The sequence below is a fragment of the Hyperolius riggenbachi genome, chromosome 7 (genome assembly GCF_040937935.1).
Source record: "Hyperolius riggenbachi isolate aHypRig1 chromosome 7, aHypRig1.pri, whole genome shotgun sequence".
Lineage (NCBI taxonomy): Eukaryota > Metazoa > Chordata > Amphibia > Anura > Hyperoliidae > Hyperolius > Hyperolius riggenbachi.
In genome coordinates this window covers 34,209,017-34,353,195 of record NC_090652.1, presented here as the reverse complement: position 1 = coordinate 34,353,195, position 144,179 = coordinate 34,209,017, and the positions used below count along the sequence as shown (strand labels likewise).

Here is a 144,179-nt window from a genome sequence, read left to right as displayed (position 1 = left end):
ATATAAGAATTTGGAGTTTATCAATTAACATTATTGGTCCATCTATTCCAATTTTTTTGAATTTAGAGGGGCACCTTCTATAATGGTACCCCAGTTTCTTTAATGGTAGTGAATTTTTAACTTTAAGTTTCCAATCTAGTAAGGTAGGGGAGGTGGGGGGGTAGCCATCTGAAAGCTATACATAATTTAAGCATAAATAAAGTTTCTAATAGAAAAAACTTGTCAAATGTATTAATGTCCTCATCATAGAATTTAAGGATACAGCTTTGGATATCCAGAGAGGCGGGGGAGCCCATTGTATCATAAAGAAAGGTAACCACTTGTTTCCAAAGTTCAGCAATCGGGGAACAGAGCCACAGTAAGTGAAGGAAGGATGGGTTGGGGGCCAGGCATTTGGGGGAACATGTTGGGAGCATTTGGGGAGTATTTAGAAATTCGACTAGGGATGAGATAGCTTTGGTGAATTATATATAGTTGGGTGGGGCGATCCTTAATGCAAGGGGATACATGGCGAGTGGCGAGCAGACAGTCCTCCCACTCCTCCTCATCTAGTTGAATGTCTAATTGTGTCCATTTACCCATAGATTGTTCAACTACCGGACTGGCAACTTGTTCATTTAATGCATTGTATAGGGTGCCAATGTGATGGGGAAGGGGCCATGTTTAATAGATTCCATTAGTGGCAAGTTTCCAGTTGCAGGAAGGCCAGTAGGGAACTGAGCTTGTAAAGCATGTTGCAATTGTAGGTACATAAATTGAAATTGAGAGGATAATGAGTAAAGAGCATGGAGTTCATCATAAGGAAGAAGATTAGAGTGCTTTACTATTTGACCTAGATATTGAATTCCTTTGTTTGCCCAACAAGTAATATTAGTTACTATAGATAGTTCAGAAAGTTTAGGGCTTTGCCAAAAAGGAGTATAATATTCCCACATAGGTGAGGGCATAAGTCTGCTCGCCGCCCGCCATATCTTAGTAGTTTGTAACAAAATGGTGTTTTGAGGATCCTGATTTGTAAGAGTACCTGTAACGATTGTGGAACTTTCTCCGTGATCAGCGCACAACGCGTGCGCTGACACGGCGGAAATCCTCCACAAGCGTGTAATTGCAGGCACCCAGCAAAAGGTGCTATGCACCTGTAGAGGGAAATTCCTGTCGGCAGATGGCGCTGGGGAGTGCAGAGGAACCAATCCTCTGTACCTCCACAAATGCCAGACAGGAATTTTTACGAAGCGCAGAACGCAATCGCAAGAGAGGCGATTGCGAATGAGAACGAGCAAAGGGACAGGTTGTATGTGTGTGCGCCAATCCAGTCGCCACCCCGCGACCGCGCACACACAACAGCAGATATGAAATAGGAACGCGATCGCGAGAGGTGCGATCGCCAGACGTGACCCAAGGCAGATCACAACAGAATACGAGGGTAGCAAAGGCACAGCAAATAACACAATGAGAAGATGCGGAAAACAACAAACGCTAGCTAACCGCGAACACCGCACTCATTCGCAACAGTGCACGCGGTTATGCGCGGTCTCCACGTGATAAGCACAATAGAGACAAGCACGCCTAACTAACCATCGACAGACAAACATGAAACAGAGGACGCGAACGCTTGCTTAACGGTTACCTCACCGAGCCTCCAGCAAGCGGTCGTAGCAGACAAGACAGACACACGAAAACAGGGACAAGCGAGAGATAGGATCCACAGCACTAGCGAAAAGTGGCTAGCGCGATCCAGGTACAGAGTAGCAGAACAGAAGGATCCACAGCGCTAGCGAAAAGTGGCTAGCGCGATCCCAGGAGACAGAACAGAAGAGATAGCTGGTAGCAACCGCTGCACCAGCTATACTCCAAGAACAGAGATCAGAACCATTTCCTGTCGACTGCCGCTGGGACAGGACAACAGCAACAGAACAAACAAACAGATATACAATCCTAACTGCACTATGGAATCTGCCTAGCACAGTTTCCAGGAATTACTCTAAGCTGATCTTCAAACCAAGAGCATGGCTGACACTCTCCAGAGTGTTTCACAGGAAGACTCCTTATGAACAGCAAAGCATTGTGGGACACACATAGTACTTATAGTACACGCCTCCAATGAATGTGGCCAGGCAATTTGCATGACAACGTATGCAAATTCCTCAGCAAGCACAAGCTGCAAAACTGACAGAAGCTCTTCTTTCCAGAGTCCTGCAGCATGCAAACCTACACAATGGTCAAAAAGCTGCCTGCCTGCACAGGCAGCTGAGCAAATCATCACAGTACCCTTCAATAGTGCAAAAGGGGGATTATTTGTGCGGTCAGAAGAGGAGAAGCCCAACAATTCAGGGGATTGTAAGGAGTTTGATACAAACCAGTGAGCCACCTGTTCCAGCTGGGAAGCAATGTAGTACAGGAAGGGAGATGGTAAGGACCCCCCACCAAGGGAGGTAGGACATTGTAATATGGCATGTCTTAGTTTAGCTCGGGATTTGTTCCATACTATCTATAGTATCAAGGACCTTAGTTTATGGAAGAAAGTTGTAGGAAGGTATGTTGGTAAGTTATGTAGTATGTAAAGAATTTTTGGCATTAATACCATTTTGAGCAAATTAACTCGACCCATAACTGATAATCGTAATATGCCTTACCACCCTTTACCACCTCCTGGCTCCTGCTCACTACTAAGCCAGCCTGGTTCAGTTTGACTATTACGTCGCCTGTAGCCACACATTTTACACCTACAGTGGGCTGCTGTGTATTGCCCTTCTGCTGTCTGTCTGTGTTTCCCACTGCCAGGGTACACAGATTTTACCTTCTGCTGCCACTCTGCCACCAGCTATTACGTCCAATAATAGCTATATGTTAAATTTGCTGTAAAGAAAAAAAAAAAGTAAACCATTAAAAAAAAAAGTTTTAATTTTTCTGAGGTGCCCGGGTTGAAAACTGTGTTGTCCCAGTTGTGTATTGGACACAATGTGGGCTGCACGACCGCTGTCTGGGACCTCCTGTTTATTTACAGCCCTGGTATCACCGCTAGGTACCAGGGCTATTATGTCACGCTGCCTACCTACCTGCTGCCACACTCACACTACTCCTCCATTCCTCCTGCTGCTGCTGCTGTCTGTCTGCTGTGTTTCCCACTGCCAGGGTACACAGATTTTACCTTCTGCTGCCACTCTGCCACCAGCTATTATGTCCAACAATAGCTATATGTGTAATTTGCTGTAAAAAAATAAATAAATAAACCATTAAAAAATAAAAAAGGTTTAATTTTTCTGAGGTGTCCAGGTTGAAAACTGTGTTGTCCCAGTTGTGTATTGGACACGATGTGGGCTTCACGACCGCTGTCTGGAACCTCATGCTGTGTATTTACAGCCTGGTACCACCGCTGGGTACCACAGCCTATTATGTCTCGCTGCCTGCCTCATTGACTGCCTGCTGCCACACAATCATCCTCCTCCTGCTGCTGCTGCTGAATTTACCTCCTGCTGTCTGTGTGTTTCCACTGCCAGGGAGCACATACAATGGCGCTTCCACCATGCGCCACCAGCTATTTATTACGCTCAAAAATAGCTGCATTTCTTTAACCTCCTTGCCGGTTTTCCCGACCTGAGCTCGGGGTAGAAAAAATAAGCTGTTAGCGGTGATCCCGAGCTCAGGTCGGGGTAGGCATTGCAGAGCTTTACCTGTAGTTTTGGAGTCCCGTGCGCGATCTCGCTGCGCAGCGGGACTCCAGCCTCTCTCCCCGGCAGTGTGGGGTCTTTCCCTGGCCGCCGGGATCCCCCATGTCCCCGCTATTCTTCTGGGGACCCGGCAGCCAGTTGGAGCAGCGCAGCCGTGGTGGCAGCAGCAGAGCGGTGGTGGCAGCGTGACGTCATCGGGGGCGGGGCTAATATTGAAAACGAACTTCTCTATATTAGAGAAATATAGAGAAGTTTGTTTATATGTATATTAGCGCCATATTGTGGGCAAAGAGAAAACTGCAGCACAGGAGCCCAGGAAGGTACTTTTTTTTTTTTTTTTTTGCTGCAGATCTCCCTGCCAGAATGATTTTTTTCAGGTTTTAGGCTCTGAAAGAGTGGAAAAAAATTGCACCGCTTTTAGACCCTAAAATCTGGAAAGAATCAGACCGCCAAGGAGGTTAAAAAAACGAAACAAATATATATACTTTTTAATACTTTGTGATATTATTTTTAGAGGTGTCCGGGTTGAAAACTGTGTTGTCCCAGTTGTGTATTGGACATGATGTGGGCTTCACGACCGCTGTCTGGAACATCATGCTGTGTATTTACGGCCTGGTACCACCGCTAGGTACCACGGCCTATTATGTCTCGCTGCCTGCCTCATTGACTGCCTGCTGCCACACAATCATCCTCCTCCTGCTGCTGCTGCTGAATCTACCTCCTGCTGTCTGTGTGTTTCCACTGCCAGGGAGCACATACAATGGCGCTTCCACCATGCACCACCAGCTATTTATTACGCTCAAAAATAGCTGCATTTCTTTAAAAAAAAAATAGAAGAGAAATAAGTGAAGAAGAAGAAGACAATATAGAAGAAGAAGAGGATATAGAAAAAGAAGAAGAAGAAGGAGGAGAAGAAGAAGAAGATATAGAAAAAGAAGAAGAAGAAGAAGGATAAGAAGAAGAAGATATAGAAACAGAAGAAGAAGAAATAGAAAAATAATAAGAAGAAGAAGATATAGAAAAAGAAGATATAGAAAAAGAAGATGAAGAAGATGAAGAAGAAGATGAAGAAGAAGATGATGAAGATGAAGAAGAAGAAGATGAAGAAGATGAAGAAGAAGATGATGAAGAAGATGATGAAGAAGAAGAAGAAGAAGAAGAAGAAGAAGAAGAAGAAGAAGAAGAAGAAGATATAGAAGAAGAAGAAGAAGAAGAAGAAGAAGAATATATAGAAGAAGAAGAAGAAGAAGAAGATATAGAAGAAGAAGAAGAAGAAGATATAGAAGAAGAAGAAGATATGGAAGAAGAAGAAGAAGATATAGAAGAAGAAGATATAGAAGAAGAAGAAGAAGAAGAAGTATACAGTACTGAACAGAATTTTGGACACAACTTCTCTTTCCACCTTTTTTTTTTTTAAAGGAACATCCCCACATAATCACTTGCTGTTGTTACTTAGAAAAAAAGATGTTTCTTGCATCATTCACGCCCAAAACAAGTGTTAAAAGCTATTTAAGGCCAATTCGAATAGTCAGCTCGAATAATGAGCTCGAATACCGACTCGAATAGTGAGCTCGAATTTCGAGGTCGAATCGAATAGTAAAAAATATTCGACTCGAATATTCGACCGACCTCGAATAATTTACTATTCGAATTCGACCTAACTCGAATAATAAAAAGGGGTATCCGAGCATCCCTAGCACTGAGGGTCTGCTAAATATAAATATATACAGTGGTGTGAAAAACTGTTTGCCCCCTTCCTAATTTCTTATTCTTTTGCATGTTTGTCACACTTAAATGTTTCTGCTCATCAAAAACCATTAACTATTAGTCAAAGATAACATAATTGAACACAAAATGCAGTTTTAAATGATGGTTTTTATTATTTAGTGAGAAAAAAAACTCCAAATCTACATGGCCCTGTGTGAAAAAGTGATTGCCCCCCTTGTTAAAAAATAACTTAACTGTGGTTTATCACACCTGAGTTCAATTTCTGTAGTCACCCCCAGGCCTGATTACTGCCACACCTGTTTCAATCAAGAAATCCCTTAAATGAGAGCTATCTGACACAGAGAAGTAGACCAAAAGCACCTCAAAAGCTAGACATCATGCCAAGATCCAAAGAAATTCAGGAACAAATGAGAACAAAAGTACCGTAATTGAGATCTATCAGTCTGATAAAGGTTATAAAGCCATTTCTAAAGCTTTGGGACTCCAGCAAACCACAGTGAGCATTATCCACAAATGGCAAAAACATGGAACAGTGATGAACCTTCCCAGGAGTGGCCAGCCGACCAAAATTACCCCAAGAGCGCAGAGAAAACTCATCCGAGAGGCCACAAAAGACCCAAGGACAACATCTAAAGAACTGCAGGCCTCACTTGCCTCAATTAAGGTCAGTGTTCACGACTCCACCATAAGAAAGAGACTGGGCAAAAACAGCCTGCATGGCAGATATCCAAGGCGCAAACCACTTTTAAGCAAAAAGAACATTAACTACCCTGGCGTTCTATTGAGATCGCCAGGGCGGCTGCGGGAGGTTTTTTTTTAAATAAAAATAAAACTATTTCATGCAGCCAACTGAAAGTTGGCTGCATGAAAGCCCACTAGAGGGCGCTCCGGAGGCGTTCTTCTGATCGCCTCCGGCAAGCATAAGTAACAAGGAAGGCTGCAATGAGCAGCCTTCCTTGTTTGGCTTTCCTCGTCGCCATGGCGACGAGTGGAGTGACGTCGTGGACGTCAGCCGCCTCCGATCCAGCCCTTAGCGCTGGCCGGAACTATTTGTTCCGGCTGCGCAGGGCTCGGGCGGCTGGGGGGACCCTCTTTCACCGCTGCTCGCGGCGGATCGCCGCAGAGCGGCAGCGATCAGGCAGCACACGCGGCTGGCAAAGTGCCGGCTCCGTGTACTGAATTTTATTTGATGAAAATCGGCCCAGCAGGGCCTGAGCGGCACCCTCTGGCGGTAATGGACGAGCTGAGCTCGTCCATACCGCTAAGGTGGTTAAGACTCATCTCAATTTTGCTAAAAGACATCTCAATGATTGCCAAGACTTTTGGGAAAATACATTGTGGACCGACGAGACAAAAGTTGAACTTTTTGGAAGGTGCGTTACAGGTTACATCTGACGTAGAAGTAACACAGCATTTCAGCAAAAGAACATCATACCAACAGTAAAATATGGTGGTGGTAGTGTGATGGTCTGGGGTTGTTTTGCTGCTTCAGGACCTGGAAGGCTTGCTGTGATAGATGGAACCATGAATTCTACTGTCTACCAAAAAATCCTGAAGGAGAATGTCCGGCCGGTTCATCAACTCAAGCTGAAGTGATCTTGGGTGCTGCAGCAGGACAATTACCCAAAACACACCAGCAAATCCACCTCTGAATGGCTGAAGAAAAACAAAATGAAGACTTTGGAGTGGCCTAGTCAAAGTCCTGACCTGAATCCTATTGAGATGTTGTGGCATGACCTAAAAAGGCGGTTCATGCTAGAAAACCCTCAAATAAAGCTGAGTTACAACAATTCTGCAAAGATGAGTGGGCCAAAATTCCTCCAGAGCGCTGTAAAAGACTTGTTGCAAGTTATCGCAAATGCTTGATTGCAGTTATTGCTGCTAGGGGTGGCCCAACCATTTATTAGGTTCAGGGGGCAATTTCTTTTTCACACAGGGCCATGTAGGTTTTGAGTTTTTTTTTCTCACTAAATAATAAAAACCATCATTTAAAACTGCATTTTGTGTTCAATTACGTTATCTTTGACTAATAGTTAACAGTTTTTGATTAGCAGAAACATTTAAGTGTGACAAACATGCAAAAGAATAAGAAATCAGGAAGGGGGCAAATAGTTTTTCACACCACTGTAGTATCGTCAGGGTATTGACTTATTTTCTCTTCAATTCCACCTATTTTGAGGCCTTCAACTCTGGATGAATTCTACAGGCTAGTGGTTCTGCAGAAAGGGCATACAATAGGGGGGGGGGGGGGGCAGCACTGCCTGTTACCTCTACTTATCAGGAATGGGTCTGAGATATTAGAGTTGGTGCAAATTTGTGCCATGGGATCTTTATATAGGATTTGTACCCACCAAATAAAATTATCACCAAACCCAAACCTGGAAAGTGTTGTGAATAGGAAAGGCCACTCTACCGCATTGAATGCCTTGGCGGCATCCAATTAAACTATAACTTGTTTGCCACTGTTTTCATGATTAGCTTGGAGGTTGGCATATAATCTTCTAATATTAATCAAGTTTTTTTTTCCTAGGCATAAAGTCTGTTTGGTCGTTATGAATAAGGGACAGAATAACGTTCTTGTGGCTAGTATTTTAGCTAGGATTTTAACATCAGTTGGAAGTAGTGAAATAGGACAATAGGAGTCGCACAGTGACAAGTCGTTTCCAGGTTTGGGAATCAGGACAATCAGGGCAGTACGCATAGATGAGGGAAGAATACTCTGTTCAAATGCGACTTGGAAGGTTTGAAGAAGGGGAGTTGAAATAATTTCTGAAAACCTCTTAAGGACTTCACCAGGGATACCGTCAAGGCCGGGAGCTTTTTTATTGGGTAATGAATGAAGTGCTAGTTCTATCTCATCCAGAGAGATGGGGGCTTCGAGCAATTCAACTTGCTCTGGAGTAAGTCGTGAAGGGAAATTTCGGCTAAAAAGATCTCAGCTTCCTCACGTGAGAAAATGGATCTGGTAGTATATAAATCCTTAAAATAGGTGGCAAAACAATTATTAATGAGCTTCGGGCATGAAATTAATGTAGAGGTAGCATCGTTAATGCTGCAGATAGATCCTAGTGTAGTTCTGTCTTTGGACATTCTAGCAAGCATTGTACCTTTTTTCTCGCCTTGTTCATAGAACACTTGCTTGTAAAAGAAGGCTTTGGCCTGTGCTTTTTCTCTTAGTGTAAGAGTAAGCGGAGTTTGTGCTTTCTTCCAGGCCCCCTCATTCACCTCAGATGGATCAGAGACATAGGATTGTTCTAGAATAGGGATTTTGATCTGCAAATCTGAAATAGTTTTATTAGTTTCTCTTTTATAGTGTGAGACAGCACTAATCAGGAGACCATGTAAATCCAGTTTAAAAGCATTCCAGACCAGTGCTCTATTAAATTCATCCCTATGTGCGTGGAAAAAGGCAGATAATTTATCTATTAGCCAGTCATCTGAGGTGAATAAGGAGAGCCAGAAAGGATTGAATTTCCATACTAATTGAGCGGGCGTGTCGTCCCATAGCATTGTCATGCAGATCGGGGAGTGATCAGAGACGATACAGGGGAGAAAATTGATTGACAATATCAAGGGCAGTAAATTATTAGTGGCAAAAATGTGATCCAATCTAGATAAAGTATTGTGAGTGGCAGAGAAGCATGAGTACTGCCTGGTTGATGGGTAAAAATGACGCCATACATCAAAAAGGGACATCTCGGTCATTAACCTTCCTGGCGGTAACCCCGAACGTAGTTCGGGGTAAGCCGCGCAGGAGGTTTTCTCAGGCCCTGCTGGTAGTGTTGGGCGAACATCTAGATGTTCGGGTTCGGGCCGAACAGGCCGAACATGGCCGCGATGTTCGGGTGTTCGACCCGAACTCCGAACATAATGGAAGTCAATGGGGACCCGAACTTTTGTGCTTTGTAAAGCCTCCTTATATGCTACATACCCCAAATGTACAGGGTATGTGCACCTTGGGAGTGGGTACAAGAGGAAAAAAAAATTTAGCAAAAAGAGCTTATAGTTTTTGAGAAAATCGATTTTAAAGTTTCAAAGGGAAAACTGTCTTTTAAATGCGGGAAATGTCTGTTTTCTTTGCACAGGTAACATGCTTTTTGTCGGCATGCAGTCATAAATGTAATACATATAAGAGGTTCCAGGAAAAGGGACCGGTAATGCTAACCCAGCAGCAGCACACGTGATGGAACAGGAGGAGGGTGGCGCAGGAGGAGAAGGCCACGCTTTGAGACACAACAACCCAGGCCTTGCATGAGGACAAGAAGCGTGCGGATAGCATGCTTTGTACCACCATGCAGTCATAAATGTAATAAAGATAAGTGGTTCAATAAACAGGGACCACGCGGCAACGCTAACCCAGCAGCAGCACACGTGATGGAACAGGAGGAGGCGCAGGAGGAGAAGGCCACGCTTTGTGAGACACAACAACCCAGGCCTTGCATGAGGACAAAAAGCGTGCGGATAGCATGCTTTGTACCGCCATGTAGTCATAAATGTAATAAAGATAAGAGGTTCAATAAACAGGGACCACGCGGCAACGCTAACCCAGCAGCAGCAGCAGCAGCAGCACACGTGATGGAACAGGAGGAGGCGCAGGAGGAGAAGGCCACGCTTTGTGAGACACAACAACCCAGGCCTTGCATGAGGACAAAAAGCGTGCGGATAGCATGCTTTGTACCGCCATGTAGTCATAAATGTAATAAAGATAAGAGGTTCAATAAACAGGGACCACGCGGCAACGGTAACCCAGCAGCAGCAGCAGCACACGTGATGGAACAGGAGGAGGCGCAGGAGGAGAAGGCCACGCTTTGTGAGACACAACAACCCAGGCCTTGCATGAGGACAAAAAGCGTGCGGATATAGCAGCAATGCTTTTTGCCGCCATGCAGTCATAAATGTAATACAGATGAGAGGTTCAATAAACAGGGACCGGAAACGCTAAACCATCCCAGATGTTCATCGGTCATGTTACTTGGTTGGGGTCCAGGAGTGTTGCGTAGTCGTTTCCAATCCAGGATTGATTCATTTTAATTTGAGTCAGACGGTCTGCATTTTCTGTGGAGAGGCGGATACGCCGATCTGTGATGATGCCTCCGGCAGCACTGAAACAGCGTTCCGACATAACGCTGGCTGCCGGGCAAGCCAGCACCTCTATTGCGTACATTGCCAGTTCGTGCCAGGTGTCTAGCTTCATGCCCGGTTTCAGGTCCAGCGGTGCCAGCCACAAATCCGTCTGTTCCTTTATTCCCCTCCAAATTTCCTCCCCTGTGTGCTGCTTATCCCCAAGGCAGATCAGCTTCAGCAACGCTTGCTGACGCATGCCAACAGCTGTGCTGCACTGCTTCCACGATCCTACTGCTGCTGGTGCTGGGTTAGCATTTCCGGATGAGGTACAGCTTTGAGATGCGTTGGAGGAGAAGGAGTCAGAGAGGTAGGTGCTGCTGTTGTTATCCAGCTGTTTGCGGCGTGGGCAACACCCGCGCCGTAGCAGGTGAGGAATCGCTGCCAGGCTCCACAAGGTTCACCCAGTGCGCGGTAAGGGAGATGTATCGACCCTGGCCGAACGCACTCGTCCAGGTGTCAGTGGTGAGGTGAACCTTGCAGGCAACGGCATTCTTCAAGCTTCGGGTTATTTAGCTGACCACGTGCTCATGCAACTCAGGCACTGCAGAGCGCGCAAAGTGGTAGCGGCTGGGAACCACGTAACGTGGGATGGCCACTGACATCATGGCCTTGAAGCTGTTTGTCTCCACCACTCGATATGGCAGCATTTCGCAGGCCAGAAGCTTGGCTATGCTGGCTGGCTGTTACTGCCACGGCCCGGGGGTCATTTGCTGGCAATTTCCTCTTGTGCTCAAACATCTCAGAGACAGACAACTCAACCGTAGCGCTGCACACCGAAGGGCTGTTGGTTGTTGTGTTTGATGAACACTGGGAGACCTCAAGAGCACTAGTCCGGAAAGTGACAGTGTCAGCATCGTCTGATGTTTGTGAATGTTGTGAACCACGCAATGGCTGGGCTACTGCTGCTGCTGAGGCGGGTCTGGTGGTGAGTCTGGTGAACCCAAGGGAGGCAGTGTTGCTGGTGGTACCCTGTCCTGCCGCGTTTGCCCACAGAGTGGGATGTTTGGATAGAATGTGGCGGCTCATGCTGGTGGTGGAGAGGTTGTTAATACTTTTCCCCCTGCTCAGGCGGGTCTTGCACACCTTGCAAATCGCCATGGTAACATCCTCAGTGCAGTCTTCAAAGAAAGCCCAGACTTTAACTGGCTGAGGACTCGGACCTCGTGCGTGATGTGCTGGTGCTGCTTAACCCACTGCTGGACGCTTGAGAGGTCATCCAAGTAATTATCTGGTCCTGTTCTTTTGGATCTGTGAGGGTTGTTGTCCTGGACAACATGGGCAGTATTGAGTGGGTTTTCTTGGGTGCTCCCCTGTGGCCTGTACGTGAACCGTCAGGGGAAACACCTCTTCCCTTGCCCCTCCCTCTTTCACCGGATTTCTTCCTCATTTCACTTATCCTTAAAGTACACGCTGACTGGCAGCAGTACAGTGGCAGTACAGAAATGCTATACAGTGGTGGGTGAGCGGTGTACCACTATTGTCAGCAGTGACACAGAGCACAATGCTATACAGTGGCGGGTGAGCGGTGTACTACTGTTCCCAGCAGACACAGAGTGGAAGTAAACACAATGCTATATAGTGTGGCTGAGCCGTGTACACAGAGTGGCATTAAACACAATGCTATATAGTCTGCTATATAGTCACCCCGAACAGGGTGATGTTCTGCAGAACCCGAACAGTGGCAAACACTGTTCGCCCAACACTACTGGGAGGGAACGCAGATTTTAGTACCTAAACACACGATACAACATGTTTTCCGGGGTCGGACTCTGAGGCACATACAGATGGTCCCGATCATCATCCTCATCATACAACTCTTCTCCTGAGTCTGACCCACCCACCACCTCTGCCACCCCAACATCCCCAGACACAGACCCCTCATCGTCCTCAACATTAACTTGGGATGCTGGCCTGAGCCAGACCTCCTCCTCCACATCAGGCCCCATCATCTCCTCAATGGCAGCCCTCATTAATCGCTCTGGCGACGGACTGATGGACACAACGTTCTCCTCCGGGGAGGGCTGCTGCTGACCACTGGCTGCTGGGGTGGATGTTATAGCTTGCGTGGGGCGTTGGCTGTTGCTGTTGTTGGGAGTGCTGCTCACAGCGGAGGTCTCTGGGGAACTCATGTTGAGCTCATATAGTGGTTGACGGTGAGTGGAGTATTACTGATCCCAGCAATATACACACTGACTGGCAGAGTACGCAATGCTATATAGTGTGGCTGAGCGGTGTACACAGAGTGGCAGTAAACACAATGCTATATAGTCTGGCTGAGCGAGCGGTGTACTACTGTTCCCAGCAGAATCAGAGTGGCAGTAAACAATGGTATATAGTCTGGCTGAGCGGTGTACACAGAGTGTCAGTAAACAATGGTATATAGTCTGGCTGAGCGGTGTACACACAATGCTATATAGTCTGCTATATAGTGTCAGTAAACAATGGTATATAGTCTGGCTGAGCGAGCGGTGTACTACTGTTCCCAGCAGAATCAGAGTGGCAGTAAACAATGGTATATAGTCTGGCTGAGCGGTGTACACAGAGTGTCAGTAAACAATGGTATATAGTCTGGCTGAGCGAGCGGTGTACTACTGTTCCCAGCAGAATCAGAGTGGCAGTAAACAATGGTATATAGTCTGGCTGAGCGGTGTACACAGAGTGTCAGTAAACAATGGTATATAGTCTGGCTGAGCGGTGTACACAGAGTGTCAGTAAACAATGGCATATAGTCTGGCTGAGCGGTGTACACACAATGCTATATAGTCTGCTATATAGTGTCAGTAAACAATGGTATATAGTCTGGCTGAGCGAGCGGTGTACTACTGTTCCCAGCAGAATCAGAGTGGCAGTAAACAATGGTATATAGTCTGGCTGAGCGGTGTACACAGAGTGTCAGTAAACAATGGTATATAGTGTGGCTGAGTGGTGTACACAGAGTGTCAGTAAACAATGGTATATAGTCTGGCTGAGCGGTGTACACAGAGTGTCAGTAAACAATGGTATATAGTCTGGCTGAGCGAGCGGTGTACTACTGTTCCCAGCAGAATCAGAGTGGCAGTAAACAATGGTATATAGTCTGGCTGAGCGGTGTACACAGAGTGTCAGTAAACAATGGTATATAGTGTGGCTGAGTGGTGTACACAGAGTGTCAGTAAACAATGGTATATAGTCTGGCTGAGCGGTGTACACAGAGTGGCAGTAAACACAATGCTATATACTCTGGCTGAGCGAGTGGTGTACTACTGTTCCCAGCAGACACAGAACAGTAAACAGAATGCTATATAGTGTGGCTGAGCGAGCGGTGTACCACTATTCCCAGCAGACACAGAACAGTGAACAGAATGCTATATAGTGTGGCTGAGCGAGCGGTGTACCACTATTCCCAGCAGACACAGAACAGTGAACAGAATGCTATATAGTGTGGCTGAGCGAGCGGTGTACTACTGTTCCCAGCAGACACAGAACAGTACACAGAATGCTATATAGTGTGGCTGAACGAGCGGTGTACTACTGTTCCCAGCAGACACAGAACAGTACACAGAATGCTATATAGTGTGGCTGAACGAGCGGTGTACCACTATTCCAAGCAGACACAGAACAGTGAACAGAATGCTATATAGTGTGGCTGAGCGAGCGGTGTACCACTATTCCCAGCAGACACAGAGTGGCAGTAAACAGAATGCTATATAGTGTGGCTGAGCGAGGTACACAGAGTGGCAGTAAACAGAATGCTATATAGTGTGGCTGAGCAAGCGGTGTACTACTATTCCCAGCAGACACAGAGTGGCAGTAAACAGAATGCTATATAGTGTGGCTGAGCGAGGTACACAGAGTGGCAGTAAACAGAATGCTGAGCGAGCGGTGTACTACTATTCCCAGCAGCGACACACAATGACTGGGGGGGACCCTGGCTAGCGTGGCTGGAGCGCGAACTACCCTGCCTGCCTACCCAAAGCTAAACCCACAGACAAATGGCGGAGATATGACGTGGTTCGGGTATTTATTTACCCGAACCACGTGACAGTTCGGCCAATCAGAGCGCGTTCGGGTCCGAACCACGTGACCCGTTCGGCCAATCACAGCGCTAGCCGAACGTTCGGGGAACGTTCGGCCATGCGCTCTTAGTTCGGCCATATGGCCGAACGGTTTGGCCGAGCACCGTCAGGTGTTCGGCCGAACTCGAACATCACCCGAACAGGGTGATGTTCTGCAGAACCCGAACAGTGGCGAACACTGTTCGCCCAACACTACCTGCTGGGCCGATTTGAATAATTTTTTTTTTGCTGAACACAGCTAGCACTTTGCTAGCTGCGTCAGCACTTCGATCGCCGCCGCCCCATGCTCGATTGCCGCTATCCGCGTCGCAACACAGCCCCCCCCCTAGACCCCTGCGCTGCCTGGCCCATCAGCGCCAGGCAGCGGCAAAGGGTGGATCGGGACTCCCTTAGACGTCACGACATCCATGACGTCGGTGACGTCATCCCGCCCCGTCGCCATGGCGACGGGGAAAGCCCTCCAGGAAATCCCGTTCTTTGAACGGGATATCCTGATCGCCTATCGCCGGAGGCGATCGGCGGGGCTGGGGGGATGCCGCTGAGCAGCGGCTATCATGTAGCGAGCCCTCAGCTCGCTACATGATTTAAAAATAAATAAATAAAAAAAACCGGCTGCGCTGCCCCCTGGCGGTTTTTAATATACCGCCAGGAGGGTTAAGTGAGTAAAGGCAGTAGGTGTATTTGTAGCAGCAGGAAATCTGTCCATAGCAGGGTTACAGACCATATTAAAGTCTCCCATCCAAATGCTAGGGCTTAGTGGTATCGTAGAAATGAAACTTAGACCTTCCTTTAGAAGTGTTGAGGAGTAAGGGGACAGGATATAGAAGGCCAATAATGATATAAGTTTACCACATAGCAAGCCATGTAAGAAAACAAATCTACCAAACTGGTCAATTTTAACGGAGTTGGGTTGAAAAGAGACATATTTCCTAATAAGAATATAGATTCCTCTAGAGTGTTGAGAAAAATCAGAGTGGAATGCCTTGCCCACCCAATGCTTTTCCATGAATTTGTATTTACTGCCAGTGATATGAGTCTCAATTAGAACCAGAATATCTTGTTCTGTTTGTTCATGTAGTTTAAAATAGTAGAGCACTTAATGGAGTCATTCAATCCTCTCACATTCCAGCATATTATGTTCAATGTCTTAGTGTTAGAAGCCATCTAGTGTTACATAGGGGTATGCAACGTATAAGTAGGAAGGGGAAGGGGGATATGGGTATAAACCTTCATAGTGTAAATGGCAGAGCAGTTCTATACATCGTGAAAACAGCCATATATGGTCAATGAATAAACATATTAGCAATCTAAACAAAACAAACTCAAAAGAACACCCTGCTTCATTGTAACAGATAAGTTAAGCTTAGACCCAAACATAGTGTTTTTGCAAGATCAAGTAAGCAGATTGGGGCCAACAGTTCTTCCAAACTGCTCACGTGTATATGATCCAGCACGTAAAGTAATTACAGCACAAAAGTAGCAGATCGAGTGGGGTGGTGGTAACAATGGTTAATATGCATATATTCAGCAGTGATGCACTGGGAGACATCTCAAGCTCACTCCAACCTGAATTATCGCAAATTCTTTCTGTTTTAAGAAAGCAGACTTTTGTTTTTCTTAGTATTTTAGTAAGGGGGCTTTTAGGACCACTGTAACCCCTCACACACTCCAATGAGTTCTGGTTCACCATGAGCTTGCTGGGTAGTCTGTACCTCTCGGTGTTACAAGCCCTACTCCGTAGAGCCAAATTAATCCATGCCATGCACTGATGAGGATCAAACAATCTGAAACTGTATGCATGTTGGATTATTATGGCTCTGTACAAATTAACGAGCTGACACATCATTGCATGCCAGCGGTTCTGGAGGTGTGTTTAGCTTCTAAGGGTAACAATGGTTAATTTGCATATATTCAGCAGTGATGCACTGGGAGACATCTCAAGCTCATTCCAACCTGAATTATCGCAAATTCTTTCTGTTTTAAGAAAGCACACTTTTGTTTTTCTTAGTATTTTAGTAAGAGGGCTTTTAGGACCATTGTAGCCCCTCATACACTCCAATGAGTTCTGGTTCACCATGAGCTTGCTGGTTAGTCTGTACCTCTGGATATGGTAAGAAAAGGCGGGATCAAGTTGCGTCCATTTGTTGAGGTGGGAAACACAGGACATGTCCTAGTCCCAGTGAATTATGAAACTACAGCATGGGAAGGAGTGGGAAGAAGTAGTTCCAGGTGCAGAGGCGAGCTGTTTAGCCCACCCAGTGGTTCAAATTGAAATGCGGGAAAACATGGAGGGGGAATAAAAGATGCTGGGGACATCAAAAGTGATAAAGTAAAGTACCTCAACGTTGCGGCGAAGAACGCTGGGAGCTTTTAGCTTGCATGTCAATCCAGGTAGAGGCTAGTGATGTCGCGAACCTCCGCAGAAAGTTCAGTTCGCGAACCGCAATAGACTTCAATGGGGAGGCGAACTTCAAAATGTAGAAAAATTTCTACTGGCTGGAAAAATGATAGAAAACATGCTTCAAGGGTTCTAATACCTGGAGGACCTCCCTCTTCTACTTATTGCTTCCTACCGGAGGGAGGAAGGTCTCATCTGCCAGGTAATTATAGTATTTCAAAAGCCAGCTTACATACCGTGGCTGGGAATTGAACCCAGGTCTCAGTGTATGGTAGATAACTAACATATCAATTATACCACCAACACTACTAGCTGAAACTAGCTGAAACTAGCTGAAACTAGCTGAAACTAGCTGAAACTAGCTGAAACTAGCTGAAACTAGCTGCAACTAGCTGAAACTAGCCTAGCATATACCATTTATGCTCAATCCAAGAGAAAAATTAGACAAGACAAATAACATTTAAATCACACTTTTCTCCGGGCGGACTCAAAGCACCAGAGCTGCAGCCACTAGGGCACACTCTATAGGCAGTAGCAGTGTTAGGAAGACTTGCCTAAGGCCTTCTACTGAATAGGTGCTGGCTTACTGAACAGACAGAGCCAAGATTTGAACCCTGGTCTCCTGTGTCAGAGGCAGAGCTCTTAACCATTACACCATCCAGCCACTGCTTAGGATGTGTAGCCAGGCATGGCCTTGCCTTTTGTGTTCTCAGTTGTCAAGAGAAAAATTAGACAAGACAAATAACATTTATATCGTGTAATGGTTAAGGGCTCTGCCTCTGACACAGGAGACCAGAGTTCAAATCTCGGCTCTGTCTGTTCAATAAGCCAGCACCTATTCAGTAGGAGACCTTAGGCAAGTCTTCCTAACACTGCTACTGCCTATAGAGTGTGCCCTAGTGGCTGCAGCTCTGGCGCTTTGAGTCTGCCAGGAGAAAAGCGCGTTATAAATGTTATTTGTCTTGTCTAATTTTTCTCTTGAAAATTTTTTTTTTGGGAGGGGGTCAGTGGATTGAGAAATGTAAACAAAGTTAAAATGTTTATTTACAGCTGTGGTAGAAAATTTGAATGGCGTAGGATAGATTGTAAATATCTGGATTTACTGTATTACACAAATGTGGCATTTACAGTATTTCATAAGACAAATTTGGTTGTCTTCTTAGTGTATGTTCCACCCCTCCTACAGGTCCTCCACCTTTGTGTGTGCAGACCTGGTGACTGTGTTTAACCAATCGGTTCGTGTGAGTGTTCATTTGAGAGTCTTTGCTTTGATATTGCAAGGAATAATCAATATGATGAGGATTTCTGAGTCCAATGTATACAAATTGTGTGTAGAATTTTGAAAAAAGTGTGAAGTTGACAATGTGCTTATAGTTGTGCCTGTCTGGAAAGGAATTTTGCTCCTTGAGTGGTTTTGCACTTGTGAGAAACTTTTAAGTTTAGCATGTAATCGATCAAAAAAAAACTGTAACTCATCTCCCAGGTCAGCTCCAGCTGGATTAATTAACCACCCTGGCGTTCTGATTAAATCGCCAGGGTGGCTGCGGGAGGGTTTTTTTTAAATAAAAAAAAAACTATTTCATGCAGCCAACTGAAAGTTGGCTGCATGAAAGCCCACTAGAGGGCGCTCCGGAGGCGATCTTCCAATCGCCTCCGGCGCCCATAATAAACAAGGAAGGCCGCAATGAGCGGCCTTCCTTGTTTTGCTTATATCGTCGCCATAGCGACGAGCGGAGTGACGTCATCGACGTCAGCCGACGTCCTGACGTCAGCCGCCTCCGATCCAGCCCTTAGCGCTGGCCGGAACTTTTTGTTCCGGCTGCGCAGGGCTCAGGCGGCTAGGGGGGCCCTCTTTCGCCGCTGCTCGCGGCGAATCGCCGCAGAGCGGCGGCGATCAGGCAGCACACGCGGCTGGCAAAGTGCCGGCTGCGTGTGCTGCTTTTTATTTGATAAAAATCGGCCCAGCAGGGCCTGAGCGGCGACCTCCGGCGGTGTTGGACGAGCTGAGCTCGTCCAGACCGCTCAGGTGGTTAAGCAAATAGGCCTGCGTAATATAGAAACCTGGGAGAAAAGTGCCTCCCCTCTAGTGGTGCTCGGATAGCCGTGATTTATGAGCATTTTTCCACTATTTGGATTTGAAATTAGATTCCGAATATTAAAATAGAATCACGGAAATCCGGTTCGGCAGGCCATAATCTCTGAAATCTGGACGCATTCACGATCGTGACCATGGCGTGGAAAGCCGTGGTTAGGTCGTGATTAGCGGAAATGGGTGGAAATGACTTCCCAATCCCTGGGCCAATCAGAGGCCCCAAGCCAGGCCCTAGCAACCAATCATAGGAGGGGAGGCCATGCCCTATCCTCCTGTATACAAAGCGGCGGCCATACTGAAAAGCTCCGTCCTTCCTAGACTGTGGCACTGAGAGGATCATCTCCAGGCCATTTGTTGCTAAAACAAGTGCGTTGTAGTGTGGAAACCTAGCCTTTTCACTAACAGTGCTCTTATACTGTAGTCTAAGTCTATACTTGAATTCAGCTAGCTAGCCAGTGTTTGATACTTAAGTTATTCAGTGACAGTGTAGTCATAGTATTGAGAGAAGGGATGGTGGGAAATGCCAATTTCCGATTCTGCGGTAAATCCGCATTCCGCCATTGCCAATTACCGATTCCACTTTCCGCTACGAATTTCCGCATTCCAATGCGGAATTTCCGCCGGAAATCGCGGAAATTCCACCCGACTTTAACATTGATTTTCTCGTCGGCCATGTTCTCACTCTGTGTGCTGCAGAATTAGTGAGAGAAGGGAGAGAGGTTGCTGCAGAGATTAGGGAAAGCTTAGTTAGGCTCTTGTTAGGCTTGTTAGCTTGCTCTTTGCTCTTTTTTCGTCATGTGCCTTCGTAAGGCAGTTGTCCCTATGCGGGTCTTGGTCTTTCCATGGCTTAATTTTTCGTGGCAGAGTGTACAGATGACATTGCTCTCATCTGAGGCAGACACACAAAAAAATGTCCACACCGCTGAGCCCTGGAATGATGGCACTGTGGTGGTAGCATCAGCAGCTGACGGTGAAGGGCATGTTGGCTGACTGTCCATAGGTGGTGATACATGCCGCCCGGACACTGCCACTTATTGCTAAAAAGCACCCCAAAACAGCTCTTTTGAGAGCTAATGTTCTTGTGATCTGTTTTTTTTTTCTTTTGTGTGGCCCACTGACAATTGCATATACAGCCCTGTCTGTCGCAGCTGGCCCTTGCTAATTGCTATACTGTGCCAGGCCCAGCACATTCAGTGCCTTCCTGTTCACTGCACCTGACTGACTGCACATTGTATTAGTCAAGTCAGTGCATACCTTTCACTTCTTTCCCCCCCAATATGGACAAAACAGGCAGAGGCACGCCTCCCGGCAGGAATGTTCGGGGTAGTACTGATGTGATTTTGTGCGACCCTGGACCAAAGTACAGTGCTCAGAAGAAGGCACGTGCCATCAACTTCCAAGATTGTCAGGACCTAGTTGACTAATTAACACAAAACACCTCATCTTCCGTAGCCACCAGCGCTACTACAAGCACCACATGCGCCCCATTTGACACTTCGCAGGAGTTATTTGGTGGGGAATTAACTGATTCACAGCCATTATTGTTACAACAAGATGAAGACACTAAGCAAGTTACACTACCTCATTTTTCTGAGTTAGGCATCACTATGGGCGCAAGGTGTGAGGAGGAGGATAAAGTACCTGCTGTTGGTGCAGTTTATGAGGTGTCTGATACAAGCGAAACTGTGGAGGATGATTATGATGATGACAATGATGATGATACTGGCATGGATGTCACGTGGGATCCTAATAGACATGAGGACCAGGGGGACAGTTGAGAGAGGGAGTCGGAGAGGAGTAGGAGGAGACGAGTTGCTGAAAGAAGCAGGGGAGCTCGTCATCAGAAACAGCTTGTGACAGTGTCCGGCGGCATGTATCGCCACCTATGGACAGCCAGCCAACATGCCCTTCAACGTCAGCTGCTGATGCTACCACCACAGTGCCATCATTCCAGGGCTCAGCGGTGTGGACATTTTTTGTGTGTCGGCCTCAGATGAGAGCAATGTCATCTGTACTCTCTGCCACCAAAAATTAAGCCATGGAAAGACCAAGACCCGCATAGGGGCAACTGCCTTACGAAGGCACATGATGAAAAAGCACAAACTGCAATAGGAAGACCACCAGAGCGAAAAGCAGCACTCAAAAGCAAAGCCACCCTCCTTCTCCTCTTCCTCCTTCAGGTGCAATATCTTCAGCCGCTTTCTCCCTTGCACCTCCACAGCCACCCTCCTCCACTCCGCCTCTCACCTTGAGCGATTCCTGCTCCTCTGCCCACAGCAGCAGCCAGGTGTCCATAAAGGAAATCTTTGAGCGGAAGAAGCCAATCTCTGCCATATTACAATAGTCAGTACACTAAAATCATAGTACATATATGCTTTCTCATATCCTTACAGGGATATGGGAATTACATATCCAAGCCTAGTAGGCCCAAAATAAAATCATGGGCATACTAAAAATATTTAATTTTAAATGGGAAAGCAGATATGATACCCAATACCAATATAAAGGTTGACATTATGTGTAATTAACAAATTTAATGAAATAAAACATTTACCTTTACTTCCTTCTATACATACAGAACAATCTCTGTAAAATGGTTAACAATAAAACATATACTTACAAATATACTAACTTATCCTGTAAAAGAAAAGGATTCTCAGGAAACAAAACTTACTTAACAGTGCTTCTCATCAGGATTCCGGATATCTAGGTAACCTAGATATCTGAACTTTTTTACGCTTTCCGATTCGGATTCAGATTCCGGATTTTTTCAAAAATCCGGCTAGCTATCTACGGATATTTGGCCGCATAACCCGGATATCCGCGGATATTGCGGATATCCGGATCCGAAATACTGTAATTAAGGAGATGACATCCTGGAGCCAATCAGAGGGCTCCCAGCAGAAGCCCTAGCAACCAATCACAGAGGGTAACCCTGGCTAGCCCCACCTGACCTCATTGAGCCAATCAGAGGGCTCCCAGCCTAAACCCTGGCACCCTATCACAGAAAGGAACACTGGCCACCCCCCCTGTATATAAGGGCTGAATGCTCACTGAGGGACATGCTCCAGTGCTGGTGGCCTACCAAGGGCTGTACACAGTTATAAACCTAAAGCTGTTCAGTGATTAGCCCCTTAACTACTATCACTACACTATTGTTAAATCGTTAATTAGCTTGATTGAAGCCATAGTGTGACAGTCAAAGTGTGTGCTGCTGGGCCTAGTAGCAAGGGCTGTACACAGTGATAAGCTGTTCAGTGATTAAACCCTTCACTACTATCACTACACTATTGTTAAATCATTAATTAGCTTGATTGATGTCATTGTATGACAGTCAGAGTGTGTGCCCCAGTGCGGCTGGCCTAACAGTGATAAACCGAAAGCTGTTCAGTGATTAACCCCTTCACTATCACTTCACTATTATTAAATCATTAATTAGCTTGATGTCATTTGTGTGACAGTCAGAGTGTGTGCTGCAGGCAGCTGCTATGTGTCTGTGTGTGTGCTGTGCACAGACCAGGCCAGCTGCTGCCTGCTGGCCAGCTATTAGCGTTAGGTATAGGTTAGGGATTAGGGGATAGGAGGATTACTGTGTTATTGTGTAGTTAGTACTGTAGTACTGCAGTCAGTGTTCTAGCAGTTGTTAGAGTAGTAGTACTATTGTATTAGCTTTCTACAGAACTGCTGTGCTGTGAGCAGTTGCTGTGTGACAGTTAGTGTGCACTAGTGTCTTCTCCTCTGCCTCCTGACTGTCACTCGGCACTTGGCACGTGTCACTTGGCATGTGTCACTTGCCACGTGTCATATGTCACGTGGCATTGGCCAAGTGTCATGTGGCACTTGCCACCACGTGGCTCTTGCCACTTGTCACTTGCCACGTAGCACTTGCCACGTGGCACGTGGAACTTGCCAAGTGCAACATGACACGTGCCATGTGACACGTGCTAAGTGCCAATTGCAACGTGCCACGTTCGGCATGATCCTGGCACACATTACACCTGGTGCTGCTGCATTGCCCTGCTCCTGCTGCCTTTGCAGCTCCCACCGCCAGGCCAGGGTGCCACAGGCCACTGATACCACCTATATTTAACCCAAAACACAATTTTAGCGAAATTTTTTGGAGGTATCTTGGCTGAAAACTGTCATGTCATGTCCCAGTTGTGCGGTAGGACTTTGGACACAATGTGGGCTGCACGACCTCTGTCTGGAACCTAGTCCTAATGTTAATTGACAGCCATTTTTTTTTTGGGGGGGGGGGGCGGGGGGGGGGGGGATTTTAAGTCCCCACATCATCAATTAATTTAAAGGCCACTTCTGTTTTTTCTATCCGGGTATCCGAATTTGCCCGGATATCCCAGATACTAGGGTTAGATATCCGATTCTGATTAAGATCAGAAAATTTTGAACTCGGATATCCGACTCGGATTAGATATCTGGGTATCCGGATCTGAATCGGATCCGGATTTTGAAAAGGGGTATCCGAGCAGCACTATATAATGCTATGTGCATACAAAATATATATACACTAAGGCCCATATGCAATTCACGTTTTCTCCTGAGTTTGCTCCTAGGTGATATTTTCACAACTTGTCATAAAATGTCTTTTAAGCCACCAGCCAGCAAGGAAATACGCAAGATAAAATTGATAGTACCTTTTCACCAACATTTGGGTCCTTTTTTAACTGTAAAATGCTGAAAATTTAGTTTAGAGAGAAAATGAAATTTATCTCCTAGGAGATAACTCAGGTGAAAAAATGTATTGCATATGGGCCTAAGAGTGGAATTCTACTCAAAATCTCAGTCCTTATTGAAAGCATTTACACCAAAGAAACAAAAAATACCGTAAAACACAGTCACATGAATGGTCAAATGACATTGTACGCAGCTGGTGAACAGTTTGTCTAAAAATAGACACAAGCAGAGAGAAAGCCTGTTCTAAGCTATTAACTAACAAAAGAAGTGACAACTGATCCAACAGCCATATGAAGTGAAAAAAAAACTTTAAGTGTTAACCTCTAGAGAACAATAAAACATACCAGTTGGTCAAGTATATACATTGTTCAATGCTTTCCAACATAGGTGAAATCTGAGTAGAATCTCAGTTCAAACAAAGAGAAAAAACGTTGCTTACAGACATCAACCTCTATTGCAGATTTTCAATACCCAACATAACAGGCAGGTGAGAGCACACATACAAACAATGCAATAGTAAAAGAAAACACATATATTCACAGTCACATATTACAAATTGTTAATAGTGGAAAGAAAAAGCATTAGTAATTAAAAAGCAAGAAAAAGATTTAGCAAAATATCATATACTGTATGTACTTTTTTTTTTTTTTTTAAAGAGAATTTTTATTGAGTTTTCAACAATTAACAGAAAATTATAATCAACATAAACGTCAATTCAGCTTAATCATAAATTACATGTTGTTACAGTGACGCAGATCAGGACAGCAACAGATCAGTGTGGATACATCAGTTAAGTAAAGAGATACATTCCATGAGTTATACACAAGTCGAGGGTATATTTTCCTCATATATTGGCATTTGATATGCTTTAATACATGCATTAGCGTGGTCATGCCTGTAGGAGATCTTGTATTGAAGCATTGATGTCAAGATTAGGTATAGTAGTGTTTATCGTCTTTACCCATCTCCCCCATATTTTATAACATTTTTGAAATTGGTTACGCGATTGGTAGGTCAGTTTATATAGAGGTAGGGCATCATTGATAAGCTTTTTCCAGTTAGATAGGGAGGGTGTCGAGGTAAGTTTCCAGTTAAGAATTATTAGTTTTCTGGCGTAGTATAATAGGATACGTATTAGGGACAGTTGGTATTTATTGCAGGTAATATCTCCTGTTATACCCAGTAGACATAGTTTTAAATCAAGGGTAACTGATAAATTTAAGGAGTCTCTCATAAAGTGCATTACTGATTTCCAATATTGATTAACCATTGGGCATGACCACGTGCAGTGTATAAAGTCAGCATTGACAAATTTACACTTAAAACATCTATTATCTGCCATGGGGTTTATTTTTGATTTTATTTATTTTTGACATTCTTAGTGGGGATAGATATGCCTGGTGAAACCATTTGGTATTTATGATTTTGTCTTGTGAGGCAATAACTGTTTTAGAGTAGGATTCCATATGCTCCTCCCTATGGTCTTGGGTTATAGTGGGGTCGATTGTTTGCCATTTCTCTCTGGTAGCGTATGGTTTGTATGTAGCGTTGTGCGTCATTATAAAATTATAGAAAGTAGAAATCCGCTTGGATCTGTCCCTGTTTAAAAGTAGTTTCTCCAATTCTGAAGGGGATAGTATTACATTAATAAGCCCCAGTTGGATTTTTAAAGCGTGTCTTAGCTGGAAGTATCGAAATAATGCGTGTTTAGGAAGACCAAATTCAGATCTGAGTGTCAAGAAGTCTTTAAAAACTCCTTCTGAGTACAATTGTGAGAGATATTTGATATCATATTTATACCAAAAGGCTATATCTGGGATGGTGGATAATTCCAGCAGATTGTTGTTACCCCAGAGAGGAGAGCTAAGGGACACATATTGAGTTGATTCACCGAGCAGCTTTCTAGTTCTCTTGTAAATTCTGATGGTGTTAAATATCAGGCTCGTACCCACATCTTTATTAGGTACTGTATATCTATATATTGCGGCAAACAACGCTTCATACGATCCCGCTATATCTGCTTCTGTTGTCATACTAGAATCCGATCTGTCTTTGCCTAACCAACCCTGGATAGGGAGTAGCTGTGAGGTCAGGAAATATATGAAGAAGTTTGGCACTGCTAGGCCCCCCAAATGTACAGGAAGTTGTAATTTGGATAGGGAAATTCGAGGTGAGGAGCCTGTCCATATAAAAGTTGTTATAATAGAGTCTATGCGCTTGAATATAGATTGTGGGATCCAGATTGGGGACATTTGCAAAACGTAGAGGATTTTGGGCGTCATGACTGCTTTGATCACACAGATTCTTCCATAAACATTTAAAGGGAGTGAAGACCAATTTTTAAGTTTTGCCTCGATCGTAGTTAGTAGTGGTAAAATATTGGATTCAATAAAGGACACTGCAGGGGGGTGTATCCATATGCCTAGATATTTGAACTTTGTCACTATCTGGAGTTGTGATGTGTTGGTGATAAGTTGCGGATCAAAGTTATCTATGGGGAACAGGTAGGATTTGGTCCAGTTTATAGATAGTCCTGATATGTGGTGAAATTTGTCAAATATTTCGAGAGTAGTCTCCAGAGATGGGCCCGGATCAGCGAGATAGATTAGCATATAATCCGCATAGAGGGATATGCGTTCTTCAATCTGGTTGATTTTTAGTCCCTGTATCTTCGGGGAGCTACGAATGGCTTGAGCAAGGGGTTCTATTGCTAACGCAAAGAGAAGTGGAGAGAGGGGGCATCCCTGCCTCGTTCCTCTGGTAATATTGAAAGAATTGGATAGATTCGTATTAATTCTTATTTTAGTTGTAGGTTTATAATATAGGATCCGGAACCATCTCTGAAAGACCTCGCCAAACCCAAATTGTTTCAAAACTGCACCTACATATGGCCATTCTATCGAATCGAACGCCTTATTGGCATCCAATGATAGAATAACTCTCGAATTGGCATTTTTATGGGGATAATAAAGATTTGAGAAAAGGCGTTTGATATTAAGTCTGGTCGAGCGACCTGGTATAAAACCTGTTTGATCTGGATGGATTATAGAGGTTATACATTTATTAAGCCTATTGGCCAGGATTTTCGTAAGAATTTTGATATCAGTGTTGATCAAAGAAATTGGGCGATATGAGTCGCATTTGGAGGGGTCTTTACTGGGTTTGAGGATAACTGTGATTAATGCTTCATACATGGATTCAGGTAGAGTTCCTGTATCATATATATGTTTAAATAAGGATGTTAAGTGGGGAACCATGAGGGATTTATTCTTATCATACCATTCTATTGGGATCCCATCCGGACCTGGGGCTTTATTGTGTTTAAAGGACGCTATTGCCGTGGAAATTTCTTGGGCAGTTATAGGTGTATCTAATTCTTCAAGCATTTCGGGAGTTAAGTTTGGTAAATCGAGTTCTTTTAAAAATTCTTCAATTTCTACTTCAACTGGGCCCAATTTTGCAGAGTATAATTCTGTATAAAAGTCAGAAAATGCATGTAGTATTTCCTGAGATGTATGATATTCCAGGCCAGATGCTGTAATTATTTTAGGTATAGCTTTGGATTCTGTTGTAGAGGTGAGAAGATATGTCAACAATTTACTGCATTTGTTGCCGAATTCAAATATAAAAAGACAAACCGAGAGCCCAATATAGTGTAGTAGGTATTAGCCCAAATGAATGGAGATGAAAGGTAAGTATTATACTTACAAACACGGGTTACCGCTAAGGCAACCCCTGTATAGGCAGGTGGGGAGTAAAAACCTGTCCCCACTCAGGAATAAAATGTCGCTCTCCGTGATAGAGGAAAAGAGGGTATATCACCCATCCACCAAGGGTGGTTCACTGGATCAATCGATGTACAGAGGCGCCAGTAGGATAAAAGATACTAAAAAGTTTAAAATAACTAGGTGGTGGCGGTGGACCGACCAACCCAATATAGACACGATGCTGTCAATTAAAGTCAACGAAAATTTATTCACATACTCCAAAACATACACTGCGACGCGTTTCACGGGCATACAAAACCCGCTTCTTCAGGCATTAAACGATAGGAGTATCACACTAAAAATGACAGAGACATAAACCGTATCAGGAAACTGTGAACGTGCATGTTATACATTAACCTACGCAAATATAAATATGTATATTTGAGGGGAGGGGGGGGGTTTGCATGGGGGAGGGGTTATGTGAGGGGGGGGGGAAGACGAAATGGTGCTGATGGGGGGGGGGGGGAAAGAGTACCCCAATGCATAATGAGTTGTGCTATATATGGGAAGTGGAAGTCCTGGGAATTACTTGGATGTGGTGGGGGGCTGTAGGCTAGAACCAGGATGGGAGGGGTTAAACAAGAGGAGATGATGAAACTTATGTCAGTATTTTTTAGAAAAGTGGCTGTGATCAAAAGAATCCATTACTAGGGTATAACAAAAAAAGTATCAGTTCAGAGTGATAAGGACAACAAGACTTACCAGCTATAGGTCCTGAGCAGGCTTGGCACCTCTGTGCTCGTAAGCCCGCTCAAGACTATTAAATAGAGAAATGCTTGGAAGGGAGAGCGTGGCGGGGGGGCGTGGACCTGGGCTGGGGCCAAGATGGGGGCCAATGGGGTGAGCGAGGGGGCGTGAGTGTGGGGCACACGTGGTGAGTGTAATGGGGAAGGGGGGGCGTGCCCGTGTGTAGGACGAGCGGTGTGACGACTGCGTCACGCCGCCCGCCTCAAGTGCGCCTGCGTGAGTGGCTTGTAGTGCCACGTATACAGCAGGGCTATGGAGGCTGTTGTATCAAAAGTGCGCCTGCGCAGGAGGCAGGGAGCGCCATGTTTGTTGGGGGAAAGAAGGGCAGGGACACAGGGCAGGTACACGAGTGGAACAGACCGTAAGTACCCCAAAAAACTCCTACAAGATGCACACTACAAAGCTAAAAACCCGAAACCACCCACACTACCCCCCGAGACTATAACCAACAACGCACCCCGATTCATTACCAAATATAGTCATCAACATCAGTCCATCCGCAACATCCTCAACAATAGATGGGAGATCCTCCTTCAGGACCCGCATCTACGAACCACCTTACCTACAAAACCGGCCATAACATACAGACGTGCCCCGAACCTTCGCAGCCTCTTGGCCCCCAGTGGGCTACGACAGCCACCTATTGACAACATTAGCCCCCAAGTAATCGCAGGAAGTGCCCCATGCCACCAGCAGAGGTGTTTAGCATGTCAATTTGTCCTCGACACATCCACTGTGTCCTCCTTGGTCACCAATACAACATTTAACATCAGAAGTGCAATTAACTGTGGATCCAGATACGTCATTTATGTCATTTCATGTCCATGTCAACTACAGTATGTGGGCAGAACCACCCAATTGGCCAGAAGCAGAATAGGACAACATAAAAGAAACGTAATAAACAAATACCCCCTACACAGTGTTTCACGTCACTTCGCCACACACCACAACAGCGACCCTGCACTTTTCCGTATCACCTTCATCGAATCCATTCCATATCACCACTCCGATTCTTTTGACTCCCTAAAAAAGCGAGAAATGTACTGGATACAAATCCTAAAAACGCTCACTCCAGATGGCCTCAATGAGGTACTGGAGAAAATCTACTAAACACGCCTTCCCAATATTACTGATACCTCTTTTTAATCTTGTGCTCTCCCTTTTATCCTTTCATTACTTTTTATGCGGTCTTTGGTGTTTATATGTATATGTATATGTTTTATGCTCTTTACACCCTTGTCAATTTGTATTTGATTGTATCTGTTTTCACCGGGTTAAGGTGAAAAGCGCTGTCCCTCCAAAAGACGATTCGTGTGTACCAACTTTACGTAACAATTATGGTACACATGGGCCCGGATGTACGTTGTTTCCCCCCCCACCCCCCCCCCCCCCCTACGATACGTATATGATCACACTGACTCTAGAAGACCAGAGGACTTATTTTTATCATGTTTTTATCATGTTTTTATAATTATTTCTATTTTTACATATATTTATTGATTTATTTATACAAATTTATGAAAAAGTGATATACAGAAACATTATTTGTATAATGGATACACGAAGAATCATTTGTAGAATGTTCAAACCTGAAAATGTATTTTCAATACCAAAAATACCTTTTTTTCAATACCAAAAATACTGGAAATAGCCACTAGATGGCAGCATCTCCTCATTATGAATGTAACTCTACGCTGAATGAAAAATGTATCCCATACTGTCTAATTCCACACTCCACCATTGAATTGTAGCTCTGACTGTTGTCTAATTGCTGTTGATATGTGGTTTTGTATACCCTCTGTTCCACTCGTGTACCTGCCCTGTGTCCCTGCCCTTCTTTCCCCCAACAAACATGGCGCTCCCTGCCTCCTGCGCAGGCGCACTTTTGATACAACAGCCTCCATAGCCCTGCTGTATACGTGGCACTACAAGCCACTCACGCAGGCGCACTTGAGGCGGGCGGCGTGACGCAGTCGTCACACCGCTCGTCCTACACGCGGGCACGCCCCCCCTTCCCCATTACACTCACCACGTGTGCCCCACACTCACGCCCCCTCGCTCACCCCATTGGCCCCCATCTTGGCCCCAGCCCAGGTCCACGCCCCCCCGCCACGCTCTCCCTTCCAAGCATTTCTCTATTTAATAGTCTTGAGCGGGCTTACGAGCACAGAGGTGCCAAGCCTGCTCAGGACCTATAGCTGGTAAGTCTTGTTGTCCTTATCACTCTGAACTGATACTTTTTTTGTTATACCCTAGTAATGGATTCTTTTGATCACAGCCACTTTTCTAAAAAATACTGACATAAGTTTCATCATCTCCTCTTGTTTAACCCCTCCCATCCTGGTTCTAGCCTACAGCCCCCCACCACATCCAAGTAATTCCCAGGACTTCCACTTCCCATATATAGCACAACTCATTATGCATTGGGGTACTCTTTCCCCCCCCCCCATCAGCACCATTTCGTCTCCCCCCCCCCCTCACATAACCCCTCCCCCATGCAAACCCCCCCCCCTCCCCTCAAATATACATATTTATATTTGCGTAGGTTAATGTATAACATGCACGTTCACAGTTTCCTGATACGGTTTATGTCTCTGTCATTTTTAGTGTGATACTCCTATCGTTTAATGCCTGAAGAAGCGGGTTTTGTATGCTCGTGAAACGCGTCGCAGTGTATGTTTTGGAGTATGTGAATAAATTTTCGTTGACTTTAAATGACAGCACCGAATTCAAATGTTTTTTGTAGGTGGATGAGATTTTTACGTTTGGTGGAGTTTAATAATGTTAGTTCTAACTCTCGTCTAGCTATTTGCCAATTGGCGTAATGTGTAGATGTGGGGTCTGATATGAGAATCAGTTGAGCTGCCTGGATCTTTTTTTCATGATATTCTTGCGAGGCCTTTTAATTTTGTCTAATGTTGGAAAGGGATGCTCGAAAAGAGCCCCTCAGCACGGCCTTCCCCGCATCCCAGCATATCTTGGCCCCTGCAGTGCCCTTATTAATCCTCCAATACTCATGTATGCTGTCTCTACATTCATTCAGTACATTCTCATCTTCCAGCCATGTTGGATTCATACGCCAGATAGTTGGCGTGGTACAACCCGGGAGATGTAGTTTGCAGAGTATTGGACAATTATCGGATATACCGTGAGAAAGGTAGCTTATGGTCTCAATCGATTTGAGTATGTCAGGTGATCCTAAGCATAAATCAATTCTCGACATTGTCTTATATGAGTCAGAAAAGCAGGAAAATACTCTTTCTCCCGGGTTTTTCCATCTCCAAATATCCTGCAGGCTATACGTATCTAACCAATTTAAGAAAGAGGGATATGTTCTGCCACTCTTACTGAGTCTATCCATTTCCGGGTTTATTACTGCATTAAAATCTCCTAATATGAGTAGAGGTCCGTCTAATATGGGGTGTATTTTACCCATAAGTTCTTTCAGAGGAGTTGGGTTAAAGGGGGGCGGGACGTATATTGATGCTATTAGTAGTGATGTCCCGTCAATCTTGCAGTTTATGACTACAAAATTCCCTTTGGGGTCGACTCTGACTTCTGTAATGTTCCCTTGAAAGGACTTAGCTACTAGAATGGCCGTGCCTCTGGAAAAGGAAGAGTAGTGAGATAGATAATATGAAGCAATCCAGGGCCTTTTCAGTAGAAAGGCTTTGGCCCCAACTAAGTGCATCTCTTGCAGGCAAATGACCTGTGGAGATTGTTTACGGATATAGTCAAATACCAATCTCTTTTTGATGGAATTATTCATTCCTTGCACGTTCCATGATATTACTGAGATTTGGGGCATGGAATTATAAATATGTAGTTTTTATTCAGAAAGGTTCTCATTATTATCCTGTTCTGCGTCACGTCCTGTAGAAAAATTGTCATATAAAAGTTGCTGAATTGAAATAGATAAACCTTATAAACCTTATACCCAACCTTCTAAACCCACCCCTATTCCCTTGCCAACCCCTATTCCCTTGCCCACCCTACCCCCTGTTTACAACTACAGAGAGTGTAGTGCCCTAAACGTTAAAGATAAAGGAAGGGGTATACAAGTGGTTGCTATGTCCATCCCCAATGGTGAGGATAAGATAACAAGAGAAATTGTTTCCGCTACTGTAGCGTCAGCCTATGTTAGTCTTATAATAGGTTTGTCAATGTAAACAGACATTGTTAATTTTACTTATTAAACGGTAGAGTTGGGCCGAACGGTTCGCCTGCGAACGGTTCCATGCGAACTTCAATGGTTCGCGTTCGCGTCCCGCAGGCGAACCTTTGCGGAAGTTCGGTTCGCCCCATAATGCACATGGAGGGTCAACTTTGACCCTCTACATCACAGTCAGCAGGCCCAGTGTAGCCAATTAAGCTACACTAGCCCCTGGAGCCCCACCCCCCCTTATATAAGGCAGGCAGCGGCGGCCATTACGGTCACTCGTGTGCTGCCTGCGTTAGTGAGAGTAGGGCGAGCTGCTGCAGACTGTCTCTCAGGGAAAGATTAGTTAGGCTTAACTTGTTCCTGTCTGGCTGCATACCTGTTCTGTGAACCCACCAGTGCATACCTGTGCTGTGAACCCACCACTGCATACCTGTGCTGTGAACCCACCACTGCATACCTGTTCAGTGAACCTGCCACTGCATACCTGTTCTGTTCAGTGGACCCGCCACTGTATACCTGTTCATTGAACCCACCACTGCATACCTGTGCTGTGAACCCACCACTGCATACCTGTTCAGTGAACCCACCACTGCATACCTGTGCTGTGAACCCACCACTGCATACCTGTTCAGTGAACCTGCCACTGCATACCTGTTCTGTTCAGTGGACCCGCCACTGTATACCTGTTCATTAAACCCACCACTGCATACCTGTGCTGTGAACCCACCACTGCATACCTGTTCTGTGAACCCACCACTGCATACCTGTGCTGTGAACCCACCACTGCATACCTGTTCAGTGAACCCACCACTGCATACCTGTGCTGTGAACCCACCACTGCATACCTGTTCAGTGAACCTGCCACTGCATACCTGTTCTGTTCAGTGGACCCGCCACTGTATACCTGTTCATTGAACCCACCACTGCATACCTGTGCTGTGAACCCACCACTGCATACCTGTGCTGTGAACCCACCACTGCATACCTGTGCTGTGACCCCACCACTGCATACCTGTTCAGTGAACCTGCCACTGCATACCTGTTCTGTTCAGTGGACCCGCCACTGTATACCTGTTCATTGAACCCACCACTGCATACCTGTGCTGTGAACCCACCACTGCATACCTGTGCTGTGAACCCACCACTGCATACCTGTGCTGTGAACCCACCACTGCATACCTGTTCAGTGAACCTGCCACTGCATACCTGTTCTGTTCAGTGGACCCGCCACTGTATACCTGTTCATTGAACCCACCACTGCATACCTGTGCTGTGAACCCACCACTGCATACCTGTTCTGTGAACCCACCACTGCATACCTGTGCTGTGAACCCACCACTGCATACCTGTTCAGTGAACCTGCCACTGCATACCTGTTCAGTTCAGTGGACCCGCCACTGTATACCTGTTCATTGAACCCACCACTGCATACCTGTGCTGTGAACCCACCACTGCATACCTGTTCTGTGAACCCACCACTGCATACCTGTTCAGTGAACCTGCCACTGCATACCTGTTCTGTTCAGTGGACCCGCCACTGTATACCTGTTCATTGAACCCACCACTGCATACCTGTGCTGTGAACCCACCACTGCATACCTGTTCTGTGAACCCACCACTGCATACCTGTGCTGTGAACCCACCACTGCATACCTGTTCAGTGAACCTGCCACTGCATACCTGTTCTGTTCAGTGGACCCGCCACTGTATACCTGTTCATTGAACCCACCACTGCATACCTGTGCTGTGAACCCACCACTGCATACCTGTTCTGTGAACCCACCACTGCATACCTGTGCTGTGAACCCACCACTGCATACCTGTGCTGTGAACCTGCCACTGCATACCTGTTCTGTTCAGTGGACCCGCCACTGTATACCTGTTCATTGAACCCACCACTGCATACCTGTGCTGTGAACCCACCACTGCATACCAGTTCTGTGAACCCACCACTGCATACCTGTTCAGTGAACCCGCCACTGCATACCTGTTCTGTTCAGTGGACCCGCCACTATATACCTGTTCATTGAACCCACCACTGCATACCTGTGCTGTGAACCCACCACTGCATACCTGTTCTGTGAACCCACCACTGCATACCTGTTCAGTGAACCCGCCACTGCATACCTGTTCAGTGAACCTGCCACTGCATACCTGTTCTGTTCAGTGGACCCGCCACTGTATACCTGTTCAGTGAACCTGCCACTGCATACCTGTTGTGTTCAGTGAACCTGCCACTGCATACCTGTTCTGTGAACCCGCCACTGTATACCTGTTCTGTTTAGTGAACCCGCCACTGCATACCTGTTCTGTTCAGTGGACCCGCCACTGTATACCTGTTCAGTGAACCCGCCACTGCATACCTGTTGTGTTCAGTGAACCTGCCACTGCATACCTGTTGTGTTCAGTGAACCTGCCACTGCATACCTGTTCTGTGAACCCACCACTGTATACCTGTTCTGTTCAGTGAACCCACCGCATCAGTGCGCATACCTGTGCAGTTAAGTGAACCCACCTACCTACGTGAGTGCATGCAGTGTGATATACCACTCCGTGCATACCCGATATGGACAAAACAGGTAGAGGAAGAGGTAGTGCCAGAGCCAGAGGAAGGCCACCCGGCAGGTCTGCGGCGAGGTCGTGTAAATGTAATTTCGTGTGGACCTGGCCCACAGTACAGTGCTCGGAAGAAGGCACGTCCCATGTTGTCAGGACGTGGTTGAGTATTTAGCAACACAGAACACCTCATCTTGCTCAGCCACCAGCGCTACTACTAGCACCGCTGCATTTGACACTTCGCAAGAATTATTTAGTGGTGAAATCACTGATGCACAGCCATTGTTGTTACAGCCAGATGAATTTTCACCAGCTCATATGTCTGAGTTACGCGGCAACACTATGGATGTAACGTGTCAGGAGGATGAAGGACCTACTGATGGTGCAAGTTTGGATTTGGCTGAGGCAAGCGAAGCTGGGCAGGATGACTACGATGATGACGGTAATAGGGATCCTCTGTATGTTCCCAATAGAGGAGATGAAGAGGGGGACAGTTCAGAGGGGGAGTCAGAGAGTAGGAGGAGGAGAGAAGTTGCTGAAAGAAGCTGGGGCAGCTCTTCGTCAGAAACAGCTGGTGGCAGAGTCCGGCACCATGTATCGCCACCTATGTACAGCCAGCCAACTTGCCCTTCAGCATCAGCTGCTGAGGTCCCCATAGTGCCCACATCCCAGGTAGTGTTGGGCGAACAGTGTTCGCCACTGTTCGGGTTCTGCAGAACATCACCCTGTTCGGGTGATGTTCGAGTTCGGCCGAACACCTGGTGGTGTTCGGCCAAACTGTTCGGGGTTCGCCCGAACTGCAGAATGCATGGCCGAACATGGCCGAACAGGGCCCCTGTTCGGCCGAACAGGGCCCTGTTCGGCCGAATACTGCCCCCCTATGCCCCCTATGGGGTCGCAGGCATAAGGGGGGAGCATTCCCCTGATCGCGGGGGGGGTCGTAAATTCCCCCCACCCCCTCCGCTAGCGCTCCCCCCTCTGCCCGCTTCCCCATACAAAAAGTTTGAAACAAGTTCAATAGTACCTGGCTGGTGGCACTGGCTGGCAGTGGAGTGAGGAGGAGTCCGAGTAGCAGAGTGACGTTGAGGCCGGGCAGCGGGCGGTTCAGCGCTAGTACCCTTGTGGTACTTCCGCCCTTTCTCTGACCTCACGTCCTCTGCATACGAGGGTACGCATCACGCGTACCCTCGTATGCGTCATCACGCAGAGGACGTGAGGTCAGAGAAAGGGCGGAAGTACCACAAGGGTACTAGCGCTGAACCGCCCGCTGCCCGGCCTCAACGTCACTCTGCTACTCGGACTCCTCCTCCTCCTCACTCCACTGCCAGCCAGTGCCACCAGCCAGGTACTATTGAACTTGTTTCAAACTTTTTGTATGGAGAAGCGGGCAGAGGGGGGAGCGCTAGCGGAGGGGGTGGGGGGAATTTCCGACCCCCCCCGCAACCGGGGCATGCTCCCCCCTTATGCCTGCGACCCCATAGGGCCCCCAAAATGGGCATGTTCGGGGGTCCCATTGACTCCCATTGAGTTCGGCGTTCGGGCCGAACATGCCGAACATCTGGCCCATGTTCGGCCTGTTCGGCCCGAACCCGAACATCCAGGTGTTCGCCCAACACTAATCCCAGGGAGGCTCAGCGGTGTGGAAATTTTTTAATGTGTGTGCCTCAGATCGGACCAAAGCCATCTGTTCACTCTGCCAACAAAAATTGAGCCGTGGAAAGGCCAACACTCACGTAGGGACAAGTGCCTTACGAAGGCACCTGGAGAAAAGGCACAAACAGCAATGAGATGGCCATCTGAGCAAAAGCAGCAGCAGCACACAAAAGCAAAGCCACCCTCCTTCTCCTCTTCCTCCTCCATCAGGTGCATTATCTGCTTTCTGCCGCTTTCTCCCTTCCACCTTCACAGGCACCCTCCTCCACTCCGCCTCTGCCCTTGAGCGGTTCCTGCTCCTCTGCCCACAGCAGCAGTCAGGTGTCCGTGAAGGAAATGTTTGAGCGTAAGAAGCCAGTTTCGGCCAGTCACCCCCTTGCCCGGCGTCTGACAGCTGGCGTGGCGGAACTGTTAGCTCGGCAGCTGTTACCATACCGGCTGGTGCTCTGAGGCCTTCCGTAAATTTGTGGCCATCGGAACACCGCAGTGGAAGATGCCAGGCCGCACTTATTTTTCGAGAAAGGCCATACCCCAACTGCACCGTGAAGTTGAGAGGCAAGTGGTGTCATCTCTTGCGAAGAGCGTTGGGTCAAGGGTACACCTGACCACGGATGCCTGGTCTGCCAAGCACGGGCAGGGCCGCTACATTACCTACACAGCCCATTGGGTGAACCTGGTGGTGAACGATGGCAAGCAGGGCGCAGCGGACCAAATTGTGACACCTCCACGGCTTGCAGGCAGGCCTCCTGCCACCTCCTCTCTTCTTGCTACATGCTCTTCGCTGTCCTCCTCCTCCTTGGCTGAGTGGCAGTTCTCCTCTCCAGCTACACAGCTCCAGCTCCGCAGGGCCTATGCTGCATGCCAGGTAAGACGGTGTCACGCCATCTTAGACATGTCTTGTCTCAAAGCGGAGAGTCACACTGGAGCAGCTCTCCTGGCTGCTCTTAAGAAACAGGTGGATGAGTGGCTGACCCCGCACCACCTGGAGATAGGCAACGTGGTGTGCGACAACGGCAGCAATCTGCTTGCCGCTTTGCATATGGGGAAGCTGACACACATACCCTGCATGGCACATGTCATGAATCTAGTGGTTCAAAGATTTGTGGCAAAGTACCCTGGCTTAGCGAATGTCCTGAAGCAGGCCAGGAAGTTCTGTGGGCATTTGAGGCGGCCTTACACAGCCATGGCACGCTTTGCGGAAATTCAGCTCAAAAACAACATGCCGGTGAGACGCCTCATTTGCGATAGCCCGACTCGCTGGAATTCGACCCTGCTCATGTTCTCCCGCCTGCTAGAACAGAAGAAAGCCGTGACCCACTACCTCTACAACTACAGTAGAATGAAACAGTCTGGGAAGATGGGGATGTTCTGGCCCGACAACTGGACACTGATGAAAAATGCATGCAGGCTCATGCGGCCGTTTGAGGAGGTGACCAACCTGGTGAGCCGCAGTGAGGGCACCATCAGCGACTTAATTCCCTACGCTTACTTCTTGGAGTGTGCTGTGCGTAGAGTGGCGGATGAAGCTGTGAATGAGCGTGACCAGGAACCGTTACGGCAGGAACAGGCATGGGACCAATTTTCATCAGACCCAGCTGTTTCCTCAACACCTGCGGCAGCACAGAGGGGGGAGGAGGAGGAAGAAGAGAAGTCGTGTGCAGAAGACGAGTCAGACTCAGAGGATGATGAGCAAGGTGTTTCTTTGGGGGAGGAGGAGGAGGAGGAGGAGGGGACAGCGGCAGGAGAACAACCGCAGCAGGCGTCGCAGGGGGCTTGTGCTGCTCAACCTTCCCGTGGTATTGTTCGCGGCTGGGGGGAGGAGGTTGACTTACCTGACGTCACTGAGGAAGAGCAAGAGGAGATGGAGGGTACTGGATCCGACTTTGTGCAGATGTCGTCTTTTATGCTGTCCTGCCTGTTGAGGGACCCCCGTATAAAAAACCTCAAGGGGAATGAGCTGTACTGGGTGGCCACACTACTAGACCCTCGGTACAGGCACAAAGTGGCGGACCTGTTACCAACTCACCGGAAGGTGGAAAGGATGCAGCACATGCAGAACCAGTTGTCAACTATGCTTTACAATGCCTTTAAGGGTGATGTGACAGCACAACGCCAGCAAGGTACCACTGCCACTAATCCTACTCCCGTGTCCACGCAGTCAAAGACAGGACGCTCCAGCGATCTCATGGTGATGTCGGACATGCGGACGTTCTTTAGTCCAACGCCTCGCCGTAGCCCTTCCGGATCCACCCTCCACCAACGCCTGGAACGGCAGGTAGCCGACTACCTGGCCTTAAGTGTGGATGTAGACACTGCTGTGAACAGCGATGAGGAACCCTTGAACTACTGGGTGCGCAGGCTTGACCTGTGGCCAGAGCTGTCCCAATTTGCCATCCAACTTCTCTCCTGCCCTGCCGCAAGCGTCCTGTCAGAAAGGACCTTCAGCGCAGCTGGAGGCATTGTCACAGAGAAGAGAAGTCGCCTAAGTCACAAAAGTGTTAAGTACCTCACCTTTATCAAAATGAATGAGGCATGGATCCCGGAGGGCTGCTGCCCGCCCCAAGACTAAGTCAGTCCCCGCACACACAGCATCTCTGCCTGCACGCCGTGTGACTGGCTGCCTGGGCTGCCCCAAGAAGACTAAGTCGCTCCCAGTCCCTCCACACAGCATGTCTGCCTGCAGGCCGCTTGACTGCCTTCTCCACCACCACCAACAGGGTCCGGGACTCCAGGCGGATTGCTGAATTTTTTAGGGCCACTGTAATAATTTTTCTGGTGCGTGTACATGACTGCCTAATTTTTCTGGCTGCACTGCGGGCAGCTGCAACAACAAAAGAAAAGGCATGTACATGCGCCCATTCCCCTTCGTGATCATTACCTTGCCGTGGTGAAGGGGCTTGCGTATCACAATGAAGCAATGACCGGCGCCTAGATGAGTGTCTCGGGGGGCACACCCACGATAATAAGGTCGTTGCCTCATTGTGGTCAGACCAAATTTGATCAGCTGGACAGTCACTGTTCTGTCATTCAGCTACATCAGCCAGGCGACCATATGGGCTGTAAAGCCACCAAAACCTGCACTCTCGCCATGGTGCGCACCAGTCCAGCACGGCCGTCACTACACAAACAGCTGTTTGCGGTGCGTTACACGGTGAGTTTGGTGTGTCAGTGTGAAGCAGTACCTTAATTACACTACCTGATTGATGTATACACATGCAAGATGTTTGAAAGCACTTTAGGCCTGTCATTTAGCATTCAATGTGATTTCTGCCCTTAAAACGCTGCTTTGCGTCAAATCCAGATTTTTCCCCGGGACTTTTGGCATGTATCCCACTCCGCCATGCCCCCCTCCAGGTGTTAGACCCTTTGAAACATCTTTTCCATCACTTTTGTGGCCAGCATAATTATTTTTTTTTTCAAAGTTCGCATCCCCATTGAAGTCTATTGCGGTTCGCGAACTTTAACACGAACCGAACCTTCCGCGGAAGTTCGCGAACCAGGTTCGCGAACCTAAAATCGGAGGTTCGGCCCAACTCTATTAAACGGAAGGCCTTACCGAGTATAAACATAGATGTGTAGCTAAGGTTCATTTTTTGTAATTTGCATCATCACACAATTTACTTTGAATAGGGGTTATAAGCATAAGTTTAGTTCAGTTAAGTCTAAAATCTGTGCTGCATACCTCTCCTATTTATTAAGTTATGGAAGTAAGTGTGGTCTGAGGAGGAATGCAGAAAAGATTTTTCATTATATCAGATTGTCTCAATATTGGTATATTTACACCTCATTCAGCCTGGAACATAACAAACCAGCTTGATGTCAAGGTAGTTCACTGCTGCTGATGAAGGTATATCTAGCCGAGTAGATTTTACCCTTAACCTGCTGGGCGGTCTGGACGAGCTCAGCTCGTCCAGTACCGCCGGAGCCTGCCGCTCAGGCACTGCTGGGCCGATTTGGCTCAAATAAAAAGCAGCACACGCAGCCGGCACTTTGCCAGCCGCGTGTGCTGCCTGATCGCCGCCGCTCTGCGGCGATCCGCCGCGAGCAGCGGCGAAAAAGGGTCCCCCCAGCCGCCTGAGCCCAGCGTAGCCGGAACAAAAAGTTCCGGCCAGCGCTAAGGGCTGGATCGGAGGCGGCTGACGTCAGGACGTCGGCTGACGTCGATGACGTCACTCCGCTCGTCGCTATGGCGACGATGTAAGCAAAACAAGGAAGGCTGCTCATTGCGGCCTTCCTTGTTTATTCTGGGCTTTCATGCAGCCAACTTTCAGTTGGCTGCATGAAATAGTTTTTTTTTTATTAAAAAAAAACCCTCCCGCAGCCTGCCTGGCGATCTTAATAGAACGCCAGGCAGGTAAAGGTATTAATACAGTGTGGATAGCATTTTCATTTGGACAGAGTTTGAACAAATTGCCACTAGATGTCAGCAGAGTATCATATATAAATTGTTCCTCTGATAATAAGAGTTTTGGAGTCCCAATCTTGTATATTCCAGGGAGATATATGTGTAGATTAAACTGTTCATCTTTGCTCTGTATATATACTCCATGGGTATTGATAAAAGGGGAAGAGAGGAAGATGTAGATAACATTCTGGAGGAAAGATAGATTAAAAAAAAAAAAAAAACATCGTGGTATAGAGCTGGTGAGATAGAAATCAGTTCAGTTCACGTGAAAGAAAAACAACGCATAGTATATAGGTATAAACTGTTGTAGGAGAAAAGGCATCGAGGGTCTTCCTAGCAGCAGGGAGCTTTTGATTTTGTAGTGTCATAATGGAGGGATCCCAGGGTCTAGGATCATGAAGGCAAAGGTGATCCACTACTTAATACATCCAGCTGTATTTTTTATAAGTTTCCTTGAGAGTTGGGATAGGTATATCGTGTGTTTCCATCCATGATACTGCTTCCGAGGGGTTCATAAAGAAGTGAGTATTACCCTTGAACTGTATGCGCAGCTTTGCAGGGAATAACATGCTGTAGGGCACAGGTGTCAAACACAAGGCCCGTGGGCCAAATCCGGCCCGCGAGGCCTTGCAATGTGGCCCGCACCACGCTGCCCCACGCTGTCATCAGTACACAGCGCCGCCGTGCAATTTGGCCTGCACCGCGCTGTCATCACTGCACGCCGATGCGTTCCAGGATGACGCGCAGTGGCTTGTGATCTCACGCATGCGCAGATAACCTCGCATAACCAGGTCACGCCTCCTGAATCTCGCGTGACCTGGTTACGCGAGGTTATCTGCGCATGTGTGAGATCACAAGCCACCGTGCGTCATCCTGGAACGCAGCGGCGTGCAGTGATGACAGCGCGGTGCAGGCCAAATTGCGCGGCGGCGCTGTGTACTGATGACAGCGTGGGGCAGGCCAAATTGCGCGGCGGCGCTGTGTACTGATGACAGCGTGGGGCAGGCAAAATTGCGTGGCATCCGAGGTTGCTGTGGTTGTGGCTGTGGTGGCAGAGCAGAGGGCCTACAGTTGGTTGGGGCATACAAATAAACAGCAGAAGCTGTCAGTTACTGGCCTACAGTTGGGGCATACAAATAAACAGCAGAAGCTGTCAGTTCCTGGCCTACAGTTGGTTGGGGCATACAAATACACAGCAGAAGCTGTCAGTTCCTGGCCTACAGTTGGGGCATAAAAAATACACAGCAGAAACTGCCAGTTCCTGGCCTACAGTGCGGGCATAACAAATACACAGCAGAAACTGCCAGTTCCTGGCATACAGTGCAGGCATAAAAATCGCAGCAGAATCTGCCATCTGTACCCAGCCAGGCAGATTTCCAATAAACTACATCTTTTACTGCCAATCAGGGCCGGCCCGCTCATGAGGCGGGGTGAAACTTTTGCCTCAGGCGGGGGTGCCGGCCGCCGAGCTGGAGGGGTAGCTGCCAGGACGGGGGTATTGGGCCTAGCGGTGGGGAGGGGGGTCGGACCCCCCCCTCCCTCGCCTGGGTCCCCCGATCTGCGCTCCCCTCCAGCTTTAAATGTAGCATAAGCAGCCGACACAGACAGTAAGAGGCACGGGCGGGGGATCACTCACCTCTTCCTCGTTCCAGCGTGCGCTCCACTGACGTCACTTCCTGCAACGCCGCCCACTGTATTGTACGTGGCCGGTGTTGCAGGAAGTGACTTCAGTGGAGCGCACGTTGGAACGAGGAAGGTGAGTGATCCCCCGCCCGTGCCTCTTACTGTCTGTCGGCTGCTTACGCGCTACATTTAAAGCTGGAGGGGAGCGCAGATCGGGGGACCCAGGCGAGGGAGGGGGGGGTCAAACCCCCCTCCCCACCGCTAGGACCAATACCCCCGTCCTGGCAGTTACCCCTCCAGCTCAGCGGCCCCCCAAAGGGGGGGGTGGGGGGCGGCTTCGGCTGCAATTTTTTCAAAACTTGCCTCAGGCGGCAAAAAGTCTAGGGCCGGCCCTGCTGCCAATATTGATCCCAAAATGTCCAGGAAAAGAAAAGTTGACGGTGAAGGCACACAATTTAATGACAAATGGGAAAATGAATACATGTTTGTGCTTAGAGAGGGCAAACCAGTGTGTATATTGTGTTATGAGTCAGTGACGGTCATGAAAGAGTACAATATACGTCGTCATTTTGACACCAAACATGGTGTTAAGTATGGCAAATATACCTTGGAAGAAAAGCATAACATTGTTAACCACTTGAGGACCCACCCTTTACCCCCCCTTAAGGACCAGCGCTGGTTTGATTGATCTGTGCTGGGTGGGCTCTGCAGCCCCCAGCACAGATCAGGGTGCAGGCAGGGAGATCAGATTGCCCCCCTTTTTTCCCCCCTATGGGGATGATGTGCTGGGGGGGTCTGATCTCTGCTGCCTGCGAGTGGCTGGCGGGGGGGGGGGGCACCTCAAAGCCCCCCTCCGCGGCGAAATGCTCCCCCTCCCTCTCCTACCTGGCCCCCTTTGGTAAGCCGGGCTGCACAGGACGCTATCCGTCCTGTGCAGCCAGTGACAGGCTGTCTCCTGTCACATGGCGGCGATCCCCGGCCGCTGATTGGCCGGGGATCGCCGATCTGCCTTACGGCGCTGCTGCGCAGCAGCGCCGTACAAATGTAAACAAAGCGGATTATTTCCGCTTGTGTTTACATCTAGCCTGCGAGCCGCCATCGGCGGCCCGCAGGCTATTCACGGAGCCCCCCGCCGTGATTTGACAGGAAGCAGCCGCTCGTACGAGCGGCTGCTTCCTGATTAATTAGGCTGCAGCTGGCGACGCAGTACTGCGTCGCTGGTCCTGCAGCTGCCACTTTGCCGACGCACGTTATGAGTGTGCGGTCGGCAAGTGGTTAAAGAACTAAAAGGCAAACTACAATCACAGCAGCAAATGTTTACAAAGGCTGCAGCGAAAAAGGATGCTGCAGTGAAAGCAAGCTTTATAGTGGCTGAAGAAATTGCCCGTACTTCAAGGTGTTTTTCAGAGGGGTCCTTTTTGAAGCAATGCATGCTAAAAGTGTGTGAGCAAGTATGCCCAGACCAGATACAGAGTTTTCAAAATGTCAGTTTGTCAAGAAACACCATTGCAGACAGAGTTCAGGAACTCTCAGGAAATCTATCATCACAGCTGGCCAAACAGGCATGCAGTTATCTCGCTTTTTCACTTGCTATCGATGAAAGCACAGACAACACTGATACAGCGCAGCTGTCCATCTTTATACGTGCCACGAAGACCGACCTCTCTGTCACTGAGGAACTTTTGGATGTAGTTTCCATGCATGGGACAACAACTGGTAGAGATATATTTGAGGCTGTGGAGAAATCCATAAATAATTTTAAATTACCCTGAGAAAAGTTGGTGGGGCTAACTACTGATGGCGCACCTGCAATGTGTGGAGAAAAGAAAGGCTTGGTTGGACTAATGAAGGAAAGAATGCAAAAAAGTCACTGCCACACACCCTTGATTACTTATCATTGCATTATCCACCAAGAGGCTATGTGTGGAAAAGTTCTGGAAATGAATGACATAATGACCACAGTCATTAAAACTGTTAACTTTATACGAGCACGTGGCCTGAATCATCGCCAGTTCCAGCAGTTTTTACAGGAGGTGGGTGCAGAGCATGGAGACGTGCCATACCACACAGAAGTAAGATGGCTGAGCAAGAGCGCAGTCCTCAAAAGATTTTTTGAGCACAGAGAACAAATTGCTCTTTTCATGATGGAAAGTAAAGGAAAGCCCTTGCCTGAACTGTCGTATCCCGCCTGGCTATGTGATTTTGCTATGATGTGTGACATATGCGAGCATCTCGCCCAACTGAATCTGAAGCTGCAGGGACGCAAACAAGTCATCACGAAGATGTCTGACATGATCACAGCATTCCAGCGTAAACTTCAACTATGGAAGTCCCAACTGGAACAGGACAATCTTGCCCACTTTCCCGTTTGTTTGAGTATCTCAACCACTGTTTCTGGTGCTTTTCCTTGCAGTCGGCTGGCTACCAAAGTTAGCCGTTTACTAAGTGAATTTGAGCGGCGCTTCTCTGACTTTAGAACACAGCACTCAGGCTTTGACATCTTTGCCAATCCTTTTACAGTTGATGTCAACAACGTGCCCCATCACCTTCAGATGGAGATAATCGAGCTTCAGTCTGACAGTGGTCTGAAATCAAGGTTTCAGGATGTTGAAATTGAGGACTTCTATCCTCTACTGCCCCCTGACTCAATGCCAGAGCTCCGACTTCATGCTGCCCATGTTCTATCCATGTTCGGGAGCACCTATCTTTGTGAACAGATGTTTTCAATAATGAATCTGAACAAAAACAAGTACAGATCACGCATCACCGATGACAACCTCCATGCTGTTTTGCGGGTTGCTACAGCCCAAGAAATAAAACCGAACATTGACTCATTGGTCCGGGGAAAACGGTGTCAGACGTCTAGCCAGAAAACAAAACAATGAGCACTTCAGGTACATTCCAATATTACTGTTTTGCTTGATAGCATGTGAGTTGGTTTGACAGCCCTGTTAAGGAAAAAGATTGTTCCACTCATTTTAAATTCACATTTCTGGTTAACATTGTCAGTTTATGACTGTTTAGTAAACCATTCGGCCCGCGATTTAGGCTGGTTTTTAGATTTCAGCCCCTTCTCTGATTGAGTTCGACACCCCTGTATTAGTAGGATACTTTTCTCTATTTATAATATTAATGTATACGTGATTTTAAGGCTATTTTTAAAGCTATTTATTCTATTACAAATATATAAATTATTTTATTCATGTTATTTGTAGAGAAGTATTTTAAGGATTAAATATATTATTGTTTATATGTGTTTAGGGTGTTTGTGCGGTGGGGATGGTTAGGCTTAGGCATTAGGCTTAGGCATTACCAGGGGGGTCTAGGGGTTAGGGATAGGTACAGGGAGGGTAAGGTATAGTTACAGTATAATATACGCAATCAGGGGGTGGTTAGGGTTAGGCACCACCAGGGGAGTCTTAGGGTTAGGCACCACCAGGGGGGTCTTAGGGTTAGGCACCACCAGGGGGGTCTTAGCGTTAGGCACCACCAGGGGGGTCTTAGGGTTAGGCACCAACCGGGGGGGGGGGGGGGGTCTTAGGGTTAGGCACCACCAGGGGGGTCTTAGCGTTAGGCACCACCAGGGGGGGTCTTATGGTTAGGTACCACCAGGGGGGTCTAGGTGTCAGGGATAGGTACAGGGAGGGCTCTGTGTGAGAGTAAGGTTAGGTATAGTTACAGAACAATATATGTAATATATACAATTTATTAAATTATATATATTTAAACAAAGAGGGGTATAGGGGTTAGGGATAGGGATAGGGAGAGATCTGTGTGAGCCTACAGTTTGGTATAATTACAGTAAAATATCTGTAAAACCTACAATTGCATTGCTATGCTTAATACAAGTGTAAATATCGTTTTTGTTATAGACGATATTTGACGTTTCTTTTCAAAATTTGTTTGTTGTTATAGACGGTATTTTGCCATTTCATTTCCGTTTATTTAACCTATTTAGCACTAAATTTTCGTTTACAACCCCTTAAAAGAAAAATATGGTTTTGCTTTAAAATTTAAAATTTCGGCTATACCCCGCGCCCTTTTTTCCAGGCGCCCTTTTTTGATACACGCGTCTGATGGTGCATAGGTCCCTGCATGTGCTGTTTTAAATGTATCAGGAGGCCCTACCTGCAGCCACTTCAAGGACAGGTGCTCTTTGCTGGGATGCACTTGGCGGTCATGCATGCTGGGACACTTGGTTTTGGGCCTTGCGGTGTCTGATGGTGCAAGGGCCCCTACACATGCTGTTGCTTTAAATGTATCAAGAGCCTCTACCTACAGCCATTTCTATGACAGGTACTCTTTGCCAGGGTGCACTTTGCAGTCATGCATGCTGAGACACTTACGTTTGGGCTTTGCAGTATCTGATGATGTAAAGGTTCTGTAGTCATTCATTTCACAACCATTGTTTCTTATGTTATGTTATGTTATGTTATGTGTGTGTGTGTGTGTGTGTGTGTGTGTGTGTGTGTGTGTGTGTGTGTGTGTGTGTGTGTGTGTGTGTAGCAGTGGTGTGTGTGTGTGTGTGTGTGTGTGTGTGTGGTGTTGTGTGTGTGTGTAGCAGTGGTGTGTGTGTGTGTGTGTGTGTTTGTCTGTTTGTATGTATGTGTGTGTATATGTGGTGTGTGTGTGTGTGTGTGTGTGTGTGTGTGTGTGTGTGTGTGTGTGTGTCTGTGTGTGTGGTGTGTGTGTGTGTGTGTGTGTGTGTGTTTGTGTGTGTGTGTGTTTGTGTGTGTGTGTGTGTGTGTCTGTGTGTGTGTGGTGTGTGTGTGTGTGTGTGTGTGTTTGTGTGTGTGTGTGTGTGTGTGTGTGTGTGTAGCAGTGGTGTGTGTGTGTGTGTGTGTGTGTGTGGTGTGTGTGTGTGTGTGTGTGTGTGTGTGTGTGTGTGTGTGTAGCAGTGGTGTGTGTTTGTGTGTGTGTGTGTGTGTGTGTGTGTGTGTGTGTGTGTGTGTGTAAGACGCTCCTGACCATAAGACACACCTAGGTTTAGAGGACAAAGCTAGGGGAAAACACAAATACTAAACCTGGTGCATCCATGGTGAAGCAGCATCTTGTGGATTATACCCCCTTGTACCCCTTGTTTACCGTGTCCTCCTCTGTCCCCATCCTCCTCTTTGCCCCTTTGTGTCCTCCTCTGTCCTCTGTTTGCCCCCCTGTGTCCTCCACTGCATGGGCACAGGACAGGGAGTCCCCAACATATAGACATATAGACACAATAGCGGTCATGCATGCTGAGACACTTAATTTTGGGCTTTGCAGTATCTAATGATGTAAAGGTTCTGTAGTTATTCTATCCATTTCAAAACCATTGTTTTTTTTGTTTTGTGTGTATATATATATGTGTGTGTGTGTGTGTGTGTGTGTGTGTGTGTGTGTGTGTGTGTGTGTGTAGCAGTGGTGTGTGTGTGTGTAGCAGTGGTGTGTGTGTGTGTGTGTGTGTGTGTGTGTGTGTGTGTGTGTAATGTGATTTCTGCCCTTTAGAGATTAAAACACAACTCTGCATAAACTACGTAATTTTTCATCAAACGTTTGCCATGGATCTCCCCCCGGCATGCCACAGTCCAGGTGTTAGGGCCTTTAAAACAACTTTTCCATCCGTTTTGTGGCCAGAAAAAGCTCCTATAGGTTTTAGAATTCACCTGGACATTGTACTCTATGTCGGTTTGCCTGTTCATGAAAGTTTGCAGAAGATGTGTGTTTACAAATCGAAAATTTGATGTTTGTGATATCACTAAATAAGATGCAATTAGAACCTATCCCTCCCTTGCCGTGAGACCCCGTGATCCAAGTGTCCCCCTGTAGATGTATAACATTGAGAACATATTTATACAATAGTAACAGAGAAATTAAATCTTGTCCAATCAAAGATCACCCTCTTTTGTATGGAATATTATCGTTGTGCTTGAACTTAACATTGTTCTTGTTCCAAATGTAAAATTTTGTGTAAATAATAATACATAGAATGCAATTTGGTAGCACTTGTTCTGAGTTATAATTCCCTGTTTGGAGCTTAGGGTACTATGGTAGAGCATGGAGGTTTTTTTTGACCCACGTTCCTCTATCTTCTCCCTCCATTCTCTCTTCCACACTTGGCGAGACAGCACTTTAAATAGCCAGTTTACGGAGCTGATACGGAACCTCGCCATACGTTATTGCTGGACAATGACTCTGAGGCCAAGGCTTGGAGAAAGGAAGGAACATTGTTGGAAGCGGGTGGGGAAGAGGCAAGATGCCAAAAGGCTGTAGAGGCCCAGTCCCCACCACACTAGAATCAGAATCGCATTTATTTCGCCAAGCGCGACTGGGTCGTGCCCGGAATTGGGCTTGGCACATGAATACAGGGCATATGCATAGAAACATAAGAGACAAACAGAGCATAGAACATAGTAGACAACACTTCATCTCAAAAACATACATAATACTTTTACAAATACATCTGCCATGTGGTTTGCAGGCAGGAAGTCAACATGGGGGGCCTACCGGGGCAGAGCATGTGCAGAGTTTATAGAGTTTAGCGAAATTACAGCTGAGGGGAAGAAGCTGTTTTTGTGTCTCGTGGTCTTTGTGGAGATGGACCGGTACCTCCGCCCCAAGGGGAGCTGATTGAAAATCTGGTGGCCAGGGTGGGAGGGATCCTTGGCGATCTTCAGAGCTCTGGAGCGTAGTCTGGCATTATAGAGGGAGTCTAGGGCAGGGAGTGTGTCCCCGATGATCCTTTCCGCTGACATGATGACCCGCTGTAGTTTGCGCCTGTCGTCTTCGGTGGAGCCAACATAGCTCTAGGACAGGGGACATGCCTCGCACCAGTGATGAGGAGTGAGGACCAACCATGGGTAAAACAGCTATTAGGTGACAGTGGGCCCCAAGCACGGACAGACGGTCCCCTTCCACACCTAGTGCCAATCACTACCACGTCCCACACACGCAAATATAGTGTATGCCTGCACTGCTCAGCTCTACTCCATGCCAGTATACTATGCTCTGTGCCTATAAATATTCATGACAGATCTTTTTGTCATCAGATTTCTGAGGCACTTAACTCTGTTGTCAAAGTCAATGAAATAGTGTCATGCTGAAGGATTGCAACTAAAGAGGTATCTTTTTATCCGCCTTGTGCCTGCCCATTTTGTCTTTTGCACTACAACATATTGGAAACTCAGTCTCTGACTGACTTTTAAATAAAACATCTTAATTTAAAAAAAAAAAAAAACATAAAAAAACTGATTGTTCTTATTGTTTTTAACAGATTTCAAGAAATCTTTAATTTTCTCCAATACAGGTTCCCGTTATACCTCCTATACTACAGACAGGATGTCAGCTCCAATCTGCTTAATTGAAAATCCACGGAATGCAACATTTGCAGTAAACCCTGAAGCCATAAAAATCCTTGCTAGGATTGAACAGCCTGTGGTGGTAGCGTCAATTGTTGGGCTGTATCGGACAGGGAAGTCCTACCTGATGAATAAATTGGCTGGAGTTTCAAGCGGTGAGCGGGGTCACCTGTAAATGTTTCTTACATGATCATTTAAAGTGAACATGACTGTTGCCTTCATTACAATACGCTGAATGTCTCTCTAAAATACAATAATGTGGCCGCAGGCAGTGTCTGTACCGCACCATACTTCTAGCAGGATGAACTAAACTTTGGGAAAGGCCACAAAAGTTTAGACCCAGGGCAGCTGCTGCGTATGTATGTATGGGTCGCCAGTGAGCTGGGCGCAGGGCAAACCAAATGACGGCTCTCCGTGCTGCCTCAAAACTCCCCGGCTGCCTTAAAGTGAACCTCCGGACTAAAAATCTACTCAGCAGAACTGAAAACGCTTGGTGTTACTTTAACAGTTTCACAGCATCAGAACTTTGTTTTTCTTATCAAAGCATCATTTTTAGCTGCATTTTTATAAAATGTTCGCAGAAGGCAGCGCTACACAACTTAACACAAAATATGCTCCAATAATTCATATACACTATGCATAGTCCACATCCACTTTCAACTGGTTTTAAATGGTCAATCTTCTCGGTGATTTTCGCTATCTTCCTAGTTCTTCCTACTACCTCCACCAACACCCCGTGAGCTGACACTCACCGGACAATAAGACCTCCACTCAGGTCTAGTAATGCCTTGGGACACTTCAGGCCGTCCCCCACCACACCGATAACGATTTGCCACCACCTTCTCCTTTCCACAGCATATATGTCCTCAAGCGTGCAAACCTCAAGACAAATGCCTCACATAGTGTAAAACCATACTAGTTTATTTAAAAAATATAAAACCAATTGCACTCACAAATTTTCTTCTTTGTATGATAGCACAGAGTTTGGGTACGGGCTCTCCCCCGTATAGTTGGGCCCCGGCTGGCACCTGTAGTTCCTCGGCTGAAGATTTGAAATGGTGTGCACCTCCACTTCCTCCACAAGCCCAAGCGCCGCTCGTTCGCCCACAGTAACACCTTGCTGCTTTCACCTCCGCACCCTGTACCCCGCCTTAGCTGCATTTTTACCTAAGCTCCACCCATCAAAGAAAAAAAGTCCTGGCTTTTTTTACCTGTTGCTGTGCAGAGCATGATGGGATTTCCTATGTTGTTATTCACATTGCCTAGCAACTGGGAGGAGTGATCAGCACACAGGACAGTTGGAACTGTGTCTCACGCTCCCTGTCACCTCCTTTCAACCAAAAAAATGGCTGCCATCATGAAATCAAACATTTGCCTGTTCTTTTAAAACAGTGTGGGTAAGAGATTATATTACCTATCTATTTTAATTAACATAACTAATGTAACTTAATCACAGTATGTTTGTTTAGGCTGGAGTTACTCTTTAAATACTATTCCCCCTCCCAGCTGTTACAACTGGGAGGGAGATGTAATTTGGGGTCCAGTGTTCCAACATTTCAGCATACTCATTAAAATAGCATACAAAATTCTACTGAGCATGTGCAAAGTCATGCATGCCATAAATTAACCCTATAATACCAATCAGCAGCACTTACCTTGCAACTCGAGTTAGCAGCCTGGGTCCTGGTGTGCAATGTCACTATCCAACTGGACATAGAGTTAAAATAATAAGGAAGTGGACATAGAGTCAGAATAAAAAGTTGTCGAGCGAAGTGAGGACCGAGCCCGCAGCCCAGTGAGCGAAGCGAGCGGGCAAAGGGACACAGATTCTACTAAAAAGGAGAATATCACTTTAAATGTATGCTATTTTGACAATGTATACTGATTTCTTGGAACATTGGCGACCACCGTAGCCTCAAATCCCTCTTATACACCCTGCACAGAATTACATTACTGCTTTGGAGCTTCTTGTTTTGGCACTGAGCACCATGCCCTAAAACAATCTGCTTTGCAGCTGTTGCCCAAAGGTTTAGCTGTAAATGGAATTGCAAGTAACTACATATGGACGAAAACACTCCAAATAGCATGGAGGTTAAACTGCCACCTTAAGGGCTGGTTCAGACGGATGCTTGCGGAGCGTTTACTGCCAGCGTTCGGGGCTTGGCATTAAACGCTCCCATTCAAGTGAATGGGAGCGTTTGTACCAAGCTTTAACGCGTGTTTACACGAACGCGTTGTTCCGGTCCCAATTTTCACTAGCATTCAAGGAGCCCCTGGAAGCTATATGTTGCTTCCAGGGGCGGTTAACCACGACAGGTAATGTTCCCTTAGAGGAAGAAAAACACGACCGCACCCGAACGCAATGCGAACGCTGCTGAAAACACGAACGCATTGCCGCCGCAACGCCAATGAACCTAACGTCCGTCTGAACCAGCCCTAAAGGGAACCTGTACTGAGTAAAATTATTTAAAATAAACACATGAGGTAAATTTAAATGAGCATTAAATAGTTACCTTGCCATCAGTTATTCTCAGAAGCTCACCATTTTCTTCTGACAGTGATCCCTTCCAGTTCTGACAACATTTTGTCAGAACTGAAACATATCAGTTGCTGTCAGTTATATATCAGTTGCTGTCAGTTATAGCTGAGTGGACAACTGATGTGCCCGGTAATGTCCATGTTTCCCTATGGCTCAAGTGGATGATGTTACAGTTTAACAGTGTGCTGACCAGAAAGCTGTTATGAGGTAATGGCCATTTTCAAAATGGAGGACGGAAAATTCCCTTGATCATAGTAGACAAACAGGACGCAGGAGAAGAGGAAGAGATTGAGGAGTAGACTACACAGAAGGTAAGTATGACTTGTGTATGCTTATTTTGACTTTTCATTTTCAGTTCAGGTTTTCTTTAAGTAACTGTATATTAAAAAGAAGGGTGTCTGTACATAAATGTTATACATGGAAGAAGGGGCTGCACATAAAATGGGATTGGGCTGTAACACACAGAAGGGCTGGTTGCATTACTCAGAAAGGAAAGGAAGTAGGGGAGTAGGGGGGATCATATGAAAGTAGAACTACAAAAGTTTGTCATAGTGGTGGAAAATTAAAAATCAGGCCATTACATCCCTGCAATTTTTTTTGTGTTTGTGTCTATTCATCCGAAGATTTAAGCCCCAAAATCCTGCTTGACCAATATTTTCTTGTGACCAGCAGTGGTGCTCAAATACCCCTTTTCAAAATTCGAGTTAGGTCGAATTCGAATAGTAAATTATTCGAGGTCAGTCGAATATTCGAGTCGAATAATTTTTACTATTTGATTCGACCTCGGAATTCGAGCTCACTATTCGAGTCGGTATTCGAGCTCATTATTCGAGCTGACTATTCGAAATGGCCTTAAATAGCTTCCAACACTTGTTTTGAGGGTGAATGATGCAAGAAACCTCTTTTTTTCCAAGTAACAACAGCAAGTGATTATGTGGGGATGTTCCTTTAAAAAAAAAAGTTGAAAAGAGAAGTTGTGTCCAGAAATTTGTTCAGTACTGTATATACTTTTATTATTATTATTATTATTTTTTATTTATATAGCGCCAACATATTCCGCAGCGCTTTACAAAGCACAATAAGACGACAAGGGGAACATAGATACAGCTAACAAATATACAGCAGAGTTCCAAGCAGCACAAATATTGTTACAAAGACAGTAAACATTAGGAGGATGACCCTGCCCTTGCAAACTTACAATCTAATGGGTAGTGGGGGACACACTAGGTAAGGGGGTGGAGGATGGATGAGGCAGTGATTCTTTGCCTCTGATTACATTGTGACAAATAAGTAAATAAAGGGCTATAGAATGTTATAAGCTTGTCTGAAAAGGTGTGTTTTAAGAGTGCGTTTGAAGATGTCCAGGTTTGGAGCATGACGTACAGGCTGTGGAAGAGAGTTCCAGATAAGGGCTGATGCTCGTGTAAAGTCCTGGATGCGAGCATGAGAGGAGGTGATCAGCTTAGAGGCCAGGATAATTTCTTGGGAGGAGCGAAGGTTGCGGGAGGGACAATATCTTGAGATTAGTGAGGAGATGTATGGAGGAGACAACTCGTGGAGGGCTTTGTATGTTAGAGTCAGGAGTTTGAACTGGATCCTCTGGGTAATGGGTAACCAGTGGAGAGAACGGCACAGTGGGGCTGCATCGGAAGAGCGTGTGGAAAGGTGAATGAGGCGGGCCGCTGCATTTAGAAGGGATTGGAGAGGAGCTAGCCTGTTTTTTGGTAGGCCACAGAGCAGGGTGTTGCAGTAGTCTAGGCGGGAGATGATTAAGGCATGAACAAGCATTTTGGTGGCCTCTTGTGTGAGGAAGGGACGGATACGGAATATATTTTTGAGCTGGAAATAGCAGGTGGTGGTTAATGAGGCAATGTGAGGTTTAAAGGAGAGCTCTGAGTCAAGTATAACCCCCAAGCAGCGGGCCTTAGTGGTTGAGGTTATTGGGGTGTTGTCTACCGTTATGGTTGCTATTGGTGGGGGTGTAGATAGCAATGGTGGAAAAATCACAATTTCCGTTTTAGTCATGTTGAGTTTGAGGAAGCGGGAGGACATGAATGCAGAAATGGCACGTAGACAGTCGGGGACTCTGGATAGTAGTGAGGACAGGTCAGGAGCTGAGAGATAGATTTGGGTGTCATCCGCATAGAGGTGATACTGGAAGCCAAAAGAGTTAATTAGTTGTCCCAGGCCACGGGTGTAGATTGAGAAAAGAAGTGGCCCAAGAACAGAGCCTTGAGGTACACCAACAGACAGTGGGTGTGGAGAGGACTTGGTGTTAGAGAAGGAGACAGTGTAAGAGCGTCCAGAGAGATAAGAGGAGATCCAGGAATGTGCTTGTCCCTTGATTCCTAAAGATGACAGTGTCTGCAGTAGCAGAGCATGATCAACCATGTCAAAGGCAGAGGAAAGGTCAAGGAGTATTAGAATGGAGAACTGGCCTTTGGATTTAGCTACCAGTAGGTCATTAGCAACTTTCGTGAGGGCAGTTTCAGTGGAATGGTGTGTGCGGAATCCAGATTGAAAGGGGTCAAGTAAGGAGTTGGTAGAGAGAAAGGCAGACAATTCTGAATGCATGTGACGTTCCAGCAGTTTAGAAGCAAAGGGGAGGAGCGAGACAGGACGGTAGTTGGATAGAGAAGTTGGATCAAGAGAGGGTTTTTTGATTAGTGGTGTGATGATAGCTTGTTTGAATAAGGAAGGAAAAGTGCCAGTGGAGATAGAAAGGTTGAATAGAGTTGTTAGAGCGGGATTAAAGGAGGAGGAAAGCTGGGGGATTAGATGAGAGGGAATGGGGTCCAGGGCACAGGTAGTGAGATGCGCTTTGGAGATTAGTGAGGAAAGACACTGTTCAGTTAGTGTGGTGAAAGATGTTAGAGTGGGAGACTGGTCTTGTGGAGCGGGGGGAAGGCAGTTAGTGGTGGGTGAGGGTGCAGGCGGACAGAAGGAATTTATAGGTGACGGCTGTGCTGGTAAAAATGGTTGCGCGTTGAAGCTATTACGTATTGCATCAATCTTGCTTGTAAAGTATGATGCAAAGTTGTCGGCTGACAGACATGTGGTAGGGGGAGGAGGTGGGGGACGAAGTAGGGAGTTAAAGGTGTTGAACAATTGTTTTGGGTTGTGGGACTGTGAGGAAATGAGCGAGGAGAAATAAGACTGCTTAGCAGAAGTGAGGGCATCCCTGAGCTCCTGCATAGTTTGTTTATAGTGATTGAAGTCTTCTACAACAGCGCTTTTTCTCCAGCATCTTTCTGCCACCCTGGAGTGCCTTTTCAGCTGTTTGATTTGTTCAGTGAGCCAGGGCTGCCGGTTAGTTTGGCGGGGGCGGGTGGTGGTGAGTGGAACGGCTGAATTCATGGCAGAGGAGACTACATTAAATAAGTAACTGGATGCTGCCTCAGGGTCAGTGTAGGAAGACAGGGTACTTAGAGGTTGCAAGGCCTCAGTCAGGGAATTCACATCCAGGTTGCGGTAATTCCTGCGCGTGACTGTATGGTGTAGTGTTGGAGGAGTTGACGGTAGAGAAGAATTGATTGAGAAGGTAAGAAGGTTGTGGTCTGAGAGGGGAAGCGGAGTGTTATGAAAGCTTGATATAGAACAGAGGCGGGTAAAGACAAGGTCAAGAGTGTGGCTGTCTTTGTGGGTGGAAGTGGAGGACCATTGGGCGAGGTCAAACGAGGAGGTGAGAGAGAGCAGTTTGGTGGCAGTAGGGCAATTAGTATCGATGGGTATATTAAAATCTCCAATGATGATAGAGGGTATATCAGTGGAGAGGAACTGGAGAAGCCATGCTGAAAAGTGATCAATGAAAGTAGAGGCTGGACCGGGCGGGCGGTAGATAATAGCAATCTGAATGTGGTATGGAGAGTAGAGACGGACAGCATGAACTTCAAAGGATGAGAGTGCGGGCAGTGGTGTGAGTGGCTTAAAGGAACAGTGTTCAGAGAGGAGGATCCCTACCCCCCCTCCATGTTCCATATACTTCTTCTTCTTCTACCCCCCCTCCATGTTCCATATACTTCTTCTTCTTCTTCTTTATCTTCTATATCTTCTTCTTCTTCTTCTTCTATATCTTCTTCTTCTATATCTTCTTCTTCTATATCTTCTTCTATATCTTCTTCTTCTTTTATATTGTCTTCTTCTTCTTCTTCATCTTCTTCATCATCATCTTCTTCTTCTTCATCTTCTTTTTCTTCATCTTCTTCATCTTCTTCATCTTCTTCATCTTCTTCATCTTCTTCATCTTCTTCTTCTTCATCTTCTTCATCTTCTTCATCTTCATCTTCTTCATCTTCTTCATCTTCTTCTTCTTCTTCATCTTCTTCTTCTTCATCTTCTTCATCTTCTTCATCTTCTTCTTCATCTTCTTCATCTTCTTCATCTTCTTCTTCATCTTCTTCATCTTCTTCATCTTCTTCATCTTCTTCTTCTTCTTCTTCATCTTCTTCTTCTTCTTCATCATCTTCTTCTTCTTCATCTTCTTCATCTTCTTCATCTTCATCTTCTTCATCTTCTTCTTCTTCATCATCTTCATCTTCTTCTTCTTCATCTTCTTCTTCTTCATCTTCTTCTTCTTCATCTTCTTCATCTTCTTCATCTTCATCTTCTTCATCTTCTTCATCTTCTTCTTCTTCATCTTCATCTTCTTCTCCTTCTTCTTCTTCTTCTTCTTCTTCTTCTTCTTCTTCTTCTTCTTCTTCTTCTTCTTCTTCTTCTTCTTCTTCTTCTTCTTCTTCTTCTTCTTCTTCTTCTTCTTCTTCTTCTTCTTCTTCTTCTTCTTCATCTTCTTCATCTTCTTCTATATCGTCTTCTTCTTCACTTATTTCTCTTTTCAAATTTTTTTTTTAAAGAAATGCAGCTATTTTTGAGTGTAACAAATAGCTGGTGGCGCACGCATGTTGGAAGCGCTATTGTATGTGCTCCCTGGCAGTGGAAACACACAGACAGCAGGAGGTAAATTCAGCAGCAGGAGGAGGAGGATGAGTGTGTGGCAGCAGGCAGTCAATGAGGCAGGCAGCGTGACATAATAGCCCTGGTACCTAGCGGTGATACCAGGGCTGTAAATAAACACAGCAGGCAGGAGGTCCCAGACAGCGGTCGTGCAGCCCACATTGTGTCCAATACACAACTGGGACAACACAGTTTTCAACCCGGGCACCTCAGAAAAATTAAACCTTTTTTTGGGGGGGGGTTTGTTTTGTTTTTACAACAAATTACACAGATATAGCTATTTTTTGACGTAATAGCTGGTGGCAGAGTGGCAGCAGAAGGTAAATCTGTGTACCCTGGCAGTGGGAAACACAGACAGACAGCAGCAGCAGCAGGAGGAATGGAGGAGTAATTATGTGTGCAGCTATTGTTTGACGTAATAGCTGGTGGCAGAGTGGCAGCAGAAGGGAAATCTGTGTACCCTGGCAGTGGGAAACACAGACAGACAGACAGCAGCAGCAGCAGGAGGAATGGAGGAGTAATGTGAGCAGCTATTGTTTGACGTAATAGCTGGTGGCAGAGTGGCAGCAGAAGCTAATTCTGTGTACCCTGGCAGTGGGAAACACAGACAGACAGCAGCATCAGCAGGAGGAATGGAGGAGTAGTGTGAGTGTGGCAGCAGGTAGGCAGCGTGACATAATAGCCCTGGTACCTAGCGGTGATACCAGGCCGTAAATGAACACAACAGGAGGTCCCAGACAGCGGTCGTGCAGCCCACATCGTGTCCAATACACAACTGGGACAACACAGTTTTCAACCCGGGCACCTCAGAAAAATTAAACCTTTTTTTTTGTAATGGTTTTGTAGTTTTGGTTTTACAACCAATTACACAGATATAGCTATTTTTTGACGTAATAGCTGGTGGCAGAGTGGCAGCAGAAGGTAAATCTGTGTACCCTGGCGTTGGGAAACACAGACAGACAGACAGCAGCAGCAGCAGGAGGAATGGAGGAGTAATGTGAGCAGCTATTGTTTGACGTAATAGCTGGTGGCAGAGTGGCAGCAGAAGCTAATTCTGTGTACCCTGGCAGTGGGAAACACAGACAGACAGCAGCATCAGCAGGAGGAATGGAGGAGTAGTGTGACTGTGGCAGCAGGTAGGCAGCGTGACATAATAGCCCTGGTACCTAGCGGTGATACCAGGCCGTAAATGAACACAACAGGAGGTCCCAGACAGCGGTCGTGCAGCCCACATCGTGTCCAATACACAACTGGGACAACACAGTTTTCAACCCGGGCACCTCAGAAAAATTAAACCTTTTTTTTTGTAATGGTTTTGTAGTTTTGGTTTTACAACCAATTACACAGATATAGCTTTTTTTTGACGTAATAGCTGGTGGCAGAGTGGCAGCAGAAGGTAAATCTGTGTACCCTAGCATTGGGAAACACAGACAGACAGACAGCAGCAGCAGCAGGAGGAATGGAGGAGTAATGTGAGCAGCTATTGTTTGACGTAATAGCTGGTGGCAGAGTGGCAGCAGAAGCTAATTCTGTGTACCCTGGCAGTGGGAAACACAGACAGACAGCAGCATCAGCAGGAGGAATGGAGGAGTAGTGTGAGTGTGGCAGCAGGTAGGCAGCGTGACATAATAGCCCTGGTACCTAGCGGTGATACCAGGCCGTAAATGAACACAACAGGAGGTCCCAGACAGCGGTCGTGCAGCCCACATCGTGTCCAATACACAACTGGGACAACACAGTTTTCAACCCGGGCACCTCAGAAAAATTAAACCTTTTTTTTTTTTTTGGTTTTGTAGTTTTGGTTTTACAACCAATTACACAGATATAGCTATTTTTTGACGTAATAGCTGGTGGCAGAGTGGCAGCAGAAGGTAAATCTGTGTACCCTGGCGTTGGGAAACACAGACAGACAGACAGCAGCAGCAGCAGGAGGAATGGAGGAGTAATTATGTGTGCAGCTATTGTTTGACGTAATAGCTGGTGGCAGACTGGCAGCAGAAGGTAATTCTGTGTACCCTGGCAGTGGGAAACACAGACAGACAGCAGCAGCAGGAGGAATGGAGGAGTAGTGTGAGTGTGGCAGCAGGCAGGCAGCGTGACATAATAGCCCTGGTACCTAGCGGTGATACCAGGCCGTAAATGAACACAACAGGAGGTCCCAGACAGCGGTCGTGCAGCCCACATCGTGTCCAATACACAACTGGGACAACACAGTTTTCAACCCGGGCACCTCAGAAAAATTAAACCTTTTTTTTTTTTTAATGGTTTTTTGGTTTTGTTTGTAAAACAAATTACACAAATATATAGCTATTGTTTGACGTAATAGCTGGTGGCAGAGTGGCAGCAGAAGGTAAATCTGTGTACCCTGGCAGTGGGAAACACAGACAGACAGCAGAAGGGCAGTACACAGCAGCCCACTGTAGGTGTAAAATGTGTGGCTGCAGGCGACGTAATAGTCAAAGTGAACCAGGCTGGCCATTAGTGAGCAGGAGCCAGGAGGTGGTAAAGGGTGGTAAGGCACATTAACGATGGTTCTTAGCCAGTTCATGTCCCCCTCTCGCCGACAACAGGGGCCAGGAACTCGCCTTCCACCCACGCCTGGTTCATCTTGAGAAACGTCAGTCTGTCCACAGACTTGTTAGACAGACGTGAGCGTTTCTTGGTGACCACACCACCAGCTGCACTGAAGCAGCGCTCGGACAGCACGCTGGAAGGGGGGCAGGACAGCACTTCCAGGGCGTACTGCGCCAGCTCGCTCCAGATCTCCAGGCGCTTGACCCAATACTCCATGGGATCAACAGGGGCATCGCTGTCAAGCCCGCTGTAGGACCCCATGTAGTCAGCCACCATGCGGGTCAGGCGCTGGCTGTGACCGGTGGAGGATGCTGCTGCATGCACCTCCTCTCTAGTCACTGCTGCCGGAGCCTCTACAGTCCTGTACAGCTCGTGGCTGAGAGACAGCAGGTCTGTGGGGCGCTTGCTGCTGGATGCAGGCACCTGCTGCTGCCTCTGTGCTGGCTGCTGGACAGTGGGGGTGGAAGGCTGGGGGAAGGCTTCCTCCAAGCGCTCAACAAGGGCCTGCTGCAAGCTCCTTATTTGTTGCGCTGGGTCTCCTCCTGCAGGCGGCAGGAACTGGCTCAACTTCCCCTTGAGGCGTGGGTCCAACATCATGCTGATCCAGATGTCCTCCCTCTGCTTCATCTGGATCACCCTGGGGTCTCTGCGCAGGCACGTCAGCATGTGCGCTGCCATTGGGAAGAGGCGGGCCACGTCTGCTGGCACATCGACGGCAGTGCTGCTGTCCTCATCCTCCTCCTCTGCCTCGTCAGCCTCATCCTCTCTCCACCCCCGCACCAACTCAGCTGCACTGTGCTGCTCCCCCTCATCAGCAGCAAGGTCAGGGACCTCCACCAAGTCCTCCTCCTCCTCCCCCTCAGAGGTGGACTGTGCAGCTGCTTGCCGCTCCTGCTGGTCCAAGGCTGCCGCTCCCTGTTCCAGCAAAGCATCGAGGGCCCTGTTCAGCAGACAAACCAGGGGCACCCACTCGCAGACCATAGCATGGTCCCTGCTCACCATGTTAGTGGCCTGCAGAAAGGGAGCCAGCACTAAGCACACCTGCTGCATGTGCCTCCAGTCATCATCGGGGACGATGGACGGGATGTTGCTGGTCTTGTCCCTTCTCTGAGCGGCGGAAACAGTGGCCAGGGCAAGGTACTGGTTGACAGCGTGCTTCTGTTCAACCAGACGCTCCAACATCGCCAGGGTGGAGTTCCAGCGAGTCGGAACGTCAAGGATCAGCCGATGGTGTGGCAGATCCAGCTCCTTTTGCACGTCTTCCAGGCTCGCACAGGCTGCAGCCGAGCGCCGGAAGTGACGCACAACGTTCCTTGCCGTTTCCAGCAGTTCGCCCATCCCCTGGTAGGTGCGCAAGAACTTCTGCACTACCAGGTTCAGCACGTGGGCAAGACAGGGGATGTGGGTCAGGTTTCCCCTGTCTATTGCGGCAACCAGATTGGCCCCATTGTCGGCCACCACCTCTCCGACTCTGAGGCCTCTGGGGGTCAGCCAAATCCTCTCCTGCTCCTGGAGTTTGGCCAACACATGGGTTGCCGTCAGCTTGGTCTTCCCAAGGCTGACCAAGTGCAGCAGCGCTTGGCAGTGGCGGGCCTTAACGCTGCTGCTGAGGCGGGGGGTTTGGCCAGGTGTGCCGGAGGATGGCAGAGGATCGGAGGAACCTGCTGCAGTTCCCCTGACCCTGCGGGGTGGCACCACCCACTGTGTTGCTGCTGCTGCTGTGCCCGCTGCTGCTCTCCCATCCTCACCCCCTTCCACCAAGCTGACCCAGTGGACAGTGAAGGACAGGTAGCGGCCTGTCCCGAAGCGGCTGCTCCAGGAGTCCATGGTGACGTGGACCCTTTCACCAACCGCGTGCTCCAGCCCTCGCTCCACATTGGCCATCACAAAGCAGTGCAGTGCAGGAATGGCCTTCCGGGAGAAAAAGTGTCTGCTGGGGAGCTGCCAGTCTGGGGCTGCGCAAGCAAGCAGCGCACGAATGTCGCTCCCCTCCTGCACGAGCGTGTACGGCAGGAGTTGGGAGCACATGGCCCGTGCCAGCAAGCCGTTCAGCTGCCGCACGCGACGGCTGCTGGGAGGCAGAGCCCTAACCACCCCCTGGAAGGACTCGCTCAAAATGCTCTGGCGTGGCCTTTTGCTGGCACGGGAATCAGCAGACACAGCGGAGGAGGCCACTGAGGACTGGCTGCCAGAACAGGCCTCAGTGTCGGCGGCAGGAGTTGCAGAGGGGGGAGGAGCAGTGCGTTTCCGCACTCCTGCTGGTGCTGCTGGAGGAGCAGGAGGGCGGGTGGCTGCTGTTGCTGCTGCTGCTGAAGGCTGTGCAGTGATGGGTGTGGTGCCACTGCCAGCACCAGATGCCTTCAGCCTCTGGAACTCCTCATGCTGGTGGAAATGTTTCGCAGCAAGGTGGTTGATGAGCGAGCTGGTGCTGAACTTTAAGGGGTCTGCACCTCTGCTCAACTTCCGCTGACAGTGGTTGCAAGTGGCGTACTTGCTGTACACAGTGGGCATGGTGAAATATTGCCAGATTGGTGACAGAAACATCCCCCTACGGCATGGAAGCGCTGCTGCCTGTCTCCCTGTGGTGGTTGGGGGGGGGGGGGGGGGGTTGGGTGCGGCTGGTGGTGGTACTGGCAGATGCTGCTGCTGCTGCTGCTGAGCCTGAGACACCAGCAGGCTGTGGGACCTGCCTACTGCTGCCAATGCTTGCAATGATGCGCCTCCTTGCAAGGCCCACAAGAGCATCCTCCTCCTCCTCCTCCTCCTCAGAGCTGCTGAGGACGACATCCCCTGGAGGTGGTGGCACCCAGTCTCTGTCTGTCACCGGGTCATCATCATCCTCCCCCTCCTGAAACATGTCCTGCTGGGATGATGACCCCCCAAACTCCTCTCCTGATGCATGGATGGGCTGCTTGACTGTCGCCACAGTCTTGCTGTCCAATCCCTCATCCCCCAAAGTGCCTATCAGCATCTCCTCCTCAAAATCGCCAACAACAGCAGACAATACCCTGATGGTGCCTGGGGTAAAAATACTGCTGAGTGACAGGTCGCCAACTTGTGACGGTGAACTGGCCTCCTCCCCAGACCCTGCTGGGCGGCTGCTGCGAACAGGGGTGGTGGTGGTGGTGGTGGTGAGGGTGGAGGCCTCGGATGCAGAGCTGATGGCGGGCTGCTCATCCTCCGTCATGAGTTGCACCACAGTGTCTGCATGCTTTTCCTCAATGGGACGTTTCCGACCCGGCTGGAGGAAAATCGGAGCAGGTGCTACACGCTGCTGCTGCTGTGTCTCTGCAGCGTGAGTTGCAGATGCTCCTGCTGGGCGGCGCCCAAGGCGTCCACGGCCAGTGGCTATGGGAGGAATGTTAGCCACTGACGCTGCTGCTGCTGCTGCGGAACTGTGCATGGTGGCGCGGCCGCGGCCTGCCACAATGCTGCTCCCTCTCCTCCTGATTCCCTTGCTGCCCTTCCCCTTGCCCAAACCGCGCTGGCTGCCACTTCCAGACATCTTCGATGTTTTGGGCGTATAGACAAAAGTTTTTTAAAAGGGCGGGTGAAAAGTGGGGTACTTTAATGGAGTGGGTTGGTGGGTGAGGTGACTGAGTGAGTGTCCCTAGTACAGTAAGTAAGTAGTAACAGTCAGGAAGTACAACTAGCAGTTACAATAATCAGTAGTAATCACAAGTAAATTTAGTGTGTGTACACTACAGACAGTGAGTGCACGCACGCGCAAACACGCGCAGGAGCTAGCCTATGAACAGTGACTGAGTGAGTGTCCCTAGTACAGTAAGTAAGTAAGTAGTAACAGTCAGTAAGTACAACTAACTAATTACAATAATCAATCAGTTATCAGAAGGAAATAGAGTGTGTGTAGTGTGTGTACACAGACAGTGAGTGCACACACGCAGGAGCTAGTAGCCTATGAACAGTGACTGAGTGTCCTAGACTCCTAGTACAGTAAGAGTAAGTAGTAACAGTAAGTACAACTAACTAATTACAATAATCAATCAGTTACCAGAAGGAAATAGAGTGTGTGACTGTGTGTAGTGTGTGTACACAGACAGTGAGTGCACACACGCAGGAGCTAGTAGCCTATGAACAGTGACTGAGTGTCCTAGACTCCTAGTACAGTAAGAGTAAGTAGTAACAGTAAGTACAAACAACTAACTAATTACAATAATCAATCAGTTATCAGAAGGAAATAGAGTGTGTGTAGTGTGTGTACACAGACAGTGAGTGCACACACGCAGGAGCTAGTAGACTATGAACAGTGACTGAGTGTCCTAGACTCCTAGTACAGTAAGAGTAAGTAGTAACAGTAAGTACAACTAACTAATTACAATAAGCAATCAGTTATCAGAAGGAAATAGAGTGTGTGTAGTGTGTGTACACAGACAGTGAGTGCACACACGCAGGAGCTAGTAGCCTATGAACAGTGACTGAGTGTCCTAGACTCCTAGTACAGTAAGAGTAAGTAGTAACAGTAAGTACAACTAACTAATTACAATAATCAATCAGTTATCAGAAGGAAATAGAGTGTGTGACTGTGTGTAGTGTGTGTACACAGACAGTGAGTGCACACACGCAGGAGCTAGTAGCCTATGAACAGTGACTGAGTGTCCTTGACTCCTAGTACAGTAAGAGTAAGTAGTAACAGTAAGTACAAACAACTAACTAATTACAATAATCAATCAGTTATCAGAAGGAAATAGAGTGTGTGTAGTGTGTGTACACAGACAGTGAGTGCACACACGCAGGAGCTAGTAGACTATGAACAGTGACTGAGTGTCCTAGACTCCTAGTACAGTAAGAGTAAGTAGTAACAGTAAGTACAACTAACTAATTACAATAAGCAATCAGTTATCAGAAGGAAATAGAGTGTGTGTAGTGTGTGTACACAGACAGTGAGTGCACACACGCAGGAGCTAGTAGCCTATGAACAGTGACTGAGTGTCCTAGACTCCTAGTACAGTAAGAGTAAGTGGTAACAGTAAGTACAAACAACTAACTAATTACAATAATCAATCAGTTATCAGAAGGAAATAGAGTGTGTGTAGTGTGTACACAGACAGTGAGTGCACACACGCAGGAGCTAGTAGCCTATGAACAGTGACTGAGTGTCCTAGACTCCTAGTACAGTAAGTAGTAACAGTAAGTACAACTAACTAATTACAATAATCAATCAGTTATCAGAAGGAAATAGAGTGTGTGTAGTGTGTACACAGACAGTGAGTGCACACACGCAGGAGCTAGTAGCCTATGAACAGTGACTGAGTGTCCTAGACTCCTAGTACAGTAAGTAGTAACAGTAAGTACAACTAACTAATTACAATAATCAATTACAATAATCAATCAGTTATCAGAAGGAAATAGAGTGTGTGTAGTGTGTACACAGAAAGTGAGTGCACGCACGCAGGAGCAGCTAGTAGCCTATGAACAGTGACAGTGAGTGTCCTAGTACAGTTACAGTATATAACTACAATACTAATACAATCAGTAGTAAAGGACAGCAGAAATACTGGTATAGAATAGAGAGAAATAAACAGAGGACGGAGGACAGCTGCCCACACAGGCAAGGCCCTGAGGCCTAAAGCTGTAAGCCTGCAGCAGCTGGCCTGTCTCTATGTAACACAAAAGCTACTAACTAAAATACAATGTCTAACTAACTAACAACAATATAGGTGTGTATAGGAGGTGTATGTGAGCAAAAACGCTAGGTAAATGACCACAATAGAGCTCTTGCTAAGCCAAAGCACAAAGGAGCAACTCTCTCTCTGTACAAGTCTCAGGCAAGCACGGAGAAACCTAACATGGCGGCCGCTATTTATAGGGTAGGGGCTGGCCAGGGTCCCCCTCTGTGATTGGCTGCCGTCAGAGGGCCTGGGAGCCCTCTGATTGGCTCTAAGGACATCAATCTGGGCTATGACGCTATTCGAGCTCGGTACCGAGCTCGAATAGCGCCGTTTTGCTCGAATAGCTCGAATAGTGAATGGGCTATTCGAGTGTACTCGAATAGCCTATTCGAATAGCTACAGCTATTCGGAGCTCGAATACCGAGCTCGAATAGCTGGAAAAGAGCTCGAATATTCGAGCTACTCGAATATTCGAGCTCTGCTGAGCACCACTGGTGACCAGTAAGAAGGTATACATCTTGAAAGGAGATTGCTAGGAAGAGGCTTTGTTTCTGCTATGTTATGTTGTGTTATGTTTTGCTAACTACTGTATATTCTATACTTTTAATCTGTAGGGTTTCCTTTGGGCTCTTCTATTGAAGCAAAGACTAAAGGCATCTGGATGTGGTGTGTCCCTCACCCCACTAGATATAATCACACACTGGTCCTCTTGGACACAGAGGGACTGGGGGATGCAAAGAAAGTAAGTTCATGCAAATGTGTAATACGTTTTATAAATGTTCTGCTCTCAAACTACATTGTACATTCACCGGTTTACTTATTGTTAGCAATGGTTAGCCCAGTATGTACATACAATTCTCTTTACTTAGAATGTCCCAGCATATAATGAAATACTGTGTATTACATTCTTAAAGTGAATGGGAACTGCATTTTTAAAAAAAATGAAGCAAATACTTACCTAAGGAGAGGGAAGGCTCTGGGTCGTATAGAGCCTTCCGTCTCCTCTCTCGGTGCCCTCTATCCTGTACTGCCCCCCCCCCCTGTTTCAATCCCCCACCGAAAGGGTATTTGGAAGTCTTCGGGAGCCATGTCCTCCCGAAGACGTGCGGCTCCATACTGCACAGGCGTGAGCGTGCAAGAGAGCATGCTTGCGCAGGCGCAGTACAGGGCCGCCCTTCTTCAGGAGCACTCGGGCTCCCTGAAGACTTCTGAAGCCTCCTTCGGCTGGGTAAAGCAGTATTTGACTAATTTAGTCAAATACTGCTACCGGGCGAGCCAGCACTGGAACGAGGGGACCAGGAGGGAGCCGGAAGGCTCTATAGGACCCAGAGCCTTCCCTCTCCTTGGGTAAGTATCTGTCTCATTTTTTGAAATGCAGTTCCCATTCACTTTAAGGGGTGTATAATGTAAACATGAGACAAAAAGCCCGGTAACAAAGGAAATGGTAGAAAAGAATCTCTTCCTCACCCATGAAGCTTACAAGCTAAGAGGTAGGGCGATGCAGAAAGAGGATCCTGCCCCATCAAGTTTGCAATCTAATAGCTGGTGTGACTGTGGATACACTAAGGAAAGACGGGAATCTTGTCTAATCAGGCTTACAGAGGTAGTAAGAATGCAGGGTGCATTAGTAAGGAAATAGACCCTCCTATCAAACGTACAATCTAAAACAACTGAGCGGAGGTGTACAATTATTGGACCCCACTGAAATATTTTGATGTCCGACTCCCCTATACTTAATGCTTGTCTCCATTCTGGGTCACCATTGGGGCAGTCTAACTAATACTGCAATATGGGGCCCGAAAAGAGTCTTGGGTCTGGCCCCAAACAGTGGCAGGCTGGCAGTGGAAGGGACAGGAGGAGGGGGCCTGCCTTTTGATGGCCCTTCCTTTCCTGTGCCATCTAGAGCTATGTGGAGAGGTTGGGTTCAAGATAGAGACTCACCTCCTCCAGCACCGCACACTCTTTTTGACTCTCCACTACGTCTTGTGATTACATAAGATGCGCTGGAAATCAGAGAGCAAGAGAACAGGCTGTAATGGAGGATGGATGGAACATCTAGAGCTGAACGAGTTGATTTTTTTAACCACTTGATGACCCACCCTTTACCCCCCCTTAAGGACCAGCGTGGTTATTAGTGATCTGTGCTGGGTGGGCTCTACAGCCCCCAGCACAGATCAGGGTGCAGGCAGAGAGATCAGATTGCCCCCCTTTTTTCCCCCCTATGGGGATGATGTGCAGGGGGGGTCTGATCTATTCTGCCTGCGTGTGGCTGGCGGGGGGGGCACCTCAAAGCCCCCCTCCGCGGCGAAATTCCCCCTTCTCTCTCCTACCTGTCCCCTCCCCGGTGATCCGGGCTGCACAGGACGCTATCCGTCCTGTGCAGCCAGTGACAGGACGTCCCCTGTCACATGGCGGCGATCCCCGGCCGCTGATTGGCCGGGGATCGCCGATCTGCCTTACGGCGCTGCTGCGCAGCAGCGCCGTACAAATGTAAACAAAGCGGATTATTTCCGCTTGTGTTTACATTTAGCCTGCGAGCCGCCATCGGCGGCCCGCAGGCTATTCACGGAGCCCCCCGCCGTGATTTGACAGGAAGCAGCCGCTCGCGCGAGCGGCTGCTTCCTGATTAATCAGCCTGCAGCTGGCGACGCAGTACTGCGTCGCTGGTCCTGCAGCTGCCACTTTGCCGACGCACGGTATAAGCGTGCGGTCGGCAAGTGGTTAAAATTGTTTTAAAATTGTTTTAAAATAAAACATCATCACTGAGTGTAGCTCTGCATATACTGGGGAGCACAGGAGCAATACTACCTGTACACCAGTGAATACTGTGAGTAGGATGAGGAGACCACTAGATGACAAAGGCATACTGTAAGGGGGAAGGAGACCATTCAACTACTAGGAAATACTGTGAGGGGGATTGGGGACCATTAAACCATCAGGGAAAATTGTATGGGGATGATGAGGCACTAGACCACCGGGGCACATTGTAAGGGGATTAGTGGACCACTACTAGACCACCAGGGCATTAAAAAAAGGAGGGGGTAGACTAGGTCACCAGGGAATACTGGGAGGGGGTTTGAGATAACTATACCATCAGAGAAAACTATATGAGAAGGGAGGGAAGGAGAATTAGGCCACCAGGGTACACCGGAAAGGAGCACCACCTGACCACCGGGGAAAGCTATATGGCGGTGGGGGGCTACTAGGGAATAATGTAAGGGGGGTAAGTGATCATTAGACTACCATATAAATCTACATTGATATAGGGTTAGGTCTATGGCAGATCCCAAGACCACTAGGGAAAGCCACTTGGCCGCCAGGGAATACTGAGTGGGTGGGTGGACGGTTTAAGCACTAAGGAAACTATAGGGGTACAGCGTACGGATCACTTGCAGACTTGGTTGCAGTTGGCTTATCCACTGTGATATTTAATAACTATTTTGTATGTTTTATTTTGCTGTTGGCTATATTGTTTAGGTGTTAGGTATTGTCTTTTATTCTATGATCTTCAATGCATTATTTCTGACTATTTTAACCTTTTGGTGTGTGTTATCTCATGTGAAAATACTCATTGCAGCATGCTGTAGCTGGATATACTCGTCTGGCCTCCCCCAGATAGACATTAAATGCAGAGTTTTGCAGGGAGCACTTTGATATTTACTTGATATAGACACTGCATTGGGTCTCCTTGTCAAATATCTTATTGATATCTGCCTTAAATGATTATCAACTACTAAGGATGGCCATCCATGGTACAATTTTTTCATCCAATCTTACAATTTCTATGTAATATAAGGGAACTGCCTAAATTATCCTTTCAGTATATTCACTTAATTTACCCTAATACTACATAGAAATGGTAAGATTGGATGAAAAAATTGTACCATGTATGGCCAACATAAAAGTCGTCATAATCAATATTAGCCAGTAGTGGGTGTGTAGCTCATTATAAACAGAATATTTATAGGTTAACAGGTTCACCTCTAGAAAAAATATGCAACACTCATCTGTTGAATTTTATAAAATTATGTTGATATTAAAAAAAAAAATAAAAAAAAAAATATATATATATATATATATTTATACATATATACTAGCTGATTGCTCGGCATTGCTCGGGTATATGTATTTGTCTGGTGTTGGCTCCGCCCACTTTTTCTAACCCTAACACACAATTACTCACTGACCAAGTTTGTGAGCTCTGCGGTCTTTGGTATCAATAATTTGCATTGAAATGGAAAAAATATGATTAACTGTTTGTAGCTCCACCCCCTTTTTCTGAATTTGAACCCAAGTCACCCAATAAACAACTGTACCAGGTTTGAGGCTTGTGCCATTAACAGTGCAAGAATGGCAGCAATTAAATATTCCCCTTGAAAAGCAATAGGTGAAGCTTGATTCACTACTATTATAGGCTCCACCCACTTCCCTGAATATTAATCTGGGCAAAGTTTGGAAACCCTGCCATACACAGTGTAAGAATGGCTGCAGTTTACATTTTCCCAGTGAAATTTGTTTTTGGCTCCGCCCACTGTTTGTAATCTGGACATACAGTCACTCAATGACCAGGTTTGTGAGCTTTCGGGTCCATGGCATCGATAATTTGTATTTTCAAATGAAATGAAACAAAATTGATGTACTGTTTGTGGCTCTGTTTCCTTTTCTGAATTTGAACCCCAGTGACCCAATTACCAACTGTACCAGGTTTGAGGCTTGTGCCATTAACAGTGCAAGAATGGCAGCAATTTTAATATTCTCCTTGAAAAGTGACATGTGATTTTTGAGTGGCATTTTTAGGCTCCACCCACTTTTCTGAATATTAATCCCAGTAACCAGCTGTGCAAAGTTTGAGAACCCTTCCATTAACAGTGAATAAAGGCTGCAGTTTACAATTTCCCTGGAAAATCTGTTTTTAACTCCCCCCTCCCTCCTCCCCTAACCTTGACACACAGTCACTCAATGACCAATTTTGTGAGCTTTTGGGTTCCTGGCATCAAAATTGTGTGACTGGAAGCAGTTTATCCAGCAAAGAAATCTGGCTGTTTGTGGCTCCACCCCTTTACTGAATTTGAACCTCAGACACTTAACGACCGACTGTAGCAGGTTTGAGGCCTCTGCCATTAACAGTGTAAGAATGACTGCAGTTTCAATATTCCCCTTGAAAATCAATAGGTGAATTTTGATTGGCTCTTGTAGGCTCCACCTACTTTTCAGAATATTAATCCTAGTCACCCAGTGACCAACTGTGTGAAGTTTGAGAGCCCTGCCAATAACAGTGTAAGAATAGCTGCAGTTTACATTTTCCCATGAAAAAAGTTAGTTGTTTTTGGCTCCGCCCACTATTTGTAATCTTGACATAGTCACTCAATGACCAATTTTATGAGCTTTGGGGTCCTTGGCATCAATAAGTTGCATTTTACCATTGAAATTAAACAAATCTGATTGGCTGTTTTTGGCCCGCTCCCTACAGAATTTAAACCCCAGTCTCCCAGTGACTGACTGTAGCAGATTTTAGGCCTCTGCCATTGAGAGTGTAAGAATGGCAGCAATGTAAATATTCCCCTTGAAAATCAAAAGGTGAAGTTTGATTGACTGCTGTAGGCTTCACCCACTTTCCTGAATATTAGTCCTAGTCATCCAGTGACAACTGTGTCACCTACCCACCCAGTTTGAAAACCCTGCCAATAACAGGATGGCTGAAATCAATCTAACAAATCTGATTGGCTGTTTGTTTCACCCCCTTTAGTGAATTTGGACCCCAGTCACCCAATGACTGACTGTATCAAGTTTGAGGCCTCTGCCATTAACAGTGTAAGAATAGTAGCAATGTGAATATTCCGCTTGAAAATCAATAGGTACATTGTGATTGGCTGTTGTAGGTTCCACCTACATTTCTGAATATTCATCCCAGTCACCCAGTGGCCAATTGTGTAAAGTTTGGGAACCCTGCCATGTTAAAAATTTAGTTGTTGGCACCTAGTGTTGGGCGAACAGTGTTCGCCACTGTTCGGGTTCTGCAGAACATCACCCTGTTCGGGTGATGTTCGAGTTCGGCCGAACACCTGACGGTGCTCGGCCAAACCGTTCGGCCACATGGCCGAACTAAGAGCGCATGGCCGAACGTTCCCCGAACGTTCGGCTAGCGCTGTGATTGGCCGAACGGGTCACGTGGTTCGGACCCGAACGCGCTCTGATTGGCCGAACGGTCACGTGGTTCGGGTAAATAAATACCCGAACCACGTCATATCTCCGCCATTTGTCTGTGGGTTTAGCTTTGGGTAGGCAGGCAGTGTAGTTCGCGCTCCAGCCACGCTAGCCAGGGTCCCCCCCAGTCATTGTGTGTCGCAGCTGGGAACAGTAGTACACCGCTCGCTCAGCCACACTATATATAGCATTGTTTACTGCCACTGTGTACCTCGCTCAGCCACACTATATAGCATTCTGTGTACTGTTCTGTGTCTGCTGGGAACAGTAGTACACCGCTCGTTCAGCCACACTATATAGCATTCTGTGTACTGTTCTGTGTCTGCTGGGAACAGTAGTACACCGCTCGTTCAGCCACACTATATAGCATTCTGTGTACTGTTCTGTGTCTGCTGGGAATAGTGGTACACCGCTCGTTCAGCCACACTATATAGCATTCTGTGTACTGTTCTGTGTCTGCTGGGAACAGTAGTACACCGCTCGTTCAGCCACACTATATAGCATTCTGTGTACTGTTCTGTGTCTGCTGGGAATAGTGGTACACCGCTCGTTCAGCCACACTATATAGCATTCTGTGTACTGTTCTGTGTCTGCTGGGAACAGTAGTACACCGCTCGTTCAGCCACACTATATAGCATTCTGTGTACTGTTCTGTGTCTGCTGGGAACAGTAGTACACCGCTCGTTCAGCCACACTATATAGCATTCTGTGTACTGTTCTGTGTCTGCTGGGAATAGTGGTACACCGCTCGTTCAGCCACACTATATAGCATTCTGTGTACTGTTCTGTGTCTGCTGGGAATAGTGGTACACCGCTCGTTCAGCCACACTATATAGCATTCTGTGTACTGTTCTGTGTCTGCTGGGAACAGTAGTACACCGCTCGTTCAGCCACACTATATAGCATTCTGTGTACTGTTCTGTGTCTGCTGGGAATAGTGGTACACCGCTCGTTCAGCCACACTATATAGCATTCTGTGTACTGTTCTGTGTCTGCTGGGAACAGTAGTACACCGCTCGTTCAGCCACACTATATAGCATTCTGTGTACTGTTCTGTGTCTGCTGGGAACAGTAGTACACCGCTCGTTCAGCCACACTATATAGCATTCTGTGTACTGTTCTGTGTCTGCTGGGAACAGTAGTACACCGCTCGTTCAGCCACACTATATAGCATTCTGTGTACTGTTCTGTGTCTGCTGGGAACAGTAGTACACCGCTCGTTCAGCCACACTATATAGCATTCTGTGTACTGTTCTGTGTCTGCTGGGAATAGTGGTACACCGCTCACCCGCCACTGTATAGCATTGTGCACTGTGTCGCTGCTGGGAATAGTGGTACACCGCTCACCCGTCACTGTATAGCATTGTGCTCTGTGTCGCTGCTGGGAATAGTGGTACTGTATAGCATTTCTGTACTGCCACTGTACTGCTGCCAGTCAGCGTGTACTGTAAGGATAAGTGAAATGAGGAAGAAATCCGGTGAAAGAGGGAGGGGCAAGGGAAGAGGTGTTTCCCCTGACGGTTCACGTACAGGCCACAGGGGAGCACCCAAGAAAACCCACTCAATACCGCCCATGTTGTCCAGGACAACAACCCTCACAAATCCAAAAGAACAGGACCAGATAATTACTTGGATGACCTCTCAAGCGTCCAGCAGTGGGTTAAGCAGCACCAGCACATCACGCACGAGGTCCGAGTCCTCAGCCAGTTACAAGGAGCCAGTGGGCACAAAGCTGACACAACCGGCAGCGACACCACGCACACAACTGCCAGATAACCAGTCCGATGAATTACCTCAGGACACAATGGGGTATTCGCAGGAGCTATTCCCAGCCCAACAAACTTCCACCTTTCAAAGGTCAATGGAGGAACAGCTAGAAATGTTGTGCCTGGATTCACAACCGTTAACTGTGGGAAATGCACCGCGCACTGAAATACAAGGCGAGTCCGAAGAGGACTCGGAAACCCAAATCCCAGAGCAATTTGGGCAGGAGGGGTTGCAATTGCAGGAGGTCGGCCGACAAGATCTGGAAGACGACGTTGGAGTGTGCTGCGCAGAGGTTGTTGTGGGGAGCTCTACTCCACGGCGGCGGCCCACAATGACATATGACGAGTTTGAGGAGATGGAAGAGGAGGGTATGGACAATGTGGACAGAGACCCAGATTTTGTTTGTGAACGAGAACATCGCCATCGTAGCAGCAGCACAGATGAGTCTGTTGAAGAACCCACTGCTGCACGAGCTCGCCTTGTGCCACAAGGTAGGCGGCGCGCAATTTCAGGCACCACAAGCGTGGAAGTTCAAGTGAGAGGCAAAAGAGGAGCAAACAGAAATAACCAGCAAGGAGGCAGGTGCTCCAAAGTCTGGGCTTTCTTTGAAGACTGCACTGAGGATGTTACCATGGCGATTTGCAAGGTGTGCAAGACCCGCCTGAGCAGGGGGAAAAGTATTAACAACCTCTCCACCACCAGCATGAGCCGTCACATGCTATCCAAACATCCCACTCTTTGGGCAAACGCGTCAGGACAGGGTACCAGAAACAACACTGCCTCCCTTGGGTTCACCAGACCCGCCTCAGCAGCAGCAGTAGCCCAGCCATTGCGTGGTTCACAACATTCACAAACATCAGACGACGCTGACACTGTCACTTTCCGGAGTAGTGCTCTTGAGGTCTCCCAGTGTTCTTCAAACACAACAACCAACAGCCCTTCCGTGTGCAGCGCTACGGTTCAGTTGTCTGTGTCGGAGATGTTTGAGCGCAAGAGGAAATTGCCAGCAAATGACCCCCGGGCCGTGGCAGTAACAGCCAGCATAGCCAAGCTTCTGGCCTGCGAAATGCTGCCATATCGATTGGTGGAGACAAACAGCTTCAAGGGCATGATGTCAGTGGCCATCCCACGTTACGTGGTTCCCAGCCGCTACCACTTTGCACGCTCTGCAGTGCCTGAGTTGCATGAGCACGTGGTCAGCAAAATAACCCGAAGCTTGAAGAATGCCGTTGCCTGCAAGGTTCACCTCACCACTGACACCTGGACGAGTGCGTTCGGCCAGGGTCGATACATCTCCCTTACCGCGCACTGGATGAACCTTGTGGAGCCTGGCAGCGATTCCTCACCTGCTACGGCACGGGTGTTGCCCACGCCACAAACAGCTGCACCGCCGTCCCTCACACTGGATAACAGCAGCACCTACCTCTCTGACTCCTTCTCCTCCAACGCATCTCAAAGCTGTACCTCATCCGGAAACGCTAGCCCAGCAGCAGTAGGATCGTGGAAGCAGTGCAGCACAGCTGTTGGCATGCGTCAGCAAGCGTTGCTGAAGCTAATCTGCCTTGGGGATAAGCAGCACACAGGGGAGGAAATTTGGAAGGGAATAAAGGAACAGACGGATTTGTGGCTGGCACCGCTGGACCTGAAACCGGGCATGGTTGTGTGTGATAATGGGAGTAATCTCATTCGCGCTTTAAGGTTGGCTAAGCTGACACACATCCCTTGCCTGGCGCACGTGATGAACCTAGTAGTTCAGCGGTTCCTGAGGACATACCCAGGCGTGGCCGATCTTCTGTTGAAGGTGCGTCGAGTGGCCAAACATTGTAGAACTTCCAGTACTGCTTCGGGGGCACTCGCCAAGATGCAGGAGCGCTTCAATCTCCCCCACCATCGCTTGCTGTGTGATGTCCCTACACGCTGGAATTCTACGCTGCACATGCTAGCCCGCTTTTGCGAGCAGAAGAGTGCAGTGGTCCAGTACATGACGGCGCAGTACCGAGGCGCATCCGGCCAGCTGCCAAGCTTCTGTGGATCCGATTGGGCCAACATGTTGGACCTCTGCCAAGTCCTCCAAAATTTTGAGCAATCCACGTTGCTTGTGAGCAGTGACAACTCTTCAGTCAGCATTACCATACCACTGCTGTGTTTACTGAAGAGGTCGATGTTAAAAATCAAGGAAACAGCTGTCATGATGCAACTGGGGGAATCTGAAGGAGAAAACGATCAGCGTGATGGTACCAACATCAGGCCATCCGCCTCAGGGAACGCTGGCCCCAGCAGCTATGACGAAGAAGAGGAGGAGGAACAGCTGGAGTTGGAGCAGGAGTTTCATGCCACCACTGACGAGGGCCAGAGCGGTGCACGTTGGACTTCCACAATTCAACGCGAATGGTCAGCAGAAGCAGACCAGGAGGAAGGTGACGACTATGATGCATCACAACAACTATCACAACGCTCACAAGAGGATGATGAGGATTCTGGTGGGACTCTGGCACACATGGCTCAATTCATGCTAGACTGCATTGAACGTGACCCACGCATTGTGCGCATTCTGGACAACACCAATTACTGGGTTTATACCCTTCTGGATCCACGGTACAAACACAATGTTCCAAAACTGCTTGAAGAAAGAGTCAGACAGGTCAAAATGGAAGAATACCAGCAGGCCCTTGTGGAGACTTTAGAGAGGAGATTGACATCCTCCCCCTCCTCTAGCCAGTTGTACGCAGACAGACTGACTTCCGCAAACCCAGGACGACCAGGAGGGCAGCAAACAACGCAAGCCGCAGCTAGTACCCAAAAGGGAATGGTATCGGCAGTGTCCTTGGAGTGGGAAAATTTTCTGACACCCATGCAGCAGCAGCCCACTGAACAGCAAGCGTGCAGATCCACCTCCAACACCGATCGCCTGGAGAAGATGGTCAAGGACTACATGTCAGATGACGTAGCTGTGTCTAACAATCCATCTGCACCCTTCAACTATTGGGTATCGAAGCTAGACACCTGGCACGAACTGGCAATGTACGCAATAGAGGTGCTGGCTTGCCCGGCAGCCAGCGTTATGTCGGAACGCTGTTTCAGTGCTGCCGGAGGCATCGTCACAGATCGGCGTATCCGCCTCTCCACAGAAAATGCAGACCGTCTGACTCAAATTAAAATGAATCAATCCTGGATTGGAAACGACTACGCAACACTCCAGGACCCCAACCAAGTAACATGACCAATGAACATCTGGGATGGTTTAGCGTTTCCGGTCCCTGTTTATTGAACCTCTCATCTGTATTACACTTATGACTGCATGGCGGCAAAAAGCATTGCTATATCCGCACGCTTTTTGTCCTCATGCAAGGCCTGTGTTGTTGTGTCTCAAAAAGCTTGGCCTTCTCCTCCTGCGCCTGCTCCTGTTCCATCACGTCTGCTGCTGCTGGGTTAGCATTTCCAGTCCCTGTTTATTGAACCTCTCATCTGTATTACATTTATGACTGCATGGCGGCAAAAAGCATTGCTATATCCGCACGCTTTTTGTCCTCATGCAAGGCCTGGGTTGCGTCTCAAAAAGCGTGGCCTTCTCCTCCTGCGCCTCCTCCTGTTCCATCATGTGTGCTGCTGCTGGGTTAGCGTTTCCAGTCCCTGTTTATTGAACCTCTCATCTGTATTACATTTATGACTGCATGGCGGCAAAAAGCATTGCTATATCCGCACGCTTTTTGTCCTCATGCAAGGCCTGGGTTGCGTCTCAAAAAGCGTGGCCTTCTCCTCCTGCGCCTCCTCCTGTTCCATCATGTGTGCTGCTGCTGGGTTAGCGTTTCCAGTCCCTGTTTATTGAACCTCTCATCTGTATTACATTTATGACTGCATGGCGGCAAAAAGCATTGCTATATCCGCACGCTTTTTGTCCTCATGCAAGGCCTGGGTTGTTGTGTCTCAAAGCGTGGCCTTCTCCTCCTGCGCCTCCTCCTGTTCCATCACGTGTGCTCTGTGCTGCTGCTGGGTTAGCGTTACCGGTCCCTGTTTATGGAACCTCTTCTCTTTATTACATTTATGACTGCATGGCGGCAAAAAGCATTGCTGCTATATCCGCACGCTTCTTGTCCTCATGCAAGGCCTGGGTTGTTGTGTCTCAAAAAGCGTGGCCTTCTCCTCCTGCGCCTCCTCCTGTTCCATCACGTGTGCTGCTGCTGCTGCTGGGTTAGCGTTACCGGTCCCTGTTTATTGAACCTCTTATCTTTATTACATTTATGACTGCATGGCGGTAAAAAGCATGCTATCCGCACGCTTCTTGTCCTCATGCAAGGCCTGGGTTGTTGTGTCTCAAAAAGCGTGGCCTTCTCCTCCTGCGCCTCCTCCTGTTCCATCACGTGTGCTGCTGCTGCTGCTGGGTTGGCGTTACCGGTCCCTGTTTATTGAACCTCTTATCTTTATTACATTTATGACTGCCTGGCGGTAAAAACCATGTTACCTGTGCAAAGAAACATGACATTTTCAGCATTTAAAAGACAATTTTTCCTTTGAAACTTTACAATCAATTTTCTCAAAAACTATAAGCTCTTTTTGCTAAATTTTTTTTTCCTCTTGTACCCACTCCCAAGGTGCACATACCCTGTAAATTTGGGGTATGTAGCATGTAAGGAGGCTTTACAAAGCACAAAAGTTCGGGTCCCCATTGACTTCCATTATGTTCGGAGTTCGGGTCGAACACCCGAACATCGCGGCCATGTTCGGCCTGTTCGGCCCGAACCCGAACATCTAGATGTTCGCCCAACACTATTGGCACCACCCACTTTTTCTAACCTTGACATACAGTCACTCAATTATCAAGTTTATCAGCTTTGGGGTCCTTGGTATCAATACTTTGTATTTTCCCATTGAAAAATAAACAAATTTGGCTATTTGTGGCTCCGCCCCCTTTCTGAATTTGAACCCCAGTCACCCAGTGACCTGTTGTACCAGGTTTGAGGCATCTGCTATTAACAGTGTAAGAGAATGGTAGCAGCTTCAATATTCCCTTTGAAAATCAAAAGGTGAATTTTTATTGGCTGTTGTAGGCTCCACCCACCTTCCAAAATCGTAATCTCATTCACCCAGTGACCAACTGTGCAAAGTTTGAGAACCCTGCCATTAACGGTGTATGAATGGCTGCAGTTTATATTTTCCCAGGGAAATGTGTTTTTGGCTCCACCCACTTTTTGTAACCTTGACACACTGACACTCAATGACCAAGTTTGTGAGCTTTCAGGTTCCTGGCATCAAAAATGTGTGAATGGAAGCAGTTTATCCACCAAGGAAATCGTATTGGCTGTTCGTGGCTCCGCCCCTTTAGTGAATTTGAACCCCAATCACCCAATGACCGACTGTAGCAAGTTTGAAGCCTCTGCCATAAGTAGTGTAAGAATGGCAGCAGTTTAAATATTCCCCTTGAAAATCAATAGGTGAATTTTGATTGGCTGTTGTAGGCTCCACCCACTTTCTTGAATCTTAACCCATTCAGGTTCCGTGGTTTTCACGAGAGAAATGTTCACCTCCCATTCATTAGTCTATAACTTTATCACTACTTATCACAATGCACTGATCTATATCTTGTTTTTTCCGCCACCAATTAGGCTTTCTTTGGGGGGTACATTTTGCTAAGAGCCACTTTACTGTAAACGCATTTTAACAGGAAGAATAAGAAAAAAATGGAAACATTCATTATTTCTCAGTTTTCAGCCATTATAGTTTTAAAATAATACATGCCTCCATAATTAAAACTCACGTATTGTCACGTATAGGCCCCACACCGCTCCCACCAACCCCACAGCGCCCAAGGGACCCGGTAGGAACTTTCAACATGATTTTTACATGTATTTATTCAAGAGAAATTCTGAAGCCGCAAGAATAAAGCTTTTTTAGTGGAATGCAAGTGCCAAACTGCTCCTTTCTTTTTTCCTTTTTTCATATGCACAATGTTGTTTATTGGTTTTGAGCACGCATGAACTATATTGATCCAACCTGGTCCTTACTCCGGATTCCTTTAATGTCATTTATATACCTTGATGAAAGCACACTAGCAGTGTAGTGCCCGTCTACTTTTTTCTACCTATCTTCTTTTATAATTAAAACTCACGTATTGTATTTGCCCATATGTCCCGGTTATTACACCATTAAAATTATGTCCCTATCACAATGTATGGCGACAATATTTTATTTGGACATAAAGGTGCATTTTTTCCATTTTGCATCTATCACTATTAACAAGTTTAAAATAAAAAAATATATAGAAATATTTCATCTTTACATTGATATTTAAAAAGTTTAGACCCTTAGGTAAATATTTACATGTTTTTTGTTTTTTTAATTGTAATGTTTTTTTTTTTTAATACTAAACATTTTATTTGGGTACTTTTGGGAGGGTGGGAGGTAAACCATAGATTTATAATGTAAATGTGTGTTAATTCTTTCTTTTTTTTTTCTTTTTTCAGGTGTAGTATTACTTTTTGGCCACAAGATGGCGGCCATGAGTTTGTTTACATGACGTCACTCTAAGCGTAGCACGCGCTTACAGTGACGCATCGGGAAGGAGACGGCCAGAAAAAGCCCAGCTTCCGAGAGAAGCTGTCGATTTTTCAGCGGGGGAGAGGAATCAGTGATAGGGCTTCATAGCCCGATACATTGATTCTTTGGCTACCGAATCGCACGCGCACGATCGGCCTCGGGAGCGCGCGGTAGTGCGCATGGTTCCTGGACGTAGAAACTACGTCCAGGAACCAAAATAGGTTAATTTCATTCACCCAGTGACCAACTGTGCCAAGTTTGAGAGCCCTGCCATTAACAGTCTAAGAATGGCTGCAGTTTACATTTTCCCATTTAAAATGAATGGTTGAAATTTGATTGGCTGTTTTGTGCTCCGCCCACTTTTCCTGGATTTGTAACCTCGGTCACCAAGTGACCAACTGTGCCAAGTTTGGGGACTATGGCTTGATTACTGTGAGAATGGCAGACTTTTACATTTTTTCCATTGACATGAATGGGTTAAATCTGATTTGCTGTTTGTAGCTCCGCCCACATGTGCAGGGGGGCTTGAGACCCCCAAAACCTATCATCCCAGGTAGTAAGGGATCTGCATACCAAGTTTCGTTCAAATTGGTCAAGCCGTTTTCGAGTGATCGCGACACACACACATACACACACAAACACAAACACAACACACACAACACGCACAACACGCACAAACACACAAACACACAAACACACACAAACACAAACACAAACACACACAACACACACACACACTTTTATATATATAATATATCTATATATATATATATATCCTACTAATATTATAAATGGGAAAGTTTGGATGTTTGTTACTCGATAACGCAAAAATGCCTGAACGGATTTGAATGACATTTGACACACACATAGTACATTACCTGGAATAACATATAGGATACTTTTTCAATCCCATAACCAAAAAGTGGGCGGAGACAAATACAAATTTCACTGGGAAAATGTAAAATGCAGCCATTCTTACACGGTTAATGGCAGGGTTCTCAAACTTTGCACAGTTGGTCACTGGGTGCCTGGGAATAATATGCAGAAAAGTGGGTGGAGCCTACAAAAGCCAATCAAAATGCACCTATTGATTTTAAAGGGGAATACAAAACTCAGTTGAAAATACTGTATATAGAGAAATTCCACTCATGATATTCCTCAGTGTAAATAGCCAGCCCGCAACTCCAAGATGGTTCACCCCGACTATCATTCTCCCAGGTTTATTTTCTCCTGCTGTACAGAGACCAATCCAGGGCTGTTACCCCCACATTTGTTATTTTGCCTGTGCTCCCCTACTTTCTCTGGTGTCCATGTGGTATCCAATATATCGGACATACTAAAAGAACCCTGCAAGAGAGAGTAGGGGAGCATGTGCAAAATATTACAAATGGGATTAATGTACATAGCGTTTCATCCCATCTTTTGTGGAAACATGGGCAGGACCCGGCCCATCTACATTTTTGTGGAGTGGAAAAAGTCCAAAACCCATGGAGGGGAGGCAACTATATAAGATTGCTATCCCAAAAAGAAAGCAAATGGATTTTTGAGTTGGAGACATTGACACCCAAGGGATTTAATGTTGATATAGACTTGTTTCATTGAGCAGGGCTAATTCACCCAGCCACTGCTCTGTCTAAGAAAACTTAAAGGGGCGCTACAGCGAAAAACTGTAAAATGTAAAATATGTGCAAACATATACTAAGAAGTACGTTTCTTCCAGAGTAAAATGAGCCATAAATTACTTTTCTCCTATAATGCTGTCACTTACAGTAGGCAGTAGAAATCTGACAGAAGGGACAGGTTTTAGACTAGTCCATCTCTTCATAGGGGATTCTCAGCAAGGCTTTTATTCTTTATAAAGATATTCCCGAAAAAGGATTTCAACAATGATGCTGGCCAGCTTCCCTGCTCGTTACACAGTTTTTTGGCAGTTGGACAGAGCAACTGCCATTCACTAAGTGCTTTTGAAAACAAATATATCCCTGAGAATCCCCTATAAAGAGATGGACTAGTCCAAAACCTGTCACTTCTGTCAGATTTCTACAACCTACTGTAAGTGACAGCAACATAGGAAAAAAGTAATTTATGGCTCATTTTACTCTGGAAAAAATGTACTTCTTATTTGTATATGTTTGCACATATTTTAAATTTTACAGTTTTTCGCTGTAGTGCCCCTTTAACTACTAGCCGACCGCTCCACACCAATTGGCGTGTACGCGACGGCAGCCCCAGGACCGCTCTACGTCGATTGGCATGAACAGCTTTTAATGGGGCTAGCAGGAGATCGCACGTGCCGATGCGCGTGCATCTCCACTTGGAAAGCGGAGCTCCGCTTCACCTTCAGTCTCCCAGCGGCGATCACTGCTTGGAGACTGTTAGACGGTGAAACTGCTGTTTAATTAGGCTGTACAGCGCTGCGATCTAAGACAGCACTGTACTGGGGACAGCCGTATGACATGTCTGTCTCCCTGTGACCCTGTGAGTGACAGCGTCCGCAGCCCGCCATCAGAAACCACCTACTGGGGAGGCGGGGCGACTACGAAACTTAGAATGACCACATGCAGACAGAGCTTGGTGCGTGCTGGAGGCATGCACATGATGACTTGAGTAACAGCAAGGAGAGGCGGAAGTCAGAACTGAGCGGCCACAGGCGGCAGTGCACATTATAGACAGGTAAATGCACATCACAGCGCTGTACCGCACACCTGGTGGTCCTCACACCCCTGACAAATTATCGCAGGCCGCACTTCCCGCCCCGACCTTACGTCACCAGTGCTTACGACTGCATTTTCTAGTTCATCCGTAATCAGCCATCGTAATTGTGGCCGATTACGAATGTCTTTTTTTCAATTTGAAAGTCTTTTTTCAGGTCGAAAATTACAGCTATCTGTAATTTTGCTCTTGTAACGAGCACCACTATGTGCACATCTATATTAGAGCGGGTTTGCGCATGCATGTGGCTTTGGATGTACAGTTTGCATTCTAAATCTGCAAGAAAATTTTTTGAAAAGTGTTAACAACCTCTCCTACAACTTGTGCAGCGCCCAATGGGCATGCATTTCTTATGCTAGGCATAGACGGTTCGTTTTATTTTATCAATCGAGCCGCTGATGGCTCGATTGATAATATTCAACCTGTCCGATCACCACGGCGGGTCGATACCGCGCTCAATCCCCACGGGCGGGCAATGGTAGAAACAAAACGCTGATAAGGAAGTGCCCACGGGGACGAGCAGATCGATCCGCGCGGACGAGCGGTGACGCGCTGGCTCGATACTGGCGCATAAACAAACCGTCTATGATTAGCATTATGCCTAGTACACACCATACAATTTTCTGTACGATTTTCTATTAGATTTACCTGCCAGATAGCTAACCATCTATCTGCCCAGCAATTAGGCATTGTTCTTCTCAGCAGCAGATAACCAGAAGACAATGCACCAGAGATAATGGCCAGTCTCTACCAGTACTTTACAGAAAATAATCTAATTACAGAAAATGTAACAGAAACATCTATCATACAATTGTATGGTGTGTACTAGGCATTCGTTTTATTGTTATTTTGTACATTATTTCTATTTAAACATTAAAGGAAAACTCTCACATGAAAATATTCCATTCTGAAAGTTAATTTGCTATTGTTCTTATTCCATTAGGGAGATAACAATAATGACATCAAGATCTTCACAATGGCTGTCCTGCTGAGCAGCGCTCTGGTGTATAACAGCAAGGGCGTCATTGACCAGGATGGCCTGAACAAGTTAAAGTATCCTTCCACTGCAGAATAATCTCTCTCTCTCTCTCTCTCTCTCCCTCTCTCTCTCCTCTCTCTCTCTCTCTCTCCCTCTCTCTCTCCTCTCTCTCTCTCTCTCTCTCTCTCTCCCTCTCTCTCCCTCTCTCTCTCTCTCTCTCTCTCTCTGTCTCTCTCTCTCTCTCTCTCTCCCTCTCTCTCTCTATGTCTCTCTCTCTCGCTCTCTCTCTCTGTGTCTCTCTCTCTCTCTCTCTCTCTCTCTTCTCTCTCCTCTCTCTCTCTCTCTCTCTCTCTCTTTCTCTCTCTCTCTCTGTCTCTCTCTCTCTCTCTCTCTCTCTCTCTCTTTTTCTCTCTCACTCTCTCTCTCCCCCTCTCTCTCTCTCTCTCTCTCTCTCTCTCTCTCCCTCTCTCTCTCTCTCTCTCTCTCTGTCTCTCTCTCTCTCTCTCTATCTCTCTCTCTCTGTCTCTCTCTCTCTCTCTCTCTCTTTCTCTCTCTCCCTCTCTCTCTCTCTCTCTCTCACCCCCCCCCCCCCCCCCCCGACGGCTGATTTTAGTGTATCAATTTGTAAGGTTTCTGCAAAAAACAGGATTGAGCTAGGTTTGAACTTTAACTTTTCACTTATTCACATGCATTTAGTATAAGGGACACCATTAGGATAGGGCAGGGATTAAAGTAGCCTGTAGAAGGCATGACTGCCAGAAGCTTCACAGATGCGAGAACAGCTACTCTAGTTGGGAAGAGAGAGCTTGCAAATGTGAAACTAGTGAGCAAACAAATAGTGCTTGCACTTTTTATGTTGTAAAGCACTTGGGCCCACAGGAAATTCACTTTTTCTCCTAAGTTTTCTTCTTGGTGATAACTTCACACCTTATCAATAAAATACATTTTGAGCCACAAGCAAGCAAGAAAATACTCAAAATAATTTTCAAAAATGTATTTGTTCAGCTTTATTATTTAAATACTTGATGGGTTTCTTTTCTTGTTGTTTATGCAAAATAATTTTCATACTACTTTTTCACCAACTTGTACTTTTTTGATAATGAAATGTCGAAAAGCTATTTTAGAAAGAAGTTGAAAATGATCTCCCAGGAGAAAACGCAGGCGGAGAAGTTAATTGCATATGATTCCTGGTTTTGTTTAACAGTAAAGTCTCATACATATGGGTCATCTAGCATACTGTATGTACAACCACCCCAATGCAATGTTGGAAGATCCAGCATGTCAAATCAACTGGGGTGCGCACATTGTTTTCCTCCTTAACTCACTCGCCAGGTAATGTTTAGTCATGTGCCATGCCTCTTCCCCCTACATAGTAACAGAACATATCACTCTGCTATAGCCTATCAAATTGTGTACAGCACTTTATTTTTATTATTTTTATGCATATAGCACCAACATCTTCCGTAGCACTGTACAACATACAAAAAAACATACAATAATGATTAGCATAAATACGTGAGCAGTTCAACTTATGGACTGTCACCTGAGGCACATACTGTACAGGACCTTCTAAAAAAATTAGCATATTGTGATAAAGTTCATTATTTTCTGTAATGTACTGATAAACATTAGACGTTCATATATTTTAGATTCATTACACACAACTGAAGTAGTTCAAGCCTTTTATTGTTTTAATATTGATGATTTTGGCATACAGCTCATGAAAACCCAGAATTCCTGTCTCAAAAAATTAGCATATTTCATCCGACCAATAAAAGAAAAGTGTTTTTAAAACAAAAAAAGTCAACCTTCAAATAATTATGTTCAGTTATGCACTCAATACTTGGTTGGGAATCCTTTTGCAGAAATGACTGCTTCAATGCGGCGTGGCATGGAGGCAATCAGCCTGTGGCACTGCTCAGGTGTTATGGAGGCCCAGGATGTTTCGGCCTTAAGCTCATCCAGAGTGTTGGGTCTTGTGTCTCAACTTTCTCTTCACAATATCTCACAGATTCTCTATGGGGTTCAAGTCAGGAGAGTTGGCAGGCCAATTGAGCACAGTAACACCATGGTCAGTAAACTATGTACCAGTGGTTTTGGCACTGTGAGCAGGTGCCAGGTCGTGCTGAAAAATGAAATCTTTATCTCCATAAAGCTTGGTGTTTCAATAAAAGAGATTTATTTATATGGAAGTGCCAGCCTCTATCTTGCTTGATGACTGTTTGATCACAAGGTGCAGGCGTCTTTTGAGGCTTGGGCACACCAATCCCCTTCATACAGTCAGTGCCACTTTTTTTTTACCACTGTATATCTGATCACATGGTATGACATGTGATCGTAACCAAGGGGAATGGTGTCAGCCATGCAGCACCCCCCCCCCCCCCCAGTGCTGGAAGAGGGGTAATGAAATAGTCTCTTCCATACCATGTGATCTGAATACTGGAGAGGATGCAGAGATTGCAGTGCCGCCGGTGTAGGAGAGGAGATGCCATCCAGCCGCCCAGAGCAGGTAAATATAAAGAACCTCCCTGTGCCACTCTGCTCAGCTGCATTAGGCAGCAGAACGGCATATGCCATTTGAAGACACCCTGGCATCGATTATTATAATGCGAGCAGGGCTGCTAAAAGGTTAAAGATTAATTTAGGGAATGTGAGAGAATCTTAAAACATAACTGGTGTCATTGATCAAATTTGGGTCATTGCGTATATTTAACTCGAAAATGGCTGTTCATATTAGGTTTAGGTTAACTCTATACCCCCAGTATAGGTTAGCCAGGTATAGATGCCCCCCAGTATAGCTAGCCAGGTCTATAGGTGCCCCCAGTATAGGTTATCCAGGTCTAGGTGCCCCCAGTATGTCTCCCTAATGCCGCTTACTATACTTCCTGATTAGCAAAAGTACAGTAAGCGGCATTAGGAAGATGCCGAAGACCGTCTTCACACAGAGCTCCATTGCATGGAGCCAAGATCAGCAGGATAGCCAGGTAACTGGCATTGTTTGGAAGGAAATATATATATGGCAGCCTCCATATTCCTCTCACCTCAGGTTCCCTTTAAAATGGATCCGCTCGCTAATTGGCAGCCAATGAAGAGCTTGGCAGAGAGGAGAAGCAGAGGAAGAATGGGAAGAAAGATGAATTAGACAAGCAGCCAAGTTCAGTACAGATTGGAGTTGTGCCAGTTGATTAGTTGGTAGTCCACAAAACAGTATGTTGCAATAGTCCAGATGACATATTATAAAAACATGCATTAACATTTTAGTAGTGTCCTGAGTGAGAAAAGGTTAGGTAGTGAATGTGAGGAATAATGGAGAGAGGAGTCAAATATTACCCCTAAGCACTGTCCTTTGGAAACTGAAGGTATAGGGGTGTTATTAACATTATGGGCCTGATTCACAAAGCAGTGCTAACAGTTAGCACGCTGGTGAAAAGCCCCTTATCATGCCTAAACTCAGTTTAGGCGTGATAAGTTTAGGCGTGATAAGTTTAAGCACCAACTGGGTTAGCACCGCAGTGCACAGCTGATCAGAAGTTTTGTGCTAGCAAAGTCTGGTGCACTTCGCATAGAGTATAATGGCGCTGCTTTGCGCACGGGACTTTGCACGCGATCTAAACTTATCTAAACTTATCTAAACTTATCACGCCTAAACTTATCACACCTAAACTTATCACGCCTACACTGGCTTTATACCAGCGTGGTGCAATGGTTATCACGCCTAAAGTCTCTAACTGGGTTAGCATCGCTTTATGAATCGAGCCCTTAGTGTTATAGCAGGCAGAGAAGTGCTCAGAGATAGTGGAACGTGGTTAGTTAAGTTTTAAGAAGCGAGAGGCCACGATAGAGGATATAGCAGACAAGTAGTCAGGAACTTGTCTATCTGCCCATGGACTATATGCGGTTTACATCACATGAGAATGAGAATAAATTGCCCAAATCACCCATATCCATATGGTAGGGACAGGTGGCATTGCTCAAGAATGCCTACATCTGAGGCCCCCATGAACGTTTTGTTATGGGACCTCATAATCTCTAGCTACGCCAATGTGTATAAGGACCTTTTTAATTTCTGCTCACTGTCAATTAGCAGCTAGATCCAGAGACGATAAGAAGCAAGTTGTACTGCTAATAGAATATTTGGACCATGAAATGGGTAATTTCTGCCCAGCACTTTGCTTTTATACACTGTTTGTATTAATTTATCACCCTGATTCTTATCAGAATTTGACAACACAGTTTTGGGTTCAATAGAGCTTAAAAGGAAAATTGAAATGAGGAGAATATGGAGACTACCATATTTTTTTTTAAACAATACCAGTTGCCTGGCACTGGCAGCCCTGCTAATCTATTTGACTGCAGTAGTGTCTGAATAACTCTAGAAACAAGCATGCAGCTAATTTTGTCAAATCTGACAAAAATGTCAGAACACCGGATATACTGCATGCTTATTCAGGTTTTATAGCTAAAAGTATTAGAGGCAGAGGATCAACTGGATAGCAGGCAACTGGTATTGTTTAAAAGGAAATAAATATAGCAGGGCCGGCATTAGGTTTCACAGTGCCCTGAGCGAAACCTGATTTTTGTGCCCCCCTCCATCCTCTTCGCACATGTGCGCACACACACACACACACACACACGCACACACACAGGCCCATATGCAATTCACCTTTTCTCCTGAGATATCTCCTAGGACAGTGGTTCCCAACCTTTTTGACGTCATGACACATCACGACAAATGACACATCACGTATGTATAATAGAAAAAATACTATTAATAAACACAGATAAATGGAAAGAGTGCATTATCCTGAATAAACTTAAAAACGAAGGCTAGAACCATTCAGGAATATGAATAAAACAATCAGTGGGACAGTGATAGCACAGCACCGACAAATTGCACCACACGTTATAGCCGCATTGCGCCCCCCCCCCCCACCAAAAAAAAACAAAACGCCCTCATGCTCAGTATAGGTAGGTAGCCAGGTATAGGTGCCCCAGTATAGGATCTCATGTGCAGGTGCCCTCAATATAGGTTGCCAAGCACAGGTGCCCCCAATATAGGAAGTCAGTTGAAGGTCTCCATCGCCCCCATAGGTAGCCAGGCGTAGGTGCCTCCAGTATATAGATAGCCAGGTGTTGGTGCCCCCAGTATAGGAAGTCAGGTGTAGGTGTCCTCATAATAGGTAACCAGCTATAGGCGCCCCCTTGGAAGCTGGCGCCCTGAGCGATCGCTCCGGTCGCTCAGGTCAAAGGCTGGCTATGATAGCATCCTCCATGTTCCTCTTACTTCCGTTGTCCTTTAAGTAAAATTGTGCAAAACCTATAACAAATTCACAATGAATTATGTATAGAATACTAACTTGCTATGTCTCCTTAGCATTAAACAGATTAGTAGGGGAAATCAGTGAATACATAAAGGTAAAATCGCACAGCAATGGCAATGAGGACTTGGAGCTTTCCAAACATTTCCCCATCTTTATTTGGGCAGTAAGAGACTTTCATCTGGAGCTGAAAAATGGTGAAAATAGGATCACAGAAGATCAATACCTGGAAAGTGTACTAGAACCTAAATCATGTATGTATTGTTGGTCATCTATCATTTACACTACATTTTTTGTGAAAAAGTACTTTAGTGCATAAATAGGGAGAATTCAATTTAGTCAACTTTAGGCATACATTTAAAAGCTCAATGCACAAGATATAGTTGAGATTATTGTTGAAATGTTATTAATATTTTACGATCAACGGTGATCGATAGTAAAATATAAGTAGTGTTACTGATATTCTACCATCACCTATCTCATCCTGTTCACACTCTAACCTCCTCTGTAGTTATGCCTAACATTAACCTTTCTCCAACCTACACCTGAAGCTGGCCACTAACGGTCCAATTTCTAGCGAAAAATCGTTCGAGCGATCAAAAATTCTGATCGGATTGGTTGTAAACAAACTCCATTGGTGGACACAATCGATAATGAACGAGTGAAAAAAATGTCGCCCAAATGAATTTTCGTCGAACGAAAATTTGGATTTTCTTGGTGGTCATGATAGATAGGAAGCAAAGATTGGTTAGTTGATGGTATAGTGAACGATGTATTACAATATATCACTTCCGATCAGAATTTCTGATCGCTCGAACGATTTTTCGCTAGAAATTGGACCGTTAGTGGCCAGCTTAACACTAACCTCCCCATCTATGCTTAAAGTGAACCTCCGGACTAAAAATCTACTCAGCAGAACTGAAAAGGCTTGGTGTTTCACAGTATCAGAACTTTGTTTTCCTTACCAAAGCATCATTTTTAGCTGCATTTTTAGCTAAGCTCCACCCATCAAAGAAAAAAAGCCTGGGCTTTTTTCCCCTGATGCTGTGCAGAGCATGCTGGGATTTCCTATGTTTTTATTCACATTGCCTAGCAACTGGTAGAGGTGCTCAGGACTCAGGACAGTTGGAACTGTGTCTCATGCTCCCTGTCACTTCCTTTCAACCAAAAAGATGGCTGCCATCATGAAATCAAACATTTGCCTGTTCTTTTAAAACAGTGCGGGTAAGAGATTATAGTACCTATCAATTTTAATTAACATAACTAATGTAACTTAATGACAGTATGTTTGTTTAGGCTGGAGTTTCTCTTTAACACTAACCTCCCACTTAACAAGCTAGTAATCATTGTGCCTCCACAAAATTTTCATTCAGAAGTATTGTGGGCAAAATAAATACACTATTTAGCTACTATTTACAGTAGATGGTACAGTTGCTATACAGAAGTTGGGGCCAAATAGCTGGTATGCAGATGGTACAGCCACTACACAATATTAGCTGTCAAACAGTAGCTTTTTTAGATGGTGCAGCCTCTATACAGAAGTTGTGGCCAAATACTAGTTATTTAGATGGTATAGCCACTATACAGAAGTAGCGGTCAAATAGCCACTATATTGTACTGCACCCAAACTACACTGGCTTGTTTAGATAAGTTCTATACAGAAGCAGCAGCTAAATAGCCACTATGTTTTTTCATTGTAAAAAATTGTATTAGGTATTATATCATAAGAAAGAGAGCTTCAACATTAATTCAATGCAGAGATGTAACATAACAAAAAGTTGCAGTATGGGTAAATAACATTAACTCAAATGGTCAATAATGACAGAGCATTCACATAAAAGGCAGAAGCCAGATCAATTCTCAGTAAATTAACTTATTCATGATGTCAAATTCCTAGGCCTACATGGGTATCTTGGATGATCGGTTGTAAATAGGCCCCAATTTACTAAGATCATGCTGGTGATAGTAAGGCAAGTGAGAACTTATCACCACACATCCATTGGTATTTTAAGTGGTAATTCACTAATGAAGCTTGCCTTATTAACATGTAGTGATAAGTTTTCATAGTCAGAGTGGTATCTTATCACTTCAAGAAGATATTAGGAAAAGAAGAAGGCGGTTTACTTCCGGCAAACAGAAGGAGCGATCAGTGTGGCAGGGTGGAAGAGGGGGAGGATAAAGGTGCTGCTCTTGGTATCCACCTCGTGGCAAAAATATCTGTGTTTGAGACAAGAAGAGACAGAGCGCACTCAGGGGAACAGTATAGTAGTAGATTGGGTGAATTCAGAATAATCTCACCTCTAGAAGTTGCTGGCGAACCTGTACAGGAGTAGCCAGCGTGTAGGCTTTTATCCCTCTAGCCAGGGATCAGGCACAAAGGCAGCTGGACTCCTCCTTCACTCAGAGCCGGATTTCTGGCTAGGCCACATAGGCCATGGCCTAGGGCGGCAGCAATTCAGCACTGTTTGGGGCGGCTGAAGAGCAGAAAATTGTGTGCAGCATGTCAGATGACTATCCGTTCATTCGCCCGAAGCCCGACTGGCCGCCATTTGCAGCCTGCACTCTCTCCCTATGACTACTCTACGCTCCCCTGGCACTCCCCCTTTCAACACACACTCTGTAGAGAGAAAGTTTGTTCTGTTTGCGGCCGCCCATAATGGACGGCTGCTTGTGTCTGAGTTGGGGGATGAGGAGACTACAAACAAGCAGCTGTGTATTCGTAGCCCCCGAAAACATGGCCGCCGGACCTTCCCTGCAGTTTAAAGCTACAACAAAATGCTGGGCGCAGAGAAGACACGCTGCTGTGTTTACAAACACACTGACTCCGCCCCCTGCCCTCAGCACAGAGCGGCACGAAGATCAAAGACCCTCTGCTGACTCTTCTGCTGCTTCCTGCGGCTCTCTCCTGCTTGCTTATCCCCATTAATGAGATTAATTAGGACACAAACGCCCACCCAGGGATCAGCTATGGGGACAGAGCATCAGAGGTTTCATCAATTTTGTATTTGGGGAGAATAAAACATATGTAGCAAAGGCTGGATAACTACCCTGATATCTCCTCTCATTCTCTCTTTGTCCCCCACCCCCTCTTCTCTACCACTGTCTCTCCTTTCCTCTACTCTGCGTCATTCTTTTCCTCTCTCGCTCTCCCTACTACCCTCCTTTTTACCACAATTTTATCCTCTTGTACTGCTTCTAATCCTGTTTTCCTTGTCTCCTTTCTTTTGTTCTCCCACTATGTCCCCCCACTCCTATCTTACCCTCTCCCTCCCTCTAAACATTTAGAGCTAACTTATGAGTCTTGGGATGTGCACATTTGGATACTTACATCGGGAGGAGGAAGCCTGTGGATCCTAAGCTTTCCTTGTCCTCCGGTGCCAAGCCAATCTAGCACTCAGACCCTCAAAGTGCAGCTGCATTGCGTCTGCGCAGCAGCAAAACCGCTCAGGCGCCAGCAGAAAAAGCTAAGCCCAACTGAATCCATGCTACTGCACAGGTATTGACTGCTTGCGCCAACATGTAATATAGTGTTGACATCTTACATAGCCATTTTCAGAGTCATGTCAATTGTCCTCAGAGGAGTTCACAATCTGATTCTACTATAGTCTAATGTTCTACTATATTATTATTATGTATTTATATAGCACTGACATCTTCTGCAGCACTTTACAGAGCACATAGTCATGTCACTGACTGTCCTCAGAGGAGCTCACACTCTAATCCTACCATAGTCATAGTCTAATGTTCTCCCATATTATTATTATTATTATTATTATGTATTTATAGAGCACTGACCTCTTCTGGAGCACTTTACAGAGTACATAGCCATGTCACTGACTGTCCTCAGAGGATCTTACAATCTAATCCTGCCATAGTCATTGTGTAATGTCGTCCCATATAGCACTGGCATCTTCTGCAGTGCTTTACAGGGTACATAGCAATTCCACTGACTGTCCTCAGAGGAGCTCACAATCTAATCCTACCATAGACAAAGGCCTGGTTCACACAATGCAACTCTTTCCCTCCCACATTTCATCTATCCAAATGCAGAGTGGGAGGACCTGTCAGGCCAGGAGAGCTCCAAAGATGCCAGATTACCATCATATGCCTGGGTGACAAGTATGGGGGGGGGGGGTGTTATAATATTTTGCGTACAGGTACACATGTGTGTGTGTGGGTGGGGGCGCTTATTGACAGTTGGCCTAGGGCACTGAAAGGTACAAATCCGGCCCTGCCTTCACTCCGATGGTTGTTTGCAGGCAGCGAGCGCCTCTGAGGTTGTACACCCTGTCTGTGTGCGAGTCCGCTATATGCGGTTGCACAAACAGATTGTGGTGGATTTCAAAGCATCAGCTCCAGGAATGAGGGATCTAAAAGCAAAGCTCCATGCTGCTCCATGAGTCTTGCACAGGCAGTTCACGGGCAGTTGGAGTGGTGGTCTAATTGTAATGCAGCAATGTGTGTAGGAAAGAAGAAACGGTGGCTATCGAATAGTGTTGATTGAGGTTTATTAAAATATATTGCAACGCGTTTCAGGAGACCAAGTCCTCCTTTCATCAGGCAAAGAGTCTCACTCCTGGAGCTGATGCAGCTAATCAGATTTGTTTAATTTCAATGGAAAAATGCAACTTATTGATGCCAAAGACCCCAAAGCTCATAAACTTGGTCATTGAGTGACTGTATGTCAAGGTTAGAAACAGCCAAAAACAACTAACTTTTTACATGGGACAATATAAACTGCAGCCATTCTTACACTGTTAATGGCAGGGTTCTCAAACCTGACACAGTTGGTCACTGGATGACTGGGATTAATATTCAGAAAAGTAGGTGGTACCTATAACGGCAAATCAAAATTCACTAAAGGGGCAGAGCCACAAACAGCCAATCAGATTTCTTTGCTGGATAAACTGCTTTCATTCACACAATTTTGATGCCAGGAACCCGAAAGCTCACAAACTTGGTCATTGAGTGACTGTGTGTCAAGGTTACAAACACTGGGTGGAGTCAAAAACAGATTTCCCTGGGAAAATGTAAACTGCAGAACAAGATATTTAGGTAATGCACTCCCATATGAAAAAAGATTTGACATAAATAGTGACTGTAGTACTGGGTGCTGTGTCAAGATCAATATACACTCCTAGTAAAAATATAGGCACGCACACCATGCAAGTTGCATGCAAATTAGATTATATTCAAAAGCGTAACAAAATATACATAAAATATTCCACAGAAATTGCTTACAAAAAACGATCAATAGTACAACCAATCAGAAATAGAAAAATCAGAATCATGTGACCACAGAAACGACAATAATCAATTGTATATCAGATATGATTGATGTCATCAAATGGAGTGAGAAGCACACTGGCACAAAGAGCATAGGTAGTCCATATAAATTCCAAGTTACTGACAGTCCATAAGTTATCACAGGTGCACAGTGTGATTCCAAAAACAGTCTCTTTAAAGCATGACTGCTGAAAAGTTTTTTTAGTTTTAGAAGCATAATAGAGCGAGTGGAGGTGCTGACACCCTCTAACACTACCCTAAACATCAGCGTTTCGGACCAAGTCCGGCATACAATTTGTGCATAGGCGAGGAGGTAGAGACGCTGCCTCTCTACCTCCTCGCCTATACACCAATTGTATGCCGTCTGCTACCCTGCTTAAACCCGTTGAAAAATGTAAACAGCAGCCCTTCTTCACTGTTAATGACAGGGTTCTCAAAACTTGCACAGTTTGTTACTGGGTGACTGGAATTAATATTCAGAAAAGTGGGTGGAACCTATAGAAGCCAATCAATATTCACCTGTTGATTTTCAAATTACTGCCATTCTTGCACGGTTAATGGCACAAGCCTCAAACCTGGTACAGTTGGTCATTGGGTTACTGGGGTTCAAATTTCATTGGGAAAATATAAACTGCAGGCCTTCTTACACTGTTAATGGTAGGGTTCTCAAACTTTGCCCAGATTGTCACTGGGTGACTGAAATTAATATTCAGTTAAGTGGGTGGAGCCTATAATAGCCAATCAAAATTCACCTGTTGATTTTCAAGGGTAGTATTTAAATTGCGCCGCACAACGGGGGGCCCTTACCCCCCAAATCCCCTCTGTCCTCGCCAGGGATCTCTTCCGCATTGAGGCAGGGCTAACGGCTATAGCCCTGCCTCATGCGCGTCTGTCAGCGCGTATCTCCGCCTCTCCTCCGCCCCTCTCAGTGAAAGTAGACTGAGAGGCAGCGATGCGCCGCTGATAGACGCGCTGTGAGCCGTTAGCCCTGCCTCTAGGAGCAGCAAAATCTACGACCAATTTGGTCGTTGATTTTGCAGGGGGGGAATTGGGGGGTAAGGGACCCCCGTTGTGAGTTTTTTACTCGCTTCAGTGTCTCTTTAAATGGCTGAGTGAATGAATTTGAAGGAAAAGTTTGTGAGGGAATGTGGTAAAAAATCATAAGTAATAAATAAATTATGCTAACATTTAGTGTGATTTTTTAATAAATAAAAACAGATTAGATAAAATAAAATAAAGTAAAATAAAATAAGCGCTGGAGTATATTTATTAAATAGTTTAAATGAGTTGGTTAATTTTCAGGCACTATCAATTTGTCTCTGGTCTATTATGCTGGTAATAATTTTATTGGGTCCTAATTGAATGAAATGGAGTATGGGTTCTATTTGTAGGTCTAATATTAATTGTTTAATTATTCATTAGTTGTTATAAGTTATGGGTATATGAGTGATAGTGAACCAGTTAGGGTACAATATTAATATAGGAAGTGGGGTACTGTTCTGTTGTATTCAGAGCAGTAATGTCAAATATTGCACCAGTGTGGACAGGGATAGGTGAGGGAAGGAAGGGGGGAGGGGTGAATATGAGGCAGAGTGGAGAGGAAAAGAGAAGGGGAAAGAAACAGAGTGAGGAGACCTTATGGGAAGGTGAAGTGACGTGAAAGTGTGATGGATGTTTGTGGACTGGTCTCACTGCTGGAATTAGGGCTAGATTAATAGTTATGCTCAAGACATTCGTTGAGTCCTTCTGGTTTGAACGTTCTAAGTTTGAAGATCCAGAACATTTCTCTGGCCCGCAAGCGACTGGGAGAGGCTATTGGGGTACGTTTTCAACAGGTAAATAGGAGAAGTTTGGGATCTGAATTGTGAAAGTCTGCAAAGTGTCTTGAAAGACTGTGTTGGTATACGCTTTTTGAATATTCCTACTATGTTGTACGAGCCGAGCTCTTGTTTGCTGACTTGTGCAACCCACATAATGTTTGTTGCAGGGACAGGTTATAAGGTAAATGATATGCATAGTACTGCAACTTAAGGAGTAGCCAAGGTTAAATGTGTCTTGGGTGAAAGTGCATGTGAAGGAAAGAATTCCCGGGCGCAAGTAATCACATGCTAGGCATGTAGGTGAATAAAATCTCTGTATACTAGGGAGGGTATTGAGAGCAGGGATGGTCATAGTCAGCCAACTTCACTACGGTGGAACTACGCGTAGTTTTATGCAATTACACTTCGCCAAACTACGGCTTTAAAATCAAATATTTGCTTCGTATGCATTTCACAGACTATGCGTTAAAATACGTAGTTACGCGTAGTGCGAAGCGTAGTGTATGCGGATGCTTATGCCCGCATGCAGAAAATTTTACGCATTATTTTTATTTTTTTTATTTATTTTTTTAAAGGCTTATACCGGGAACTCTTCTATGCGTACATTCCCCTTTCCAATGCGTAAATTTGTAAGCATACAATCGCACACGGAAAATTACCCATGAGTAACGCATTCGTAGTTCACTACGCAATACACATGTTAAATACGCATAGTGGGCGTAAGCTACGCATAGCAGTACTTCACTACGCGTAAATTCGTAAGCGTAGTTTTGAAACCTCACCTACGAACTACGATGCGTAGATGCGAACTACGATGCGTACATTCACACTGGCATCAGGGCCGGATTTGTACTTTCCAGCATGTTAGGCCGGCTGTCACCAACCGCCCCCACCCCCATTCTGTCCAACTCTAACTAGTGATCAATGGGTTGAATGGGCTCCCCTCTGTTTTGCTGCCTTGCCCCTCCCCCCTTCCTATTCAACAAAGAAGCAGTGCATGCTCTGGCCACTCCATGTAATTTTGCACTTCTGCCTGGATACACAGCAGCCAATAGTGTTCTAGGCTTGCATAATTCAGAAATGATGCTCATATATGAGCAGCACTTGTCAAGTACACATACCGATAACACTCCCAGCCTCGACTGCTGTGCACATGCATACAGGAGTGTGTAATTACAAGAAGTCCGAGAGGACAGAGTATGCACTGCTTCTTTATCCTCTGTGCGACTAGCTGCAGTCAGAGCCACAAATAGGTGACAGGGCAGCGAAAAGGAGAGGAGCCCATCTAAACCAGAGACCAGGTAAGTATAAGGATCCCAAACTATACACGCTGGCATAGATGTAGTGTAATGCTAGGTACACACAATGAAATTCTGACAGATTTACTGTCAGATCGATTATTTCCAACATGTCTGATCTGATTTCCGATCAATTTTTCAATCGATTTTCCGTTCATTTCTATGAAAAAAACATTCAGAAAGTCTATCGGATAGCAGATCGGACATGTTGGAAATAGTCGATTTGACAGTAAATCTCACAGAAAATTGCATCATGTGTACCTAGCATAAGCTCAGGTGTAGTTTACACAGTGACAATTTAGCACTTAGGGCAAGTTGAGACAGATCTTAATCAGTCAGCAGGAAGTTTTTAAGTTTTGTAATAAAATTATATTTATTTGCTGACCAAAAGAAAACAGTGAGCCTTTGGCTAATGAGCCATCTTCAGACTTTGTTCCTGTATACAAGATGCTAGGGAACACGGCTATATATACAGTCAGCAGGAGATGTATACATTGTTTTGTAAATATAAATAACTGTAATGCAGTTGTCATTCTGTTTCAAAACATCCTGCTTTCACTGATGGCTAACACAGTACAATGCTTTGCTGCTGCTAAAACATGTCAGGAAAGAGTTAAACTGTAGCACAGAGAATGTTGCTGTCATTCCTTAGGAAAGAAAAACAAACCATAAATTCAACAGGTCTCAGGTCTTTAACAGCTCTGACCAAGTAATAAACATCAGTCAGGGGGGGAGGAGAGCTGATAATTCCTGTCCATGAATGTGTACATAAAGAAAGTAATCTGAACTCAAAAGTTCTACTACTTGAGTACATATATTTTTCTTCTCACAGCAGCTTGTATGTCCCCACTCATTATACTGGACAAGTTCCTCAGATGACAACAGATGCTGACTGTCATCACACACACTCTGCGGTGAGAGAGATGCAGGGATCTATGGAATTCAGGCAGAATAGAGCAAAGCAGAAGTGATTTACTTTGACATGTGACCTCTTATCTCTCTAATGGCCCATACTCACGGGCAACTGTTTTGGCCTGTCGCCAGCACACATGAGCGTGTGCGCGACAGGCCGGCGACAGCTCGTTGCCAGGTCCCTCCGCATACACACGGGGGAGGGACCTGGCAACTGATGCGGTGGAAGCTGTCGCTGTTGCTCCTCCCCCCGACGGAAGCCCAATCTAAACCTATCTTGTTGCTGTCGCTAGTCTGCGTACTCACGCGGACTAGCGACAGTTGCAGCAGAGTTGCGGCGGCGACTGTCGCCAGACGATTGAGCGGTTCAATCGCCTGGCGACATCAGCGACGAGCGGCAGTTTGGGGTGTGCGCCTGTGCAACGCCGCATACTCACGGGCGACCTGTCACCGCAACACGCGCGCGCCGCATGTTGCGGCGACAATTGTAGCCCGTGAGTATGGGCCTTAAGTCCTGCGCCCTGCTGAATTTAACATCCTAGGCCATGACCTTTGTTTAAATTATTTAAATGTGATTTCCCTTTAAAAAAAAATGCATCTGAATTTGCGAACACAAATTTTTTCCCGAATTTTGTTACTGAACACGAACCGAATTTGAATAGAATTTGGTGATCGCGATTGAATTTGAATCCGAATTTGCCTCGGACCTGATTTCAAATGTAACCGAATCGAATTTTGGTACATTCAAGCAACCCTGCTCAGGAGAAAAAGTTAATTGCACATGGGCCCCAGTCTCTGAACTTTACACACTTCTCTCCCTCTCTTACCCTATATTTCCTTCCTTTCCTCTTGATATCCTACTCTCTAAAAGAATTCCATCAGTGTGTTACCCTAATTATTATAAGTATTTATATAGCATAATAATACTCTAATGTCCTTCCATATTATTATTATTACTAGTAGACCTAGGCCCATTTAAAAACAGGTTCTAGATCTCTCTCACTGCCACCCCCTCCGCATGTCCGCGTGCACTCACCCGCCACGTGCGAGCACGAACCTGCCCTCTGCCCGCACCCCCCTGGCCCCGTCCTCCTCGGCTACACATGCGCTGTAGCCAAAACACGCGGGACACAGGGACAGGAGGATGACACAGGGACAGTTAGGGTTTTATTACATAGGATTATTATTATTATTATTATTATGTGTATTGCACTGACATCAAAAAAGTATGTCAATATTTAATTTTAACAGCTAAACTAAAACTCTTTATTTCAACTTTCTAATTCCATTTACAATAGCTGCAAAACAGGATGAGGAATATAATAATTTAAGAAGCCGTCTACGAATGTACTTTGGAAGCCGGAAATGCTTTGTGTTTGAACAACCAACATCTAAAACAGACGATCTTAACAATCTGGATAAAGTACATGACAGTGAACTCAGTGCCACGTTTGTGACTCAGACCCAGAAATTCTGTGAATACATTTTCGGCAATGCCAAAGTGAAAACAATTAACGATATTACTGAAGTTACTGGATGCCGTGAGTGAATTTAATGTTATATACTTTTACTCTAAACATTTGTACATGCCAGGAATCTTGTCCAGCACAGATTTTATTAAAAGTAAAACATACGTTCAAAGATTTCTTTAAAGCCCAATTTCACATTTTTTTTATTGTTTTTTGGGAGCATTCCCATGACTTCCTGTCTAATCATAAAATTAGAGCATTTATCCAAGTAAATTAGGTAGAGCCCATTGTAGAAAAGAGTGTGGAAGAGTTAAAACCTGATTTACTAGGCCTAGTGACTCCACCACTAAATTCCCAACTAGTACTACTACCATAGTCTAAAGCTACATACACATGTATGAATATTGTTGCCCATTGGGGCTCAGGAAATTATCCCCTTAACCCTTCTGGCGGAGCAGGGCTTTCAATCTTACCTGTCTGATGTCTTTTTAGCTCCATCCTCGTCGCCTCCCATGATGTGGTCCACGCGACTCTAAACACTTCCTCCTTCCGGGTTGAAAGAGGAAGTGTTTGGAGTCACGTGATGTGCGTGGACCGCATCGTGGGAGGCGCCGAGGACGGAGCTAAGAAGATGTCAGACAGGTAAGATTGCCCCCCCCCCAATCCCCCCCGCACAGTTTGACTGGGAGATAGCAACTATCAGGGTATCTCCCGGATCGGATTTGAGCAAGCCTATTTATGAGTTTGTAATTTTTTTTCTGTTTTCTTTAGGTTTGGGTGAACTTGCAAAAATGTATGTTAAATCCATAAATAAATCTAACTTTGTTTGTATGGAGGAGACAGTTGTTTCTTTGGCTGAGAAAGAAAACAGAAGGGCTGTTGATGAAGGAGTCAAGTACTATGTTGAAACAATGCAAAACATTGTGCTACCCACTGAAACACTTCAACAGTTCTTGAATCTGAGTAAAGGGATTGAAGTAGATGCTCAGAATACATTTCTGAAAAGGTCTTTCAAGGATGAAAAGCATCTATTCCTAGAGAAATACCTGGTAAGTCTCTTATATAAGACTAGCTGATGGCCCGGCGTTGCCCGGATATGTATTTGGCTGCTGTTGGCTCTGCCCACTTTTTCTAACCCTAACACACAATTACTAAATTACTCAATGACCTAGTTTGTGAGTTTTGGGGTTCTTGGCATCAATCATTTGTATTTTCCCAGTGAAATGAAACAAATCTGATTGGCTGTTTGTGGCTCCACCACCTTTCTCAATTTGAACCCCAGTGACCCAAGGACCAACTGTACCAGGTTTATGGTTTGTGTCGTTAACAGTGTAAGAATGGCAGCAATTTAAATATTGCCCTTGAAAATCAACAGGCAAATTTTGATTGGCTTTTTTAGGCACCACCCACTTTTCTGAATATTAATCCCAGTCACCGAGTAACCAACTGTGCAACGTTTGAGAACCCTGCCATTAACAGTGAAGAAGGGCTGAAGTTTACATTTTCCCAGAGACATTTGTTTTTGACCAGTGCTGCTTGGATACCCCTTTTCAAAATCTGGATCCGATTCAGATCCGGATACCTAGATATCCGATCTGGGTCGGATATCCGATTTCAGAATTTTGCAATCCGAATCGGATATCCGACCTCAGTATCCGGCGGATTCGGATATCCGGATAGAAAACCGGAAGTGGCCTTTAAATTGCTTTAAAAAGGGTTTTTAGGGTAAATGAGGAATGTAGCATCATTATTTTTTAAAGGGGTTCATACTAATTGATGATGTGGGGACTTAAAATCCCCCCCCCCCCCAAAAAAAAAAATGGCTGTCAATTAACATCAGGACTAGGTTCCAGGAAGCGGTTGTACTGCCGCAGTTGGGGCCTCCCCACAACTTGCACAGCACAGACCCCTCCCAAAAAAATTACACAGCTATTGTGTTCAGAGAATCACTATGGCACCTAGTGTTGGTACCACGGCACAGGTAAAACATTAAAAAGGAGAGGTTCCAGAAAGCGGTCGTAATGCTGCAGTTGGGGCCTCCCCTCAACTTGGACAGCACAGACACCTCCCAAAAAATTACACAGCAATTGTGTTCAGAGAATCGCTATGGCACCTAGTGTTAGTAGTACCATGGCTGTAAAAAAACCTCCAAGTCCTCAAACTCCTCCTCCTGCCGCACAGAGGTGGACTGTGAAGGTTGCTGCTGCTGCTCCTGCTGGATCAAGGCTGCCTCTCCCACTTCCAGCAGAGCATCGAGGGCCTTGTCTAGCATGCACACCATGGTCACCCACTTACACAGCGACGCATGGTCCCGGCTGACCATGTTGGTGGCCTCCAGGAAGGTTGCCAGCACCAAGCACACAGCTGCATTTTTCCCCTCAGCAGGGCGGATGATATCCGGGAGGTGGGTGGTGCCGGTCCCAGACAAGTTGGCCTCCATGGGGCTTTGGCCAGATAGTGGTTGACAGCCCGCCTCTGTTCAACCAGGCATTCCAACATGGCCAGGGTGGAATTCCAGCATGTTGGAACGTCTATGATGAGCCGGCCGGCTTCCAGGGACACTGTGGCACCACCCAAGTGGCAAAAATTACCCACGGTTTTCTTTGACGCTCCCAAAAGAGTTTCCATCCCCTGGTAGGTGCGCAGGAATTTCTGCACCACCAGGTTCAGGACGTCGGCCAGACGGGATGTGGGTGAGGTTTCCCCGGTGGATGGCGGCAACCAGGTTTGCCCCATTTTCGGCCACCACCTCTCCGATTTTCAGGCCTCTGGGGGTCAGCCAACTCCTCTCCTGCTCTCCAAGCTTGGCCAGGACATTGTCTGCCGTAAGTTTGTTCTTCCCCAGGGTGACCAACTGCAGCAGCGCTTTGCAGTGGCGAGCCTTGACGCTGCTGCTGAGGCGGGGGTGTTTGGCGGCGGGTTTGCCAGAGGATGGAACCGGATCAGAGCTAGAACCTGCTGCACTTCCCCTGACCCTGCTGTGGGGTGGCACCACCCACTGGGATGATGATGCTGCTGTTCCCTCCTAACCTCCTTCCACCAAACTGACCCAGTGCGCCGTGAAGCACAGATAGCAGCCTGTCCCGAACCTGCTGCTCCAGGAGTCCACGGTCACATGGACCTGCTCACCCACCGCATGATCCAGCCCATGCTCCACGTTGGCCTTCACAAACTGGTGCTGGGATGGCCGTGCGTGCGAAGTAGTGCCGGCTGGGGATTGGCCAATCTGGCCCTGCACACTGCAGGAGCGCACGCATCTAGCTCCCCTCGTGCACAAGCAAGTAAGGGAGGAACTGGGAGGACATGGTCCGTGCAAGCAAGCCGTTCAGCTGGTGTATGCGACGGCTGCTGGAAGGATGAGCCCTGAACACGAACACTCAGCAGGGTCTGGTGGTGGTGGTGGTGGCGTTTTTGGCTTGCACGGGAAGCCGAGGAGGGAGCAGAGGAGACCACTGAGGAAGACTAGTTGCCTGAACAGGCCTCAGTGTCGGCAGGAGTGGCAAAGTGGGTTATGGTGCTCTGACCACTGCAAGTGCCACCGCCAGCTTTCTTCAGCCTCTTGAATTCTTCGTGCTGCGGTTTGTGTTTATTGGCCAGATGGTTGATGAAGCTGGAGTGCTATAGTTGGAGGGGTTAGACCCTCTGCTCATCTGCACATGGCACACATTACAAGTTACAAACTTGCTTTCAAGTGAGGGCAGATGAAAAAACTGCCATATTGGGGACTGCAATTTGCCCTGCCCCTTACGTCGCCAAGAATGGGCTGCTGCTGCTGCTTTTCTCCCAGTGGTGGTTGGGGCCTGGGGTTGAGTGGTGTGGCTGGTGGTAGTAGTGGCAGATGGAGCATCAGGCTGTTTTTCATGCATTCCTTGCCCACTGCTGCTCCTGCCAATCCCTGCAATGCTGATCCTTCGTGCCATACCCACTGAATCATCCTTCTCCTCAGAGTCAGAGCTGACATCCCCCTTCTGTGTATGGTAGTTCAGGTCCTTCACCTCGTCATCAACATCAAACTCCTCCTCCTCGAACAACTGCTAGGATGATGAGCCCGCCCCAAACTCCTCTTCTGCTGACACATCACATCATTGATGACGGACTCCCCCCCCCCCCCCAACAATTACTGTCACCATCTCAGACTCTTCCACAAAGGCCATTGCATCCAGAATGTGTTTTGTAGGGCTGGTGGTGGCCTGCTCGTCATCCACCATCAGCTGCATCACAGGCGCAGCGTCTTTCTCCTCCAATTTGTGCCGCTGACCCTGCTTGAAAATGGCCGCTACACGCTGCTGCGTCTCTGCAGTGTGACCCCCTCTAACAGCTGGACGGCCAGCGGGTAGCGGCGAAATGGAGACTGATGCGGCAGAGCTGCTGACAGAGGCCACAATGTTGCTCCCTCTCCTCTTGGCCTTGCTGACCCTCCCCTGGCTGCCAGTGCCAGACATAGTACAAGCTATATGTGATGTCACCGATGATGTGGGGTACTTGTCCTTTATTAATATGGGGCTTGGTCTGTGAATCAGCACAGAGTGACAGACAGCAGAGTAGAACAAGACACACTGACAATAATGCTCACTGCTCAGTCAGCACTCAGCAGCACAGCAGCACTGCAATAATCTGTAACACAGTCCTACTGACTCTCTGTCTCTAACAACTAAAGCACTGCTGCCAGTAACTACACAATAACACAGTAATCCACCTACCTATACTGTAGCTACTAGCTAGCTAAGGCTATTAGCAGGCCACGCAGCCAGCAACAGAAGGCCTGGACTGTGCACAGCACACACAGACACAGGACCTAACTAGCAGCTGCTGCAGCTCAAAGTCTGACTGACTGACACTAACAAATTACACAGACTAGCTAACTACAACACAATATAACAGTAGTGTAGTGAAGGTGTTTATGTGTAAAAATGCTGGGTTTATCACTCTGATAATGCACTTGCTTTAGCCAAACACACTGGAGTTGTCTCTCAGTAGAGTTGGGCCGAACGGTTCGCCTGCGAACGGTTCCATGCGAACTTCAGTGGTTCGCGTTCGCGTCCCGCAGGCGAACTTTTGCGGAAGTTCGGTTCGCCCCATAATGCACCATGAGGGTCAACTTTGACCCTCTACATCACAGTCAGCAGGCCCAGTGTAGCCAATTAGGCTACACTAGCCCCTGGAGCCACTCCCCCCCTACTAAAAGGCAGGCAGCGGCGACCATTACGGTCACTCGTGTGCCTGCATTAGTGAGAGTAGGGCGAGCTGCTGCAGACTGTCTCTCATAGGGAAAGATTAGTTAGGCTTAGCTTGTTTCTGGCTGCATACCTGTTCTGTTCAGTGAACCTGCCACTGCATACCTGTTGTGTGAACCCACCACTGCATACCTATTCTGTGAACCCACCACTGCATACCTGTTCTGTGAACCCACCACTGCATACCTGTTCTGTGAACCCACCACTGCATACCTGTTCTGTGAACCCACCACTGCATACCTGTACTGTGAACCCACCACTGCATACCTGTTCAGTGAACCTGCCACTGCATACCTGTTCTGAGAACCCACCACTGCATACCTGTTCTGTGAACCCGCCACTGTATACCTGTTCTGTTCAGTGAACCCGCCACTGTATACCTGTTCTGTTCAGTGAACCCGCCACTGTATACCTGTTCAGTGAACCTGCCACTGCATACCTGTTCTGTGAACCCGTCACTGCATACCTGTTGTGTTCAGTGAACCCGCCACTGTATACCTGTTCAGTGAACCTGCCACTGCATACCTGTTCTGTGAACCCACCACTGTATTCCTGTTCAGTGAACCCGCCACTGCCGTCACTACACAAACAGCTGTTTGTGGTGCGTTACACAGTGAGTTTGGTGTGTCAGTGTGAAGCAGTACCTTAATTACACTACCTGATTGATGTATACACATGCAAGATGTTTTAAAGCACTTTAGGCCTGTCATTTAGCATTCAATGTGATTTCTGCCCTTAAAACGCTGCTTTGCGTGAAATCCAGATTTTTCCTGGGGACTTTTGGCGTGTATCCCACTCCGCCATGCCCCCCTCCAGGTGTTAGACCCCTTGAAACATCTTTTCCATCACTTTTGTGGCCAGCATAATTTTTTTTTTCAAAGTTCGCATCCCCATTGAAGTCTATTGCGGTTCGCGAACTTTAACGCGAACCGAACCTTCCGCGGAAGTTCGCTAACCCGGTTCGCGAACCTAAAATCGGAGGTTCGGCCCAACTCTATCTCTCAGTGGCAGTCACAAAGCAAGGATGAGATTCTCATCATGGCCCCCCTCCTTACATGCAGGAGGGACTGGCCAAGGTTCCTCTCTGTGATTGGTTGCTAGGAGCCCTCTGATTGGCTCAATGACGTCATGGACGTCATCTCCTTGGTAACAGTACCCAGATTCAGATATCTGACTTGTAACCGCGGATATCTGGGTATGCGACCAAATATCCGTGGTTTGCGATCTGGATTTGGGCCCAGGTATCTGGAATCCGAATCCGGTCGCATAGCTGAAAAAAGTTAAGTTTAACGGTTATCCGGATATCCAGAATCCTGATGAGCAGCACTGATGGCCACCTTAACCCATGTATGAAGTGTGAATAGCTGCCTGATGGAATGAGGCTAATGACTGGGGGAGGAGGAGAAGGGGGAAAGCCAAGCGTGTGAGGGAACCTGCCTGATTAACAAAGAAAAAAAAGTGACATATTCACTAAGCACTTTAGACTAGTCTACAGATGGTTTTTAGTCTACTGATGGTTTGGTCAGTTGCATCAAAAGGGAATTCACTATTACCAAATGATTTAGACCTGTTTTTAGACCTGGTCTAAACCATTCAGTAATTAGGTCGGTGAAGCAGGGGAAATGATCAAAAGGTGCAATTCACAAACGAGTAGCTATGACTGACATCCTTCTCCTCTGATGAGCCCTCATCTGCATACAATTAAACTCCTGCATAATTAATTCAAGAGGTTCCATCCTCACATCTAAAATACCTCACAGAATTACTTTACCTACAGAAATCAGCTGGTCTAATCTCTGTCAGAAAAAGTGGGCGTGGTTACTCCTTATTTGCCTTTGTGAATTGTGTAATTACTGAATGTTAGACCAGGTCTAAAAACCGGTCTAAAACATTACACCAAGCCATCAGTAGACTAAAAACCATCTGTAGACTAGTCTACTGCTTAGTGAATTGAGGCCATAGGGACAGGAGAAATGATAAAAGCTAGCTTACAGGACAAGAAGGAAGAGCCAGGCAGCCCTGCTTCAGCAGCTTCAAGCCACAGGCTCCTGAGAAGGAAGAAGGAGGGCAAGGGAGACAGCTGGTCACTCAGCTGCTTAGGATCAGACAGCATGCTGCAAGTGTGAAAATGGTGAGTGGTGACTGCTCTGCATAAACTTTTTCCACACATAGCTACCTGTCTGCCATTCTCTTCTTCCTCTCAAATTTCTTGGCTTGGCTTCTCTGCTCAGCCCCTCCCCCCTCAGTATCAGAGTGGAGTGGACTCAGAGGAGGGGAGGGGAGCTTTCCTCTGTGCAGAATGCTGCAGAGAGCGAAGGACAGCATGGTAGCAGGAAGATGATTACAGGGCAACAGCTGATCTGCTGCCAATGTGCGCCATGTCTGCTATACTTCCAGGATGGCCGGGTGGGCGGGGAGTTCGCCTGCCCTATCTTGCCCTATGCTGCAGATTCCCGTGCGTCCCCATGCCGCCCCCCGGTAGCCCAGGGATCAATTAATAGTACCATGGTTCCCAATAATTGATCCAAGTCCCCAGCAGAAAAACCGACGACTTCTCATCAGAGGTCGCGGTCTTTCTGAAAAAAAGAAAAAAAACAGTTTCCATCCTCTATATGCTTCCGGGAAGCTAGGAGGACTGGAAAAAAAACTCACTGTGGCCATCTTGTGGCCAAATAGTAAAACTACATCTACAAACATTTTTTTTAATACAATAAACACACATTATCACATTTAAAATTAACTGTGTATTTCCCACACCAAAAATTACCTCATTAAAATTTTTAATGAAAAAAAAAATTATAATAAAAAAAAACAACAACAAAAAAACAACATAAATAGTTACCTAAGGGTCTGAACTTTTTAAATATGCACGTGAAGAGTGTATATTACAACCAATTTTTTATGTATAAGTTTGTAAATAATGATGGACGCGAAGCTGAAAAAATGCACCTTTATTTCCAAATAAAATATTGGCCCCATACATTGTAATAGGCTAGATAATAATCAGGGATATACCAAAGACACGGAAGATCAAAAATTGAAAAATTACTTTTTCTTTTTTATTTGCAAAAAGGTGCAGAAATATGTACACAAATTCTTTAATCACGTAAAAAAGTGCATATAATTGATTGAAAAAAAGGCAACAACATCGATTTGTTTCGGGTTGGTAACCCTTCTTCAGGCCTTTAAATATATAGTGAACATCTGCACAGTTGGAATACAAGGTAGAAACTCATCTGGTCAAATATAAAGCCAGGGCAGACCACCACAAGATCAAACAAAGAGCCGCATGGAGACCGGACATCCAAACATCCAATTTTTGATCTTCCGTGTCTTTGGTATATCCCTGATTAATTATTTAGACTTTGAGCTTGGTGTTTGTGGTGCACCTGCAGGGATTTTTTGTATATTTTGCTTCTCCCAAATACACAAACTACTAATACATTGTAATAGGGACATAATTTAAATGGTGTAATAACCAAGACAAATGGGCACATAAAATCCATAGGTTTTAATTATGGTAGCATCATTAGCATGTAATATTTTAAAAACTAAAATGGCCACAAACTGAGAAATAATTAATTTTTTCTATTTTTTTCTTAATTTTCCTGTTAAAATGCATTTAGAAAAAAATAATTCTTAGCAAAATGTACCATCCAAAGAAAGCCTAATTAGTGATGAAAAAAACAAGATATAGACTAATTCATTGTGATAATTAGTGATAAAGTTATTAGCGAATAAATGGGAGGTGAAAATTGCTCTGTTGCTTAAGGTGAAAAATCCCCGCGGGCTGAAATGGTTAAAGAAATTGTAGCTGCAGAGATGGTCTTAAGGTTTTAGAAGTTCACCTGCCCATTAAGGCCTATGGGTATCGTCACAAACAGTCGGTGCACAAATTTAAATGATAAAATTCTCAAATGTGTTTGCAAAATTTTGATGTTTGCCCATCCCTATACACCTGCTTTAAGTGCCTTTTTTGCCAGGGATGAGCAGCACATACATACGCTTTGGCATAGCCGGTGAGCTTCAGTGCATTTAATAATGTTGTAAATCTTTAATCTTGACCAAGGGCTCCTGTAACTTTTTCTGTTCTGCAGACCTTTGTACTTTTTATATTTTTTGTACTTTTTATATTTTTTTTATATGGAGATTGGGAAACTCTTTTGCTGCATGCATACATTGCATATAATTGTATAGTTTGTGCTACTCCTCCCCTTGCATCTTTTAGTATAATACCCTGTGAGCCTGCATAACCACACCCACCCCTAGCACCGTTACCAAAAATAATCAAGCAGATTGCAAATATCAATATATTCCAGTCAGTAGCTAGCCCTAGGGGTACACCTTAATGATAATTGACAATGACTTTGGTTGCCTTTGACAATAGGGCAACCAATTAATGGTTTTCCTCTGAAGGCTCGCATCACCACCTTATAAAAGACCACCATAGAACCAAAATGATGGCCAGGTGGAGAAAGGTTCTGCTTACCTCTACAGATTTTTTCATTACTGCTACACTGCTTTCAAAAGTTTTAAAGTTTAGAAAATTATCGTAAGAGAACAGAGGCGCCAGCAGGATAAAAGGTAATAAAAATTTTAAAATTTGCTGGGAGGCAGTGGTGGACTTACCTCCAGAAAGCAGACTCAAAATACTGTCTGAATTAAACAAATAAATGTATTATTGGTACCCCAAAAGATGCAACGCGTTTCGCATGCACAGTCCGCTTCATCAGGCAATAAGGTAGGGGACAAACAGTAGCTCAAACAGTAGCTCGTCAGTAGCTCTGTAGACACAGAGGCGCTATCCGTGCTACTGACGAGCTACTGTTTGTCCCCTACCTTATTGCCTGATGAAGCGGGCTGTGCCTGCGAAACACGTTGCATCTTTTGGGGTATCAATAATACATTTATTTGTTTAATTCAGACAGTATTTGTTCTCTGTTCTCTTACGATAATACTGTGTCCACCCCTGGTGGAGGGGTGACCTACTCCTACTTTTCTGATCTACACAGAGCGACATCTTAATCCTGAGTGAGGACAGATCTAATCTCCTCACCGGCATCTACAGTGGTTGCCTAAGAGGTAACCCATGTTTGTGAGTATATTCATCTCACACATTTATCCACGGTTTCCAATACATACTACACTATATTGGGCTCTCGGTGGTTCTTATTTATAATTAAAGTTTCGAAAATGTCTTTTGCCTGACTTTGATTCATATCCTGCTTAAAGCGGAATATAACCCTGCATTTCAACTTTGCTCTAAAACATTATTTACAGTATATTATATGCAACCAGCATTTTTTTTTTTACTAGACCAGCATTGGAAGGGTTACACAGGGCTTTAAAGTCCCTAGAGATTTCTGCAGACGCATCCGAACTTCAGTTAGATACTTTTTGTTTACAAATATGTATCTTTTAAGTGTTTATTGTGACTCATCTCTCTCACTGAGAAGGAGCTTGGAGGACAGCCAAAGAGTGTGTAACTGTTTATCAATAGATACATCTAACTAAATAGAATGTAACTATCTGAACGTCTGCACGGAACTTAAAACCTCTGTGTTTAACCCTTCCAATGTTGGTCTAGTAAAAAAAAAATGCTTTTTGCATATAATATGCTGTAAATAATGTTTTAGAGCAAAGTTAAAATGCAGGGTTATATTCCGCTTTAACATAAGCTTATTTGAACAATTATATTAAAATGGCTACAGAAAAATACTAGATAAGCATTACATTTAACAACATGACTAAATTTTCTGTTATAATTCCCTGCCAGGAAACGATTAGTTTAAAGAGAATAGAGTTTTCCAACAAGAATGAGCAGAAATCTCAAAAGAAATGTGAAGTTCTTATTAGAAAACATTCAAAGCCACTCGACAAAGCTTTGGATGCACAAGCGTATTGCAGAACTGGTGGACATGCAATCTACAAGCAACAACTTCATGCTGTAGTAGAAAGATATACTCAGGAACCTGGAAAAGGTGTAAAGGTTAGAAAATGTAAATAATAATTCTAACAATGTAGATTGTGCTTTGTAAAGCGCTGTGGAATATGTTAGCGCTATATAAATAAAAAATAATAATAATAATTGTTTTATGTTTACAACAAAGTTGATTAAGGCCCCATCCACACCACAGCGATTTTAGTGCATTGTGTTACCCTTTCTGCTTGCAAGGTGCTGCTAAAGCAATGAAAGTCAGTGGAGCATTTCACACTTTATACAATTCAATGCAGTGTGCCCAAAGTATCCAATCTGATGCAAAATCTGCAATGCTTTACAAACCAAATTCTATGGCGATGCAGTGGTACCGGAAGTCATGCATATGGTGACACAGATTTTTTTAAAATGTTGGCAGTTAATTTGTGCACATCTTGGGCTTGATTCACAAAGCGGTGCTAACCTACTTAGCATGTCTAAAGTCTTTAGACGTGCTAACCAGGGTGCTAAGTAGGTTAGCACCGGATTTCTCAATCAGATCGCGCGCTAAGTTACCGCGTGCAAAGCTTTGCGCGCGCAAAGTCCTATGCGCGTGCTAAGTCCCATAGGCTCTAATGGGCACTTCGCGCGGAGTGTGCGTAAAGCTTTACGCGCATAAAGTTTTGCGCGCGTACAGTTTTGTGCGTGAAAAGCTCCTTTAGACGTGCTAAGGGGGTTTTCACAGGCAGGCTAACAGTTAGCACCGCTTTGTGAATCAAGCCCCTTGTTTGCTAAGTATAAACGGGTCTTTTGCATCCAAAAGCATGGCAGATGTACACTCTTAGAGGTTGCAGTGTGTGACTTTGACATCGACCTTATCATCAAAGTCCAGGCTCACTGTGAACTGTACGAAACCGGACATAAATTATATGAGAAGTATGCCATGTATGGCACACTGTTTGTTACATATTGACATTATAGGTAGGCTTATTTTAACCCCCTCCATCACTAGCCTGCCAGCGCTACTGTTTGGCTGGCAGGCAAGTGATTTTATGATCTGGCCAATTAAATGTTTACTAGCCGACCCGCGGCGTAGCATACGCCGCATAAGGGGGTAGAGGGCAGAAAGGGGGTATTGGGCACAGCGGTGGGGAGGGGGGTTGGACCCCCCCCTCATCTGGGTCCCCCATGTGCACTCCCCCTCCAGCTTAAGCTCAGCAGGAACCCCCCCTTCCTCACCTGGGTCCCCCATGTGCGCTCCCCCTCCAGCTTAAGCTCAGCAGGAACCCCCCCTTCCTCACCTGGGTCCCCCATGTGTGCTTCCCCTCCTGCTTGAGCTCAGCAGGAACCCCCCCTTCCTCACCTGGGTCCCCCATGTGTGCTTCCCCTCCTGCTTGAGCACAGTAGCAGCCGCCACTATTAGTAAGAGGCAGCGGGCGGTGATGCCTCACCTCTTCCGTCTTCCAGCGTGCGTTCCACTGTCGTCACTTCCTGCAATGCTGCCCACTGTATTGGTATAATTTGCCTTTTTAAAACAGAAGGCAATCTGCAAGAACTCAGCTATAAGTGAACATTTGTGGTTACCCACAATGCACTGCTACTAAATATGCCAATTATTCCTTTTCACCCTTATTAACCTAAGCAAGCATCCAGAACCACTGGTGTATAGCAAGCCTATAGCTTTAAATTTTACGCAATCATATCAAACCCACATGTGACAGCCTGTTTCAGACTTTCAGTCCTCATCTGTACATGGCAAGAATTGATATGGTTGTATGAGATAGGGCTTGGACCAGTACAACAGAGTAACCAAGCAGCTCAGGGCGACCCAAACCACTCGGAATGTATAGGGGATAAAACACACCAAAAAGACCTTCTACTAAGAAAATCAAAGCTTGGTGTAATTTGGCTTCTTAAAACAGAAGAAAATCTGCAATAATTCAGCTATCAGTGGACATTTGTGGTTACCCACAATGCACCGCTACTAAATATGCAAATTATTCCTTTTCACCCTTGGTAAGTCAAGCAAGCCTATGGGCCTGATTCACAAAGCGGTGCAAGCTGTTTAGCACGGGTGTGCTAAACAGTTAGCACGTGAAGTGCTGTTCGAGGACTTTTGCAGCGAAACGCGGCACTTTGCGCGCGCAAAAGTCCACAAACGGCACTTCACCTGCTAACTGATTAGCACACCCGTGCTAAACAGTTTACACTGCTTTGTGAAACAGGCCCTATAGCTTTAAATTTTACACAGCTATATCAAACCCACATGTGACAGCCTATTTCAGACTTTTGGTCATCACCAGAACATAGCAGGGATTGATAAGGCTGTATGAGATAGGGCCTGGACCTGTAAAACGCAGTAACCAAGCAGCTCAGGGTGACCCAAACTACAAAGAATGTATAGGAGGATAAAGAGACCAAAAAGCCCTCCTACTAAAAAAAAAGAAAAGCTTGGTGTAATTTTCCTTCTTAAAACAGAAGCAAATCTGCAATAATTCAGCTATAAGTGAACATTTGTGGTTACCCACAATGCACTGCTACTGAATATGCAAATTATCCCTCTTTGCCCTTGGTTTGATATGACACTACTTCTTCTTCTTGCTTGGACCGGCCCCTTCTTCTTGCTTGGACCTGCCCTGGGGGCAGGGCGCTACTTCTTCTTCTTGCTTGAAGGTTGAGGCACTTACTCTATTATATATATAGATAGTACACACTGTTTAGTAAACAGCATGTATTGTACTGGCTGCCTCCTCCTCTAGTGGTCTCCTTGCTCAATCGACCACCAAAAAGGATGGCAGCCCTGTAAGTAACACTGCACCACACACTTTTTAAGCACACTGACAACCTGATCGCCCTCAGTTCCCCTCAAATTGCTGATCTTTCCTGTAATTATTATTATTATTATTATTAAGTATTTATATAGCGCCGACATATTACGCAGCGCTGTACAGTGTATATATATATATATATCTCTTGTCACTATCTGTCCCTCAAAGGAGCTCACAATCGAATCCCTACCATTGCCATATGTCTATATTATGTAGTGTAAGTACTGTAGTCTAGGGCCAATTTTAGGGGGAGCCAATTAACTTATCCGTATGTTTTTGGAATGTGGGAGGAAACCGGAGTGCCTGGAGGAAACCCACGCAGACACGGAGAGAACATACAAACTCTTTGCAGATAGTGCCCTGGCTGGGATTCTAACCAGGGACCCAGTGCTGCAAGGCGAGAGAGCTAACCACTACGCCACCGTGCTGCCCATGTATAATCACCCACTGATCACCCACTGTCACTGATCACCCACCCATCAGGCCCTAATCAACTCCCTGCAGACTCCTTATCACCCCCGGCCCTCAGATCCCCCTCTGATCACCCCCCCCCCCCCCCGCTATTGTTTACCTCTGATCTCCCCTCTGTAAGGCCTGTAAAAAGCCTTCTTTTCACCCCCGATCGCCTCCTGCCAGCCCCCTGGCACTGTCACCCACTCATCAGGCCCTAATCACCCCATGCAGGCTCCTGATCACCCCCCCCCCCCGTCCCCAGATCCCCCTCTGCTCACCCTCCTGCCATTGTTTACCTCTGATCTTCTGTCTGTAAGGCCTGTAACAGCCTTTTATCACCCCCTGATCAACTCCTGTCAGCCCCCTGTCACTGTCACCCACTGATCAGGCCCTAATCATCCCCTATGGGATCCTGATCACCCTCTGAACCCCCCTCTCTGATCACCCCCATTATCCCCCTAATCCCCCCTCCCTGATCACCCCCCTTCTTTCCACCCCCGATTACCCCCCTGTCAATATCCTAATGATCTAAAAACAGTGATCAGTGAAAAATGTCACTGTTTTAGTATCACTAGTATTAACAGTTATGCCAGTCAGATATAATCATGAAGTATATATAGCTGGCAGAGGTTTATACCGATTATAATCTGTAGTTTCTGGAGACTGGAATGTTTTAATTGTTTTTAATTGTACTTAGTTTGTGTATAATAAAGATGTGTTGTTTCATGAAAATACCTAAGTCATTCTGAATGAATATTTGATTAGGGCCCTGATTGGCTTTGCCTTTTTCTTTAGTTGTGTATATGGTAATGTTTCTTATTGCCAATGGGCATACATTTATGTGCACAAGGGTGCACATTACTGATGGTGCTCAAGTTTTGTAGTATGCATTGAGTAAGTTATGATCAGACAGTGGGAGGGAAGAGTTGGTTGGAGTTTGGATAGGGAACAGCAAATAGTGAAAATTAAGTCAAGTGTGTGGCCGTCAGTATGGGTTGCAGTGGTGGGCCAAAGTGTGAGGTCAAAGGAGTTGGTAAGTGAAAGGAACTTGGAGGTGCAGGATGATTTAGTGTTGATGAGGATGTTGAAGTGCCCTATGATGACTGAGGGAATGTTAGTGGACAGGAAAAGAGGAAGCCATGCTGAGAAGTGGTCAAGGAAAAGACTGGTTGGAGCAGGTGGGCGATGGATTACGGCGATTTGAAGGTGAAAGGAGGAGTAGACTCAGATTGAGTGGGCTTCGAAGGATGAGAAGCAGAAAGAAGGGTCAGCAGGGAGGGGTCTGAATGAACAGTTTTGAGAAAGGATGATGCCTACACCACCTCCATGTTTGTTACCAGGTCTCGGTGTGTGGCTGAACTGTAGGCCTCCATATGACAGCGCAACAGGTGAGACAGTGTCTGAGGGGAGTAACCATGTTTCAGTTATTCCAAAAAAGGTGAGGCCATGTGAAATAAAGATGTTGTGGATGTGTTCCAGTTTATTACAAACAGAACGGGCATTCCATAGGGCACCTGCTATGGGAGGGGGATGATTGGGGGTGCGAGATATGTGTATAAGGTTAGTTGGAGGAGAGCTGTGAGGTGTGTGAGGCAGGTGGGGAGGGGAGGTTTGACTGTGGAGAAGCTGTGGCCCAGGGTTAGGTGATATATCACCAGGAGAAGGAGGGAAAGTGTCAGCAAATGAGAGTGAGATTTAAATGTTGACTGGGAATGTTTGTCTCCTCCCTACACCTCCAGAGTTTTCAATAGAGAAAGAAGTTCATAAGAGGCTAAGAAGGGTGAGGAGAGCAGGGAGAGTGAAATTAGTGTGGCGTGTGCTTCAATGGGAGGGTGCATGTAGCTGTGTTGCTTACAGATGTAGGCCAGAAGGCAGAACATGAAAAAGAGCAGGTTAAACATGCTGGGAGTGAAACTGCTTTTTAAAACTATTAATTATTCCTACATTCCTTCCTCTTCCCAAGGTAAGGGAATTCATCCTCCTTCCTCAAACAGCAGTAATATCCTTCAGCTGGCAATCCGTTTTTGCAGACTGTACAAATACTTGAAATGCATTCAGAGGCTGAAATTATATTGACTCCATTGCCTTTCTAAGTAAACCTTAGTAGGCCCCATGCTTCTGCATATCAATGGACTTTTCACACCTCTTGTAGCAGATTCTGAAGGCCAGCATTTGCTTTTGTATACCCCCCACTGATAAACAACAACAATCAAAGGAAGAGCTTACTTAACCCATTCCTTCACAAAGAGCAATGTTAATCTATACAGCCAGCTTCTTACTATCTCTCAGGCCATTGAGAGCTGCATCTCACATTGGAAAAAAACAAGCTAATTTGCTGGAATCTCTAGGGATTTTAAATAAAACGCACAGAGGTAAAAAAGGCGGCCAGGCCCATAAAAAGTGCCACACTCAGTCTCAGTCCAACTTCAGGGACCCAGGTCCATTCAAGGAAAAGAACTTTCCAGCGATCTCCAGTGAGGTTTACTGGAAATCAGAGGCTGAAAGTAGCAGAAGTTACCATGTCCCTAGTCAGAGATGCAGTAACACCCCAGCAGTGAACCCAGTCGCCATTGCTAAACCCCATGCAGTCACCGCATTGCTCTGCAATGCCCGCTCTATAAACAATAAGACAGCCATTATTGCGGACCTTATTCAGACATGCGATTTTTCATGCATCACTGAAACCTGGATTGATGCCAATGCGGGCCCCACACTGGAAGCAACCATCCCATACAATTACTCAGTCCTAAGTGAGGGAAGACGAGACCGCAGAGGAGGGGGTGTAGCAATTTGTGGCAAAACAACTCTGCAGCTCAGGGCCCTGAATGTTGGCTCAACAAAGTCCTTTGAATGTATAGGTGCCCAGATCTCAGCTGGTAAAGGCTTCAAAATTTTAGTGGTTTATCGCCCCCCCGGAGATGCTGACCCTTTCCTACAGGAATTCCCAGAACTTCTGGCCATGCTAACTCTGTCTTATCCGAGATGGATCATCCTTGGTGACTTCAACGTCCGGGCTGATAACACTCAATCACAAGATGCAAATGAACTAATAAATCTCATGGGTGGACTAGGCTTCACACAAGTTGTAAAATCAGCTACCCACAGAGGAGGGCATACGCTAGACTTACTGTTCCACCTCGGAATGGACATTAGTAACATAACAGTAACCCCAGTGGTGTGGTCAGACCATCACATAATACAGTTTACTATTGAACATCACCCTATCAAGCAGCTCCCTAAAGAAACAATCAAAACCCGTCCCCTGAGTAAATTAACACCAGAGAGGATAACTGCCAACCTGGATTTTACAAATCTGCTCCACAGCCAAATGGACCCAAACACTCTAGTAACCCAGTACAACACCACGATATATGCAACACTTGACAGTATTGCCCCATGGCGCACCAAATCAGCAACCAAAAAGCAGAAAGCTAATTGGTTTGACAAAACCATCATGGATCTAAAAAAGAAAGGGCGCAGACTAGAAAGACAGTGGCGTAAATCAGGGACTGAGGAGCACAAATCTAGCCTAGTTCAACACCTCAGACAATACCAACAAGCAATAACCAAGAAAAAATCAGACTTTATCTCGCACAAAATATCTACAGCCAACAACAGAGCTGCTCAACTCTTCCACACAGTGGAATCACTCTGCAATCCTTCCTGCCTAAAAGCCCCAACCACATACTCCAGGGAAAGGTGTGAAGAATTCTCTGCCTTCTTCACAAACAAGGTGTCTACCATCCGTGCCAGCATTACACCAACTACATCAATTGACCACTGGACGTTGCATATACCTACTACCGTACCACCATGGCAAGTCTTTGACACTCTGAGTGTAGAAGATTTTGGAATTCTCATTCAAAGTCTCCGCCCCACTACCTGCGACCTGGATCCTGGCCCAACTGGATCCTTAATGCAGTGCCCAGAGCTGATCAGGCCAGCACTTCACAAAATCACTCAATGCTCCTTGCAAAGTGGACTTTTCCCAGAAGAACTAAAGAAAGCAATCATAAAACCCCTCCTGAAGAAACCATCACTAGATCCTGATTCTGTAACCAACTACAGACCGGTGGCGAACTTACCATTCCTATCAAAAGTTATCGAGAAAGCAGTCGCCAACCAGCTAGAAGCCAGGCTTACAGATAACAACATCTTTGATACTTTTCAGTCAGGATTCAGGAAAAGGCACAGCACTGAAACAGCATTAGTCCGAGTAATGAATGATCTACTTACTGCAAGGGACAAGGGTGATTGCTCAATTCTGATTCTTCTTGACTTGTCAGCAGCATTTGATACTGTGGATCATGAAATTCCTATCCAGCGACTGAAGAATTACTGTGGCCTAAGGGGTACTGTTCTTAGATGGTTTCAGACCTTCCTATCTGGCAGGACACAGCAAGTATGTCTGGGCACACACTACTCTAATCCAGTGCCACTTGCCTATGGAGTTCCACAGGGTTCTGTACTATCACCATTACTCTTTGCAGCCTATATGCTCCCACTGGGCAAAATAATCCAGAACTATGGCCTAGGATACCATTGTTATGCAGATGACACACAACTGTATCTGTCCTTCAAGCCTGGCACCCAAGACCCATCAGCATCCATAAATGCGTGTCTAGTGGATTTACAAAATTGGATGAACACCAGCTGGCTGAGGCTGAACTCTGACAAAACAGAGGTGTTGGTGGTAGGTGGTCCACACATGATGGATAAAGTTCAAAACGCTCACCACCTCAAACTAGCAATTGGGGGAGATACTGTACAGTATAAAGACTCTGTGCGAAACCTTGGGGTGATCCTGGATGGAAATCTAAAACTCAGACAGCAGGTATCAGCTGTCGTCAAGTCTTCCTTCTTCCATCTAAGAAATATAGCGAAAATCAAACACCTTATCCCAGCTGAAGACCTACCTGCCCTGGTTCACGCATTTGTATCCTCCCGCCTAGACTACTGCAACGCCCTGTTCATCGGATCTACAGATAAGGCTCTGCGCCCCTTACAGCTAGTACAGAATGCTGCAGCCAGACTCCTAGCCAATGCCCCCCGCAGCTCACACATCACCCCAGTACTGCAAACTCTTCACTGGTTGCCAGTAAAATGGAGAATCAATTTTAAGATCTGCCTGCTGACATTCAAGGCTCTACACCACATGGGACCCAAATACATAGCGGATCTATTGGAACTTTATGCCCCTTCACGCACCCTCCGCTCTGCCAACAAGATGAAGCTGGTTATTCCCAGGATACGCTTAACATTTGGTGCTCGGGCCTTTTCCTACGCAGCCCCTACTCTATGGAACTCACTTCCACAATCAGTACGAGAGGCTCCTTCTCTGGACAGCTTTAAAAAAAGGCTAAAAACTCACCTCTTTTCCCGAGCCTTTGAGACTGCATAATGCAGGGTCACAGCGCTTTGAGTCCCCAGGGAGAAAAGCGCTATATAAATATTATTGTTATTGTTATTGTTACATTGGGTGTAAGGTGTTAAAGTTGTGGCTGGAGAAGTCTGGAGAAGTTCTGGTGAATTTTGGTAAATTTTGTCGTCTCGATGACACTTTGGACGACATTTCAGATCAGACACTGAGGTCTGACACATCAGTGGCCTGACTGACTGTGAAATTAAACAAATCTGATTGGCTTTTTGTGGCTCCACCCCCTTTCTGAATTTGAACGCCAGTTACCCAGTGACCAACAGTATCAGGTTTGAGGTATCTGCTATTAACAGTGTAAGAATGGCAGCAATTTAAATATTCCCTTGAAAATCAACAGTAAAATTTGATTGGCTGTTGTAGGCTCCACCCGTTTTCCTGAATATTAATCCCAGTCACATATTGACTAACTGTAAAAAGTTTGAGAACCCTGCCATTAACAGTGTAAGAATGGCTGCAGTTTATATTTGACCAATGAAATTTGTTTTTGGCTCTGCCCACTTTTTGTGACCTTGACACACAGTCACTCAATCACCAAGTTTGTGAGCTTTCAGGTTCCTGGCATCAAAAATGTGTGAATGGAAGCAGTTTATCCAGAAAATAAATCTGATTGTAAGAATGGCAGCAGTTTAAATATTCCCCTTGAAAATCAATAGATGAATTTTGATTGGCTGTTGTAGGCTCCACCCACTTTCTTGAATCTTAATCTCATTCACTCAGTGACCAAGTGTGGCAAGTTTGAGAACCCTGCGATTAACAGTGTAAGTATGGCTGCAGTTTACATTTTCCCATTAAACATGAATGGCTGAAATTTGATTGGCTGTTTTATGCTCCGACCACTTTTTCCTGGATTTGTAACCTCGGTCACCAAGTGACCAACTGTGCCAAATGTGGGGACTCTGGCTTGATTATTGTGAGAATGGCAGCCATTTGTTCCATTGACACTTTGTGCTAAATAAAAATATTTTGTCATATACAAGGATTTCGTTATTGAGGTAAGCCACCTCATATTATTTCCTCGGTTTTAAGCTGTTTTTAGATGCTTTTATTTCAACCAGGGCGCCTCTTTACCTCTAATTGCACATAGTTATACCCCCAAACAATCTGTGTTTGAGGGGTGGTGACAGACCACCTGTGGTTGCCCCACAGTGGACACCTGTCCCTACTTTTTCAAAGAGAGCGACCACATCCAGGTCCGGGCTGGGACTACCCCGAGTGGAGTCGGGTGTATGGTCTCCATCTGCTTCCTACGGTTGGTTGCCCTTGCAACCTCCTTTTGTGAGTAGTAGTTTATTGAAATTCCTTTTTTTCAACTGCATACTAGTATATTACGCTATTGGGCTCCCGTATTTGTCTCCAATATTTTTTTCCCTGCAAGGTGCTGAGACACCCCCACTACACTACTCTGTAGAGTGAGCAAGAGACATGCAATAAACAGTGCAGTTTCTAGGCTAAAATGCACCCAGGGCGAGGGTGTAAAAATTGCACCCCCCCCCCCCCCGAGCAAGGTATGGGTGCCCGCAGTATAGGTTAGCCAGGTCTAGTTGCACTTAGTATAGGTCCCCCCCAGTATAGGTAGCCAAGAATAGGTACCCCAGTATAGGTAGCCAGGCATAGGTGAGCCAGTATAGTTGCCCCCGCTATAGGTTAGCCAGGTAGGTGCCTCCAGTATAGGAAGCCAGTATAGTTGCCCCCAGTATAGGTTAGATAGGCAGGCGCCCCCGGTATAAGTTAGATAGGTAGGTGCCCCAGTACAGGTTAGCTAGATGGGTGCCTCTAATATAGGTAGCCAGAATAGTTGCCCCCAGCATAGGTTAGATAGGTAGATGCCCCCAGTATAGGATAGTTAGGTAGGTGCCTGCAATATAGGTAGCCAGTATAGTTGCCATCTGTATAGGCTAGCTAGGTAGGTGCCCCAATACAGGTTAGATAAGTGCCCCAGTATAGGTTAGATAGGTAGCTGCCCCCAGTATAGGTTAGATAGGTAGCTGACCCCCAGTATAGGTTAGATTAGGTAGCTGCTCCCCAGTGTAGGTTAGATAGGTAGCTGCCCCCCAGTATAGGTTAGATTAGGTAGCTGTCCCCCAGTATAGGTTAGATAGGTAGCTGCCCCCCAGTGTAGGTTAGATTAGGTAGGTGCCCCCCAGTATAGGTTAGATAGGTAGCTGCTCCCCAGCGTAGGTTAGATTAGGTAGCTGCCCCCCAGTATAGGTTAGATAGGTAGCTGCCCCCCAGTGTAGGTTAGATAGGTAACTGCCCCCCAGTGTAGGTTAGATTAGGTAGGTGCCCCCCAGTGTATGTTAGATTAGGTAGATGCCCCCCAGTGTAGGTTAGATTAGGTAGGTGCCCCCCATCGTAGGTTAGCTAAGGTAGCTGCCCCCCAGCGTAGGTTAGATTAGGTAGCTGCCCCCCAGTATAGATTAGATAGGTAGCTGCCCCCAAGTGTAGGTTAGATAGGTAGCTGCCGGGTGGAGGGGGCAGAAATGGAGCAAGTTCTAATGTGGGGGACTGTGTCAAGGCTGTGGGGGACTCGGGGAGCAGAAGAAGGAGTTTTATGGCGGAGGAAACCCTCCTCCCTCCCTGCATAGCAGCGGCGGAGGAGACCCGCATCTAGAAGAGCGGCGGCGGCGGCAGGCTGTCATGCTTACTATTAGTGGCTGTATCCTCCAGTTCTTCTTCTGCAGCAGCAAACGGCTCCATGATGTCACTCATCAGCGCCCCCTGCGTCCTCTCCATGGTTACACGCAGAGTCAGGCGCTGTACCCATGGAGAGGACGCAGGGGGCTCTGCTGGGTGACGTCATGGAGCTGCTGCAGAAGAACTGGAGGATACCGCCACTAATAGTAACCGTGACAGCCTGCCGCCGCTGATTTTCTAGATCCGGGTCTCCTCCAGTCAATGCTGCTGGTATGCAGGGAGGGAGGGAGAAAGGGAATGCTCGCCTCTCACAAACGTGCCGCCCGTAGGCACATGCCTAGTTTATTTAATGGTAAATCCGGCCCCGTGCTCCCCCCTCCATTATAGCGCCCCCCTCCCAACAGTGCCCCGGGCGGCGGCACGCCCTGCACGGCCCTAGAAACGGGCCTGGCAATAAATGTCATAAAAAATAAAGTGCAAAAAAAAAAATACAGGTCTGAAATGTCCAGATCTCACAGTGTCATACAAAGTCTAACAGGAAAAGGTGCAGCAAATGGTGGAAACGACCAATAAAGTGCATAGTGTAACAATAGATAGAGGATACATAGTCCAGGTATGAATATGGTGGCATCAGCATCTGAGTGGTTTGGAGTGACGAGGAGCCCCCTCACAACGGCTCCACTAGTATCGCGGGCGTGACCCCGCTTTCTCAAGGAGAGGAAAGGCAATGGTTGCTTTGTATTTTTGAGTGGTGCTACTCTAAAGGGTTTCTTTTCTTCACAAGTACAATATGTCTGTTTCAACCCTAGCACACTCTATCACTCTCACTCTGACATGAATGGGTGAAATCTGATTGGCTGTTTGTAGCTCCGCCCAGGTGTGCAGGGGGATGCGAGACCCCCAGAACATATGATCCCAGGTAGTAAGGGATCTGTATACCAAGTTTCGTTCAAATCGGCCAAGCCATTTTTTGAGTGATGATCGCGGCACACGCACGCACGCACGCACGCACGCACGCACGCACACACACACACACACACACACATACACACATATAGATTTTAAAGTGCTCTTGATAGCCAGTATTGTATATCAGGTTTTGAACAATTTGCTTATTTGCTTATGTTCTTCAATGTTTCTATTATTCTGAATCTACAGGCTGACACAGTGCTGCAAATCTATCTCAAATCCAAACAAGAAATTGAAGTCATGATTCTAAATATGGATAATACTCTGACCCAGAGAGAAAGGGAAAGGCAAGGTAAGTAAGTTACAGTATATATTGTGCTTCATCTACAGAGTCCTTGCACACTAGGGGCTTGATTCACAAATCAGTGCTAACCTACTTAGCACGTCTAAAGTCTTTAGGCGCACTAACCAGGGTGCTAAGTAGGTTAGCACCGGATTTCTCAATCAGATCGCGTGCAAAGTTTTGCACACAAAGTTTTACGCGCGCAAAGTCCTATGCGTGCGCTAAGTCACATAGGCTTTAATGGGCACTTCGCGCGGAGCGCCCTACGCTCTGTGCAGTGCGCGCATAAAGTTTTATGCGTGTAAACTTTTACGCGCATAAAGTTTTGCGCACGAAAAGCTCGTTTAGACGTGCTAAGGGGGTTTTCACAGGCGTGCTAACAGTTAGCACCGCTTTGTGAATCAAGCCCAATATCAGTTGCTGTCAGCAGGGATGCTCGAATACCCCCATTTATTATTCAAGTGGACACAAATTCGGGTTTGTGGAAATCCAGATTAGGTCGTTATCACGACCATGTGAACCAATTTGAATTTGCATTCGCCTCGTGATTAGGTATGGAATCCGGAATCACAAATCGTAATCACGAATGGCCTTTAAATTGCTTCCAAAACTTCTTTTATGGTAAATGATGCATAAAGCATCATGTTTTTTTTCAAAGAAAAACCACAATTAATTATGTGTGGTGGTATAATTTAAACAAAAAAAATATGAAAAACATTTGTTTTCTGTATATGTTTGTTTGTTCTTCTTCACCATCTTCTTCTTTGAATTTTTTCTTCTTTTAATTTTTCTGCCACAGCATAGCTAAATTTGGGGCATAATTGCTAGTGGCGCAAGGCAGCAGCACCTTAGTCTGTGGACCCTGGCGGTGGGAGCACAGACAGGAGAAGGTTAAATGCAGCAGGAGGAGGAGTAGTAGTAACGTGTGGCAGCAGGCAATGTAATTAATAGGCCATGGCACCTAGTGGTGGTACCATGGCTCAAATTAAGCAGCAGGAGGATCCAGACAGCAGTCATGAAGCCCACATTGTGTCCAACACACAACTGGGACAGCACAGTTTTCAACCCAGACACCTCAGAATTTTTTTTATTTTTTACAACAATAAAGTAGCTATTGTAGTGGCGTAATAGCTAGTGGTGCATGGCAGCAGAGCATAATTCTGTGGACTCTGGCGGTGGAAACACAGACAGGAGGTTAAAGCAGCAGCAGGAGGAGGAGTAACATGTGGCAGCAGACAATATAGCAGGCCATGGCACCTAGCGGTGGTACCCCGGCTGAAATTAAGCAGCAGGAGGCTCCAGACAGTGGTCGTGAAGCCCACATTGTGTCCAATACACAACTGGGACAGCACAGTTTTCAACCCAGACACCTCATTTTTTTTACAACAATAAAGTAGCTATTTTATGGCAGCAGAGCATAATTCTGTGCACCTTGGCAGTGGGAGCACAGACAGGAGGTAAAAGCAGCAGCAGCAAAAGGAGGAGTAGTAACCAGTGGTGCTCATCCAATATTCGGGGAAAGAGAGAGATATTTTTTAATAAAAAAACATGATGCTACATGCCTCATTTACCCTAAAAAAAAATTAAAAGCAATTTAAAGCCCATTTCCAGTTTTTTTCCCGGATATCCGAATCCGGGCGGATATCTGGGATACTGGGTTCGGATATCCAATTCAGATTTGGATTCCAAAATTTCAAACTCGGATATCCAATTCGGATCAGATATCTGGGTATCCAGATCAGAATTCAATACGGATTTTGAAAAGGGGTATCCGAGCAGCACCTAGCAATGGTACCACGGCTGAAATTAAGCAGCAAGAGGTTCCAGACAGCAGTTGTGAAGTAGTGGCATAATAGCTAGTGGCGCATGGCAGCAGAGCATAATTCTGTGGACCCTGGCGGTGGGAGCACAGACAGGGGATAAAATCAGCAGCAGCACGAGGAAGACGAGGAGGAGTAGTAACGTGTGGCAGCAGGCAATATAATAGGCCATGACACTTAGTGGTCATACCACAGCACAAACAAAAATAAACAACCGTGAGGTTCCAGGAAGTGGTCGTACAGCCGCATTAGGGTTCTCCACACAACTCGGATGGCACAGTTTGCATCCCAGACTGCTCAGAATTTTTTTTTTTTTTTACACAAGAACAGTAGTAGCTATTTTGATGGTGTAATAGCTAGTGGCTGCAGAGCATGATTGAGTGTACCCTGGCAGTGGGAACAAAGACAGCAGGAGGTTAAATACAGCAGCAGCAGGAGGAGTAACATACTGTACATGGCAGCATAGGCCATGGCACCTAGTGGTGGTACCACAGCACCTAGAAAAAAAACAGGCCAAATTAGCATGATGAGACTGAAGGTTGGTGTTCTGAAGAGATTCCCAGCCACCTCATGTCCCCCTCTCGCTGACAACAGGGGCCAGGAACATGCCTTCAATCCAGGCCTGGTTGATCTTCAGGAAGGTGAGTCTGTCCACAGACTCTGGGGAGAGACAAGAGTGCTTCTTCGTGACCACGTCACCGGCCGCACTGAAGCACCTCTCGGAAAGCACGCTGGAAGGGGGGCAAGACAGGACTTCCAGGGCGTACTGCGCCAGCCCCCTCCAGATCTCCAAGCGCTTGACCCAGTACTCCATGGGGTCCACAGGGTCCTTAGTGTCGAGGCCGCTGAAAGACCCCATGTAGTCTGCCACCATCCAGGTCAGGCGCTGGCTCTGAATTCGAGAGAAGGATGCTGCTGCAGGCACCTCTTCTCTCGGCAGCTCTACCGTCGTATAGAGTGCCTTAGTCAGAGACAGCAGGTCTCCTGGGTGCCTGCTGCTGCTGGCTGTAGGCACCAGCTGCTGTGCTGGCTGGACAGGGACAGAGGAGTGGAAGGCTGGGGGAAGGCATTTATCTATATATATAAAATCGTGTGTGTGTGTGTGTGCGTGTGTGTGTGTGCGTGTGTGTGTGTGTGTGTGTGTGTGTGTGTGTGTGTGTGTGTGTGTGTGTGTGTGTGTGTGTGTGTGTGTGTGTGTGTGTGTGTGTGTGTGTGTGTGCCGCCGCAATCACTTGAAAACAGCTTGACCGATTTGAATGAAACTTGGTATACAGATCCCTCACTACCTGGGATGATATGTTCTGGGGTCTCGTGGCCCTCCTGCACACCTGGGCGGAGCTACAAACACCCAATCAGATTGCACCCTTTCATGTCTATGGAAAAAATGTAAAAGGCTGCCATTCTCACAGTAATCAAGCCAGAGTCCCCACACTTGGCACAGTTAGTCACTTGGTGACTGAAGTTACAAATCCAGGAAAAGTGGGCGGAGCATAAAACAGCCAATCAAATTACAGCCATTCATTTTTAATGGGAAAATGTAAACTGCTGCCATTCTTACACTGTTAATCGCAGGGTTCTCAAACTTGGCACACCTGGTAACTGGGTGACTGAGATTAAGATTCAGGAAAGTGGGTGGGGCCTCCAATAGCCAATTAAAATTCACAGTTTTTTAAGGGGAATATTTAAACTGCTGCCATTCTTACACTGTTAATGGCAGAGGCTTCAAACTTGCTACAGTCGTTCATTGGGTGACTAGGGTTCAAATTCACTAAAGGGGTGGGGCCACAAACAGCCAATAAGATTTCCTTGGTGGATAAACTGCTTCCATTCACACATTTTTGTTGCCAGGAACCTGAAAGCTCACAAACTTGGTCATTGAGTGACTCTGTGTCAAGGTTTCAAAAAGTGGGTGGAGCCGAAAAAATTTCAATAGGAAAATATAAACTGCAGCCATTCTTACATTGTTAATGGCAGGGTTGTCAAACTTTGCACAGTTGGTCACTGGGTGACTGGTATTAATATTCAGGAAAATGGGTGGAGTCTACAACAGCCAATCAAAATTCACCTGTTGATTTTCAAGGGGAATATTTAAATTGCTGCCATTCTTGCACTGTTAATAGCAGATTCCTCAAACCTGGTACAGTTCGTCACTGGGTAACTCGGGGTTCAAATAGAGAAAGGGGGTGGAACCACAAACAGCAAATCAGATTTGTTTAATTTTAATGGGAATATACAAATTGATACCAAGGACCTCAAAGCTCATAAACTTGGTAATTGACTGATTGGATGTCAAGGTTAGAAAAGGTGGCAACAACTACATTTTTTACATGGGACATTATAAACTGCAACCATTCCTACACTGTTAATGGCAGTGTTCTCAAACTTGGCACAGTTGGTCACTGGGGGACTAGGATTGATTGATTTTCAAGGGAAATATTTACATTGCTTGCTGCCATTCATACACTTTTAATGGCAGAGGCCACAATTCTGGTACAGTCAGTCACTGGGAGACTGGGGTTTAAATTCTAAAAAGGGGGCAGGCCACAAACAGCCAATTAGATTTGTTTAATTTCAATGGGAAATTTCAACTTATTGATGCCAAGGAGTTCATAAACTTGGTCATTGAGTGACTGTATGTCAAGGTTAGAAATAGTGGGCGGAGCCAAAAACAACAAACTTTTTACATGGGAAAATATAAACTGCAGCCATACACTGTTAATGGCAGGGTTCTCAAACTTGACACAGTTGGTCACTGGATAACAGGGATTAATACTCATGAAAGTGCGTGGAGCCTACAACAGCCAATCAAAACTCACCTATTGATTTTCAAGGGGAATATGGAAACTGCTGCCATTCTTACACTGTTAATGGCAGAGGCCTCAAATCTGCTACGGTCGGTCATTAAGTGACTGGGGTTCAAATTCACTAATGGGGAGGAGCCACAAACAGCCAATCAGATTTCTTTGCTGGATAAAATGCTTCCATTCACACCATTTTGATGTCAGGAACCCGAAAGCTCAAAACTTGGTCATTGTGTGTCAAGATTACAAAAAGTGGGTGGAGTCAAAAACAGATTTCCCTGGGAAAATGTAAACAGCAGCCATTCTTACACCGTTAATGGTAGGTTTCTCAAACTTTGCACAGTTGGTTACTGGGTGACTGGGATTAATATTGAGAAAAGTGGGTTGAGCCTAAAAAAGCCGATCAATATTCACCTGTTGTTTTTCAAGGGGAATATTGAAATTGCTGCCATTCTTGCACTGTTAATGGCAGAGGCTTCGAACCTGGTACAGTTGGTTATTGGGTCACTGGGGTTCAAATTCAGAAAAAGTGGCAGAGCCACAGCCAATCAGATTTGTTTCATTTCACTGGGAAAATACAAATTATTAATGCAGAGCCGGGACAAGGTCCTCCGGCACCCAAGGCTGAGACACCAAAGTGCGCCCCTCCATCCCTCTCACCCCAGCTGTCACACGCTAATTGCTAATAGACTAAGAGGCACCCCAGGGCGCCAACACCTTAATCTCTAGTTATCTGGCTTGTAGTCACTTCCATGTATCTCCTTTTCTTATTTCTTTCTGCTTCAAACACAATATGGAATGATAGCTGAATGAATTGTGCGCCCCCTCCTACACTGCGCCCTGAGGCTGGAGCCTCTCCAGGCTATGGCTCGGCCCGGCCCTGAATTAATGTCAAGGACCCCAAAGCTCACAAAATTGGTCATTGAATGACTGTGTGTCCAGGTTACAAAAAAGTGGGCGGAGCCAAAAACAAATTTTACTGGGAAAATATAAACTGCAGCCATTTTTACTCTGTAAATGGCAGGGTTCTCAAACTTTGCCCAGATGATCACTGGGTGACTGAGATTAATATTCAGGGAAGTGGGTGGAGCCTATAATAGCCAATCAAAATGCATTTGTTGATTTTCAAGGGAATATCTGAATTGCTGTCATTTTTACACTGTTAATAGCAGATGTCTCAAACCTGCTACAGTTGGCCATTGGTTGACTGGGGTTCAAATGCTGGAGAGGGGCAGAGCCACAAACAGCCTATCTGATTTGTTTGATTTCTATGGGAATATACAAAATATTGATGCCAAAGACCCCAAAGCTCACAAACTTGATCATTAAGTGTTTGTGTGTTAGGGTTAGAAAAAGTGGATGGAGCCGACACCAGGCAAATACATACCCGGGCAACGCCGGGTCATCAGCTAGTATTAATATACAGTGATGTGAAAAACTATTTGTCCCCTTCATGATTTCTTATTCTTTTGCATGTGTGTCACATTTAAATGTTTCTGCTCATCAAAAACGTTAACTATTAGTCAAAAATAACATAATTGAACACAAAATGCAGTTTTAAATGATGGTTTTTATTATTTAGTGAGAAAAAAAACTCCAAATCTACATGGCCCTGTGTGAAAAAGTGATTGCCCCCCTTGCTAAAAAATAACTTAACTGTGGTTTATCACACCTGAGTTCAATTTCTGTAGTCACCCCCAGGCCTGATTACTGCCTCACATGTTTCAATCAAGAAATCACTTAAATAGGAGCTATCTGACACAGAGAAGTAGACCAAAAGCACCAGAAAAGCTAGACATCATGCCAAGATCCAAAGAAATTCAGGAACAAATGAGAACAAAAGTAATTGAGATCTATCAGTCTGGTAAAGGTTACAAAGCCATTTCTAAAGCTTTGGGACTCCAGCGAACCACAGTGAGAGCCATTATCCACAAATAGCAAAAACATGGAAAAGTGATGAACCTTCCCAGGAGTGGCCGGCCGACCAATATTACCCCAAGAGCGCAGAGAAAACTCATCCGAGAGGCCACAAAAGACCCCAGGACAACATCTAAAAAACTGCAGGCCTCACTTGCCTCAATTAAGGTCAGTGTTCACGACTCCACCATAAGAAAGAGACTGGGCAAAAACGGCCTGCATGGCAGATATCCAAGGCGCAAACCACTTTTAAGCAAAAAGAACATTAAGGCTCGTCTAAATTTTGCTAAAAAACATCTCAATGATTGCCAAGACTTTTGGGAAAATACCTTGTGGACCGACGAGACAAAAGTTGAACTTTTTGGAAGGTGCGTGTCCCGTTACATCTGGCGTAGAAGTAACACAGCATTTCAGCAAAAGAACATCATACCAACAGTAAAATATGGTGGTGGTAGTGTGATGGCCTGGGGTTGTTTTGCTGCTTCAGGACCTGGAAGGCTTGCTGTGATAGATGGAACCATGAATTCTACTGTCTACCAAAAAATCCTGAAGGAGAATGTCCGGCCATCTGTTTGTCAACTCAAGCTGAAGCGATCTTGGGTGCTGCAGCAGGACAATGACCCAAAACACACCAGCAAATCCACCTCTGAATGGCTGAAGAAAAACAAAATGAAGACTTTGGAGTGGCCTAGTCAAAGTCCTGACCTGAATCCTATTGAGATGTTGTGGCATGACCTTAAAAAGGCGGTTCATGCTAGAAAACCCTCAAATAAAGCTGAATTACAACAATTCTGCAAAGATGAGTGGGCCAAAATTCCTCCAGAGCGCTGTAAAAGACTCATTGCAAGTTATCGCAAACGCTCGATTGCAGTTATTGCTGCTAAGGGTGGCCCAACCAGTTATTAGGTTCAGGGGGCAATTTCTTTTTCACACAGGGCCATGTAGGTTTTGAGGTTTTTTTCTCACTAAATAATAAAAAACATCATTTAAAACTGCATTTTGTGTTCAATTATGTTATCTTTGGCTAATAGTTAACGGTTTTTGATGAGCAGAAACATTTAAGTGTGACAAACATGCAAAAGAACAAGAAATCAGGAAGGGGGCAAATAGTTTTTCACACCACTGTATTTTCTTGCGAAGTTGATGATGATGTTTTGGAAAATGTTAATATGAAACAGATAGATTAAGGGGTCCAGTGAAAAATGGCGCCGATTAAAAAATGGTGTCCCCTTCTGCCCGATATTTGTTTAAGACGATATTTATCGTTTTAAAGGTTAAAATAGTGCAGACCTTTTGAACGAAATTTATCGTTTTAAAACTTGTTTTTTTTTTGTCCTGACTGAACGATATTTATCGTTTAACCTCTTTGCCGTTCTAAAAAATCCGGCAAGGAGGCAGCGCCGCACTTTTTTAAAAAATTTTTTTTAAATCATGTAGTGAGCCCAGGGCTCGCTACATGATAGCCGCTGAGCGGCGGCATCCCCCCACCCACTCCGATCGCCTTCGGCGATCAGAGTATGCAGGAAATCCCGTTGAGAACGGGATTTCCTGCAGGGCTTCCCCGGCGACCCATACCATGGACCATGTGGGCTGGTACAGCTCAGGGTGCAAAGCCCCAGTCGGCCGGGGCTCCGCATTCTGGCTATCCCAGCCTGCATGGGAGAGAAGGGGTTACAGAGGCTCGGGAGGGGGGACCCCACGTCATTTTTTAAAAAAAAATTCCCACACTCAGAACATAACACAAAAATGTACATTTAAAAAAAAATAAATACAATTGTTTAATTTTTTTTAAATATTGTTTTCCAGTATCTTTTTTAACATACCCTGCAAATTTGGTGTTGCTAGGATTTAAGGGGACTTTGCTATTAACTGCTAAAGTCGGCGGGAATGGTTTCCCGCAGAAATGTCATTACGCGATTTAAATAGATACTTTTTCTTTTTGAACATTTAAAAATCGATTTTCTCAAAAACTATAAGGTCTTTTTGAAAAAAATGTTTTCTTCTTGTTCCCACTGTTCTTCTTAACATTCCCTACACATTTGGTGTTTCTGGCATTTAAAGGGGCTTTGCTATTAACCGCTAAAGTTGGCGGGCGTTTAATTTTCCCACAGTCAGAAGAAGAATATTCAAAATCGATTTTCTCAAAAACTATAAGGTCTTTTTGAAAAAAAATTTTTTTCACTTGTTCACAATTTTTTAATTAACATTCCCTGCAAATTTGGTGTTTTTAGCGTTTAAGGGGGCTTTGCTATTAAACATTAAAGTCGGCGGGCAGACATTTTCCAAATGTCAGCAAAGCAGGGCTTAAAACGATAAATATCGTTCAGTCAGGATAAAAAAACCCCAAGTTTTAAAACGATACATTTCGTTCAAAAGGACGGCGCCATTTTTTAACTTTTAAAATGATAAATATCGTTTTATATTGTAAGTCAATGGTGCGCTGTTTTTATCTATCGGCGCTGGGCGCCATTTTTAACTGATACGAAATTAAGTCCCAGATGTTGATTTGACTGTCCAACTGCACATGACTGCAAAATGTTCATCCATTACCAATTTCTTATTGTTTTTGCCAGAGGAAAACACCAGAGAAATTTTGAGACAAAAGGAAGAAAGATTGCAACGAGAGAAATATGCCAAGGAAACGCAACATTTGCAGCACGTGAACTCCTTTCTTGAGACCTCTGTACAACAGATAAAGCAGAACATGGAAGAAGAGCGTAGAGCAATGGACAAAAAATTAGAAGAACTCATTAAAAAGAAAGAGCAGGTAATATTAATGAACTGGTTAATATGTGCCAAATTAATAATTTTTGCCCTTTTAAGTAAGGTCCATTTCAAACTCCCTAGACTAGTCCTTCTAAAATTCCACGAATGATGACATGAGAAGCTGTGACGCTGGGCTTGAAGTGCGCAACAGAACATACAAATAATCGAGGTCAGATTGTTAGCTGAGGACATACACAGCAAGCCAGAAATGTGCGGTACAGAAGGACTAATGTAGGGCTAGGTCAATGAACAGGCTTGGATCATACACAGGTATTCAGATGGCTACAGTACAAAGGGTTGAGACAAGTGCTAAGTCAATAAACAGGCCAAAGTCATACACATAGAATCAGATGGCTGACGTACAATTTAAGTATGAGACAGAGTCGAATAGGCTTGCCGAGGTCTATAACAGGTATCAGATGACTGTAGTACAAAGGGATGTGACTTTAATCAAAGTGGAGGGCACGCCGGGTCATACACAGAAAACAATCAGAATAATTACAATATATATATTACACAGTACTAGACTGACTAGAGTACATATATATTGCGGTGTGCGCAATATATGAAATGTAGCTTTCAAACAACTATCTCACTAGGATAAGGACCAAGAACCAGCGAACTGATTAGTATCGAGGCTGATGAGCAAGTGAATACCCTGGCCTTAAGTACCCAAGAGGCAGAGCAAAAGCCCACCCCCTGAATTGACAGCACCTCCTGCAAAAAAGTGTCAGCGGATGACATCACAGCTGACACCCCATCAGACACGCCTCCTCAGCCTATAAAGGCTGCTCTGCCCCGCGCGTGTCCATCTGGACATACTGCGCACGCGCGCTGATCCACCGCCGCAGGGGTGCTGGGGATGCTACTAGAGGACGGCAGAGCGGGATTCCCACTATGTGAGGGAGTACCACCGGAGACGCCGCAGGAGACGTTGCGGGACTCACCACACGAAGGTAAGATTGTTACATTACCCCCCCTCCCCGAGGAATGGTCTCCGAACACTCTCTACCAGGTCTATCAGGGTGTTCAAGATGAAATTGGTGCACCAACTGGTCAGCATGAACTTGACGTGCGGGGACCCAGCATCTCTCCTCGGGGTTATATCCTTTCCAATCCACTAAGTACTGTAAGGAATTACGGATCTTTCGAGAGTCGAGAATTCTCTCTACTTCATACTCAGGCTCTCCATCCACCTCGACAGGAGGTGGAGGAGCTGAAGATGAAATTATGTTAACAGCAGGTTTCAAGAGAGAAACATTAAATTAATCGACTCCTTTGATGGATTGGGGCAATGTCACCCGATTTACTAAGTAATTAATTTTTTCCTGAATTGGATAGGGACCAATAAACCTCGGGCCCAACTTAGCAGAAGGTTGGCGCAGAGGAATGTTACAGGTGGACACCCAAACAAGATCTCCAGGATTAAATTTGAACTCAGGTGAACGCCGAGCATTGGCATAAAATTTTTGATGAGAGACAGCATTCTGTAAATTCTGCTGAACCTGGGGCCAGATTCGTTGTATGTGAGAACTCCATTCTTCCAGGGCCGTAAAAAGAGAAGGTGAGGATGGGAAACAAGTGAATCGAGGATTCTGGCCAGTAACAATCAAGAAAGGAGACAGCTTTGTTGAAGAACTGGGGAGATTGTTGAAGGCGAATTCGGCAAAAGGCAAAAAGTCAAGCCATGATTCCTGACAATCTGAGACAAAGCAACGGAGGTACTGTTCCAATGATTGATTGGTTCTTTCATTTTGTCCATTGGTCTCCGGGTGGAAACCAAAAGAAAAGGACAAGGTGATCCCCAAAAGGCTACTGAAGGCGCGCCAAAAATGAGAAATAAACTGAACCTCTCGATCTGATACTATGTTCTCAGGAATTTCATGTAACCAGAACACATGAACCACAAATAATTTGGCCAATTCTTTAGCAGAGAGCAGACTAGAGAGAGGTAAAAAAATGTGCCATTTTACTGAAGCGATCAACAATAACCCAGATTACCCTTTTACCCCAAAAGGAAGGCAAATCAACCACAAAATACATTGACAAATGAGACCATGGTCTAGATGGAATAGGTAGGGGCATAAGATGACCTCGGGGAGCGACCCAGGAGACCTTACTTCTGGCACAGGTGGCGCAGGCTGCCATGAAAGCTTTACAGTCTTTTTTTAGTGAGGGCCACCACACGTGACGAGACAAGAGTTCCAATGTCTTGGTCTAACCAGGATGCCCCGCCAGCTTAGACTCATGAAACAGTTTGAGTATTTGAAGACGTAGATGTAAGGGCACATAGTCTACATTAGGAGGGGGGGGGGGACTCTCTTGTTGAAAAGACTGCAGAGAATTGTATAAATCAGAAAATTCTTGAGTGTGGACAGCTGCAAGAACACAATGTGAAGGTAGAATTATTTCAGGAGTAACATGTTGATAGATTTCAGGTTCAAACTTCTGGACAAGGCATGAGACTTCACATTCTTGGATCCCGGCTTGTATGTTATAACAAAATTAAATCAAGAGAAAAACATTGCCCAGCGTGCCTGCCTAGGATTGAGCCTTTTAGCCCCTTTGATGTATTCTACATTTTTGTGGTCGGTATAGACTGTAACAGGGTGAACCGCCCCCTCCAACCAGTGCCTCCACTCCTCAAAGGCCATTTTTACAGCCAAAAGTTCCCTGTTGCCTATATCGTAATTGCGTTCTGCTGAAGTGGCTGGGAATCACTATGCCTGCCTTACCACCCTTTACCACCACAACCTCCGGGCTCCTGATTAATAAGCCTGGTTCACAATTTTTTTTACAGCCGTGGTACCAACGCTACGTGCCATGGTACAATCTCCTGAATGCTGCTGACACACATTACACCTGCAGCTGCTGTATTGGCCTGCTCCTGCTGCCTGTGCTCCCACCACCAGGGTGCCACAGGCCACTGCTGCTAGCTGTGAAGCCCCAAAAAATAATAGCTATGTTGTTTGTGTAAATTTTTTGAGGTGTCTGGAATGAAAACTGTGCTGTCCGAGTTGTGGGGAGGCCCCAACTGTGGCAGTACGACCGCTTCCTCGAACCTTACGGTTGTTATGGTTTAACTGTGCCATGGTACCAACACTAGGTGCCATGGACTATCTATGCTGCCACACGTTATACTCCTCCTCCTGTCTCCTCCTGCCTGTGCTCCCACCATCAGGGTGGCACAGGCCACTGCTGCTGCTAGGTGTAAAGCCCCCCCAAAAAAATAGCTATGTTATTGTTGTTGTAGAAAAGTTACATTTATTGAGGTGTCTGGGTTGAAAACTGTGCTGTCCTAGTTGCGTTGCGAGATTTCAATTGGGGTGTGTTTGGACCACGTCTTAATATCAATTGGATAATGTTAAGACGTCTTGAAATAGTACCTTATCTACAAGAAACATATCAGTCCTAGAGTGGGTTTTGTGGACTGTGGTAAAATAAGAAACATCTCTTTTAGATCCATGCACGATCTTCCATGGATCTAAAAGGGAGTTTCATCTAGCTTGTTAGTCACAAAGATGAGTTTGTTAGGATCTCTAAAGGAAGAGTCTAGGGTGGAAAGGCACGCGTTGAAATTGCCTCCTATAAAAAGACGACCTTGCTTCATAGGTTGAATGTGATTGCTTTTGTAGAAAGGCTTGATGACCCTGGTTAGGGCTATATATGGAGACCAGAGTGAACAGTTGCTGATTTATGAGCACCACAAACAGTGGCGTAGTAATAGGGAGTGCAGAGGTGGCAACTGCATCAGGGCCCTTGGGCCAGAGGGGCCCCATCACAGTATTAGCTCTCTATTGGTCCTTAGCAGTAGGGATGATCGGAACCAGCAAATTCCGTTTCGCCGGAAATCACGGATTCCGTCAGTGTTAAATTCCGTCGCTATGAAAATTCCACTGGATTTGTACGAAATTCCACGGATTCTCTCTCTCTCTCTCTCTCTCTCTCTCTCTCTCTCTCTCTCTCCTCTCTCTCTCTCTTCCTCCTCTTCCTCCTCCTCCACGGAATCCAGCGAGCATCCCTACTTAGCTGATAATATTCACTTTTATAGATGCTTTGAATAGTAGTAATCATTAACAAACTGTCCCTTATCCCCTTCTTTCACCGCTGACACTGTGGATGTCCTTTATTGGTTTTGGAGAACCTTATCAATTGCTATGTATAGCATGCTTGGGGGGCCCCAATGCAAAACTTGCACCGAGGGCCCATAGCTCCTTAACTATGCCACTGACGACAAAGATATTAAAGTGGATCTGAGATAAACTTTTACTCATTGCATAATTGTGTTCCTTTCATATAGTTTATAGGGCATTCCTCAAGCCAAATACTTTTTTGTTTTTGTTTTAATACTCTACTTCCCTATAAACTAAACAAGCCTCGCCCACAGCTTTTCAGAGTGCCTTGGCATTTTCAGACAGTAGCAAGGGATTATGGGAGCTCAGTCTGGGCAGGAGGAGGGGGAGGTGTTACTAGCCAGAGATTTCAGAGGCAGAGGGGAGGAGGGAGGAGGGGGAATTAGGTTTTCACAGGCTGAGGGCTGGAGATGCAAATCAGCTTGCCTGTGTTTAATGATCACAAGCAGAACATGGCTGCTGTCATTGTATCACAGGAAGAAATAATCATATTCTGTTGAAGCTGTTTGCAGCTAGATTTGCTGTGTAAACTATCTAAAGTTTAGATAAGATATATAGACAAGTTACTTGTTATAGTTAGTTTTTCATCTCGTATCTGCTTTAAATCTGCCATGGGGATCTGGAGTGACTGAGTTGGGACTCAGGAGCAACCTTCAAATTTTTGTAAAGGCCATTAGCACATCTGTCTTTGTAACATAGGAGCTGTAGTAATTAATAGGAATAGAGGGTTGTAGCAGCGTGTAGTGTCTGTTTCCAGTAGATGCATTTCTTGGGCGAGTATTATTTGGGGCATGTGGGATTTTTATTTTTTACCAAAATACATATCTCTTATAGGGAAAGTTCAGACCTCTAACCAGTGGAGCTCAAATACCCCTTTTTAAAATTCGAGTTTGGTCGAACTCGAATAGTAAATTATTCGAGGTCAGTCGAATATTCGAGTCGAATAATTTTTACTATTCGATTCGACCTCGGACTTCGAGCTCACTATTCGAGTCGGTATTCGAGCTCATTATTCGAGCTGACTATTCGAATTGGCCTTAAATAGCTTCCAACACTTGTTTTGAGGGTGAATGATGCAAGAAACATCTTTTTTTCCAAGTAACAACAGCAAGTGATTATGTGGGGATGTTCCTTTAAAAAAAAAAGGTGGAAAGAGAAGTTGTGTCCAGAATTTTGTTCAGTACTGTATATACTTCTTCTTCTTCTTCTTCTTTATCTTCTATATCTTCTTCTTCTATATCTTCTTCTATATCTTCTTCTATATCTTCTTCTATATCTTCTTCTTTTTCTATATTGTCTTCTTCTTCTTCTTCTTCTTCTTCATCTTCTTCTTCTTCATCATCATCTTCTTCATCTTCTTCATCATCATCTTCTTCTTCTTCTTCATCTTCTTCTTCTTCATCTTCTTCATCTTCTTCTTCATCTTCTTCTTCTTCATCTTCTTCTTCTTCTTCATCATCTTCTTCATCTTCTTCTTCTTCTTCTTCATCTTCTTCATCTTCTTCTTCTTCATCTTCTCCATCTTCTTCTTCATCTTCTTCATCTTCTTCTTCTTGATCTTCTTCATCTTCTTCTTCATCTTCTTCATCTTCTTCTTCTTCATCTTCTTCTTCTTCTTCTTCATCATCATCTTCATCTTCTTCATCTTCTTCTTGTTCTTCTTCATCTTCTTCATCTTCTCCATCTTCTTCTTCTTCATCTTCTTCATCTTCTTCTTCTTCATCTTCTTCATCTTCTTCATCTTCTTCTTCTTCTTCTTCTTCATCTTCTTCTTCTTCTCCTCCTTCTTCTTCATCTTCTTCTTCTTCTTCTTCTTCTCCTTCTTCTTCTTCTCCTTCTTTTTCTATATCGTCTTCTTCTTCTTCACTTATTTCTCTTTTCAATTTTTTTTAAAGAAATGCAGCTATTTTTGAGCGTAACAAATAGCTGGTGGCGCACGCATGTTGGAAGCGCCATTGTATGTGCTCCCTGGCAGTGGAAACACACAGACAGCAGGAGGTAAATTCAGCAGCAGGAGGAGGAGGATGAGTGTGTGGCAGCAGGCAGTCAATGAGGCAGGCAGCGTGACATAATAGCCCTGGTACCTAGCGGTGATACCAGGGCTGTAAATAAACACAGCAGGCAGGAGGTCCCAGACAGCGGTCGTGCAACCCACATCGTGTCCAATACACAACTGGGACAACACAGTTTTCAACCCGGGCACCTCTGAAAAATTAAACCTTTTTTTTTTTATGGTTTTTTGGTTTTGTTTTACAACCAATTACACAGATATATAGCTATTTTTTGACGTAATAGCTGGTGGCAGAGTGGCAGCAGAATGTAATTCTGTGTACCCTGGCAGTGGGAAACACAGACAGACAGCAGCAGCAGCAGGAGGAATGGAGGAGTAATGTGAGCAGCTATTGTTTGACGTAATAGCTGGTGGCAGAGTGGCAGCAGAATGTAATTCTGTGTACCCTGGCAGTGGGAAACACAGACAGACAGCAGCAGCAGCAGGAGGAATGGAGGAGTAGTGTGAGTGTGGCAGCAGGCAGGCAGCGTGACATAATAGCCCTGGTACCTAGCGGGTGATACCAGGGCTGTAAATAAACACAACAGGAGGTCCCAGACAGCGGTCGTGCAGCCCACATTGTGTCCAATACACAACTGGGACAACACAGTTTTCAACCCAGGGCACCTCAGAAAAATTAAACCTTTTTTTTTTTTATGGTTTTTTGGTTTTGTTTGTAAAACAAATTACACAGATATAGCTATTTTTTGACGTAATAGCTGGTGGCAGAGTGGCAGCAGAATGTAATTCTGTGTACCCTGGCAGTGGGAAACACAGACAGACAGCAGCAGCAGCAGGAGGAATGGAGGAGTAGTGTGAGTGTGGCAGCAGGCAGGCAGGCAGCGTGACATAATAGCCCTGGTACTTAGCGGGTGATACCAGGGCTGTAAATAAACACAACAGGAGGTCCCAGACAGTGGTCGTGCAGCCCACATCGTGTCCAATACACAACTGGGACAACACAGTTTTCAACCCGGGCACCTCTGAAAAAATAAACCTTTTTTTTTTTTATGGTTTTGTAGTTTTGGTTTTACAACCAATTACACAGATATAGCTATTTTTTGACGTAATTGCTGGTGGCAGAGTGGCAGCAGAATGTAAATCTGTGTACCCTGGCAGTGGGAAACACAGACAGACAGCAGAAGGGCAGTACACAGCAGCCCACTGTAGTTGTAAAATGTGTGGCTGCAGGCGACGTAATAGTTAAAGTGAACCAGGCTGGCTTAGTGAGCAGGAGCCAGGAGGTGGTAAAGGGTGGTAAGGCACATTAACGATGGTTCTAAGTTCCGGCAGCCAGTTCATGTCCCCCTCTCGCCGACAACAGGGGCCAGGATCTCGCCTTCCACCCACGCCTGGTTCATCTTGAGAAACGTCAGTCTGTCCACAGACTTGTGAGACAGCACGCGCTCGGACAGCACGCTGGAAGGGGGGCAGGACAGCACTTCCAGGGCGTACTGCGCCAGCTCGCTCCAGATCTCCAGGCGCTTGACCCAATACTCCATGGGATCAACAGGGGCATCGCTGTCAAGCCCGCTGTAGGACCCCATGTAGTCAGCCACCATGCGGGTCAGGCGCTGGCTGTGACCGGAGGAGGATGCTGCTGCATGCACCTCCTCTCTAGTCACTGCTGCCGGAGCCTCTACAGTCCTGTAGAGCTCGTGGCTGAGAGACAGCAGGTCTGTGGGGCGCTTGCTGCTGGATGCAGGCACCTGCTGCTGCCTCTGTGCTGGCTGTTGGACAGTGGGGGTGGAAGGCTGGGGGAAGGCTTCCTCCAAGCGCTTAACAAGGGCCTGCTGCAAGCTCCTTATTTGTTGCGCTGGGTCTCCTCCTGCAGGCGGCAGGAACTGGCTCAACTTCCCCTTGAGGCGTGGGTCCAACATCATGCTGATCCAGATGTCCTCCCTCTGCTTCATCTGGATCACCCTGGGGTCCTTGCGCAGGCACGCCAGCATGTGCGCTGCCATTGGGAAGAGGCGGGCCACGTGTGCTGGCACGAAGAGGCGGGCCACGTGTGCTGGCACATCGATGGCAGTGCTGTCCTCATCCTCCTCCTCTGCCTCGTCAGCCTCATCCTCTCTCCACCCCCGCACCAACTCAGCTGCGCTGTGCTGCTCCCCCTCATCAGCAGCAAGGTCAGGGACCTCCACCAAGTCCTCCTCCTCCTCCCCCTCAGAGGTGGACTGTGCAGCTGCTTGCCGCTCCTGCTGGTCCAAGGCTGCCGCTCCCTGTTCCAGCAAAGCATCGAGGGCCCTGTTCAGCAGACAAACCAGGGGCACCCACTCGCAGACCATAGCATGGTCCCTGCTCACCATGTTAGTGGCCTGCAGAAAGGGAGCCAGCACTAAGCACACCTGCTGCATGTGCCTCCAGTCATCATCGGGGGCGATGGACGGGATGTTGCTGGTCTTGTCCCTTCTCTGAGCGGCGGAAACAGTGGCCAGGGCAAGGTACTGGTTGACAGCGTGCTTCTGTTCAACCAGACGCTCCAACATCGCCAGGGTGGAGTTCCAGCGAGTCGGAACGTCAAGGATCAGCCGATGGCGTGGCAGCTCCAGCTCCTTTTGCACATCTTCCAGGCTCGCACAGGCTGCAGCCGAGCGCCGGAAGTGACGCACAACGTTCCTTGCCGTTTCCAGCAGTTCGCCCATCCCCTGGTAGGTGCGCAAGAACTTCTGCACCACCAGGTTCAGCACGTGGGCAAGACAGGGGATGTGGGTCAGGTTTCCCCTGTCTATTGCGGCAACCAGATTGGCCCCATTGTCGGCCACCACCTCTCCGACTCTGAGGCCTCTGGGGGTCAGCCAAATCCTCTCCTGCTCCTGGAGTTTGGCCAACACATGGGTTGCCGTCAGCTTGGTCTTCCCAAGGCTGACCAAGTGCAGCAGCGCTTGGCAGTGGCGGGCCTTCACGCTGCTGCTGAGGCGGGGGGTTTGGCCAGGTGTGCCGGAGGATGGCAGAGGATCGGAGGAACCTGCTGCAGTTCCCCCGACCCTGCGGGGTGGCACCACCCACTGTGTTGCTGCTGCTGCTGTGCCCGCTGCTGCTCTCCCATCCTCACCCCCTTCCACCAAGCTGACCCAGTGGACAGTGAAGGACAGGTAGCGGCCTGTCCCGAAGTGGCTGCTCCAGGAGTCCATGATGACGTGGACCCTTTCACCAACCGCGTGCTCCAGCCCTCGCTCCACATTGGCCATCACAAAGCGGTGCAGTGCAGGAATGGCCTTGCGGGCGAAGAAGTGTCTGCTGGGGAGCTGCCAGTCTGGGGCTGTGCAAGCAAGCAGCGCACGAATGTCGCTCCCTCCTGCACGAGCGTGTACGGCAGGAGTTGGGAGCACATGGCCCGTGCCAGTAAGCCGTTCAGCTGCCGCACGCGACGGTTGCTGGGAGGCAGAGCCCTAACCACCCCCTGGAAGGCTCTGGCGTGGCCTTTTGCTGGCACGGGAATCAGCAGACACAGCAGAGGAGGCCACTGAGGACTGGCTGCCAGAACAGGCCTCAGTGTCGGCGGCAGGAGTTGCAGAGGGTGGAGGAGCAGTGCGTTTCCGCACTCCTGCTGGTGCTGCTGGAGGAGCAGGAGGGCGGGTGGCTGCTGTTGCTGCTGCTGCTGCTGCTGAAGGCTGTGCAGTGATGGGTGTGGTGCCACTGCCAGCACCAGATGCCTTCAGCCTCTGGAACTCCTCATGCTGGTGGAAATGTTTCGCAGCAAGGTGGTTGATGAGCGAGCTGGTGCTGAACTTTAAGGGGTCTGCACCTCTGCTCAACTTCCGCTGACAGTGGTTGCAAGTGGCGTACTTGCTGTACACTGTGGGCATGGTGAAAAAGCGCCAGATTGGTGACAAAAACAACCCCCTACGGCATGGAACCGCTGCTGCCTGTCTCCCTGTGGTGGTTGGGGGGGGGGGCTTGGGTGCGGCTGGTGGTGGTACTGGCAGATGCTGCTGCTGCTGCTGCTGAGCCTGAGACACCAGCAGGCTGGGGGACCTGCCTACTGCTGCCAATGCTTGCAATGATGCGCCTCCTTGCAAGGCCCACAAGCGCATCCTCCTCCTCCTCCTCAGAGCTGCTGATGACGACATCCCCTGGAGCTGGTGGCACCCAGTCTCAGTCTGTCACCGTGTCATCATCATCCTCCCCCTCCTGAAACATGTCCTGCTGGGATGATGACCCCCCAAACTCCTCTCCTGATGCATGGATGGGCTGCTTGACTGTCGCCACAGTCTTGCTGTCCAATCCCTCATCCTCCAAAGTGCCCATCAGCATCTCCTCCTCCAAATCGCCAACAACAGCAGACAATTGACTCATCATGCCTGGGGTCAAAAGAGTGCTGAGTGACAGGTCGGCGACTGACGGTGAACTGGCCTCCTCCCCAGGCTGCTGCGAACAGGGGTGGTGGTGGTGGTGGTGAGGGTGGAGGCCTCGGATGCAGAGCTGATGGCGGGCTGCTCATCCTCCGTCATCAGTTGCACCACAGTGTCTGCATCCTTTTCCTCAATGGGACGTTTCCGACCCGGCTGGAGGAAAATCGGAGCAGGTGCTACACGCTGCTGCTGCTGTGTCTCTGCAGCGTGAGTTGCAGATGCTCCTGCTGGGCGGCACCCAAGGCGTCCACGGCCAGTGGCTATAGGAGGAATGTTAGCCACTGACGCTGCTGCTGCGGAACTGTGCATGGTGGCGCGGCCGCGCCCGCGGCTTGCCACAATGCTGCTCCCTCTCCTCCTGATTCCCTTGCTGCCCTTCCCCTTGCCCAAACCACGCTGGCTGCCACTTCCAGACATCTTCGATGTTTTGGGCGTAAACACAAAAGTTTTTTAAAAGGGCGGGTGAAAAGTGGGGTACTTTAATGGAGTGGGTTGGTGGGCGAGGTGACTGAGTGAGTGTCTAGTACAGTAAGTAAGTAGTTACAGAGTCAGTAAGTACAACTAGAAGTTACAATAATCAGTAGTAATA

General features: G+C 46.2%; 1 protein-coding gene across 1 annotated transcript; it reads left to right on the top strand.

The window, feature by feature from the left end:
* The first annotated feature begins 44,589 nt into the window (after positions 1–44,589).
* Positions 44,590–133,166, top strand: LOC137525969 (guanylate-binding protein 1-like). The gene is made up of 10 exons (XM_068247180.1): positions 44,590–45,523; positions 66,309–66,436; positions 83,852–83,961; positions 89,272–89,459; positions 99,820–100,062; positions 100,762–101,039; positions 111,001–111,213; positions 123,652–123,754; positions 132,857–133,050; positions 133,131–133,166. Exons 1-10 carry the CDS (start codon positions 44,590–44,592, stop codon positions 133,164–133,166), a joined length of 2,427 nt encoding a protein of 808 aa, XP_068103281.1.
* Positions 133,167–144,179: the final 11,013 nt, after the last annotated feature.

Excerpts from the sequence above, each read along its gene's own strand:
- LOC137525969 (XM_068247180.1), top strand. The coding sequence starts at position 44,590 with ATGTGTGGAAAAGTTCTGGAAATGAATGACATAATGACCACAGTCATT. Across the intron at positions 45,524-66,308 it reads ATTGGTCCGGGGAAAACGGT|GGTTTCCTTTGGGCTCTTCT; the intron begins GTCAGACGTCTA and ends TTTAATCTGTAG. Across the intron at positions 100,063-100,761 it reads TACTGAAGTTACTGGATGCC|GTTTGGGTGAACTTGCAAAA; the intron begins GTGAGTGAATTT and ends TGTTTTCTTTAG.